The following is a 118,358-nucleotide window of genomic DNA, read 5'->3' on the forward strand; positions in this document are numbered from 1 at the left end:
ATCGGGACAGCAGAACTGCAACCTTGGGCCCTTGGCCAGTCAAAAAAGGCCCTCTACCATTTGCAAAATATTTTCTTGCCCATATTCTACATGCAGAATGCATCTGGATCCTGCTTCCACATTACCAAAGTGAGGGTATAGCACACTAGCTTTGGGGGCCTGGGACAGGCTAGCTTAAGAGGACTCGGGGGAATAATGGGGTGGCCCCATTCTGCTAATAGCTGGGCTGACTCTGTTAGGAGGACATAATAATATCTGAAGTGCAATATATTCATGAAATTGTTTCTTCCTGTATTGCCCAAACATGTTCCCAACTTACTGTATTGCTTAAAACTGTACTATCAAGTAGTTCTTCTCTGTGGTCTTTTGCACAAGATACTCAATTTTTCAGACATTTCTGAAGACAAGACTTAGCAGCACCAAGTTGGTCCCCCCACCCTGCCCTTTTTTCCTGCAGTTTTGTTACTTTGTTCAAGAGTGAGATTTGCAGAAGCTTCTTACACAGACACAGAGAGGCATCTTGATACCCCTGGTAGATCTAGGGGGTGAAGGCTCCTTCTGAGGGGAGATGCTAATGAACCATCACAAAAGCTTACTGAAGAGAATATTTCAATCTTTCCCATGCAGATGGTTATTCCTTTCTCATATGCACATGATGCCTAGATGAGAGCTCTTAATCCCAGGGACCAGAATGACTTCAGGAAGACAGATGATGGTGCTTCCTTATTTCTGGATTCAAGAATGGGAGGGGGGACGCGGAAGCTATGAGAACAGGCTTCTACAGGCGTCTGGTGCAGCGTAGGCTGAAACATGGAAGAGAAACAAATTCAAGTTATGGTGGGTGATGAGCTTCTAGGATCCATGACACCAGCAAGAAATATCCTTTGATCTGAGATTTGTTTTTAATTTCAGTTGGTTCTGAAGTAATTTTTTAAAGTGTTGATAATAAAATTAAGGCTCTATAATGATGCCTAAGCCTTATGTGATGCTCTGTAATAAACCTAATGTCATAAGAGAGCAAATCTATCCATTTTCCTCAACACAATTACCCCATATTTAAATATTTAGTGGATAGAGTGCATTTAACCTTTGGGATTTACTTTTAAAAAAAAATATAGTTATTAGACGCAGTTGTGGAGAGAACTCCCCTCACCCTGATTTTCATTAGTGATATCATGGATTAACTTCTCTATCATCCCTAAAACAGTTTTGCAGATTTAATTACAGGAACTGCTACTGTAACACAGAAGTTGATCCCAAATTCAAGGAGCTGATTCACCGTGGGCTTCCTAAGGCAGGATTCCCCCAGCTCCAGTCCCATTGGCGTAAACCAAGGCTGCTGCCAGGTTTTCTATCAGCACAGAGGAAGGTGCTAAGAGGAGATTTCTGGGCACCCAGTAAGAAAAATATACTAACCTCTAGGTATGAACAGCCCAAGTTTTACTTTACTACTTGCATTAGAAAACCATAAACATATGGATACACAGTTTTGCACATGTCCACAAATAACTTTAAAGAATGCTCAGCTGATGAACTCAGTGGGATGAATTTCTGGTTTCCTGCAGGGCGGCTTGCTCAGAATTACCCCATTCTCCCTCTCACACAACTCTGAGCAGCTTCCTTAAATGTGCAGGGCTGTACATGTCAAAAGCACGGGATCTATTTAAAACAAAGCAATCCCCCAGGCTTCCCTAGCAAAATGCTCACTGCAACAGCTTCTGTATGACAAATAAGCCATCAGGTTTTTGACCCTCCTTCTGAATCAGGCCTGCATCTCCTCCCTTCGCTCTCTTCCCGGCTGCTCCGTCCTCAATCTCTTCCCCTCCTCCCCAGCTGATCCACGGGACAATTTCCTCCCAGGGGTAACTTGTCAAACCCCCTCTCTCTGCAACTAGCTGGGGTCTCCACTTGTTGGCTGCAGGGAGTGGAAGCCCAGCAGGGCAGAATGCTGCAGGGAGAAACACCTGTATGTTCTCTTTTCTCTCTGTAATGGGAGGAAGGAATAACCTTGAGGAACAGGAAGAAGAGCCGCAACCAAGACAATGGACAGATAAGAGAAATCTGAGTCCGAAGCAGGAATGTAATTCGAGAAAGCGTCTCAGACTGGACCCTCCCAAGTTCTCTTCAGGATAAAGGCAGGGAGGGGACAGGCGCATTCAGACCTGCAAGATACTGTAACCTTATAATAATGGTAGTATCAGCATTCATAACTTTGGTCTCCTGCTCTGGTCTGCCTTGAAGGGCTGACATTCCCCTTGTTTATTTAGGAATAGTCTTTCCTCTCCCTGAACTTAAGAAACCAAGTTTGTTAAGTTTTCCTTTATCTCCTTAGGCTGCACCCTGTTAGGCTAAGACAGCCTTTCTCTTTTTCCTAGACGTTGCTCTCCAAGCTAAACTTCTTCGGGTCCTCTCCCCGACCCCTGCCCAGGCATGTGTATACTTCTCTGGTCTATCCCTGGGTCCCCACATTTATTTTTTGTTCTTGCCGCTCTCCTCTTTGTGACAGATCCTCTTCCTTCTAGGGGCACCCTACTCTGCTGACTCCCTTACTGGCTCCATGCAGTCTATCGCTCCCCTTAATCTCCACCTGCATTTCCCATCGCATCTCCAAGGGTTCCACGTCCTCTTCTTCTGACTTCTTCCAGTTGTGGCTCTGGGGAACCAGATCCTCAGTATCCAAATTAACATTTGTGCTTCTCTTGGCAACCTCTGCTACTTTGCACTAGGCCTATTTATGTTCCACCTCTGATGCAACCAACTGGGTTATAGCATAAGGAAACAGATGTGAGAGCCAGTTTGGTGTAGTGGTGAAGGTGCTGGACTAGAACCCAGGAGACCATGAATACCAGTGCTGTCGTGGGCGTGACAGCCAGCTGGGCAACTTTGGCCAAGTCACTCTCTCTTAGCCCAACCCACCTCAAAGGGTGGTTGTTGTGTGGAAAATCACAGGCAGGGGCATAAAGGTGGGATATAAATCAAATAATAAAATTTAAAAATATATGTACCAGGGTCCTTGTAAATACTAAGACAATGATTGAGAGTTTACCTGAAGCATTGGTGGGGCAGGGGGAATGTTCAGTACTTCTTTCTAAACTACTACAGCCCCATTGTGTGTGGGGGGGCTAGCTAAAATTGCTTTTGTATTTGGTTCTCCCTTAACCAAGGTGGCAGACCTCCTGTCTAACTCACTTCTTGTAACATGCATTATGAACAAAAGTGTGTGGCCTTGCCCACTCTCGACGTTATGCAATTGCACACCAATGGTGTGAATTTGCAAAGAGGTTGTAGAGTTCTGGACAAGAGTTCCTCGTTATAGGACACGAGTACAATTTTTTTTGAAAGGCATTTGTTCTGGAAATTGTTGTCTGAAACAGCTCTTGTGGCATTACGGTATTATGGCCCTGGCGAATTTTTAATTAAGTTTCAGAGCAAGATATATTTCTAAAGCTTCACATAATTTCCATGTGTGGAAGATACGGATCCTTTATCTTTTCGCGACGAATTTGAGATTTGTTTTCAAGAGAATTCACGTATTAAAGGTTGATGGGCAAATGACATTTTAGCCTCCCATCTCCAGTGAGATAGCCCCAACATCAGCAGGGAGAGACTTTAATTTCAGTGGTTATTGATCACAAGATTCATTGAGGGTCCCAGTTTGGAACACAAACTGATTCAGCTCAGTTTGTTCATCTGTGTTTTTATTTTAATATTATTTCATTTAAAAAAGAATAAAATATTGGCATCTTTTCCTAACTCTTAACAGCTCAGAGTGGCTTAGCTTAAGGGAATACAATTAAAACAATTGCAGCTGGCATCTTGGCTTTCTTTTTAACCTCCCTGTGGATGCTGTTGTTAACAGTTTACTCAGATAATACATCTTCAAACAATGACACCGAACTATTTAAAGGCTTGGATGAGCAAATATGTTTTGAGCCCTCCCCCCGCCAAAAGAATCTGTAATAAGAGTGCTGGCATCAGTGAAAGCTTGTTCCACAATATGGGCCCTGCTATAGAAAAAATAAAATTATAGATGTCCAGTTTGCTCCTGGGGGCCCCCCATCAAAGATACCTCACTGTAGACGATCTAAGAATGTGGGGCGGGGGGCATGAAAATCCAAAGATGGACTCCATTGGTATTACTGAAAAACAACCAGTGGCAACCACTCATTTTCTGGGACATAATTGAATGGCATCAGGAGGACTGCAGTCCTTATCTGTCTGCCTGATTTCAGGTGAATAGAGGGAGAAGCAGCCTTTACAGTTTGCAGGTTTTCCAAAAGCCCCCAGTGTGTTTTCTGGGCATTATTCATGAAAATGCAAGACAATGCACAGCTTTCTCTGGCCGTGTAAGCTGCAGTGCTTCAAAAGGAGAAGCAACTAAACAAACTTCCCCTGTGTGGAGGGAGGCACATTTTTATAGAATGGCATCAGCCCAAGACAATTCTTACAAATATTATATCAAAAACTGCCTTGATATTCTCCAAAGTCGTTTCACCTTCAGGGCTTACTCTTATCTACCTTATTTTCAGGGGGCTTACATTTTTCCTTCAGATTTCTTTTGGTGGTGTCTTTGCGCTTAGCTTAGCTTGATTGTGAGGGGTGATGAGAGGGGGTTATTGATGGCCTGGTTTTCTGACCTCCGTGGCTGACCGCCTTGCTCCGTCTGAAGACAGCCGACTCAGGGAGGTGATTCCCCAAGGTGGGATCCTGGGGCTTAGTAGAAGGAGTTGGGGTGGGGGGTCAGGAGAGGCTGCACCGCCAAGGCAAGATGCCCAATGGGAGGCAGATCATTCAGCAGAACTGCCACTCCTAACGGAGGCAAAACCGCCCAGACACACACCACCCCGTCTGCCACAATTTCCCCAGCGGAAAGCAAATTCTCTTTTGCCAAACTGAAGAGGAGCTGATAAGAAAAAGAAGTATATTGGCCTGTCACTGAGGATGGCAAATGAGACCCAGTCTAAGGCCACTTGGTTTTCTGCTCAAAAGGCATGCAAATCGCAGAGAGTGGAGGATGGGAAGAACAGCGAATGGGAATCGAGCCAAGGCAGAGAGCAATGGACCTCGCTAAGGGAGGAAGCAGAAAATGCTGGGTCTCTGCAGATCCCACAAAATCCTTGCCCTAGCAGAGAAAGCTGGCAAACTGCTAAGTGGCTCAGGAAGTTTTCCTCCCAGGCATCTTCCTAAACCCATTCACTCTGAGTAGACACTACAGTTCTCTTCTCTCCTCGCCATGGAGGTCCCTTCTTTAAAGAACAAGAACTATATCAATTTTTGCAGATGCCTTTACTGCACAACCCCCCCATTGCTAACAACATTTCTAAAGGGTCCATTCTCACTCCACTGCACAGTGGTCCCATACTGAACCCATCTAACATCTCCCCAAGCTTTGTGAGTCAGTAAGATTTGCTCCAGATGTGCACTTCTGCTGAGTCCTGGAATCTGCACGCTGACAGTTTCAACCCAGCGTTCTCGGAGAATTCCTGGGCAGCACCGATCGCCACCTCATTGGCCCCAGCAGTTCTGACAGCTGTGGCTCCCACCTGCCTGGGAAGGGCCAATCGAGGGAGGCTGCGCTGGGGAGCTGGGGAACAGGGCATTGTTCAGAAAGGTGGAGGACTCCACGCAATTTCCTCCAGTGGAGAAGTGTTTTCTGAACAGGACACATGAAGCCACCCCAGGATGGGGGCTTGAGGCTTCCTGGAGCCATGTACGGGGTCTCAAGGAAGTTCATCAGCCCCACCCAGCCACCCAAAGGCCCCCGATTATCTGTTGCAGGCAGAATCCGGACCCAGGGCCTGGGGGTCCCTCTGCGTTCAGAACAGATGGCAGATGTGCTGCTTATCAGCCAGCCGTCTTGCACCAGCCCAGGCCCTCTTTCAACACTGCCGCCTCTGAGCGCAGAGTCATCGCCAGAAGGAAGTGACTGACCACGGGGCGTTCAGCCCCGATTAGTGGACTCCCTTGCTCAAAACTGGCAGTTGAGGGTTTGCATCAGCCCTTATCCGCTGCGGCGAGGGCGCTTCTTCCGCAATCACCAGCAGCATCTTTGAACAGCAGCAGAAAAGGAGGCACAGCTCTAGGGAGGGAGAGAGGGAGGGAGGGAGGGAAGGCCCGCAGGCCCAGGGAGGCCAGAAGCAGCCCCCACTTGGAGGTCTGGCGTCCTCTGGATCCTCTAAGGCAGGGTTTCTCAACCTTAGCAACTTTAAGATGCATGGACTTCAACTCCCAGAATTCCCCTGGCTCCACATCTTAAAGGCTAAGTTGAGAAACACTGACTTGGCCCGGATGATGGGATTACAGAGCCCTCACTGAAGCTCTTTTGGTGCTTCTGAAATTATTCAGCAGTTCGTTTTGGTTCGAGAGCCAGATAGAGCAGAGCACCATCTTCCTTCCGCCCCTCCACCCACTTTCAAGGTTTTAGGCTTAGCACGGGTGTAGAAGCCCAAAACCAGTGCAGCAGCAAGAAACAGAATCCAGTCTGAGGTCCAGATTAAATCCGCTCTCTCCTCCACTGAGTCAGATAGAATCGTAGAATCATAGAGTTGGAAGGGACCTCGGAGGTCTTCTAGTCCAACCCCCGCCCAAGGCAGGAGTCCTCATGCCATCTGATGATTGAATGATAAAGATGACTGAATGATAACACTTTGGCAAGGAAGGCACCATCCATGGTCAGAAGCCCCACTGCTGATGTCATTCTCATCCCGCCCTGGGGACAGAAACAGCAACAGCTCCTGTACAAAGGAACCCCACGATTACAGTACAGCAGCCCCAGGAAGGGCCATGCTTTGGCCCTTCCTACCAGCTGCCCTATGGGAAGAAGGCTTACTTTAAATATATATGAAATCAACGTATAAAAACACACATTCAATTTTATTGCTTTCAAGATTCTTTGGGAGGATATTTATCCTGAATAGTGGGGATAGAAATCATTGTAATAACGCACATACTCTCTGGTGGAGCTTCGAATTCATCTGCACACTCTGGCCTTTTGCAGGGGAAGAAATAGCAGTGAACCTTGCAGTAAACAGCAGCGGCTCCAGATCCACATGAGAGAAGCAGTTGTAACTGTGTGAACCTGCAAAACCAGTCATTGTGAGCCCCACCGGGCTCCAGCCACTGTCATTCATAGAACCGTGGAATCATAGAGTCGGCAGGAATCTTAAAGGTCGTCCAGTCCACCAGGGAACTGATGCTCTGGTGATGCGCCCTGCCTTTGGGAGGCTCAGAAATGCAAAAACGGAATTCAGTGAGGAAGATGACCTCTACAGCTAGAGTCCTGAAGGCCAGCTAGATCCTCCATGCTCAAAGGTCCTTGGCCACTGGAGAACAGGAGTGCTGGAAGGGGAACGCCTGCAAGAGCCTCTCTTCAGACGTCTGCTTGGGAAGCCTGCAATAGTGCAAGAGAGATTTTAGTTTCACCCCCATCCCCCAAGGCTTTTCTAATTTCATCTGCACTAAAGGAAAAGGGTTCAAGTCAAGCTTAGCCCTGGCTGATCACATGGGCCACTTGCAGGAAACCTGCCACCATGCAAGAAGCAGCTTGAATGCTAAATTCTACGCAGCTCTCACTGCCATTTGAATTCTGTGCCAGAAATTATGTTTGGCTGCTTTAGATCTGAGCAAATGCAGAAGAATCAGCAAGTTAGGGGAGAGTTCAGACGAGGTTGGTCTGATATCATGGAGACCTCTGAGAGGGTCCCCAAGCCTATTAAGTGGAATCTTTATGACACCTCTGCTTTGTTGTTGCCTTAGCAACAGTCCAGAACTAGCTTGGCATTCTTTTCCTCAGGGATGGCTTTTGTCTTCCCAGTTTAGCCTCCAGTAAGGAGCGGGGAAGGGGCGGCAGTCATCACCGCATAGGGCTTCAGGTGGGAGGCTGTGGCCGCCATGCTGACTTCTCTCACCCCCCCATCCCCTTCCTCAGACACTTCCGCTACAGCCCTGCAGTTCCCTGGTAGCCTCCCACCCACGTGTTAACCAGGCTTACTCCTATGCAACTTCTGAGCTCAAGCAAGTTTGGCCAAGCCGAGACCCTGGCCAGGGTAAAGCACATTTCCCACAGGTGAGAGCTGCTCCGGGGTTTCAGAAGCAAGACGGCTGGGAGGTGAAGCTAAGCCGAGCAGCAGAGGGAGCAGCTGTGTCAGGGACAGAGAAGGCAAACTGCAGGCGCACTCGTGGCCTCCCAGCCTTTTTCTTACATGCAAGAAGAGGAAAGCCCTGCCCGTACGCCAGCTGTTTTGCCGTGAAGGTTCAGGTCTCCTGGGGGAAAACCGAACCAAACCAGAGCCCGCAGCTTACGCTGGGCTGGCAGTCAAAGAGACCTGCCCGCTCTGAGTTTGCAGCAGCCCACCCTTGGCTTCCTCTCCTGGAAGCGTTTGCGTCCCACAGCAGGAGAGCTACGGCTGCTCTACTTGTCCATAATTGGTAGCAAGGGCCGCGCAGCCTGGGAACATTCTTTGCCGTTGCACGGTTCCCAGGGAAAAACGCTCCTGCTCCGAAATTAAAATAGAAGAGCTTCTCCGTTTTATCTTTAATAGTGCTCCAAAGCTCAAGCAAAAAACACAGTTCAAAGACATTCACCTGTCAAAGTCTAACCAAAACTGCACAACGCTGGCAAGCTGGAGAGGAGAGGAGAGGAGAGGAGAGGAGAGGAGAGGAGAGGAGAGGGGTCCCAGGGCTGTGCTGCAAATGCCACATTACATTTCGGGCAGGTAACGGGGAAAGGACGCGCATCCTAGCGTGCCAGGGCTCTTCCTAAGCCATGAGCCTCAGCAAAAACGTTTCTGTTGTTCTCTGGCAAATCTGCCAACTTGTGGCCAAGGGTTACACTCTAAGCATATATTGCATATGGGGATGGGGGAGGGAGAGAATTATTCAAATGGTTGCATCAGGATTCGAGGCCACTGAAACCCTGATAGTATTTCTTTTTTCATTTTGGTTGTTTTCTGGATTGCTGACAGCCACAATTCTTTGGATAGTACGCAGATCATAAACCGGTCCTTATTTACTTATGCTGTGTTTATTAGGTTTATATCTCGTCTTTATTTTGTACAGCTCAAGGTGGCATAAATGGTGCTCCCTCCTCCTATTTGCTCCACAACAACCCTGTGAGGTGGGCTGGGAGATAGAGGGACTGGAACTCAGCGTCTCTTAGTTTTTAAATCAGACCAGAGCATGATAAAACAATCAGCAAGAAATGTTGATTTGTAATGTAATATCATATGTAATAACCCTAAAATGATTTCTTACGATTTGGGGCGGGGTGGGGGAGGACCAGAGTCTTAGGTTCTAGATCAGGGTGTCTGCAGGGAGGGGATTGAAAAGGCCAAGATGGTGACCACAAGCATGCTATCAAAGTCCCTCCCCTTTTTTTACATATGTCCAATTTGTCACCATCCGTTGTGAGTTACGATGCTCAGAACTGGATCCAGTGCCCCAAATGGAGCTTGAACCAGGACCCAGCAGAGTGGAACGATGACTTCTTGGGACATGGACTCTCTCCTCCTATGAAGACACCCTACAGTATCATCTGCCTGTTTAGAAATCTCCTTCACACAGCTGACTCGTTTAACGTGTGGTTGGCAAAGACCCCCCAGGCCCTTTCCCATGTACTGCTGACAAGCCAGCTCTTTTCATTCTTTCCTTCTTCCAACCCAGACGCAGAACTTCATGTTTCTCCCTGTTCAGTTCCATCCTATTCGTTTTAGCTCACTGCTCAAGCTGTCTAGATGTTTCTGAATCCTTTAAAGTATTAGCCTCCTTTTCCGGTTTATGTCACCGGCAAAGTTGTTGAGGGTCCCCTCAACTCCCTCATCCAAGTCTCTGATAGACTGTTGATCACCACAGGGCTCCGAACAGAGCCATAGGATGCTCCGCTCAATACTTCCTCCAGGCTGAAACAGCCATTCATAAGCACTCTTCTGGTATGGTGATTCCGCCAATTGTGATCCATTAAAAAGTAGAGTCATCTAGTCCATCCTGTACCATCTGATGAAGGAGATACTTCACTGAAATCTTTCCTCAGATCAGGCACACCATGTCTACAGCATCCCTTTGACCAACTCTATCAAAGGAGATAAGGCTAGTTGACATGATTTGGCTTCACTGATTCTCCCAAAGCTGGAGTGCTTCAAGATGATTGAGAATGGTTTGGTGATTTTCTCTGCTAGCTCCCTCAATAGACTGTGCTTCACAAACTTCTTCCTTCATTACCGAAAACTGCTTATTAGAAGGAGGATGCTGGTGGGTGCGTGCAAGCAAAGGGGGGAAGGAGGGTGCGCTGCGTGTGAGTGAGTGAGCGAGCAAAGGAAGGAAGGAAGGAGGACGCTGGTGGGTGTGTGCGAGCGAAGAAAGGCGGAGGTGAGTGTGGGAGACTTACTCCAGCAACTTGCGACCTCCCCTGCTGGCTTCCCCATTGACGTTGTTTGTGGAAAGCCAGCAAAGAAGGTTTCAAATGGTGATTATGTGACTGTGGGACGCTGCAGCTGTCATAAGTGCGACCTGGTTGCCAAGCACCCAAATTTTGTTCATGTGATTGCAGGGGTGCTACAATGGCCAGAATTTCGAGGGCCAGTCATAAGTCCCTTCTTTCAGCACCATCATAACTTTGAATGGTCGCTGAACAAATGGTCGTACCTCGAGGACTACCTGAATTATAAAAACAGTATCACTGAATGATCTTTATGTCTTTTCAACAAATTACCATTGGTTATTTCATCAATTTTCATCTTAATAGAAATACTTTGGGAGATTTTCAAATATATTTTAGTACACGTGGCAATCTTGAAGTCAATTTAAATGTCCCTGTTGTGATGGGTAAAGGGTTCGTGTATCGTTACCCAAAGAAAAACCATTTTTACCCAATTTTGGGGAATCAGCATTGGTTGCGCTCATGGATGATCTCTGGTGGGCGTGGGATGGGGGTAGTGCATCCATCCTTGCCCTTCTTGACCTGTTAGTGGCTTTCAATACCATCGACCATGGTATCCTTTTGGGCCGACTTAGGGAGTTGGGAGTTGGCAGCAGTTTTGTGCTGGTTCACTTCCTTCCTCCAGGGCCGATCCCAACTGGTGTTGATTGAGAGTGAGAGGTCTGGCCCATGGCCTCTCTGTTGTGGGGTACTGCAGGGTTTGATACTCTCTCCGCTCCTTTTTAACATCTACATGAAACCACTGGGTGAGATCATCTGCCACCATGGGATGAGGTATCATCAATATGCAGAAGATACCCAGTTATACATCTCCATCCCAGGTGATCTGAGTGATGCTGTGGCCACCCTTTTGGAGTGCCTGGAGGCTGTGGGGGTCTGGATGGGGAACAACAGGCTTCAACTGAACCCTGGTAAGGTGGAGTGGTTGTGGGTTGGAGGCTCCTCTGTATCTGAGAGTTTACCATCTTTGGTTCTCGATGGGGTTGCACTGCCCCAGACAGACCCAGTGTGTAATCTGGGGGTCCTCCTGGACTCACGACTCCTGCTCGAAAAGCAGGTGGCAGCCGTGGCCAGGAGGGCCTTTGCTCAACTTCATGTTGTGCAGCAGTTACGCCCCTTCCTGGATCAGGAGGCCCTCTGCACGGTCACTCACGCCCTGGTCATCGCTCGTTTAGACTATTGCAATGTGCTCTACATGGGGCTACCCTTGAAGAGTATCTGGAAGCTATGGCTGATTCAAAAGGTGGCTGCGCGGGCAACCTTGGGTGCCCCAAGGATGACACATGTAACACCTTTGCTTCAGGAGCTGCATTGGGTTCCAGTTTGCTTCCGAGTCCAATTCAAGGTGTTGGTTATCACCTTTAAAGCCCTACATGGCATGGGTCCAGGCTACCTGAGGGACCGTCTCACCCACATTACAATCAACCTGTCCCACCTGGTCTGGCAGAGAAGGCAAGTTGCGGATCCTGTCGGTGAGAGAATGTCCACTGGCAAGTCCCAAGAGTGAGATCATCCACCACCAGCCTCCTCTGCCATTGTCCCCATCCTATCGAATACTCTCCCCCCAGAGGTGAGGCGGGCCCCTACCCTTCCAATTTTCTGGAGGGAATTGAAGACCTGGCTCTGCCAACTTGCGTCAGATGAGTAGAGATACAACTGACCCTGGGAATGGCTAGTGCCTTGAAGACATTCCCCGAGTTTCTTAATACCTAATTAACATCAGCCTCTTGGAAGTATTATATAGGAGGTTTGTTACTGTAGTATATTTTAATTAATTAATTAATATTTATCTATTTTAACTAAAGTTTATTCTGTTTTTGCTGTAAACCACCCAGAGTCACACTATAGTGAGATGAGCAGTGACAAATCTGAAATATAAATAAATAAAATAAAATATTTACCCAGGTTTGGGAAGCATTGCCCTAGGATGTAGTCCATCTGGCTCTGGAGTCTTGGATTTGCTTAAGCTAGCTAAACGGTGCCTCCAGAAAATCAAAGGCCTAAAAATAGATGAAGATGAATTACGGTTTCATTCGATGTCACAGCATTCTTTATATCCATACACCCAGAACTAAGAATCCATGTCAGCAGTACTACACAACACACCTGACCTAACCAAATACACCAAGATCGAAATACCCAGAACCATGGACCTCATCAACCGCTGCCTCACTACCTATGTTCAGTCTGATGGACAAATATACCAACAAATCAGAGGAACCCCCATGGGATCACCATCCTCAGGACTCATAGCAGAGATTGTAATGCAGCATCTAGAAACTATAGCACTTCCATGCATACAACCCAAAGTATGGATCTGGTATGTAGATGACACCTTTGACACAATTAAAAAGGAACAAGTAGAGAAGACACATGAAATCTATCAACAACATCTTCAAAGGAATAAAATTCACTAGAGAAGAAGAAAACAACAACACACTACTCTTCCTGGATATCCACATTAGTAGAGGAAATGACAGTAAATTAGAAACCCAAGTCTATCGGAAAACAACTCACACTAACCAAGTACTCCATTACCAAAGTAACAACTCAACCTCCCATAAAGGAGCTGTGTAACAACATTATTCAGATTAACACAAATGTACTACAGCAACCCAGAACAGCAGAAAAAGGAAACAGACCACCTATACAACATCTTCCAACAAAATGGATACCCATGCAACTTTATCAAAAAGTGCCTGGCCACTTAACCCACTACAACACAACTAAGACAATTTATGAAAAGGATAACACTGCCATACATCAAAAACATCTCAGAAACTACCAACAGACTATTACAACCACTTGGTATCTCTGTAGCACACAAACCAACTAAAGCCCTCCAAAACATCTTAAGCAAACCAAAAGACCCAGTAGCCCAAGAAGAAAAAACAGGAGTCATCTACAACATACTGCAGTGTAAGGACTGCAACAACCTACGTAGGACAGACAGGCAGAAGACTTGCAGAGCACATCCATGAGCACCAACTAGCAGTCAGAAGACACAATGAAAACTTCTTAATCTCACAACACATGGACAGACTCAACCATAGTTTCAACTGGGAAACTGTCAGCATCCTAGACCAAGCTAAATCCAAAAATGCAAGGGAATTCCTGGAAGCTTGTATTCAGACAAGGCAGCCGTCAACAGGCACATAGGGATAAACAACATTTACACACTATTCAAAAGAGATAATAAAAAGGAAACAAAAAGACAGAACACCTCCTTGCCAGCAATCAACACCCAGATAAGCAGGGATTAACACCAGGATTAATACCAGACAAAACAATCAAGCAGTAAACAATACCCTAATCAAGGAACTACCAACTCAGACAATCAAGCAGTAAACAACAGCTTACTGTAGGAAATACCAAGAAAAAAACAACTCCCCCACCAACACTTGACAGGACAAGCTACTGTATATAAACAGAGAACAAACCCCACTCTCTTCTAGCACTGAAGATGTTACCTAGACAGGTAATGAAACGTCTGCAAGAAAACAACCAAGCTCAGAGAACCCCAAGGACTCCATAGCTAAATTCTCTCTGACTCTCTCCTTGTCCACCTTAAGATCAGGCTCCCTCCTTCTCACAGTGGAGAGATGACAATTAGCTCCATTTCCCTTCTGAGGGAAGATGGACACCAAAGAGGAGTTCAGAAGTTTTGCCATCTTACCATTATCCATTTCTGACTCCCCAGCTTCTCCTCACAATGGTCCTACACCCTCTTTAGCTTTTCTTTGCTTTCTAACATACCAAAAGAGCCCGTTTTTTGTTAGCTTTGGTATTTCTCACAGGTTTGAGCTCATGATGACCTTTAGCTTTCTGACATAGTCCCTACAGTTTCTGCAGATTACTTTGTATTCTTCTGTGGTTCTGTGCTCCTCCTTCCACTTCCTGAATATATCCTGTTTTCTTTACAGCATTTTAGAGAGCTCTCCAATTTTTCCTTTGCAGTGGTGGTGGTTGTGACTGAGTCTTCATTACTGTAGAATCTGTAGAATTTCCCACCTTTCCTGGACATTGTTCTCCTTCAGGATTTTACTCCATTGGATCCAACCTGCCTTTCCTCAGAGTTCATCCCACTTCTGCTGCAGTAGGTGCTGTAGGTGACTCTTCTCAGAGCCTCCTTCGGTAGACCTCTCAAATTCAAGAATGACAGGATCACTTTCCCTCAAGGTGCCAATCACCCTCACTTCTTCAACCAATTCCTTCCTGTTGATGAGGATTAGGTCCAGAATAGCTTTTTTCCACCTTTTGACAAATGAATTTGTCAGCAAGAGAGGACAAGAATTTGCTGGACCTCTGATTCTTGGCAGAGTTAGATTCCCAGCAGATGTCAAGATGATCTAAATCTCCCATTATCATTATTACAAACCTCTTTGAAACTTCGCCGTCTGATGCCAAAAGCCTCTTCATATCTTCTGGCTACCCAGGCGGTCTGTAATAAACTCCCACAACAGTATTACTTTTGCTCCTTCTGTTCTTGCCTAGACACTTTCAACGGTATTTCCATGATCCAATTCCTGAATTTCTGTGCCACTGTATATTTTTCTTTATGTACAGTGCAACACCCCCAACTTTTCTGCTGGGTCAGTTTTTCTGAGTAAGTTGTAGTTTTTCAGTGCTATATTCCAATCATGAGCAACTTCCAACCAAGTTTCAAAGGATGCCTATCTATGATATTTTTCTTCCTGAGTTAGGATCTTTAGTTACATCTCACCCACACGCTCTGCCCTGGTGTCAAAACATGTGAGGTTTTGAATGGCACTGCCTACTGCCCTCACCGTTGTAATTTCCTATGACACTGTGAGTTCCCCGTCCTGGTCTACTCCTTTTCCTGCTTCTGCTTTCAGTCTTTGGCTGTCAATGTAAAAAAAAAAAAAATCTGGATATTTGCCACTCTCCCTCTTTTATTCTAGTTTAACACTCTCCTGGTGAGACTAGCGAAGGGCTGCCAAACACTTCCTTCCTGGTCTTTGTAAGATGCAACCCATCTCTTTACAAGAGTCTTTCATGAATGTAGCATGGGCCTTTGTTGCAGAATGCAACCCCTTCATAGCAATATTAGGCCAACCATTGAATTCCAGGACTTTTTCCTCTTCTTGTTCCACGACCCTCACATGGGAGGATTGGTGTTGTCTAGTGGTCAGTACAGCCACTGCTGAAGAGCCAGGGCTGAGAAGGAGACAGTGCTGGGGAGCCCAAGCTGGGATATGTAAACAGCCCTAAGAACATAGCGAGCTGAGGAAGTGAAGAGGTAGGACTTCCCTGGGGGCACTGGCCACTGGGAAGGGAATTCCCCACAACACAGACCTCAGGGGTACAAGAGCCAAGCCCTTTCAATGACACTTTCAGTTACTTGCATTGTCAGCTATCATTCAGGGCTTTGCATGTTCTACGTCAGCCAGATGATCAGTGGCATCCATGAGATGGTAGTCCAATCTGCAAGATTTTGACCACGCGCCACCCCCTTCTCCCTCAGGATGTCTCTGCAGTTAACCAACCCATTTTTAAAAAGTGGCTGCCTTCAGTGATGAGTGTGAAGCAGTTTGCAAGGTAGAATTGTGGGATCTTCTGGAGTATGCATTAAACTGAGGGTGGATTTCTGTCTGTGTGCTACACCTCAGAGACAAAGGGCTGGTGGGGAACAAGAAACCAGATTCTTTTTGACCCCCCCACCCAAATAGTTACCCAATGAGTGAAGTTACAGACTTCATGGGTGTCTTTGCAAGCAGACTTTTACATTTTGTAAAGTAATGGGAGACGTGTGCTGAATCTCTGTGCATTAGAGGCATAAAATGAGGAGGTTCCTACTCTTCTGTTACCACATGCATAACATAGCTCATGAACATCGCAATAAACAAGATACCAGAAATACACAGAAGAGTCATCGACATGGAGCATTTGAAGAAAAGCTGCAAGATTAAAAGCGTGAAGTAGCCACTCGGATAGCCAGATAACATCATATACTAAAAATACAGTGAAAAAAGCTTTTTAATTAGCATGTGAAAGCTAAGAGAAGGAGAGCCCAGCAGATCCCCATGGGAAGGGAATTCCACAGTCATGGTGCCGCCATTGAAATATTGTCCTTCTGAGAGATGGTCCTCCTCCTCCTCCTCCTCCTCCTCTGGGATCCATGCATCCTTGGAATGCAAGTTCAGCTCAGGTCCTCCCAGCTCCAGCCACAGAAGCCCTTGGGAAAAGGCTGCTGGGGGGTTGCCCCCCCACTCTCCCCCCAAGCCAACTGGCGGCAACAGGCTTTTCTCACCCTGCTTGGCCCTGGCTCTGCCCCAGGGGCCCTGCCCCATTCTTGCCAGCCTCTCTGAGGGTGCTTTCTTGCGCCATGCCCACTGCAGAGTCCCTGCTGCATCCAGCCGGGGCCTGGCTGTGCTCTCGCCCGTCCCAGCATGGGACCTCTGCTTCGTAATGCCGCATTCTGCAGCTTCCAAGCTGCCTTGGCAGCAGTGACAGGCGGCAAGAGATGGCGCTCCCTTTAGGGAAGGACTCCTCAGCAGCAGGGCAAGGAGAAAGGAAACGAGAACCCAGGCACCCATCCAGACAGATGCTTTAATGTGCTTTTCTGCAGTCCCCGAAGCAACACAAAAGAGTGGCACCTAAGCAGCCAGTCTCTGTTCTGCTCTGGCAACAAGGCGGATAGCAAGTGGTGCGACCCTTAGTTTTATGCAGGACAAATTAAGGGCAGCTTTACAGTTCTTCCTGCCACTTGGGCTGGAAGGGAAAGCAGGGCAGAACTTTGGTCAATTTCACCCCCTTTTTTTTTAAAGGCAGCATTTTACCATTTCACTGCTGAACCCATTAAAACCGAAATGAGAACCACGCCCCAAGTCTAGCCTTTCACGGCCGGCAGCCCAGTATGAACCGACCCTCAAAGCAGAGAGCAGGGAGTGGGAAGGGTGCCCCACCAGCCGGAAGGGAAGCAGTTAGTGGATGTGGATGTTTAAGCGGTCTTCTAGCTGTGGGCAGTCAAAATTCGTCCTGCGCTTTTGGCCACCGGCACTGCAGTTGTCTTGTCCAGCAACTTTTTCCGTTCTTGCTCCTTGGGAAACCTTGGGGTGAACTAAACGATGGACAGCAGGAATGTCAATAGCCCAAGTCAGTCTCCTATCCTGGAATGGGAGAGATTATCACAGAGGTTCATCGGCCTCTGCCAACCTGGGGTCTTCCAGTCATGTTGGACTACAACCCCCAGGGTCCCAGCAACATGCTAATGTTCGAGTAGACTTCACACTTAATCGAGTTAGTTAAAAACGGAGTGGCTTTATTCATACCATATGTTAACTTTGAGTAGTGTTTTGCTGATGTAGCATACTGCGCCAAACTGTGGTGTCATGTTGGTGCCCTTGCAAAGCTGGGGGGGGGGGCATCAAGTTGAAGAAGTCCCAGTGACTGTCAGGGAGAGCATTTATTTTGACAACCCCTTGCAGAACTTAAGAATGAGCCTAGATCTCCTTCCCTCCACCTGGCTTGTCTCAGACAGTAATCTCTGTCTCTGGGAAGACCCAAGATCATTCATTCAGGGGCGTCCACAGGGTGGAGTCAAAAAGGTCAAGATGGCAGCTTGATCACATGATTAAAGCCCTGCCCCTTCTACAATGCATATGCAAAAGGGTCATGGCGTTGATGTCATGGGCATGGCTGCATCTTGACTTTTTTGACTCAGCTGCAGATGCTCCTGAATGAATGATCTTGGGACTTCTGGTTAGGCCTCAGAATCATCTGTATCTTCCTTTCTTTACACAGTATGCAGCTGATCCTGACAATTCAATTACCTTACAGCAGTGTTGTCCAAACTTGGCCCCTTTAAGATGAGTGGACTTCAACTCCCAGAATTCCCCAGCCAGCATGGCTGGCTGGGGAATTCTGGGAGTTGAAGTCCACTCATCTTAAAGGGGCCAAGTTTGGACAACACTGCCTTACAGGAAGTCTGTGGGATTCTGAGTGAGCTCTGGATCACAGCATGGGATCTGGATGATTAGATCCCCACCGGCTGTTTGATTCAGGGTTCTGCCTTTTCAATCCAATGGCGTTTGAAATGTGAACGCCCATTATGATCAATGGAAAATTTTGTGCTTTTTAAAAAACTTCTGTCATTGGAGGGTATTTGGGAATTGAAATAGTGGCACAGAAGATTAAGATGCCTCCAGCCATGGATTACAATTTCATGTGCTTCTTTCCCAGTCTCTCAGGTCCTAAAGGTTGGCTGAGCAGTCAGAAAGAAATACAGAGGCTGGGTTCACACAAGCTAAATTTAAGCTTGATTAATAAAGCACAGTTGCTATGTCCACAGAACAGGCTGGGTCAAATAAACCATGTTATGATTTAATTAGTGTGGAAATGCACTTCTGTCAGCTCAGGATGGACCCCAACGTTTGGGAGGTACATCAAAGAGATTCCTCTGTTCTAAAAAAGAAAAGGAAAGGAAGAAAATACTAAAGTGAAAGAGCCAAATTTGGGGGCCCTTCCCACCCTAGGGAGCTGCAAAAGAAATGCTGGAAATTGCACTCAACAAGCTTCATCCCAGACCTAGTTAACAAAGCATAGTTTCTCTGCCCACGCAAATGCCAAACAAATACCTGCTAATATGGATAGATTTGGTGGCGTATTGTGTCTATGTTCCCACAATATGCTGGAAGATAAACTACCTGGGAGTTTGGCTGTTTGCTTGCAGATGTCTCATTACCCAACTAGGGAACACCATCAGGGCACATCTGCAAGCAAACGACCAAGCCCAGAAAGCACCAAGGACTCCACAGTTCAACCCTGAGCTACGTATATTCTCTTCTATTGGAATAAACTACCTAACCCTACTTCAGCCAAGAATTGTATAGGTGGCAATAAATGTCTGAGTTTAACCTGTTCAGGCAATCTCTCTCTCTTTCTCTCTCTTTCTCTCTGTGGCAAATGTTATAAATAATGAAATCACCCAAAACTTAAGCTGCCCTTTGCAAAAAGAACCATAGTGGAAGTAAGCAAGACAAGTCCTTTTTCTCCCCACGTAGCTGGGTAATATCTGAAATGAAATATCTGTATTTTGTCCTTGGATCTGAGGAATGTACTTCTCCCTTTTGACAATGTTCATATCTCCCTTTACCGATGACCCAAAACTGTAAGCAAGGAGGGAAAAAAAATCACACGCGTCCTAGTGGATATATTTATCTCCTTCCCATCCCCATGTTTTGATTTCTCTTGGATACCAAGCTTGGCTCTCTACAGAGCAATGTGGTTCTTCTGGCATCTGGCATCTTTGTCCCTGACGAATGCGTTCACCAAAGGCCGAGGATTCCCTTAGAAATAGGGAAATAGAAACCGAGCTGTGTTTCAGAGAGATGTATTCAGTAGGAATTAATTTTGCAGTGCACTGGACTGCACTTGTGAATAGCCCAACGTGCAACCTAGGATGGTATCATTTACACTCCAGAGCTGTGTTATTTTTTAGGACCAAGAGGAAAGTACTGTTTATTGAAGGTACCAGATAAAATGTGGGTCAGCCAAAATTGCTCTCTTCGAAGTTGTACTCGTGATGGAAGTTTTAAAAGTCAACTCGCTGAAAGTCACCCCAGGTTCAAGTGAATCCATATATTACAAGGATAATTGACGCATGTTTAGAGGCAATAGAGCTCTTGGTACTTCCCTCTCCATCCTGGTTTCCCCAAAATAGCAGTTCTGCTTTAGAAGCCCATTCAAATCCTGCCTCTGTTGGTAATTTGAAATAAGACAGAAAACAGCAACAGCATCAGGCTGACTCTACACTATTTTTTGCTCTTTCCTGTACTTATACATAGCGACTTTGGGCTGGTTCCACCTTGGTTTACTGCCAGCCAGCCATTTCACTTCTCCTCCTCCTCCTCCTCTGGGCAGATTATAATCCTTCCTATGGCTCAGTGGAACTTAGATCAGAGATGTCTTGTGAATTATACCACAGCTTTGCAACCCCCTGCTTTTTCTCTGCACTGCTTTAAGATGGACAGGGGTGAGGGGCAAGAAATGGGAGCATCTTTAATTTTTCTGAGTCCCATTTCTCATGAAAGGTTCTGTGAAGTTTTGTTCCGAAGACTTATACTGTGTTGTAATAGCTGAGTTTATTTACAAATGGAGAAAAAATAGGAATGCACAGAGGAAAAAGTATCCCCAGTTGGAAAAGTTAACCTGACTTCCAGGGTTTTTTAAAGAATTCTGGAAGGTTTGGACTTAGGCTGTGATCAGAGAAGATCCAACCTCCTTGAATGCCAGATGGGTGGAGGCTCAGTTACCAAGAGGTCCTGGTTACTTCACTGTGGAGAGAGCCTGGGCTACAGGCAAGGGAGACCTCCTTACGTCACAGTGATGTCACAGTGATGTCACAGTCAGGACGGGTTCCACGGCTTGGCAAAGAGCAAGGTGGTTAACAGCCAGGCTGAAGCTCATCTCACTTGAGGTGGAGCTCCTTAGAAGCAGCAGGTCTGCTTTGGTCCTACAAAAGCAAAACTGGCAGGATTGGCAGGAGAGGTTCTTGCTGTGGGCCTTTTCCATAGATGAAGACATAAAGTTCATGAAGACATGACGTTCATAAAGAGAACTTTCCACTTTTTTTGGTAGAGATATCGGCTAAGTCGAAATGAAACATAAGAAGCAGCACCTATAAACCACCACTTTTGGAAAGGGAGTAAAGTTCATGATCTGGTGAAATGTAGGCATTGAAAAAAGAAGCCTGACTGAGACACGTAACCCTCCAGCAGAAAGTGAACATTCTCAAGCCGGGAAATGATGCGCTTTTTGTGGTGTGGTGCTGTCAGCAGTGCTGCTGATTGTAATGATTTGATTTCTGTCCCAGTTTTCCTTCGGGAGCTCAAGGTGGGATACGGGGATATACAGCCCTCCCTCCTCTTACTTGCTTCACTACAATTACCCCAGGAGATACTTTGGACTGGGAGAGTGACTGGCCCGAAGTCACCCAGTGAGCCGCTGTGACTCAGGGCAGACCAGAACCTGGGTTTAGCAGGGACAGCCTAGCACTCACCTACTATGCTATGCTGGCTCTCTGTTTCTAGTGAACCAAGGTTTCCAAAGCAGCTTCAAGAGCCACCCAGAGTCAGTTTGGAGTCGGGTGGTTTCAATTAAATGAAATAAATAAATAGACATCTGTACCCAAGGGCAGTGCAGATATTCAAGGCTTTAGTGCAGAGCTTCCCAAACTTGGGTAAATTACCCAAAATGGAGTAAAAGTGGTTTTTCTTTGGGTAATGACACATGAACCCATTACCCATCACAAAAGGGACATTTAAATTGACTTAAAGATTACCATGTGCACCAAAATATATTCAAAAGTCTCCCAAAATGTTCCTATTAAGATGAAAATCGATGAAATTATCAATGGTAATTTGTTGAAATGACATATAAAGATCATTCAATGGCATTGTTTTTATAATACAGGTAGTCCTCGAATTAATGACCATCTGTTCAGCAACCGTTCAAAGTTGCAAAGGGACTTGTGACCAGTCCTCAAAGTTCCAGCCATTGCAGCACCTCTGTGGTCACATGAACAAAATTTGGGTGCTTTGCATCCAACTCACACTTATGGCCGGTTGCAATGTCCCGTGGTCACATGATCACCATTTGAAACCTTCCCTGTTGGCTTGCCACAAGCAAAGTCAATGGGAAGCCAGCAGGGAAAGTCACAGATCGCTCAGGTAAGTCTCCCCCACCTACCCCAGCTTTTCTTTGCTCACATGCATCACGCCCTCCTTCCCCCCTGAATTTTGGGTAATGAAGGAAAACATTTGGGAAGCACTGCTTTAGTGTATGAAAATATGAGGGCATTGCTATCAATATTCCAGTGTTTCCAATCTTAGCAATTTTAAGATGTGTGGACTTCAGTTCCCAGAATTCCCCGGCCAGAAATTCTGGGAGTTGAAGTCCACATAACTTAAAGTTGTCAAGTTTGAGATTCAGTGCAATATTCAGTGAGACAAGAGACATCTAAAAGAGTGATCAGCAGACACTGCAAGAAGAAAATGGAATTGCAGATGGCAGATACTGTGAGAACATGTGCTCCAGTGGAAGAAAGCGTCAGAAACGACCATCTCGAACACACTGTCTTCTCAGATATCCTGAGGGATCAACAGAAAGCCATGGCTGAGCTCCAAGGGATTTCGTAGTGCTTTGCAGGATTATACAGCTGCTTACACATTTCCGATCTGTATCTTACTCCTGCTTTGGTGTATTGGTTTCTACCATTTGCTGCTGAATCTGGAACACCTTATCAGCCAACTTCCCTGTGGAGGAAGCCACCATCAGAAAGCTGAATGGGAGAGAAGAAGGAATAAGGTGACCGTTGGTCATAAAGCCCAGCCTTTCACTCGGGAGGGACCCAGCCCTCCCAAGGGCTCTCCTGGCATTGAGGGTGAACTGTTTTCTCCAGCTTTAGAGAGACATTAATACCCTGATTATCCAAGCAGCAGTGTCTCCTCGGCTCTGTTTCTATGCCCACCAACATGATAACAGACTGTTCCTTCTCTTTCCTGGTAAGGAAATGGACAGAGAATTTTTATAGCAATGGGTCATCAAGTCAGAGCAGCAGGGAGCAAAACAGCGGCACACTTAATATCTGGATGCGTGTGCGTGTGTCTGCGTGTGCACATGCAGAGGGGTTTTCTTAGAAGAACAGTGCAGATGTGGGTCTGGAAGGCAGGAGCCACCAGGATAAGACCCAGGGAGAAAGAGAGTGCTGAACTTTGATCAGCTGCTTGCTTGGGCAATGCTCTGAAACAACATCCCTTGGAAGGATGTACACCTCTCTAATGTGCACACAACAAAGCTTCATTGCTGCACTTTGCAACAGGTGGGGCTTTTCCTCCCCCTCCCTCCCATGTGCTTCCACCTTTGAGACAGAAGGAAAGCCCACCACTTCAGAAACTGCTGCCCCCCCCCCCTTGCTGTGTCTCCAAAACAAGGCCAGCAACGTTGTGGCCTCAGATGGGGGACGCGGCTGCAGAGGCTGCAGCGGAGCAAGCATGGAGAAGGGCAGGTGCAGGCAGGGGAGTGGAGCAGGGGAGATGGGCCTCTGATGCCCCAGGTTATCTCCTTTCCAGGAACCTTCTGGAGGGCTCTTCTTCTGTTGCCAGGGAGGTTTATAAATGTTATTTATTTGTAAGTCCAGTTTCTCTGGCTGCGCACTCATACAGTCTCTGGGTGGCTGACAAAGGTTAATACAACAGAACAACAATTTAAAAGAATATGAAAGTGGCCATGCTGGGGCCTGGTGTGGGGTGTGGGGTGGGGGGTGGGGGGTGGGAGAAGACACAACGTTTAATAACAATTTTGAGCCTGTTCAGAAGAGGGCTTATATGACATCTTGGCCCAGTGCCTGAGGAGAGGGCCAGATTTTCAGCAGCCAAAGGAGAAATGGCTATGGGGATGCAGAGCCCCTGGCTGGATAAGAGGGGACATCTCACAGCTAGCCAATGGGAGCCCTGCAGGTCACCATCCTCCCCCTGCCTCTGTCTCCACGTGACACAGAACATTGGCATGGAGGGGACTTCTGTTTTCTGCTGGAACCCCTGCCTTTCCTGCAGGATCACCTTGATCTGCTTGCTTGACCTGCATGAGGTGTGCCCTCAACACAGTTGTCTTGGCACTGGGTTAGGGAGGGTGCATGAATGCATCCTCACTGTGTCCTCTAGCACCATGTTTCTCAACCTGGGCAACTTTAAGATGCCGCCTGGGGAATTCTGGAGGTTGGTCCACACATTACAAACTTAATGTTGCCAAGGTTGAGAAACACAGCTCTAGCATGTTCAGTAGCAAAAGAGAAGCAAAAAAGGCTCCTGTCATTGTGCTACACGCACAGATGAACTTTTTCCAGCAAAAGGAGGGAAGCGATGTGAAAGTGGTGTCACCCCTTCAGAGCCCCACTTCTCCACTTCTCCAACACCATGGTGTCACTTTGTGCAGGCCTTCCAAGGCGCTGACCATGGTTTTACCATATGGCAATGGCTACAACTGCCATTTGGACAGAGCAGAAAAGGTTCTGAGGATCTGGACAAGCCTTCCCCTCCCAAATTGATCAGGGGGCCTTGCTAAGGCAGCAGGAGGATTAACACCTTGGTTTGGGCTGGAACTTGGCCAAGGCTTCAAAGGTCTTCTCATTTTCCATTTGTTTCCTGGCTTGGTTCCTTCAGACACTGTTCTGTTGGTGCAAATCTCTCTCCTTTGATAACAGTTTGTGGATCAGGTCAGGCCGTAAGGAAGCAGGAATTTCAGGGACGAGCACGGGTCCGAAGCCACCTGGGAAGAATAAGGGGGAGAAAAATTATCCTGCCCATTCCAAGTGCTCCTTCAGTTTGGCAAAAGCTGTTGAAATTTCATGCAAGGGAGAAGCAAATTTCGGTCACGTTCTCATTCATGGTGACCTTAGTTATAAGATAATATGTGTGTGAGTGTCTTGCCTTTCATTGTGTGATCCTCTTGTTAGTTGCTCTGCTCTGGCATCCCATGTTCCATGGAATTCCAAGGGAAGACTAATCCTCTCTCCTCTTCTTGGAACTTCTGCATGAAATTCAAAAACACAACCAAGAGAAATGCTAGATAAATTCTCCAGGTAAAAAACAGAGGTCCTTTTCATAGGTGCAAATTTCCACCCAACATTTATTTATTTATTTAGATTTATAGGGCCATTCCTCTCACCACAGTGACTCTGGGTGGCAAACAATTTTAAACAGAAGCCACAATATAAAGCCATTAAAACATGCAATTCACCACAAACAATTAAAAAAAGAAATGGCAGTCAAGAGTGAAAAAATAGAATATCAACCCACCCAGGTTCACTAATGTCCTGACCCCCAGGCCTGGGCAAACAGCCAGGTCTTCAGTGCTCTCTAGAAGGCCAGCAGGGTCGGGGCCAATCTGATCTCAGGTGGTTAGGTGGTCCAGAGACCAGGCACCATGAACAAAAAGACATTATTTAATTAACAAAACCCAGAGTTTGCCCCCCTACCAGTTCTAATTAGGTAGGTAGAGATAACTGGAGACATGGTCCTTCAAGTGTCATGTTCCCATGCCATGCAGGGCTTTAAAGGTAACAGCCAGCACTTTGAATTGTTCCTGGAAGCCTATGGATACCCTATTCCCATCCTGCTCCTGCTACAGGTCACCCACAAGTGTGATCAATACCTTTTCAGTCCCATCCCAGGCCTGAACCCTGACTGAAAGGGGACCAATTGATCCGCTTCTTCCAGTGCTGTCTGCAGCGGTAGCGCAACCATCTTCTCAACAACCTTCAATAAAAACAGAAGGTTAGAGATGAGTGAAACTAGTCCAGAATTAGTCCAGGGTCTAACAATGGCTTCCTGAGGAGGGGCAGACCAGTCCCTGCTTGTCAGCAGACTACCCTCTCTCTCAAGGAGGCATTGACCAGCACCAGAACCCATCCACCTGCCACCTATCAGGAGGCCTTAGTCAACTGGGAGACATGGATCTAACACCTCAGCGGCTGAGCTCACAGCTCCAAGCATCCTACACACGTTCCAATTATTTGGTGGCAAAAGCATCAGGATGGGCCGGGGGGGCGGAAGGGCTGTAAAATAAACCTAGATGGCAGCCACCACCACACAAGTAAAACCCTGTCCCTTTTTTTAATTCCCCCCCATGAGCACCCCTTTTGGTGGACATCTTGCTCCCACTTGTTATACCACTCTGTGCTGTATCAGTGGTCTTTTAAGGAAAGAAGGGAAGACTTCCCACTCTCCAAAGTGGTCAGCTGATTAAGAATTCAGCAGCAGGTAGAGTCCTATTTGGCTGATACATGAGCTTTAAGACTCGTGCATAAAAATGAAATGATCCCCAACCCGATACCCCCCCTCACATTCCACACATTCAACCTTGTTATAAACACAGAGACTTTATTTCAGCCCCAAGATCTGAATAAAGAGGGACCCTGTTTAATATTCCCAGTGACCTTCTGCTCATTTGTTTAGCTGAGCTTATTTTTTATTAGATGCTGTCTCTAAAAGCTTTCAGGGTGGAATTTATTTCAGGCAGTTACAAGCTCATAAACACTTTGATAAATCCCTTATAATTAAGGTTGTTTTAATATCTGTTTAATGAACGTCTATAACAGGAGCTTGTAAAATATTGAGGATTTATTTCCTCTTCTTGGAATATCTACTGCTTCATATGCAAACAGTGGCGTTTCTTTACTGAGTTGGTTGCTCCGAGACTTGAGCTTCTACATCAGGTGGAGTCCACACTGGAGAAGAGAAATAGCTGGGTGGAACCTGGAGTGAGATATTCTGGCACATGTTTTGTTCCTAGATGGTCAAGGGGCATTGGTGAATATCCTGCCTTTCATCCTGCAGATCTGTCTCCAGCAGCCTCCCAGTTTCCCAGGCTTCCATCGAGTTCCAAAGGAGACCTTATTGGGGGCATTTTCATTGTTGTCCTTCCATGTTGGGAAGATAAATTTATGACCCCAGTTACTCTGGATCAAAGGCCTGATGTGATTTATGAATGAGTCACTTGTGATGTAGATTGTGGATGGATGATTACAATGAAATCTGATCATCCTTTAGTGAAACTGTTGTGTAAAAATGTTACATGTATGTACAAGAAGACTATTTCTCTGTGTGTATTGTTTTTGCTGCTGTTTTGCTTTCTTGTTTCTCATTCTTTTTTTCTTTCACTATTTTCTCTTTTGTTCTATTAAATAAATAAAGGGGGGAAATCGCAAGGGAAGACATCCAGAGGGAACACCTCCCATGAGGCTTTTTTCCCACTTTGGAGGAATCTGGCCCTTGAGTCATTATTGGAAAATGTCTCCTTTTACTTAATACATCTGTAAAAACCATCTTCCCAATTTCTATACCCACATGTTTGATGAAAAAGTTCAGAAGCTCCTTTACTCAACTCTCTTTCCAGCATTGTCTGAGAAGAGGGGTGCTTGGTCTAACAGCCTTCCTATGCTGGTCTCCAGCTGAACTGAGATTCCAACTCTGGGAAGGCCCATCTGGACTCTGGATCAAAGGAGCCAGGCCATGGATTCCCTGTGGAGCCAGACCGGGTACCTCACAGCAAACCTCTGCTGAGATCCTTTGCTTTCAAACTCCACGTGGGAAGGGAGCAGCCAAAACAATTAGACAGGTGATGTTGCCTGTGCAAAGAGATGGCTTTCTTTGGGATTCGGCTGGTGTGCATCTGAAGATGAGGGACTGTTGTACAGTTCCTGTATGAGATGAGATGGCTTAGTTTCCTTCAAAAAGTGGATATTCATGGAAAGAGATGGACATTCATTTGGCGTGTGCTTTGTCCCATGACTGTGGGCCATGGCTCCAACAGTTGAAAGGACCGAAAAGGCAGTTGGTAAGCCTGAGGCTACCAGACTAAGTGGAACAGCAGTCTACATCCTTCATCTTCAATCAAAGTAGACCCTTGTGGATACTGGGAGGTGGCTGCCCCAGCCTTCCCCATCCCATTTCCCGCAGATATTCTCTGCACCCGCTGGGCTCTGCCTCCCCCTTCCTTTTCTTTTTCAGATTGTATTTCCTTCCATTGTTCATCTTAGACTTCAGGGATCATAAATCCGACAAAGCAGCCCCAGGTGCCCCTAAAGCCAAGAGCAGCCATGGGACAGGTCCTTTCCGCTTGCCCTGCCCTGCCCTCCCCAATCAAGGGAAGCCAATTTCCTTCTATTCTCACACAAAGGCTGAAAATATCAGAAGGCCTGTGGGAGTTTTTTGCAGGCCCGTGTATGTGGAAGAGCCCCCAGGGACCTTGCCATACAACAAGTATGCAAACAAGGGTTTCTTCTACTTCCTAGGTGAGAGTATCCCGCTTAGCAAGAAACTGTGAACGGTTCTTATTCTGAGAGCTTCCTTTAAAATGTATTAATTATGGTTTTGTTTCACGTTTGTTGTGAGCTCCTTTTGAATATCCTGCATGTGAGCATGTAGTACAGAGATAGAATGAGTATTTATAGCAGTGCTTCTCAACCTTGGCAACTTAATGATGGCTGGCTGGGGAATTCTGGGAGTTGAAGTCCACACATTATTAAGTTGCCAAGGTTGAGAAACACTGATCTATAGGTAAAACTATTGTAATGTTAAAGGAGGGAATGCAGTGAGCAAACATCTGAAAGCTAGTGGTCAAGGAGCATCAGCACTGGTCAAAAGGGGTTCAAATTCAAGTCCACCTCAGCCAGGGATGCTCTTCTGGGTAACTTTGGGCCAGCCATTCTTTCAGCTGAACCAACAGGGTGGTTGTTGTGGGGATAAATGAAAGGAGATCCTCACAGAAGCCTCCTTCAGCTTCTATAGAAAAGGCAGCATATAATCTATCAAGGAAATACATATTTGTGGAGGCCTTGCCGCAGGAAAGATTTTATTGTGCCACAGTTCCACCTGACCGAGTCCAGATACTCTACTCACCCATTGGTGACCTTCTCATTTCTCCCCACCAATTCTGAAGTCTTTTATATTTCTGGAACATAATCTGTCAAGAAGAAAAAGAATAGCTGCAGGACTCTTTTGATACCTAGCTAGGGATTCTGGGAGTTAGTTGAACACATCTGGAGGGTTTCAGGATGGAGAAGGCTGTGTTCACATCACAGAGACAAGCAGACTTCTTTCAATAAGGTGTCCTATTTTTTTCTTGCATTGTGGGGACAACTGAGGGCCACAAGAGACACGGCTTTCACATCAACTGAACAACAGGGCTGGAATTTTCAATTTTATTTTCAATGTTGAAGAGGGTGGCGTTGAACAATGGATCTGGAGATGGTTACTAAATGCCATGGGCAGCAAAAAAAAAAAAAGCTCAAATAAAGACTGGCTGCTGTCTTGAGCTGATGATCAGCAGATTGATCAATCGATCGATTGATTACAGTATGTGCCATCAAATCTTTTTCAACTGCTAGCAACCACACAGATAGATTTTCTTCATGATGATCTATCCCTAACCTATTCTTTCAGGATTCCCAATGGTTTAGTCACTGTGGAGTCCTTGGGGTCTCTGAGCTTGGTTGTTTTCTTGCAAATGTTTCATTACCTGACTAGGTAACATCTGCAGTGCTAGAAGGGAGTGGAGCAAGCTACTGCATATAGACAGAGAGCAAACCCCGCTCCCTTCTAGCGCTGAAGATGCTACCTAGCCGGGTAATAAAACGTCTGCAAGAAAACAACCAAGCTCAGAGACCCCAAGGCCTCTTCGCATAATATGTCCAAAGTGGGATAATTTGAGCCTGGACATTTGTGCCTCAAGTGAGAACTCTGGGCTGGTTTGTTCAATGATCCATTGGTTTGTTTTTTTGGTTGTCCATGATATTCTCAGGAGTCTTCTCCAACACCAAAGTTCAAAGGTGTCAGTACTCTTCCCGTCCTGCTTCTTCAAAGTCCAATTTTCGCTTCCATAGAGTGCCACAGGGAACACTGTGGCTTGCACGATTCTGATCTTTGTAGGTACAGAGGCATCAAATCATGTGATACAAGTAGCAGCAGATGCACTGGAAAATGACTCTGCATTACAAGGTTAGGGGAAGTAGAAGGTGAAGACACTAGACAAGGTGGCTATGTTGGATGGGGCTCAAGAGGATCATCACAATGTCCTCAGAAGTCTATGAATTGTTGTCAGAGTAAACATTTGTCCAGGCAACCCAACATATTTGCCCCTAATTAATTTGCACAATGTTGAGGTGGGGGCTTCAGTGACACCTGCAATAAAGAATAATAAAAAATAAAAGAGCTGACAGCAGTGACCCACCCATATTCCAAATATGTTACGATTCCACAAAACCCCTCATGCCATTCTAAAAGCCTCAGGCCAATCTGAGGTTGCCAAACTTTTATAAATAAATATTCCAGCAAAAAAAAAAAGAAAATCACACACACACACCACCCTTTATGATGTGAATGTTCCTCAGAAACTGTGATCTGAAAATGCCCCATTTATCTTTTCTCTCTCTGTCCCTCCCCCCACTCCAGAGCTCTAATTTATTTCAAAATCTGCTCAGCAGTGGTGCTAGCAATTCTCCGGTTCTTTCTGTTCCAGCCCCCCCCCCCCACGTCAGAGTGCAAAATGTGTGGCCCAGAGAATGCATGAGGCCCAACAGCATCCCTTTTATGCCCCCCAGGGTCGGGAAGCCGAAAACGATAGCCAGCCTTTTCTTAGCACCTTTAGGATCTGGAAGCAGCTCAGGGGTGAAACGGGTCTTTCAGTTGCTTACTTCCCAGATGTGCTAGACCGAGACTCCCATCATCCCCATTCAACAGGCAAAATGTTAGATGGGAGTTATAGTCCAGCCTGTCTGGAGATTCATAGATTCATTGGAGAAGGTTGTTAGGTTTCATGACAGAAACAACCGTATTGTGGAGAGGAAGATGTCCGCCCTCATCATTTGGTGCTGGGGATTAATCCAGTCACCCTTCCGGAAGAAGTCTGATAAACATCGATGTGTCATCTAAGAAAGCTGCTGTTATTTTGGGTGAAACAGTTGCTCTCTCCATGTTACAGCAAAACAAGGAAAGGGCCTCTGAGCTGCTCCTCCACAAGCCGCCTCGAGTTTCTCCAGAGTCTGGGCTGAGAACAGCTGTGATGCCGCGCAGCTAAACCTTGGGAGATCAAACGCTGCTCAGAGTTAAATGAAGGCTTTAATTCTTTCCCAGATGGATGGAGCAGTCTAGAAGGAGTTAACATGGGAGTGTTTCTGGAATTCCAGGGCTGCTAAGTAATTATTGGCAGTAGATCATAAAAATAACATTTTCCATCTGTGCAGAAATTCAAACACGAGTTCTACATATTAGTATTACCTGTTAAGGCTATTCAAATGGAGTATTTTTCTTTTCCTTTTACTAAAAAGATAAAATTTGAAAGTGGTCTCAAAAGCTCAACACTCAGCCCTGCCCTGCCCAGCTCTACTCTTCCAGTGAGAGAGACGGTGGGCTCTTTTTGCTGGATGTGTTCAAGCAGAGGCAGGACATCTGTCTATCTGGGTTGCTTCAATCTGGATTCTTCAACGGCTAACTGCATGCCTAGTTGGTCCTTTCCTCCTACAATCATGGCTTCCATGTGGGGGCAAGTGGCATCACAGGCATTATGACATCATTGTGCAAATAACACAGTCGGTCATTTGCATCAGTCAACTAATGCAAATTACATCATTTACATCATTTGTGTGGTGCTGTCTTAAGGCTAAACATATTCAGATTAGCTCCCAGTCACCCATCATCCTTGATGCCCTTCTCTGGATCATCTCCAACTGATCTGAATCCTTCTCCAAGTGTGCTGCCCAGAACTGGACACAGATCTTGAAGCAGAGGGTGTGGAACTTCTGTTTTGTCAAGCCCCAAATTCAGTGTTCTGCTTGTTGCAGCTGTGTCACCCTGCAGGGTCACACCACTGATGACAATTCCAAGATTCTTTTCATACAAACTTTTGCCAAGCTAGAATTTCTCCATCCTAGTTTTTCTGTCTTTGTCAGAAGCTGGAGGGAATATAGTGGGGAAATGATCTATTTAACTCACGGCTTTCTTTATCCTTTGGGAGAAGAAACTCCATTTGCTTCAGGGCTCTAACGTTACCTTTAGAATTTATGTAAAGGTGAACATGCTAACTTGACAAGATCGGAAGGATGATTCATGCAATTATTCAAAACCCTCCTGGGCTCCTCCAGCAGACCTATCGGTCTTCAGATTCTGCAAGGGCACTTTGCTGATGCTCCTGCTGTCTGTCACCTGCTGAGATTCAGAGGAGGGCGTGGTTTGTTGGGTCCTCTCTCTCCGCACTAGTCTCCTTGCCAAGTTTAGGTAAGTGTTCAGGCTGATGTGCTTCTCCCACTTCTAGAAATGTATTTCTTTGCTTGGGCATTCCACTGGCCACATTATTGCTGATATTAGGCAAAGAAATCCTCCTGCATGTTGGCATTTGGTGAAAGAATTTGCTTTGGAAATTTCTTTCCAAAGGTATGATATTTCAGGAAAAAATTTATTGGCCAAGGTGTGAGGTCCCTGCCATTGTTTGTTTTTTTTAATAGTAATTTTACTAAAAATTATAATTAAAAAGATAAAAACTAATACAAACTAAAAAAAAAGAAAAGAATAAAAAGAAAAAATAGTGCAGAAAAGAAAAAAATAGAAAGAAAAATAGAAAAGAAAGAAAAAATAAGAGTAGAGTAAAGAAAAAGCAAAGTAATATGTAAAGAAATGACTTCCCTCTTCAAGTATAAACAATTTTAGTAACTTATCACCTTCTCTTAAAATTATCTCTTCTTCCAATATCCCATCTTTATCTATAAATAAATCCTTAAAGCCTTGTTATTTCAATCCTCATCAGCAAAAGCCCATTAAAGGTTACCCAAGATAAAAATATATATCTATTTTAACCTTGATCAAATAAACCAACTTTATATTCCTTCCTTTTTACACTCTTGATCTTTAGTCCCTTCAAATAATGTGCTAGAATGTGATTTCTTTTCATTTTTTCTTTGTCCCTTCTCACAAAATTCTTCAAAGCTTTAACAAGCCTCTTTTGTAAATCCAGTATAGGAAAATTATCCAAGTCACTCTCTTGGCTTATTATCGGTATATCCCTTTTAATTATTAAGACATCAGCTGACTTCTTTTGTATGTCCAGTGGAGCATCTTTTTCCATATCATTCTTGTAGCCTGTCATTTTTAAATCCACTTTTAGATCAATCTCAATTTTGTCAGATATAACATGTTCCTCTTTCATAACATATTTTAAACACAGTCTATCTATAGAGACAGATACTCTTAACATTAACTTCTGGGTCCATTCAAAAATATCCTTCAATATGTTAAAATATTTTGCTCCATTCTGTCTTCGTAAGTCAAATTTGTGTTCTTCTCCTTTAATTGTAATTTTTAGTTCCTTCTGGTTCCCTCTAGTGTCCAACCTTCAAAGTCTCATCCTATCATGTTTTTTTAAAAACAGAATTCAAAACAACAGCATTTTCCCATGGGAAGGATTCTTACGATTAATTCCAAAATCTTGTTTCAAATCCATCTGGACCCTTAGTCCATTTGTAATTTTCCAGAATCAAAGTTCTAATCACCCTTTTGCTGTTTATTCAAAAAAAAAAATTTAAATCCTTAAATTTGTATTTAAAACTTCTTTTGCTAAGGCTTGAAGGAAACTCATCCAGTGCTGTAAAACTTATCAATTCAAAGGTTCCTAATATATGAAAAGCAGTTAATAAGCAATATCCAAAAATGATTAGAAAAGGAAGCATGAGAACCTAGCATCCTTTTTGAAGGCACTGACTGCAGTTTCGGCAAGATGACTATTCCCTGGTTTCCCAGAGCTCTAAACCTGCTGGAGACCGCTGTCATGAGGTCTCCTCGCAAGGAGAAACTGTCTGGAGCACTTGTGGGTGATCTCAAGTCCTCTCCTGGTCTGGAGAGGAATTATGAAGATCCAGTCTACTTGCTGGCTCTTCATTCCACTGTGGTCTTCAGTTCACCATTTCTTCCCCAGAAGTTGTCTCTGCCATTATTTTGTGAAGAGGTGGTTGAGTGTCCTAGCTAGACCATACCAGGAAATCAACTCCACAGGAAGGTTACTTTGACTGAGAGTGGATGTAATAACAGAATCTTGTTAAGTCTGATTGCATACCTCCTCCTTCTTCCTATACTTCAGTGAATTAGGAGGGCATCTGCCCGAGCCACTTCCAAATGTTATCTGTACATTCTGGAGTTAAAAAATGCTTCGGCCCCTTTCACCTAGGCAATAGATCCTGCATATCTCTGTCAAGGTCATCTTCCTTGCTCCCTACGCTAAGGGTGCAGAGGAACAGCTTTTCGTTCATTGAACAATCATTCCTCCAGTGGTCTGTGGCCTCCTTGGCTTGGTCCCATTAAGTGCAAGGGGTGGACTTCATGAGAAAACTCTTTCCCCTTTGGGCCTTTTTCAGGCCTGGTCCCATCATCACTGCTAAGAGGGATGGCTGCCTCAGTGAAATTGTTCAAGCATTTCTTCTTCCTTTGGAGGAACTGGGAGAAACTGTCCGTAGGATTTCTCTCTCCATAAATTAGATGGAAAGCTTTGAAACATCATTTGTATTTGGCTTTACTTGTTGCCAGCTATCTCAATAGCTGTGGATTATATAGTTTTTATTTTATTATGGTATTTTAAAATTATTTTACAAGGAATTTGTTTGAAGAAGTTAATTTAAAAAGTGGTCTATTGATTTCAAATAAATAAAAATGAAGAATACACAGGGATTAACCTGCCCCCTGCAACTCCGGAGACACCTCTGCATTCCAGAGCTTCATTTCTCCTCCCCCTCAAAATCCCCAACCAGTGTGAAAAACAGCTACCAAGCACTCTCCATAATGGGCAGCAGGGTGGGGCTGGGGGCTTAAGGTGTGCCTAAGGTGTAGAAAAAGAAAAATAGGTAAGAAGGTAGGTAGGTAGGTAGACAGACAGGCAGATACAGTATTTGACACAGTAATGCTGGTTTTCCAGAAGACAGATCTTTCCATTTCCAAAGCATCCTCGCTGACAGGTGATGAGATGAAGGACAGTGGCGGATAGAGTTGGCAGAAGCTTTCAGGCGTATTGTCAAGGCTTCCTCCCGCTTCATCGCCCGCTCTTTGAATGGCAAGATTTGTTTCAGACGAAGAGGGAGAAGAGAGGAGCAGCCAAAGGTGGCGTTGGGCTCTTAATGCAGCAGGCTAGGGATGGGACGCAGTGAGATCATGAGGACACAGCCCTCAGAAGCCGTGAGCGAAGCATCTTTATGGCTAAGGCTGTGGGGTTCAACCCCACATTGCAAACAGAAGTACACTTGTTGGGAGAACAGTTTGCAAGTACCCATTTAGTGTGGACTCTTAAAAATACTTCTGATCAGGTATTTGGATAAGTAAGGTACTATGAATAACCGAACTTGATACGTTTGCAAAAGAAAGAGTACATTAACAGATTTGCTGTTCTGTACTGTAGACTTCTGGGGTATGCAGGAGCTGTGCTTCGGGATACAAAGACTCCCAAACAGGTAGCTGGGGGTGTGGGGTGGGTGTGGGGTGGGTGTGGGGTGGGTGGGGCCCCCTCCCCACTTGGGTTCTCTCACTCTTCTTCAGCTGGTGAGGGTTGCAGGCACCAAGAGAAATTACACAGCTCCAGTCTCCCCCCCCACCCCGCCCAGCTCTTTTTGGTTGAAGAAGTGGCATTGGCTAAGCAACAGGTTGCTCGGTTCCAAAAAGTTCAGGAAGCCGTTCCCATTTCCTGGGGGGTGGGTGGGGGGTCATCAAACTGCATACTTTTAGAGGAAAGACATTTCCTGAATCCCTCCGCCTCAGCGCTGTAGGCATGGGCTCTGTTTCCGCCACTGAGGCTGAGTTTGGGGAAAGGAGAGGTGACTATGGAGACCCGCTGCTGTTTTGTACGTCTTGCACACACTTTGACCTACTTTGGAGACGTAGAGCTCCTGCTTTCCCTGGGATTAAGTTTTTTCCAAGGGTGAGGAAAGCCGCATTTCCTGCCTTTGGCTCTGGCATCACTTTGTCACATCTTGACACAGTGAGATGGGGAAGGATTCAGTAGAAGAACCGCAGGGAGCCTGAAAACTTGCTCTTCCCTAGAGCTTGGTGAAGGACTTGCCAAAGTGCAGTTGGAACCAAAATGGGAGAAAGATACATTTTCTGAATTTGCACACATTAGACAAGTGACTCACTATGCAAAAGGAACACAGACCCACAGGTCTGACATCAGAAAATACGACATTTACCTTCCTGGGGGGAACATTCTGTCTCCAGCTGTTCCTGAACAAAGGCATTTCAGAGGAAGAAGCGCACTTCCAGGGCTGGAAAGCTGTCCCCTGCAGCTTGCTTAAGCACTTCCAGTGGTCGCTAAGCGCATTGAGATGGCCAGGAGATCTCACCATGGCCTGGATTTCGCAGCCCAGATCTGGGCACTCCAAGGTGACCTACCTACATAGAAACAGATACACTTCGCACTATTCTCTTTTGAGGAATGCAAGGTTACGCAAAGAACACAGAGAAAATAAGAACAAAATAAGAAATAATAAGCTAAGAATCGACAGGCTTTATAAAAGTCCTGCTGGAGTGAAGCAATATATAAACCCCAGTAAGTAAGAAGGTATGTAAGTCCATAAATAAGAAAAGGAGAAGAAACAGATAAAACCAGTTGATGCTAGCAAGATTCTCTTCCTTGCTTCCTCTCCATCCCTGTGCTTTGTACATTGCTATTTGCTCTTTAAACTTCTTCCCTAATTTCTTTTGAGGATCTCTCGCTCCATCCAGCCACAACTTCTCAGTCTTCCCTCCTCTGAACCCTTTCACTCATCGTGCATAGATTTGTTTTCCAGTTTAATTCTCATTCACCCTCTCCGTGTGACCAAAGCAGCTCAAAGCATTTCTGTCCCACTGGGCCTTCATTCCTGCCACCGCATCTGTTCAGCACCGGTTCATTTTCTCCTCCGGTCATCATGCACACACGCAGGGAAGGTCTTGACTGGGGCGCTTAATGAACCCCACGAAATGGTCGCATTATTCGAATTCGCACTATTCAAAGTGATATCGCTATGGAAACTAGGGCAATTGGTTCCAGCTTGATGGAAATAGGCAATTAAAATGTGTAAACATACGTTTTTATATGTTTATTAATGAAATACTGTGTGACAGTAAAAGAGGATAAACCCACATCCAAAGGGCGTCTGCTGTCTCCTGTTTTCTGCTGCAGTTCTTCAAAATGAGCCTCTTTTTTGAGCCTTCCTCGAACGGAGCCTTCCTTTTTCCATTTTGCACACACGACGATTAGCGTCTAAAACCCCAACAGCAACTGTGCACGTGCTCTAACTGAATTTTGGCTCACATTAAATGTGGCTTGGTATCAATTTATAAATCACACTGAGTCCAATTTTGTACAATTTGAACTCGCACTAATCGTGACCTACCTGTACACACTTCTTCAGTCCCCCCATGTTTCTCTTGACACGCAGCACCCAACTTTCCCTTCCGTGCAACCAAGTGAGCAGAATCACACAGCCATCTTTAGCTTTTCTTTTGCTTTTTGGCAAACATTCTTTTTTCATAACAGAACACATACTATTCCTTTTTTGCTAGCATATGCACGTCTTAAAATTTTTCCATCTGTTTTTCCTATCTTAAGTAAACATGGTATTAAATTCATCTACATTCCCTAAGTTTTTTTCTCCATGTATAATTTGCAATCATTCAATCCATTTCCCCTGTTGAAGCCCACTAGTTTGGTCTTTGATACATTAACTTTCAGATCTGTGCAATTTATTTAAGATTCCCTGCAAATCATTTGGAATCTCAGCCAACATGGCATTAACTGCGTGCAAAAGTACCTGCAACATTCATAATCGCAGCCAACTCACTCCTGGTTTCCCCACAAGCCTTCCTTATACGTTTACCCATGAACACATTAAACAGCTAATTTTACTCACGACTCAGTTCTGAATCATTTGCTAAGCATTTTAATTGATTCCTGCACACAATTTAACTCCATCATGTGCCATTCTTATCTCAATCAGAAACTATCATTCAGCGACCTATTCTCATAAAATATTCCCTAATTCAAGCTTATTCACTTTATCACACCCCTTCTCTAAATCAGTGTAGAAATTGTAGGAGGAGAGTGGTGTTAATCTAAAAAATCAGGAGGAGTCTGCAAGCCCCTTTCCCAATTAACAGATTCTATTAAAGGCAGAAGCTTTCATCAGATGCCTGCTGTAAATATTAGTTGGTTCGCATTCAGGTTTCAGCCTGGCCAACGTTAGTGATCAGCATGTTTAAGACTGATACCCCATACAAACCGCTACAGCGGTAAGGTCGACTCACCTTGGCAGCACTAGAATATTGCACGAGGCACTGCAGCTCACAAAGGCTCCTGCCGTTGAATAAAATCTGCTAGTTGGGAAAAGGGCTACCAGACCCCTCCTGGTCTTGCTAAGAAACAAGCCAAGAAACAAGCAATCAACCTTCTTTCTCACTTCCATGCCTTTCTCCATAACCTTCTGAACAGCAAAACATTGGCCTCCACACCTCTTGCCTGGCACACAGCCCCGGGTGCATTTCCTTCCCTCCTTCCAAACGCCTCCCCTGTCATTTTTGCATTCTCTCTCGGTACCTTTCCCTTTGCAGAGGGGCACAAAAAGAGGCCCGGAGAGAGTCGTCAGGCACCGATGCCAATTTTACATGCATTAAACAAGTCCCACAGTCTCCCATCAGCAAAGCATATCTGCACCTTAGCATTTTTCTTGTTCCACCATATGCACTTGCAACATTACCATATTTTCAGTACTCCCACAGCAATGAATGACTTCCTGTTCAGCAAGGCTTTCTTGGATACAAATATTTAAATAAATAAAATTATTTAATACGTTAAATGAAAATTAAATTAAATTAAAAAAAATTTAAAAATTCAATTCCACTCTTTGATACATTACTATGAAAATACTTTTTCCAGCAATCCTTTGCTTCAATTTCATCCCAAATCATTTCATCACTTTTTTTTTTTAACTTCCATTTACTTTGCTAGAGGGTCTTTGTTTAGCTCTCTTCACTCAGTTCCAAAATATTTTGTTATTTCTATCAAAATCACTCTGCAATTTCTCTGCTATTTTTAGTCTTAACCGTTCCTTGATCTCTTTGATTACATTCCTTATATCGTTTTTTCCTCTCAATATACATTATACAATGCATTTTTAAATCATTTTTGCAACAATTGTTCGTATGTATGTATGTATGTATGTATGTATGTATGTATGTATGTATAATTTCACAGAAGGCAGCCAGTTTGGTCTAGTGGTCAAGGCACCAGGCTAGAAAGCAGGAGACGGAGAGTTCGTCCCGCCTGAGGCATGAAAGCCAGCTGGGCGACTCTGGGCCAGGCCCTCCCTCTCGGCCCACGGCGTCAGGCTTGGGTGACAAGCCGGTCGGCCAATTCCTGTCACAACCAGCGGATCAACATTTGGTTGATCTGAAAAAAGGCAGACCCTGCAGGAAAAACTCTATGAAGAAGATGTACATAAATAAATATACGAATCATATCAAATTTTGAGGGATTTTTTAATCAAAGAAAGCAAACATCAGGCTCGGGCAACAAGCTGGTCAGTCAATTCCCTCTGCAACCAATGGATCAACATTTGGTTGATCCAAAAGAAAAGAAAAGAAAAGAAAAGAAAAGAAAAGAAAAGAAAAGAAAAGAAAAGAAAAGAAAAGAAAAGAAAAGAAAAGAAAAGAAAAGAAAAGAGCACCCTGCCTCTGCGGGAAAAATGCTAGGAAGTAAAAAAAAACCATTCAGAGTCTCTTTCACTTCATCATCCCACTAAACTCCTTCAGACCACCCATCAGCCTGACCTCACAGACTTCTTTCACGCTCTGTGCCATCATTCTTCCCATTGTTTTCCAAGAAAATTCTACATCATCATTTCTTACATCCACTTTCCATTAATTCTGTTGGGAGATTAATCTAACGGTTAACACTTTTTATACAGGACTTTTGCTTTATCTTTCTACTTTCACACTCATTTCTTTTACTCCTTTCTTCTTTTTCCATGTCCAGTTTTTCCAAAACCTACTCTTGGCACCACTAGGAAATGTCTGGCCCACTTTAATCTTTACCGTTTTTGCCATATCTAGATCACAAGTTCAAACCAGACTTTCTTCTAAGCAGATACTTACCAAGCATCTTATCACGGATTATCACAGCATAATTACCACTTTCACTTTGGGGTATTTGATTTTTCCTGGACTTCGCTATAAATTGTTCCCATCCATAACCTTCGGGACCCAGAATATAATCCATGAGGGTTTATGCCACCATACCTTAGTTACTCTAATTCATCATTTTCAAAGGGATTTTGTTGCACAGAGAGCCCTAAGTGCCATGGCTTCAGCTGGTCTCCCACCCAACTCATCATGACCCTGCGGAGCACAGCCGTCCAGCTTTTTCACATCCCTGGGAAAAGACGTTTCCCATTCAGTGGCGTTCCTGGTTTCTCTTCAGGTCAAATAAATCTTTTGCCCTAAGAGGCTTATTCATTTATAGAACACTCTACTGAAAGGAGTTCAGAGTGGTTGACTAAGTATTATACATGCAAGCAAGCGATTAGGGTTCTAGCCAGACAGACGGGGGGGGGGAGTCACAGAGGAGATTACTATGTGAGCTGCGAATGAACGAGGCAGGACAAGCGGTGCAGGGTGAATGACAGTCCGAGGCTCAGCCTAAGTTCCCAGATATCCCACTTGCAGCTGAGCGAAAGCCGAACTGTTTCCAGATGCTTTCGTAGCAAACAAAGAACAGAAAGAAAGAAAGAAAGAAAGAAAGAAAGAAAGAAAGAAAGAAAGAAAGAAAGAAAGAAAGAAAGAAAGAAAGAAGGAAAGGAAGGAAGGAAGGAAGGAAGGAAGGAAGGAAGGAAGGAAGGAAGGAAGGAAGGAAGGAAGGAAGGAAGGAAGGAAGGAAGGAAGGGTGGGTGGGGACTCAGTGGACAATAACCGGAAACGCCTTGTGCTGTGCACGTGCTGTAGAGACTGAGAAAAGGCGGAGGGGGGAGGAGCGGACATCTGTGCAAATTTGTGCAGAAGACGACAGGGAGTGTGAATGAAGAGGCAGCTCCAGGTGTGGTGGGTGCAAATCCACATGCGCCAGAGTGTCGAGAGAGGAGGAGGAGGAGGAGAGGCAAAGGTGTCATGTCTGTGAATGAGATACGTGCTCAGCTTTCCAAAAGCCCCTCTTACGAATTTTGAACTCACAGTTCTTATTTTTGCGATTTAAAACTGAGTCCGAGTTATCTGGACCGGAGACAAAGGTTAATCAGAGCTGCATTGCACCTCTGTTGGATGACTGCCCCACCTCTTCCAATCTCCTCAGAGGACAGATGGGTTGGAAGCCTCCGGTTCTACTAAATTTCCAATATATTTAGAAGGAGATGGAGTGTTTTCTTCTACAATCAGAATCTTTTTCCAAAGATGTGCCCTCCACGCCCCACTCACATGTCTTTCCTTGGCAAAGCAAAAGCAGAATCACAAACCTGGTTTCCTAAATCCTCAAAGCCAGTCTCTGCCTTTTGTTTATAACCAATTCCATTTCTAATTAGGGAGTCTTCGTTTACCCGTGGGACTTTTGAGGACCACAAAGAAGTTCTGTGCTACTTGGACTGAGGCCTCATTGGTGGGGCACCCAAGTTAGGAGGGCTCTGCCCCATGAAAATAACATGTTCTTTCTTAGAAATGCACTCTACATTCATTCCACTTCAGTGCCAGGGCGAGAGCTGATTAATGTCTTTATTTACTTAAGGCATTTTTAAATTTCCTCCAATAATACAGTGATTAAAAAGTAACCACAAAAGACAGATCATGTTAGAGAAAAATAACTTGCAGGAAGTTTGCACACTGCACGAAGCACAAAACTGCTTCTCATCCCGTGCGCAAAACTGCATGTATTTGGGGGCTGCGTGTCTTTTGTTTCTTTACAAATTTGCAAATGGGCCTAACTTTACAGTCAGAAAATGAGGAATTTTTAAAAATAATATTTGTATTAAAGAAATTGAGGAGACTTGACTGAAACTGAAATGTGATGAATCCTCACCCTGGAAAGGGTGAACTATACATCGTTGACTTGGTTCCCACAAGACATTTAGCAACAGTTTGGCTAAGCTGCAATGGCTGAGTTCGTGCAACGTGTGAAGGCAAAACCAACCAATCAAATCACATCTCAACTTAATGAACAAACCAACATGAATTGCTATCCCCCTGGGAAAAGAATCCCACTTAGTTCCACCCAACTAACATATAACGATCTGCCTAATTGTTAAGAAAGACAAAGTCTTCTCTAGCTGAGCTCAAACTCCTGGTGATTTCATGGAACCATCTTGTAGCCTTCTGGACAATGCAGAAATGGTTCCCCCATTTCTCAGTCTTTCCTGATAGTCTCCCATCCACCTACTAACCAGACCGTGCCCTCCTTAGCTTTGGATCCAGACACAGTTGTTAGTCCCTTCATGGATCACTGCCTTGTCGTGGCGAAGGGGCTTGCGTAACTCAGTGAAGCCATGAGCTATACCGTGCAGGGCCACCCAAGACGGACAGGTCATGACAGAGAGTTCTGACAAAATGTGGTCCACTGGAGAAGGAAATGGCAACCCACTCCAGGATCCTTGCCAAGAAAACCCCATGGACAATGTTAAAAGGCTAAAAGATATGATGCTGGAAGATGAGCCCCTCAGGTCGGAAGGTGTCCAATATGCTACTGGGGAAGAGCGGAGGGCAATTCCAAGTAGCTCCAGAAAGAGTGAAGTGGCTGGGCCAAAGCCGAAAGGACGTTCAGCTGTGGATGTATCTGGAAGCGAAAAGAAGGTCCGATGCTGTAAAGAACAATATTGTATAGGTACCTGGAATGTAAGATCTATGAACCAAGGCAAGCTGGATGTGGTCAAACATGAGATGACAAGACTGAACATCGACATCTTGGGAATCAGCGAACTGAAATGGACGGGAATGGGTGAATTTAATTCGGGTGACCATTATATCTACTACTGTGGGCAAGAAACCCTTAGAAGAAATGGAGTTGCACTCATAGTCAATAAGAGAGTGGGAAAGGCAGTAATGGGGTACAACCTCAAAAACGACAGAATGATCTCAGTGTGTATCCAAGGCAAACCATTCAATATCACAGTCATCCAAGTCTATGCCCCAACCACTGATGCTGAAGAAGCTGAAGTTGACCGCTTCTATGAAGACCTACAACACCTTCTAGAACTAGCACCAAAAAGATGTCCTTTTCATCATAGGGGATTGGAATGCTAAAGTAGGAAGTCAAGGAGTAATCGGAATAACAGGCAAGTTTGGCCTTGGAGTACAAAATGAAGCAGGGCAAAGGCTAATAGAGTTCTGTCAAGAGAACAAGCTAGTCATAGCAAACACTCTTTTCCAACAACACAAGAGACGACTCTACACATGGACATCACCAGGTGGTCAATACCGAAACCAGATTGATTATATACTTTGCAGCCAAAGATGGAGAAGCTCTATACAGACAGCAAAAACAAGACCAGGAGCTGACTGTGGCTCAGATCATGAGCTTCTTACTGCAAAATTTAGGCTTAAATTGAAGAATGTAGGGAAAACCACTAGACCACTCAGGTATGACTTAGATCATATTCCTTGTGAGTACACAGTGAAGGTGATGAATAGATTTAGAGGATTAGATTTGGTAGACAGAGTGCCTGAAGAACTATGGACGGAGGTCCGTAACATTGTACAGGAGGCAGCAACTAAAACCATCCCAAAGAAAAAGAAATGCAAGAAAGCAAAATGGCTGTCTGATGAGGCTTTACAAATAGCTGTGGAAAGAAGGAATGCGAAAAGCATGGGTGAAAGGGAAAGATATAAGCAACTGAATGCAGATTTCCAGAGAATAGCCAGGAGAGATAAGAAGGCCTTCTTAAATGAACAATGCAAAGAAATTGAGGAAAACAATAGAATGGGGAAGACTAGAGATCTCTACAAGAAAATTGGAGATATGAAAGGAACGTTTAGTGCAAAGATGGGCATGATAAAGGACAAAAAAGGCAGGGACCTAACAGAAGCAGAAGAGATTAAGAAGAGGTGGCAAGAATACACAGAAGAACTATACAAGAAAGATCTTAATGTCCCTGATGTCCACGCTGGTGTGATCGCTGACCTTGAGCCAGACATCCTAGAGAGTGAAGTCAAGTGGGCCTTAGGAAGCATTGCTAACAACAAAGCTAGTGGAGATGACAGTATTCCAGCTGAGTTATTTAAAATACTAAAAGATGATGCTGTTAAAGTGCTGCACTCAATATGCCAGCAAGTTTGGAAAACGCAACAGTGGCCACGGGATTGGAAAAGGTCAGTTTACGTTCCAATTCCAAAGAAGGGCAACGCCAAAGAATGCTCAAACTATCGCACAATTGCACTCATTTCACATGCTAGCAAGGTTATGCTCAAAATCCTACAAGCTAGGCTTCAGCAATACATGAACCGAGAACTACCGGATGTACAAGCTGGGTTTCGAAGAGGCAGAGGAACTAGAGATCAAATCGCCAACATTCGCTGGATCATGGAGAAAGCACGAGAGTTCCAGAAAAATATCTACTTCTGCTTCATTGACTATGCAAAAGCCTTTGATTGTGTGGATCACAACAAACTGTGGCAAATTCTTAAAAAGATGGGAGTACCAGACCACCTTACCTGTCTCCTGAGAAATCTGTATGCGGGCCAAGAAGCAACAGTTAGAACCGGTCACGGAACAACCGATTGGTTCAAAATAGGGAAAGGTGTACGCCAAGGCTGTATACTGTCACCCTGCTTATTTAACCTATATGCAGAGTACATCATGAGAAATGCCAGGCTGGAAGAATCACAAGCCGGAATTAAGATTGCAGGGAGAATCATCAACAACCTCAGATATGCGGACGATACCACCCTAATGGCAGAAAGTGAAGAAGAACTAAAGAGCCTCTTGATGAGGGTGAAAGAGGAGAGTGCAAAAGCTGGCTTGAAACTCAACATTAAAAAACTAAGATCATGGCATCTGGACCCATCAATTCCTGGCAAATAGAAGGGGTAGAAATGGAAGCAGTAACAGACTTCATTTATTTGGGCTCCAAGATCACCGCAGATGGAGACTGCAGCCATGAAATTAAAAGACGCTTGCTCCTTGGGAGGAAAGCTATGGCAAGCCTAGATAGCATATTAAAAAGCAGAGACGTCACCTTGCCGACAAAGATCCGCATAGTCAAAGCTATGGTTTTTCCAGTAGTAATGTATGGCTGTGAGAGCTGGACCATAAAAAAGGCTGAGCGCCGAAGAATTGATGCCTTTGAACTGTGGTGCTGGAGAAGACTCTTGAGAGTCCCCTGGACTGCTAGGAGGTCAAACCAGTCAATCTTAAAGGAAATCAACCCTGATTGCTCATTGGAAGGATCGATAATGAAGCTCAAGCTCAGATATTTTGGCCACCTAATGCGAAGAGAGATCTCTTTGGAGAAGACCCTGATGCTGGGAAAGATTGAAGGCAAAAGGAGAAGAGGACGGCAGAGGATGAGATGGTTAGATAGCATCACTGAAGCAATGAGCATGAAACTGAGCAAACTCAGGGAGGCAGTGAAGGACAGGAAGGCCTGGCGCAATATGGTTCATGGGGTCACGAAGAGTCGGACACGACTTAACGACTAAACAACAACAACAGTTGTTAGTGCTGCCAACTGCTGGGCAGTCATTGGTATTGCAAATAAATATATTGAGGTGATGTGTCATCTCACTGAAGCATCCTGACATGGCACATTTCCCATCACAGGAACCACAATATATCCCATACGAGAAGAGTTTCTTTTGTCCCTCCTAAAACTTTTGTTTCCTTTTTTTTCTCGGTCAAAACTTCTGCGAACAATCACCAAACCAGAAGGAAATGTTCCTTGGTCACAAAGCAACCCCTGTCGCCAAGTGAGTTTGCCAACTCTGCTGGGCTGGCTCACCCTGATGTATATTAATGCCTACAGTCTTCCCCAAAAACTGATTTATGTTAGTATATCAAATCCGATAGCATTCCCAGGGGAGAGTCAATATAACCCGGGAGTTATTGTCAGTCCTGCTATTTTCGGTTTGTTCCATTCCATGTATAATTTTCCTTTGAGAAAGGAAACTCAGCTGTGCTGCTGGAGTCTGAGCTACAGGTTGTGTCTATAAATGGGGATGCCATTTCCCTGCTCTCTGTATCTGGCATCCTGTGGCCTGGTGTGATTCTGACATGTCCCTTTACTCCAGAGCATCGTTTGAAATCTGGGCCCAACCCTGGAGGAAGAAGTTTAGCCTGCATTTTTTAAACCAAAACATTCGGTGAAATTTGAAATTATTTGAAGTTTGTGGCTCTCTGAATTTTGCAGTGCAGTTTGCCAGTGTGATGAAAAGCTGTGTTAGGGAGATGTCTGTACAAAATGTGTATGTTTGTGAACATAATGTGCAACATTGCCTTATATTACAGATATTGTCTTCCAAGGCCTGTATATTAGGCAAAACTGCAAATGAAAATGTACCTATTTCAGAAGTATGCACCAAAATGTGTGCACATTTGCTGTTTGCTAGGACAATATACCAGGCAAGCAATCAGCAACCAGGCTGACCGGATGTTCGTGCCACTTTCTTCCCCGGGGCATCTGCAGGGGGCTGTCAAAAAAATCAAGATAGTGGCCCCAAGTGCACAGCTGAAGGCTGCAGGGTGGAGCTTAGAACATGTAGTCCCAGGTGCCATCTTGACTTTTTTGAACCCTCCCCGCGGGCCCCCTTCTCTGCTGACGCCCCACATGCCGTGTCATGCTGTGCCATACCGTGCCATGCCGGCTGCTGCAGCGCTGCTCTGCTTGAAGGACCGGACCGCTCTGCCGCATCCTCAGCTGTTCACGGGCTGGACGCACAGCTGAGAAGGCGGTGGCAGGAGCAGAGGGGCAAAGAGCGGGAGGCAAGCAGCAATGGAGGGGAGGAGAGAAGCACACCCAGGAAGCGTGAAGCAGGGGGGCTCTACACTTAGGGGAGGGATGAGGACCTGTGAGTTAGCGGGGCCCATGGGGCAGGGCAAGGAGGGGTCGTGATGAAGCCCTGCTCTTTGCTATGAGCATTGCCATCCGGAAAGCACTGCGGTTGCCATTCCACCCAGATGCAAGGGAAACGTGAGCCGAGCTCTGGACGTCTAGGCGTTCGAGGAGCCCTTTCAGCTCTCAGAGTGGTCCCAAGGCCAGCCCTTTAGCACCCAAGGGGATCCTCTGAGCTGGAAGTGCGCTTTGCCTTACACAATGGCCTTCCCATGGCGGCCTGGCTACTGTGTGGGTGACCTTGGTTGCGAAATGGGTGGATATTATATCTGTTACTTCTTGAGAGGGGCTGGAGAAAAGAGTGGGGAACATCCTTTCTCTAGAAGTCCCTTGGAGGAGCAGTTAGCAGTTGCCTCCTAGAGGCTGCCATTTTGGTGGGTCTTTATTTTTAATCTGCTCAATAAGAAAGGGTTACAGCCCCGCATGGGGATGGCTCTGCTGCTGCTGCTGCTGCTGCATCGGGCGTTCCCACTGCGTATTCTCGGGACGCAGGTAAAATCCCCACAGAAAGCTTCAGAACAAGGCGAGCCCTCAGGAACCCCACTGCAAGTTAGGGAGGGAGGGAGGGAGGGAGGATTATCAAAACAAATGTGAAAATAAAGAATGAGTAATAAAAGGTAAGGACGATAATAACCAACAGGATTGCAGAGCAGGTCTTATGATTTTAATAACGTGAAGTATAAGAAATAACTAGGATTGTAGAACCAAGCCACACAAATTTCCTGCACGTCTTTCATTCCTGTAACGGAGGAATGTCATTTGGTCTGGAAACCATCCATTCTGGTTTGGCTGGAGCCCCTTTTGGCCCTCGTGGCGCAAGCAGCCACTTCGCTTCTCCTGCTTCGGTTGGACGCTCCTCGGTTTGCAAAATGAGACTCTTGTCTTGGCTTTACCGGTGGTGCAATGCTGGTCCCCTCTCCCATTTTATTTTCACATCTTGAGTTTATCTGGACGGAAGGCTGAGAGGGAGCTGCTCGGCTGCCTCTGTGGGAGAAGCGCCCTGTTCCTAACGAGGACCAGGTTCTTTCCAACTATCCGGCTGCTGGCAGAGGCGCTTTGGCAGGAACCGGGAGGAGCCAACGCAGGCAGTTTTGTAAGCCTCCTCAGCCCTGAGGACTAGGAGGGCTTTTTTCTGCATTTCCCAGTTCCACTGGGAAACCTGCCCGCTAAGAAGTGGAAGCAAAAGCTTTGGAGTTGGGGCCCTGGAAGCCCCCTCACTCTGGGCAACCCAGAACCTCCGAGCTGCACTGGGCGCCAAGTCCATTGGGCACCCCCAAACCAGCTCACACCAAAATTGCTGGTTTTCAGGGGATGTGAGCTGTGTCTTCATTTTGTGTTTGTCATCAAAAATACGAATTGGAATGAATGCTTGGAATCTCTGTGAAGCAAGAAACATCCATTTCTGCCTCTCTCTAAAGCCACCCCAAAATTAAGGGGAAACAATGCCATTTTTCAGCCCTGCCCATCTGGCAGTGTTATCACACGCCAAACATGCCCCCCCGCAGCTTTTGGTAGCCCAAATAAATTAAGTGTAGCCCCAGTCCAAAAACATTACCCTCCCATACTTTAAACCTTGATCCAGTGGAAGGTCCACACTATTTTGCCCACGGGAAGGAGGATTAGCGCTGGTGCAAAAGGTCTTTCAAAATCGCCACAGCACCTAGCTGTCCTTGAACAAACTAAGCAGGATTATACCTGTTCCGTGCATGGATGGACGGCCACCGTGAACTGAATGAGTTATCCTCAACAGTCAGTTTTCTTCTGTTAGGGGCTTTGGCTATTGCATTTTGTTATTGCGCTGGTGTTTTTATTGGCACCGTGCACTCCATTTTTAAGATCCCCATTGCAAACTTCCTCCCCCACAAAAGGCAGATTTTTTGTTATGCCCGTTCTGATGTCACAGCCTCCGCAGTGTGCCAGGAGGAGGAGGAGGAGGAGAAAAAATGGCCTATAGCTGACAAAGGTTGCATCACTCGCCCTGCTCTGGAAGCGGTGAAAGGGTGACGTGAAGCAAAGCGCAGAGACATCTCTGCTCCATGCTTTAGATGTGGGCAAAGCTCCACGGAGTGCTCCACTTTGCTGATGCTCAAGGGACCCCCCCCCCCATTGGTGGCTTTGCACAACCCCGGCCAACGTGGCTGCTGTATCCCATCTGAGTCCTTCACTGAAGACATGACGCTGGCCCCAGCCGGGCCTCCTGGTGGTCTTTCCCCTCAGTTCCTGAAATGATGCAGCTGATGGCAGCTTTTTCACCATCACAGCCTCTACCTGGCCGAGTCCAACCTGCTTCAAACACGTTTTCAGCTTCAGGTGAAGGATCTTGCCTGGGAAGAATGGACCTTCATTATCTGATCAGGGCAAGTCTTATACAGACATTGAGAAACTGACTAACTGACCCACGTGATATCCTGGTTAGGATGTTGGACTGGAGCTGGAGAGACCCTGGTTCAAGTCCACCTTCAGCTGCCTCGGTGACTTTGGGTCAATGACTGCCTGTCAGCCCAGCCTACCCCACAGGCTTATTGGGAAGAAAAGCTGGAGGAAGAGAACCACGTGCACCATGTTGAACTTTTGGGAGATGTAACACATGTTACAAATGTACTGTTGATGAAATTGGGCTGTGACCCCAATCTCTGCATCTCACTCAAAGTACTGGTAGTCAAGTAAAGACTTTTTTTTCCCCACAAAAGCTACAGCAAATGCACAGGAACTAAAGAACTATGGTTCAAACCTCTTTCTTGGAAACAGCAATTGTGCTGTTAAAAATCCACCGACTTCCCCTGCTGACACTAAAACCTTCAACTGCGGTTCGGTTTGTTCCTTAATTCTGTGGCTTCTTTAGTCGCTCCAGCTTCTCATGCAGTTGCACGATCTGGGCCTGGTGCTCAAGGTCTGAACATAGACATGGCCTCCGTGGCACCTTTCATACAGAAAGGCCTCTGTCCCTCTCCAGCCCCTGATGCAGGACGCCTCCTGAGGTTTTTGCAACTGCCCTGGCACTGCTCCAAGCAATTTCCTGGCTCTAGGCACCCTTCCCTTCCCTTCCCTTCCCTTCCCTTCCCTTCCCTTCCCTTCCCCATGCAAACATCTTGCTGAAGCTTCCCCATTTCCCGGATGCAAACACTCACTCCGAACGGGGAAGCTGTTTTCATTCTTAGCAATCAGTGGGGCTTCCAGAAGAAAGTCCAGGACAGCTTGCTGGGAGTAAAACTCCTTATTTAGGCAGCACGGGGAGGAGCTGCTCAGCTGGTGCTCCCACCCCTCCTTCCCCTCCTGGCTAACAGGGAGGAAAAGTAGGCAGGCTATGAGAAGTTCCTCAGTCAGTCCATTCGCATCTCGGGCCTGGAGTCCAGCTGACAGTCTGCCCACATTCCTGTCCAAGGATTTACAGGGTCATCTGGACAGCTGGAGCCGGAGATGCTCTCTCCAGGGGCTGGTCTCCTCTTTCCTTGGGGGTAGAGGAATGCGCCAGGAGGCTGTGCATGACATGCCTACAGCAAGAGCCCCAACCGCCAGCCCACAGGATGACTTCCCTGCAGAAAGCTAACCTGCCACAGGGGCAGTGCAAGGAGGGTGTGAGAGCCTGGCTTCTCCCATAGGAGTGGAGCAAGGTAAGGACCCGGCCAAGGTGGGAGGGGAGGTGGCGATGCTGGTCTCCTTCCTGGAGGCAGAAGCTGGTTCTCCCTTCTGTCTGGAGCAGCAAACTCGGTCCGTCTGGAGCGCCACTTTGCATTCCTTCCTCTACGTTTCACTTTTTCCAGCTAGACTTTCTTCTCTTCTGTCTATTACTGGTGTGCTTGTTCTCAGCCAATTCCTACTGAGGACTGGCTGAAAGCCCTGTTAATTTTCTGGAGTCGATTGTACCTCACATTTTCCTGAGTCCGCAGCTGCTTCCTACAACCTGTTTGGTGTCCCTGTTTTTCCACCCCCTCCTGATTTAACTTTCCATGCTAGCGGACAGCGAATGCACAACAGGCTTGTCTCTGGAGAGGCTCCATACACACACCCGAGATATGTGCATATACAGCAGTTCTCTGTCATGCACAGAGGCTGAGCGGGGAGGCCTGCGGTGCGTCTTCTGCTCAGCGGGCTCTAGCCCGTAGCTGGCCAGTCTTCATCCTGTACGAGGGGTGGCTGCACGCTAGCATGAGTGCGGTCTTCCCCAGTTGCGCTAGGCAGAGCTCGTTGGGGGCACAGGGACTGGTGGGGCATTAAGGGATAATGTTAGAGGATGACATCTGACATATTGCCGGTGAGCTGCCAACTGTGGTGAATAAAAAGATGCGTGGGGAGCTCTCAGGCCGAGGAGCAATGTCAGGGGAGGACCAGGAGGCTGCTCAAGACGGGAGAAGCAATCTCGTTTCTCTCCCGTGGGCCATCTGGCCACGCTGGCCGGGTATTTCTAGGCTAGTGCAGTCCCTGGTCTTAGGAAAGTCTGAGGTGTTCAGGGCACCCATTCTGCCCGGCCTGCTGCTCCTGGAGGTCATGTGCAGGTACAGGCAGGTACATGCCTAAAGCTCCAGGAAAAAACAGTAAGTATGATCTGGCTGGTTTTCAGTCAATGACAAAACCCTTCTTTTTTTAAATATGATTTTTATTAAAACCTTTAAAAAAGAAGATAAAAACTAAGGTATAGTAAAGAAGAAAAGAGAAGAAGAAGGCAAAAGAGAAAGAAAAAAGTGCAAGAAAAGGGAAAAGGGAAAGAAAAAAAGAAAGAAAAAAGGTACAAAGAAGGGGCTTCTGATATTCTTCACAGCAATCACACGTACAAATATGTTTTAACTTCTCTAACGTTACATGTTACTCTTCTTTCTATGATCTATCCTGTCCAGTCATCAGAACATAAATCACAAGTTCATTTTTTTTTTCATTTCTATGCAAAAAGTCCAGAAGAGGCTTCCAATCACCAATAAATGTAGATAGTGTCTTTTCGCTAATCAAAGATATTAGTTTATCCATCTCAGCAGGATCTGTCAACTTCACCAACATTCCTCCATGGCGGGTAATGCCGAATCTTTCCATCTTTGTGCACTTAATAATCTCGCCGCAGTAATCATACGTATATTGAAATAATCTTCCACGACTCTTTTTTAACTGTTTATCCTAAAAGAAAAAGTTCTGGCTTCAACCGAATATTAATCTTTACAATCCTCAAAGTATATATTGGAATCCAACTTTTCTTAGCTTTTTTACGTGTCCACCCAGCATGATAAGAGGGCAAAACCCTCCTTACGCTGAATGGTTCTCTTTCTCTGAGTGCTGCCACAGGGTCCTCCTGCCCCTTCTGGCTGCTCACAGGCGCAGAAGGGCATTTTCGGAGATGTCTCAGGGGGAAACCCATTCATCGTCTGCCTTCCCTTTTTCTCAGGAGACAACCTGTTGGAAGCTGCCATTCATTTCTGCCCTAGCACGGTCTAGGAAGGGCGCTGTGGTCTGTCCCCATGGCAGTTCTAACCAGCGGCCATATCAGGAGTTAACATGATTGTAGGAGTACTGGGGGGGGGATGGGGGTCCCCCGTAGGGAGCTACGAGGCAGGGAGACTCACCACCTCTATTGCTAGCACTGGCAAAATCCACCACCGAGAACAGGACCCTGTGCCACCTGCGCTGCCATCTCCAATAAGCATTTTGTGCTTCCTTAATTCTGGCCCCCCACTTCAGGTCCTGCTTCCACACCCCTGTGAACATTCTTAGAGGTCAGGCTGAAAGCATGCAACTGCAGGTTCAAATTAGCAAGTGATGCAGACAGAGGATCAATGCTGTCACTGGGGTGTGTGATTCTCTTTGGGGTGGTCAACTTGTGTCTGGACTCTACCACCTGCAGAGGAAGGAACAGATGACTTTAACGTTCTCTGGATGCTCGAGAACAGGTGTCCAGAGAAGGGCTCTAGCTGCTCTTTCTCCCTAAGAGGCTGCTTTTCTATTGGCAGGAAAGTGAACTGGACAGAGGAGCCTTTAGGGAGGGAGGAGGCCTCCAGCTGAAAGTTGAGGGCTTGATCCCTCAACTGGACTTTTGAACTGCCATGGCTTTTCATGGCTTCCTTGCACATTTTTTAGAATATTTTGAACTCACTATTTTGAGTACTGAGTTCCTGGTTGATGACTTATCTCTGATAGTTTGAAGGAATGTTTCCTTTTTCTGAAAGATGAATCCATTTCCCCAAAGGTGCCTGAGCTTGAAAATACATCCTTCGCAGTCTCCTGGATCTGATGTCCTGAGTGTTCAGGCTGCCATTTAGGTCGCCTTTGTGCAGCTCCACAGACCTGATATAGGACTTATGGGAAGAAGGTCTGACTTACCAGGAATAAGGAAATGATATTTCAAATGGTTCATGACATCCATGCTCAGGGAAAGCTGCACCAAGCTCAGTTCTGCCTGTTTGATAGTTGTTCACACCATGGAGTCCTTGGGGTTCTCTGAGCTTGGTTGTTTTCTTGCAAACGTTTCGTAACGAAACGTTTGCAAGAAAACAACCAAGCTCAGAGAACCCCAAGGACTCCACAGTTCAATGCTGAGCTACATACATGCTCTTCAGTTGTTCACACCATACCCATGTTTTGGAGAGAAGCTTGACCTTCAGGCCTTTATAGCAGATCACTATCCTATCCTGTGAAACCCTTCACCTGCTGTTCTTGGAGATCCAGCTGCAGGGGAAGACAAAAACTGGCCAAGATTTTTTTTTTTTCCACCAGAAAAGTTTGCAACCATGCCAGCCCCTGACTCAGTCTCAATCATAGTTTAATCAACCAGCCATTGCTTTTCTCAGTAGGCCAACCCAGTCACTATGTCATTCCTGCTTACAAGATGCCACAGACGCTGAGCAGCCGTGGGTCCAATCAGCAGTAGAACTTGCATCTCCCATGCGCCCAGGCTTTCTTAAAGAAGTGCCAAGTTCCATGGTTTTCTTCCCAGGAAGCTCATCATTTCCGTTTATCTCTCTGCATTCTTGTTTCCAAGAAGTCTGTCCCATCCTAACATTGTAGAGGTTTCATTTTTCTTGACACCTAATATAAGGCTGTCAGATTGTCAGCCTGCATCTTCCCATTCCTGTGTTTTTTTCATAAAACCTTTTAAATACAAAGATTAGCAGATGATGACACCTTTGATGTCAAGAAATTTCCCCTGCTTGTTTGGGAACTGAAAAGTCACTTTTGGGGGCGGGGTTAGTTGGTGTCCTTTTATCCAGGTACTTGAGCAGATTGGCCAATGGCAAAATCGGTAGCAAGTACATTTGTTGAAATTGCTTATTAATAAAACCACAGTATGGTAAAATGGGGAAATGCTCCACATTTATCGTATAGTTTTGGTGCTTTCTAAACTACTCAGAGCTTGCAGGAATTGGAAGGAAGGAAGGAAGGAAGGAAGGAAGGAAGGAAGGAAGGAAGGAAGGAAGGAAGGAAGGAAGGAAGGAAGGAAGGAAGGAAGGAAGGAAGGAAGGAAGGAAGGAAGGAAAAAAGAAGGGAGGGAGGGAGGGAGGAAGGAAGGAAGGAAGGAAGGAAGGAAGGAAGGAAGGAAGGAAGGAAGGAAGGAAGGAAGGAAGGAAGGAAAAAGAAGGGAGGGAGGAAGGAAGGAAGGAAGGAAGGAAGGAAGGAAGGAAGGAAGGAAGGAAGGAAGGAAGGAAGGAAGGAAGGAAGGAAGGAAGGACAGCAGAAAAATAGGATGAGATTTGGCCTTTCTCATATTGGTGTGCAACTCTGGTTAGATTATTCTCAAGGAACCCTGCCCCGCCCCCAATAGCCATTCATGCCTTGTTTAAGATCTCCAGCATACAGTGAACCCACTAGCGACAGCAGATTCCCTGAAAAAGACACGGCAACCCCAAAGGTGCTTTCAACTTCAATTAACTCCCTCACTTCCTGTTCTAGATTGCAGCTTCTTCAACTCATGGTCCCCAAACCAACCTCCCTCCCCCCACTGCTCCGTCCTGCAGATCTCTTCCCCATCAGCACAGCTGGTGGAGGCATGAGTCGCGTTCTCAAGGCTCTGAGGGCTCTCCCCATTCAAAGCGCTCCAAAGAATCTCCGTCTCAAGAAGCCGTCTTTTCCCCATGTGTTCCCACCAAGAGACACAGACCAAGCGGGAAGAGGCTCACCCTGCCACCCACATTCTTTGCCAGATAAAGGCCAGCGCCCATAACTCAGATCTTCATAAGATGCATTTGAGGTGGGGGAGGAGGTCATGTTTCTGCAGGCACCAGGAACATCCTCGGGCAGAGACAAGCTAGGGAATTCAAAATCCTGGAAGCAGAGGAAAATTGCATGGGGTCTTACAGCAAAATTGCCTAACTCAAGGGTCTCCAACCTCCTGGGGCTGGGGCATATTCAGAATTTTGGCAACATATTTTTGAGGGCACTTCCCCCAAAATGATCAGCTGTAATGTATCCACATATCAGAAGACAAAATGGTGAAATTATGCGACAGCATCTCTTCTACTGCCACCAGAATGTTCTTTTGACCACCAACAAATTATGGCTATTTTTTTTCTGGGTCAGTATATACATTTTCAAGCAGAGTTCTGGATTTCAGCCTCTCCTCTTTTCTAAGAATGCCCTTGGGATTTCTGCAGGGCGCAGAAGCATTTGGGGGCATCAGGGTGATGCTTGAGTTGGCGCTTTGCACTTTGCTGCAGACCAGCTTCCTAATGATTTCTAATTAACAGACTTCCTACCTCCAGTAAAAATGAGATGCGCTATGAAGACTGGCAGGAGCCAAGGGCATACTGATGCCCACAATGTTGGGGAACTGGGTCTTAGCTGAATTAGGAGGAGGGGAAGGTAGTTCAGCAGGAATCAGCAAGGCAGGCATGACATGGGAGAAGAAAGTCTCCCCTGGTCAAAGGCTACCTGCTGAGTCCATCAAAGGCAAAGATGACCTCAAGTTGAGCTCAGCTCTTGGTGACTTACTGGAAACACCATGCAGTTTGTTTAGCAACAAACCAGGAGTGGTTGCCATTTCTTCTTCCAGAATGTTGTAGCTTCCCAAATACATCCACCAACCCTGGGATTGCCCAAAGTCTCCATTCAACTTGCAACCAGGACCAGCTGTGTTTATCTTCTGAGCTTGGATGAGGTAGCCAGGCCCTGCACCTACGCAGGCAGTAAATCCACTGGAGAAGCCAGACTGAAACTACGCCATGCCAGCAAAACTCTGCCTAACTAGGAGGCAAGAGAGCCCTCTCCCCATCTGACTGCCCCTCTCCATACTGAGAAGAGGCTTCTCAGAGATACTCTTCTTCTCTGACCTGTCCTGGAAAGGTCTTTGCAGCTCAGTTCATCTCTTCTTCTACCGCTCCGTCCGTAAGGCTGCCTTGGGGCTCATTGGCGTCACACTGGTGCAGTGAATGGTGCACAGCATTGTATAGGCAATAAAGCACATTTGTGCATTACCTTGATGTCACTGAGGCCTTCTGATGGTGCAACCTATGCTATTTCTGAGAAGGAAAATGTGAGAGTGTGTGTGTGTAAAGTTGTGCCAAGAATCAGACAGGTGAGACTAAAGTCTTGTTCTTACGAACACACCCAGAAAACTTTGTTTCCCATGTGGCAGCCATAGGGTTCCAGCAAAGTCTGATAAGGGTCTGGAGACAACTTTTTGTGAAGTGATATGGACACCCTTGACAATCAATAGAACTGAAATACGCGGTCCTGGTAAAGGTGCTGAAATAAAGTCAAGGAGATCCAGGTTCAAGTCCTCCCACAGCCATAGAAACTCCCAGAGGCTTGGGACCAGTCCTTTCCTCTCAGCCCAACCTACCTCACAGGGTCGGTGCTGTAGGAATAAAATGATGGGAGACTCCAATACGCTGTCTTAATCTCTCAAAAGAAAAGATGGGATTGAAAAGAAATAAACACATAAAGAAACCAGCCATAGGAATTGCACTACATTTTGAAAATCCCCTTCTAGGAAGGGTTAATTAATTAATTAAGTCATCCTTGCCCTTCAGGGCCTTTGCTGTGGTTCCAGCTGTGGGCCCAGTGCAGGGAGGCTGGGGGCTCCCGCAGAGAGGCCCCCTCTGACTCTGGCGGCCAAGGGCCCTGGGGCAGTCACCCTGGGACGGTTTCGAACAATCAGAAAGCTCTGAAGACATTTCAGAGGTGAATGAAATTTTATAGAACTAAGTACAGAGAGGACTGGAATAAACATTTTTTTAATAAAAAAAGTATTCTATAAAAAGTAAAGCCTAGAATTTTTTTATATGGAATGACGACGACTATTACAAAAGCTGGTCAGAAAGGGGCATTTTAATCATAGGCTGCATTTGCATAGGATGCTTAACTTGGTTACTGAACGTAGCCCTTTCCTAAGTTCACGCAACACACTAAATCATAATCCAGCCAAGCAAGTTGGATTCGCACCACAAGCCAAGGTGAAGAGAATTTAGTCTCTGGTGCAAATGAATCTGGTGACCCTTGGACTGTCTGAGCATTTTGCATGAGCCTAGCCAGTGGTGTGGAAATCTGCTCCCTCGTCCCTTGACAGTTTTCTTCCCCTACAAAAAAGGCATCTGTTTTTCTACTTTGTTCCCAGGTTGCTTGGGAATTTCTTTCAGATTTCTCTGGGTGGTGTGTCTGAGCCACGCCTGATTGTTGGATGGGAGGAGGGAGGGGGTGCTCTTGCTGGCCCTCCGTCTCTCGCCACATCTCTCTGCAACCTTTCCAGTAAAGCCTGGGGGAGGAGATTCCTGCCATCCAGCTGGAGCCAAGGAGACTGCAGCCGGCTGGGTAGAATGAAAACTGGGCGCTCCTGCCCAGATCGTGCCCGCTGCAATTCAGGTGGATATAAGAGCCTTCGTCTTTTTCCCTGAGAACTTCACTGAAATGCTCTTCCCCTTTGGAAAAAAAGACAAAACAAATGTTCCTTTAGCATCAGACAGGATGACTTTTTAAAGCCGGGACAAACTTCATCACAGCCCAACACAGATTAGTACAACTGAAACTTGGTCCAAAACAAAAATCTAAACAGCTCTGCTAAGGGTCAAGGTACATGAAATGCTAAGTGGTTTCTTAAATTTCATAACTGGGATTCTTCCCCACCACAGCAATAAATTAAAAGGCCATTCTAAGAGAACTCGAGCCACTCCTTTCATTTTCTGATTTATAAGTTGTTTAGTGCGGAGGCTCGCTGTTTGTTGAACTCGGGGTGTTTATCGCTTCCCCGCGAAGCTTGCCGCAGGGTCTCGCTGAGGCTCTGGGATTGCACAGAACCGTCGCCGTGCTTCTCCGCCTTCCTCTTGCCACTCGGCAAAAGGAGTTTGCAGCTCTCGCGAACCCGTTTAGAAGCCTGCGTGATCCGAAGGGCCAGCAGCAGGAGCAAAGACACAGTGCCGCGGTCTCTGGCAGCTTCCAGCCTGCTTAAAAACCGTTGTCTGTCTCCAGCTTTAAGAGAATGAATGCAACGTATTTTAAATAAGGCTTCTTCCTGTAAATTGTAGGCTAACACAGTTAGGCGTTCTCTGCATGAGGCCTTCTGCGGGGAAGCAACGCCGTCATCGGCCAATGGCTTTGCTGAGCGGTTTGGCAGGGTTTATTCATGTAAAAACTGGGTGTCTTTATTGGAGAGAGCAGGCAGAACTGGGAAGATTCATTTCTGGCTTACTGGCCGGAGGCCTCGGAGTTTTTACCCCTAGGCGCACGTTGGCCGAAGTGCAGCGTCTTGGTGCAGCCACGGATGTACCACAGAGACATGGCAGATCTGGGCAAATTCCTAAGAGTTTGGGGGCAGGAAGGGGAGCCTCGCAGGGTGCTTTTTCCATCGGCATCCCCATGGTGTGTGTGGCCAGGGAGTTCTGAGAGCAGCCTCTCTCTCGAGTTCTCCGACTCAAGGGCAACATCAACTCACGCTGAAGTCTCTCTGGGCAATCGTGCAGACCACGAGGAGATTCCCAAGCGTTACAACCAGAGTCGGCAGTTGCAAAGGCCAAACCCGAGTTCTCAAGCAGAAGCAGGCCATCAAGGAGAAATCCAGATCCCAATCCCCAATCCATTCAGAAATCTGCAAGCCCAAGAGGCTCACGATTAATTTGGGGCTGAAAACAGCCTTGCAGTTTCTCCAAAGTTCTCTTCCCCAGGAAAGAAGCTTCTGTTTTTCTACTTTCTTTTCAGGGTGCTCGGTTTTTTTTAACTTCCTCTTGCTGACATTCTCGGAGGCCACGAAGGCTGCTTTCTCTGGCGAGGTTTTTTCCTTTCCATCCCTCTGTGGCTGCCCCACTTCCCGGGTGGAAGAATCCCCGGGAGGAGCCGCTGGCGGAGATCTCGCCGTGGAGTTGAATGGAAGCAGAGACAACTGGGGAGGACCCAGAGAGGGAGAATCCAGCGTGAAACTGGCGATGCTGGTGCAGGAGGCTGACTCGGTCGAACCGAGTGCAATGGCTTCCTTCACACATGGTAGTGTAAAGCGATAGTAAAGCGAAGGCTAGTTCCCACAAGGCAAAGAATCAGAGATTACCATCTCGGGGGCGTCACAGGTGGCTACCTCAGAGGTAAAAATGGGGCTGATACAGGAGCGTCCGCAGAGAGAGTCAAAAACATCAAGATGGTGCCTGCAAGCACGACATCAAAGTGATGCACATAAAAACCGGTCAGGGCTTTGATGGCATGATTGCGAGTGCCATCCTGACTTTTTTGACTCCCTCTGTGGATGCTCTTGTACTGGCCCCCTACCTGAGTTGGCCACCTGTGACGCCCCCGAGATGGTAATCTCTGATTCTTTGCCTCGTGGGAACTAGCCTTCACTTTACCATCCCGTGCGAAGGAAGCCATGGCACTCGGTTCGACTCGGAGCCATTTCTTTGGCCATAGATGAACACGGCAAATGTGCTTTGCTAGCTTTGGTTTTGGTGTGTGGGATAAATGCGCCCCTCTCTTTCATCGTCAGTGCAGCCAAGCCTCATGTCACCCCAGCAGTATCTGTCTGGTGCTCCAAACTGCCCATTGGGGAGCCTTGTAAGGAGAAGAAGATCCGTTAACAAACTGCATCCGATGTGCATCCGTTTTTTTAACTCACGCTCTTGAAGAGCAGTAATTGTAGCTTGGCCCCCCGGCACAAAGAAGACCTTCTAGTCCAGTTGAGGCCTGAGCCCTTTGCAAACCTTTGTAGGAAATAAATACTTCAATAGTGCTGACAAATGTCTGGGAAACTCTCTGAGCTGAAAATAATCTGATCTTCCAAAAACAGGCAGGGTGGGGTTAAGTTTGCATCCAGCATCGAGACAGCAAGAAAACAGGATGTTTTTTCCCCTATGATATAACTTATTTGTTCTGTTCCCCACTGAAATGTCAGGGGGGGGGGTGCTGTTCTGCTTTAGGAGCTGCCAGAAAATTCTCAGAAAAAGGAGAGATCAAGAAACACCAGAAAAACATGGAGGAGGCAGGGCACGCGAGGGAGGAGGAACCTTTGATTTCTTTAAACTGAGGGTAAGCGTGGCTGTCCTGACCTCTTAGATATACTGGACTTCAACTCCCATAATCCCCAACTAGCACGGCCAGGCCAGGTTTTCTGGGGGATTATGGGCATTCAAATCACCAGACTGGAGAAAACTATTTTTGATGATAATTATAGGGGACTTCGGATACATTTGAAATTATGAGGTTTTTTTCATCCTTGCAAGAGAGCAATAATACTGGAATGGGAGAATGGAAATCCCACTAAATAACCAAGAAAAACAAATAGACCATTAACCGAGCCCAGCGGAAAAGTCGCCAGCAGTCTCGGGACAGAAGCAATGATGGCACGTTGCTTTCAGCTCAGTTGGTGCGCGCACTTCAAAGGTGCCATGACTGGAAAGAAACCATCAGCTGGAAAGGTCTCATTCAGGGTGTGCAGCTGGTCCCCCAGGAAGACAACGCTCACCTGCCAGCTGGTGCCTCGGGAGCCCAAGAAACAAAGGGCAACTTTCCATGGTTTGTTTCTGGCAGGGCGTCACAAGTGGCTTTGCAGAACCGTTGGATATGTGAGCGCCTCTCTACGTGCATTTGATTCCTTGGACACATTCCACCCACTTTGGAGCGTAAGGTGGGCTCCGCTTGGGATGCTCTGCTTTTTCCATAAGCCTCTCGACACCGACTCTGAAAATGGCAAGAAAGGAAGAGGAATAGTCTGTGGGTCTGCATGAGAGCTAAGCAGGAATGGGAGGGAGGGGTTCCCCTGCAGGAAGAGGCCCCCCGTCCTGCGCTGGAACTCTGTCTCCAGGACTGGCGAGTCGGTGGACGCTCTTCCCTCTGGGCCTCTGTTGAGCCAGAAAGCAAATGCGCTGGGGCCGCAAATAGGAGCCTTCATTTCACGTTCTCTCTCCGCTGGACAGCAAAAGCCAGCTCTCTTTAAAGTGCTTCCACCCTCGCTCTGTTTCGTGTATCAGCTGAAGTCGGTTTGTTTATGTCCAGTGACATACCTAACATTAGGCTCTTAAAGCAGTTGCGGTACGTGTTTGTAAAATCACATTGAAACTCAGTATTGAATTAAACGCGTCCAACTCCTCCTATGTTGAACCAAGGAAGGAGGGAAAATGTCTTCTTCACCCATGCCACTGAGCCATAGTTTGCTTAAACTGAATTAGCTTTGTCTACAGGCATGCTAAACCGGGCACTGTTATATTCAAACCACAGCGAAGGCACTCAGACTTTGGGCAGGCTGGCACAACTCTTGTTCTCTGCTCAATCAACCTCACAGGGTTGTCTCGGGTGGAACATTGGTGGTGAGCGCAATCTACTCAGAAGGAAAGACAAGTAGCAGCAACTGTAGTAGTAGCTATGAAGACACAACATGAACATTGAAAGAGGGCAGGAGAGACAATTTATAGCCTCTTATCCTGTTTTGTCCTGCTCCGTCTTGGCTGAAAGGGTTGGAACCTGGGGGGACATTGAGCCTCCGTTTTGGCAGGCAGGTGATGCAACTAAAGTGGCCTTTTGTGGCAACAGGACTGCGAGTGGTCAGATAGTCTGTTTCCCCCCCTCCACCACCACTTCTTTGAAGACTACGTAGCAAATTGGCAGCGGGTAGATGTACGATGCTTATAAAGCATAAAGGAATTAATGTTCTGCTCTAATGGAAACCAGATGCAGAATCCTGCCCAGCCAAAAGTGCTTTTCTCCTGCCAAACTGCAGATGAAATGATTCAATCAGCATGCAAACATTGCCAAAACTGTAACACTGACCATGCCACCTCTTGGGATGAGATGCTTGAGCTCCAGGAGATCACGGGAGATGGTGGGGCAGGGTAGACCGGGAAGCGCTCTCAAGCAATGAATGGGGTCTCCAGCAGGGCCTGGAGGTTTTGCAAAGCAGAAGGGAGTAGAGGGGGTGGCTGGAGGTCACTGGGCACTATTAAGCTCCTGCCCATTTTTATCTCTTTGTGCAAAAAGGAATTTTAGCAGGTGCAGCAGGGCCACATGATGGGAAGGGGGAGAGGGAACGGGGGCACAGCGAGGTGTCTTCTACAGCTTGGTCAGGAAGGGCAGGAGTGTGACCCTTCGTAGCACCTTGTGGACCTCGTAAACTAAACTAAACAACTAAATTAAAACTAAACTAAACCGATCATAGTCTTGATCAATTAGGGCTGCAGAACTGGAAGTCCAAGGACAACCCCCCCACCCAAAAAAACCCTCCTCCAAATGTTCCCACTGGCTTCTAAATTCTTAATATGGCAATTTTATTTTTATTATATTTGATGCATTGCCATAATCTTGTCTGTGTTTTGGGGAATGCCCATAGCCATTCATTCAAAAAGTTACCCATCCCTGGTATAAATGAATCAATATATGCATTTACTTTGTTTAAGCATGATGGGGTTCATACATCAGCCTAAACCATGGCTGGGTTTGATGACATCCTAAGCCATAAGCTGCTGTTGCAAGCCCCACTGGCTGGCTTCAAATATCTTGTCAAGTGATGTTGTGTCTTTCACTGAGTTTTAGTATGTAGTATGGAGTCAGCTGATGGAAAAAGGTTCCTTCTCTCCCCTTCACAAAAGGTGAATTATTGTGGGGTGGGGGGTAAGCAGTAGAGATCCTGTTTTACATTCACAAGGTCAACCCTTGTTATCTCCAGGTTAGGCTGGAAAAGACCCCTCCTATCCAGAGTAAGGAAGGCAAAGTTCCTCTGTGTCACAACTGGTTTTTGCTTCCGGGTTCACTCCTTCTGCCACGGAGGGCCCCTTTCTAAGGCTCAAGGGATGGATGGGACCCTTGAAAGCCTTGGGGCTCTTTCAAAGGTTGCCACCAAAACGTCATTTACTCAGATGATGATAATGATGTGCCTTCGAGTCAACGTTGACTCCTGGCAACTGCCTGGACAAGTTCTTGCAGTTTTCTTGGCAAGATTTCAGAAGTGGCTTGCCATTGCCTCCTTCCTAAGGCTGAGAGAAAGTGACTGGCCCAGGGTTACCCAGCTAGCTTTGTGCCTAAGGCAGGACTAGAACTTATGGTCTCCCAGTTTCTAGCCTGGTGCCTTAACCACGACACCAAACTGGCTTACTTAGATGGCAAGAGGGTAAATGAGGAGATACCAGGATAATGAGATTCCTCCTGTTAACTCTGTTATCTGAACTTAATTTTAGTTTGAATTTGAATTTAAATTGAGTAAATGAGAATGGAGTTTTCCTCCTGGCCACGCTGACTTTCCCAGGAGGAAGGCCCGCCATGGAATTCGCTGCTGCAGGTGCCAAGATCTTGGAGCAATCGTGCAGCTACATGGGGCTGAGCCCTGCAGAATGTCCAGAAAGCACCAGGGAAGGGGGACTGTGACAAGTGGGCCCGAGATCAGCTCCTGGGCCACACAGACATGCTGGAACCCATTGAAGCCGGCCCCATCCACACCCTTTATTGCTTCCTTGTTCTATTCAGGGACCAGACAGGCAGGCGTTGGGCCAGGAAATGCTTTATCAGGATGATTTCTCTTTATACATACCGTATATTATCCTGTCCGCTGTACAATTGCGCTGAATTCCTAGAAAACAGTATTCAGACACAAGCTTCATTTTATTCTTCTAGTCATGAAGGTGCCATCGTTGAAACTAATTTAAAAGGCAAAACTGCACTTGCTCAAAATATTTTTTAACCTGAGTTGGAAGACCAGGTTTTGCTCATTTGTTCTCCAAGTCACCAGAAGACAGCAGAAATAGCTGTAAAGTGTGGAATGATGGGCGACAGTGCTAGAAGAATAATGTGTTTGTTGAGTACTCTGCGTTTAAGTACAACTGCACACTGTCGATGTTTCCACTGCACAAATCCTTAGAAGCTGTTTGTGGATAAGGCTTCACTTCTGCTAACTTGAGATGCAGAGAAGAATGCCCCATTGGGACTAGCTCATTGTCATTGGATCCTTCTTCTGCCTTCCTGCAGGAGCTCAAGCCAGTAGACATTGCACTTGCTCCTTCAACCTTCTCCCAGGGCAACATCTGAGTTAGGAAACTGGTCTGAGCAGCCAGAACTAAGCCCCAAATCAATCAGTGAACTTCCAAGGCTGAATGAGCACTTGAAGCTGGATTTCCTTGGTCCTAATCCAACCCCCTTCACTGGCTCCTTGGATTCTGTCCACATCTCAAGCAGATGTACTAAAATGTTATTCCTAAGAATCTCGAGATTCCTCAGCAGCTCTTCAGAGCTTCTTGATGAAATCATCAGTAAAGCTGGCTTCCCAAGTAAAACCTTCCTATTCTCCAATAGTTGTATGCTTACAATATTGTAGGCCAACCTTCCCCATTATGGTCCTTTCTGGATATATTGGACTACCACTCCTGTCATCCTGAGCCAACATGCCCAACATAGCCAAACAGCACCCACACAGGAAACCTGCATTCTGACTCTAGATACCAATCTGCCTTTGGGTTATTTTTTCACAAGGCTTCCAGTACACGAGTCATGTTACATTCAGGAGGCACCACGGTCCCTGAATGCATTTGACTGACAGCTTTGGAAAGAAACCCTTCACTAACCTATGGAATCGGTTGCACTAGGTCTTGGCAATGGATTTAAGGGAAGAAAGAAAAGACCCATTTACAGAAGAGGTGTGGCCAGCCACGGTCAGTCGTCAGGATGCCTGTGCCTGTAGGTCTGTGCTCAGAGTAAGAAAACAGTGCCGCTTCCAAGGCGCCAAAGGATGCGCTGAGCTCTTCAAGACTTCAGATGGGCTGCTACATGGAAAATGTTCGTTTTGCAGACCTCAGCCTGAGGAAATGCTAGGTTTTGTTTGTTTGTTTTAAACAGTTTCCTTGAATTGGATTTTGGCAAAATCACTTCACAACTGACCTTGGTCTGAAGATGAAGTTTTATACACAAAAATACAGCTCACTTTCCTTCCTAAAGGTATATAGTCCCAGGAAGGGCCAAGAGTCACGATGGAGTTGGTGACTGTGTGACTGAAGCCCAACCCTTTTAACTAAGAGGACAAGGCTTCAGTTACACAGCTGCAGCCACCATCTTGACTTTTCTGATCCCCCTGTGGACACCCCTGCACAGTCTCTTCTCACCCCTGACCCCCCTCGTGCGTACATCTGTACACACGTGTGCGCACCTGGTGTTACAAACAGTTCTCTTGTTCCACTTGGTAACCCTTCATAGGTCATTAAATGAAAGTGTTGCTCCTTCACTGAAAGCAGAACAGCCCAGGCTCTGGGCACAATGTTCAGAAGCAACCTCCATGAATGTGCACATTGCACCCTTTAGAAAACTTCACTAGGAATGGAGAGGAATGGAGTTATTTGATGAGAAATATTTTCCAGACTCTTATTAGATGCAGGAATGTCCGTGAAATACACTGATTGTCGGATTTCCTTCATCTCGAAGGACAGACGTGGAGCAAATTCATAACTTGGTTGTCAGCATGCTGAGGGTGAGGACACGGTCCCCAGCAAAGGTTGAAGAAGAGCTTTCTTTGTCTGGGATCTTAGAGACTCCTGCCATCCAAGTAGACAATGCTGGGCTACTGGAATACCCCCTAGCAATACTGCAACACTGCAAGATGGTAGTCTCTACTGGTGCAATAAGGGATATTGTGAATCGGTGACAGAGGCATATGGGTGAAGTAGGCAAGTCTGTGCTGAGCTATGTCAGATGGATCATCTTTGCCATACCCATTCTTGCTGTTACGGGCCAGGTGCCTGCATGGGGTTGAGTTAATCCATGGGGCTGCCAGTTCTCTTCTGCTGCCTCTCCAGGAGTTGTCCCATCCAGGAATTGTCCCATCCATGCCATTACATTGAAAGGCTGCAGAGTGCTGGACTATGAAAGAGGATGTTCACACACATTCCTCCTTGGTCACCTTGGCATTAAACAATATACAGGTAACCATTCTTGCAGCACAACTCCAGATCCTCATACACTATGAACTTCATCATGCAGTCATACTGAAACAGCTCTATCCTTCTTCCCTTTCTTTGACTTACAGCACTGAAAAAAAAAATAGAGCTAAATTCTCCTTCAAGTCCCACTCAGCCCTGGAAACTATATGGAGATGCTCATCTAGGGGTTTGGGCAGTAAGATTGAAATGGTTTGCCATTGTCTTCAAGGATCTTTGACTTCCCAGTCTAGCCTCTAGCAAGGTTCCACCCTGCTTAGCTTTTGTCAAGATCAACCATAATTGCTTAGGTGCTGCCATTTTCTGTAGAGTAAAATCTCTTCCAGGTTAAGTTTGACTCTATTGATTTCACCCATGTAGTTTCTTGACAGTAATAGGGAAGCAGTTTGCCACTGCTTTCTTCCAATGTGTTTTGAGTTCCCAGTCTACTATATAGATCTGGGATTTTCTGGTTGCGTCCCATCAAAATACTAACTACTTCAGACACTGTTCACCTTAAGTCAGACAAGGTTGGCTAGGTGTGCCACTTGAGCCAGACATATAGCACTGGAGAAAGACTAATCCTCAGGCACATCTCTGTTTCCTTCTTTCAAACAGGAGGTTGCTTCATTCAGAGAAGAGAAGAGATTATATTTTATACTGACTTTCCGAAACAACATGGTTGGTTTCTACACAGTCTGTAATTCCCAGCAAGACCAGTCAATAGAATTACATGAACTGTCAGATAAACACAACGTTGTACTGAGCATTCAAAGGAGCTGAGGGTCAGGAGAATTTTACTGGTGGAGGGATTCACGCAACACGCCCAACTACAGATTAACTTATTTCATTTTGGCTTAGTGTATTTTGCCTGTCCAACTGTGGTATTTGTTTATGGGTCCATGTTATTGCTCTGGGTTAGTCATCTAAACAACAGTTATCTATTGGTTAGTATGTTGTGCACACACAGTCGTGTGTCATCGAGTAGTGTTTCTGGAACAATTGAAGCACTGAGTATCTGCTCTGCATTTCATTAGAATCTAGCTTTTTTTTCCCCTACTTTAGTCCTACAGAAACTGCAGGATGACTTAGCTCAGTGGCTTGTAATTGTTTTACTAAATGAATATTGCCAGTAGTTTATATTGTTGAATGGATTCAGATGAAGGAAAAGGGGCAGAGAGATTACCTGGCATTGTGTATCTTGGAATTATATATTTCTATTGTCCCAGTCATGAGTGCTGACTTAATACATGAACCAGCATATGTTAATGAAAAGCTATGAATGAATGAATGAATGAATGAATGAATGAATGAATGAATGAATGAATGATGGGATATGTAAAAATGCTTTCTTGCAGTCAATATTTTCTTATAAGTGTTAGATCTGAACATGCCAACAAGTTAAAAGGGGAAAAAGTCTGCTTCAATAGCACAACTCTGAATTGGCATATCTTCCTCAACTTAAGTGCTGCTTTGTGGTGTAGAAGAAAGAAAAGGAAGGAGGGAAAACTTCTGCCTCGATACTTTGCATCTAACCCAGTTACCAAAAAAAGTTAAACAAATCAAGCTAGAAGAAACTCGTGTGGAACCAGCTAGCTTTTCCAAAGAGGTCTGCTTTTTCCTGTAGCCTAGATCCAACTAATTTTGCATCCAGGTGGCAGCCATGTTTTTCACTCTGTCAAGGGCTTCTGAAACCTCTTGTGAAAAACATTTCCAACCCGTAATCCATTGATCCAAGGTCAAACTCTAAAATGGCTCATCACTGGAGGTTTTCTTGAAGTCCAGATGTTGCCTGGTTCCCTAGCAATGGCCCCTTCAGAACAGCTATTGGAGTAGGCAGGCCGGTTGCAAAAAGTATAACTGGGAAAGCAAGGATGTTTTTATACATCATACATTTTTTGTGCTTCCAAGTCAGTCTCGACTCCTGGCAACTGCCTGGACAAGTCCATGCAGTTCTCTTGGCAGCATTTTCAGAAGGGTCTTGCCCTCGCCTCTTTCTTCCTGGGGCTGAGAGAGAGGGACTGGCCCAAGGTCACCCAGCTGGCTTCCATGTGTAAGGCAGGATTCGTGGTCTCCTGCATTACTGTCTAGTACCTTTAACCACTAGACCAAACTGGCTCTGTACACTAATAGTGGCACGATAGTTAATGTTACCACTTTATTTCTCTCATTAATATAGCCATAGGGGTGAGGAGCAAATCTGCCTGCAACTTTCTTCAGGTGACCTTTTTTCAATGCCTATGAGAGCAAAGCAAATACCATTCATGGATTTTAGTTGGCCTATCTTTTTCTGTGGAAAGCGAGTCTTCTTGAATGCAAATTTGCTTTTCTTTGAGATGTTTTATTTTTAAAAAAGCTTGATAATTGCCAATTATCACTGACACTTTCAAAATTATTTAGTAAATGTCCCAATTCTTCTTAGCAATCCCAGCTTTCTAGGTTTTGCTAGACCTTCTTAGTTTTCTTCTTGCGCCCAAGTCAGGAAACATCGGAGTGGGAAGAGAGGCCAGATCTAGGCCAGCTAAGATTTTTGGTGGAGATGAACCCAACCACTCCTGTTCTGGAATAGAGAACAAGTGAATAAATGTCCTTTAAAATTGCAGACATCTTTAAATAATTAATTTAAGCCATGCTACCACAATAATGTGTTGCTGGAAACTTTCACTGCCCAGGTTCAATGAGGTAGATGATGGAAAGGAAAGGAGAAGAGAAGAGAAATAATTGGGGGAAGGGGGTGAGGACCTGCTATCCCTCGCTTGCTCTTTGGAGCCAGCTTGGTTAGGCAGACCAAGTCCACCATCCAGGAGGAGAGAGAGATGGCAGTGGCATGAAAATCAGCGAATCCCATTGTGACTCAGAATGGGATTAGTTCTGAAAAATGCCACCTGGATCAGAAGCCCACTCATGTAATTTAATTTTATTTATTTTGAAGTTAAGCGACTTTGGAGTCCTTTCTGGAACAAAAGGTGAAATAGAAATCCAGACACATAAATTAACATAAAACAACAGCTTAGATTTGCATGCCGTACCACCCAGTCTTTGCAGATAAAGCATCTGATTGCATATCTGCTGGTTCTGGAAAATGTTCTCCAGACATTGTTTTGTACTTTTTGGGTGGCTTGGAAATCTGTCGCTGTCTGTTTTGTACCACTTGTGTTAAACTAGAATGCTGTAATCTAAAACGATCTGGAATCAGTATCTTATTCTAAATAGGGGCCGCACCAGGGTTGTGGAATCAAGCTTATTTTGCCCCAGAAGCCCACAGGTTGCCATTTGGAGCCAGATGTAAACTGCTGGTGGATGTGGCTGCTCCATTGCAAGGATCACATCTCCCACCCAGAGCAAAGTTAGGCTGCTGGAAAGGCCTTACCCGTAAACTCAGAGATTTGCCACCCCTCCTGGCGAGGCACCCTCTCAGCTCCTCTGTTGTAAGAGGGAAGGAAGATCAAGCCATTGCTGTCAGAGGCACCCAGGTTTTCAAAGCATCCCGTGGCTGATTGAGCCCCCTTCTTCTCTTCCTTGGCCTCGTTGGGAGGAGGTCCCTGGAAACCCGTCTTTGTTTTTCTTCAGCAATCACGAAATCCATCTCTTAAGGTCCTTATCTGAGGATGAGCCTTTCATCTTTCAGAAATCCTAGGAATAATGTCGGTATCCTAAGCAAAGGAATAAATTGGGTGCTACCCATTGTGTTAGCTCCCAGAAATAAGTCTTGTGGCATTTTGAAGCTCCAGATATTGATGATGGCATGGACTTTCATGGAATACAGCTCATTCTTTTAGATGCAGGATGAGTGTCCGTATATCTTTTTAATGGGGGTGGGGGTGGGGGAGAGAGTCAACAGGGCAAGGAATACAAGCTCAGCACTTACAGCATTCACTTACAATCCCCAAAACCTTATGCTATAATTAAGAATTAACATCCTTTTTTTGGTGTATTTGTTTCACTGCAGTGGACTAACATGGCCAACCCTTGGAAACAGGAAAACAAAAACAAATTAAGTCAAGCAACAAATAGCCAAGTTGTTGGCAGACCAAGGTCCTGGTGCTCCTTTCTGAGAACATTTTAAAATAAACTGAAAACCTGCCTTTCCTTGGAAGGAAAAAAGAAAGCTTGTTCCAACAAAGAATGTCCTTAAGATATTATTTACTGCTTTCGGATGCTGTATATTTTCAGAAATACTTGGGTTGAGGTGGAATTGTTGTATCATCAGAAAAACAAAAAAGATTAAAAATGCCCAGTGAATACAAAGCACAAATATTTATCAGCCCTCTAGTGTAGTTCTGATAAATATTTCCACTCATCTCTTTTTTGGTCCAAGGTGAAGCCAAGGGCTAAATGGCCCTTGGAAAATATAATAATAAACACGGCTGCTTTTTAAAGGGTCCCTTGGATCAGAGAAGGAGCTTGAAGAGAACCCCAGAGAGGTCTAGTTTTGGAGTGGCGGGATTTCTAATAGTCAGCACAGAGCTTCCTCGTGAGAAATCAGCTGGAGATAAGCAGGTATGGGGGGAAAAATTAGGGATGTAACTTTCCAATGCTTTTTAAAGGGGTTTCTCTGCTTCCAAAACAGGGAAAACAGAGGAAACAAATGGATCATGAAATATTTCCTAACATTTTCTTTTTAAATGACCCATAGGATGTTTAAGAAAAGTGCTTATATATTGTTACCCAGTCTTGCCTCCCCAAGATAATTTCTAAAAGCTGCCAAGTGTATGTAAGACTTTTTTTTTTTAAAGAACACCAGATTATTTCAATTAGATCACTGACTTCTAAAGCACAGGCATCACGAGAAGGAGCTACCTACTTAAAAGCTGTCCAAAAAAGAAAAGAAAAGAATAACAGGAAACTTGCTGAGTGATAATTGCATCCCTTCTGGGAGTACAGACCCTCTTGATGAGACCCGATGGATCTCTCTAGCTAGCGTATGCCTAGATGCCTTGTTCCCATGTGCTTCCAATAATTTCCTTGGGATTCACTCATGTTGTGCTGTGCAAAGTGCCACAGAAAACTGGAGCAAACCCTGAAGGCAACCACTGCTGGCCGCATGGGAGCTTTTCAAAATTTTGGCCCTTGCTGCTGTGGGGAAGGGGCGCCTGTTGAGCTCAGCATCGATATACAAAGCATCACAAATGAAGCAGGATCCTTGGAGAGTCTTTAAATTAATGACAAAATCTGCCTTGAGAGTGCTCTGTTTCCAGAAAAAGTGTTACTTCTTGGGGCACTTGAGAATTTCTTCCAGTGTCTTTGGCTGGTGATGTTGAGATTCCCTTAGCCTTGTGGGGTGGAGGGGGAGGGAGCATTGGGAGGCACAATTTTCTATCATTCTGAAGTCTCTCTTGATTCTTACCCTTCCCAGTCTGATAAAGTCCAGCAGAAGGAGTTCCATTATAATATATTTCCTTGGGATTCAGTGGAATTGTGCAAAGCTAGAGAGACTTTCTCTCTCTCTCTCTCTCTCTCACACACACACACACACACACACACACAGAGACTCCTTACCTCATCACTAAATAAGTGCACAAACACTCCATTCCACCTCCAAAAATTACGTCAACATTCTCTTCTCCTTTGATGGAAATTTCAAAAGCAAATTATTTCATCTAATTGAATGGGCTGGGAGAAAAAAATCCAGAGGATTCCTCTGCAGGGCACAACATGCAACTGAGTGGGCCGGGTGCCAAATCTCTTCTTCAAGCACAAAGTAGATCACCCTCCTAGGGATCTTGCAAAGGATTCGCCAAATGAATCAAAGATGTGGATGACCACTTTGGCAAAAAAAGTCTTGATCTGCAGGCAAGGCCTAATCCTGGGCTAGGTACCTTCAACATTTTTAAGAGTACCTAGCCAGGATTAAACCTATGGCACCCCATTCCTACATAATCTGTTTTCTCCCTTTTCCTGGCTCATTAAAGACAATGATCTAGTAAACAGAAATGTGTGGCAATATCCAAAATACTGATCTGCCTCATCATCTGAAATTAACTTTGGATGGGGCTCCCACAGAGAACCGCCTTTTGAGTGTCTTTTCAATGAATATGGCCCCTGCCTGCCAAGAAGATGTGGAGAAGCAATAGTATCTCGAGCAGGATAAGTCTTCATTTCTGGTAGCAAAAAGAACAGAAGATCTTGTGGCATCTTAAAGTCTAACAAATTGATTATCACATCAGCTTCTACATCCAAAGCATGCCAAGGAGTGTCCCAACATTTCTCATAAATTGCTCCTTCTGAATGGTCACCTCCCTGCCAGTCTTCCCTGTGCAGGGCTGATGATGGCATGATTGACCAAGGTTGCGAATGCCACCTCGCCATTCCAGTCCAGGCCTCCTCCAGCTTTTGGGATTTTCCTTTGTTTTGTCTGCACAGTCTCCACAAGCCCCGAGTCCCTGCCTTGGGTACATAGATGTGCTCCCTGACACAGGGATGAATTTCTTCCTCTGTGGATCCCTTACTTTCCCCCAGCCTTGCACCTATCTGCTGTTCACGAGTACCCCTGGAGCCCTCTTGAGGGGAAGAAATGTCTGGGCCTGGAAGGGGCTTCAGTGCATGCAAAGCATGAACTACTCTGAGTTAGAATCATCGAATCATAATTCTCTGTGAGCTCATGGACAAAGTAACGAAAAGCAGGTTTGCACTTGACATCTGTTTTATCCTGTCATGTCAAAAAGAAACCGTTCCCTATGCAGAGAGGGGCAGGTGTGTTGGGCTGTTTTGTGCTCTGCCTTCAGTTCGTGGTCTGGATAATAACACCGGAGCCCCTGCCAAGCTCGTGGCCAAGCAGGAATCCTGGCCCCCTTCGCTGAGCCACGCTGATAGTGTCAGGCCATACATGGGTTTGAAACGCGGCTCTTGGACTCTCCGGTTTCACCGTGCCAAGAAATATAACGCTGGAACTGGCAGCTTTGGGATGACTAATGCGCAAACACAGTGCCGAGCGTTGTAAGTTTTCAAGCACTTTCGGAGTGTGTTTGAGTAAACGTGGATCTGTCGCCAAGGCAACAGGACACAGCAAGAGGGAGAGTGACCTGCAGCACCCCCCCCCGCCCCCCGCGCCCGTGAGAAGATCTGGGAATGTGAACGGAGAGAACATCCACGGGACAGCAATTCCAGTCCTGATTCGGCAGGGAGGATTGTGAAACGAGAGGAACGGGCTGAGGGAGGCACCTTACCCAGGCTGTAGGTTTCTTCCTGGTTACTGGCCAAAAAACAGGACATTGTTAACAGGCGAACATGTTCCAGCAAATGGACAGCAAATATTTCTAAGCAATGTTCTGTGCTAGAATTTAGGCAGTACTTTGGGCTTCATTTATCATGGTCCTGATTTACAGTATTCATTAGGGCAGATCCTCCTGTGCCAACAAGGAGCCCAAACAGGTGGCCTCTACGAACATATCCCAAATAGGCAAAGATGGGGTATGGGCCTGTTCCTGTCTAGCTGCACCCATGAGATGTCACTTACAGCTTAGCCCTTCCACTAAGGTAGTGCTGAAAATAAAGTATGCTGATAACTGAAGTCTTGGCACATTGTAAGAATGTTTGATCTGCATGTTTGAGCTTATGCGCCTTTAGTGCTTACTCTAATCAGCTCTTTTCTCTTCTAAAGCTTCCAAACAAAAATTCTGAGGACTAGAAATTAAGCAGAAATCGCTCCTGCAATGAGCATCAAGTTCTAAAGCTCTCAAATGTTGTTCGGATTGGGTGAGAAACGTTTGATTGAGTTCATTTGGAAATATTTGGAAGAATCTGGACTGAAGTGGGTTGCTTCCAAAATAGACCACTTCAAACTTGACCTCTCTTGGAGTTTTGCTGGTGATGGAAGGACCCAGATGGTCAGGTGCCTCTTAAAACCGAAAGTGAACTGATTCCCGAAGGTGAGGAAAGGGAAAGGAGAGATGTTAACCTGGGATTGCCTGTGTTAGTTTCTAATGCTAGTGATTAGAAAGATTTCAGTGGGGCTCAGGACTCTTGGATGTCCATGAGAATACCACGAATAGCCAAGAAAACAAACCAACGGATCATCAAACAAATCAACTCAGAGTTTTCACTTGAGGCATAAATGACCAGGCTCAAATTATCCCACTTTGGACACATGATGCGGAGATCCAGCTCTCTGGAAAAAGCTCTAATGCTGGGAAAGGTGGAAGGAAAGAGAAGAAGAGGATGACCAGCAGCAAGGGTGATGGCCTCAGTTACAGTGGCAAATAAGCACACCCCCTGGAAAACCTGAAAGACCAGGATAGGGACAGATCATCCCAGAGAAGGTCTATCTGTGTGGTCACTAAATGTCAAAACCAACTTGATAGCCAATAATCAGTCAGTCCATCAGGACTCCTCCCATGGTTAGCATTAGGCATTATGGTGTCGTAATTAGGATCTTGAAATGGCACTGGGGAGACTCAGCTTCACCTCCACCCTCAGGCACAGAAACTCCCTGAGCCCAGTTTGCCCCACGGGGTTGTTGTAGGGAGAAGGTGGAGGAGGGAAAGTTCTCTAGGCTGCCTTGAGCTCCTGGAGGAAAGGAGGGAGATAAACCAACAACCCCATAAATCATTGATAGGAATATTAGAACATTTTGATTGAGTCAGTGGAATCAGGGATGGATAAGACTGGATGTTTGCTTAGAAAATGCTGGCATTTCAAATCTTTTGCCATCTCTTGTTCCACATCCATCAGCCAACGTCTTCCTGTTCATTTTCTGTGTCTTTTGCTCATTTGAACCATTTTTAATGTCACCCTTAAAAATAATTAAATTTTAAAATCTTGGACTTACAGTATTTACATACAAAAACATGCTGGACCTCTTTGCCAGGCATTTGGCGGGCTTCATCTTGCCATCCTGGGCATTACGATTGCATATCTTACCTAATTTGTTAAAAACACACAATATTTGGTAAGATTGCTTTCTGATTTGCATGAATCATCAGTGGGAGGCAGGAGACTTTAGTTGTCTGAATTCAGATGTGGCCCACAGGTCAAACTGGGCAGCTTCTGAATTAGTGTGCAATAGATTAAGCTGTCTCCCAAGCCATCAAATTAGGATCTGAACCTACATGTAGAAGCCCTTCCTTCTCATCTCCTTTTCTGATTTGCAGCACTTTTTGGTAATAAACGGGAATATCTCTTGAAAGATTTGGAATGTATTCCTTGAATACAGACAACTTGAACTTTACTAGCTGTAGCTAGAGTTGATGTAGAGAGGAAACAAAGGGCTGTACATATTTTCCCTAAACTGGCTTCACCACTGGGGACATCTGCCACAATGGAATCAGTTGTCCACATTGTGGACTTGTCCTCTGTTGCCCAGAGGACAGGACTAGAACCAATGAGTTGAAACTGCAGGGAAATAGGTTGGAATTAGATCTTAGAAGAAACTTCCTGAACATGAGAGCTGCCAACCAGTGGAACAGGCTGCCTCATGAAGTGACCTGCTCTAGGGACTAAGGAAGGTGACCTTGATGGAGACCAAAGCAATGTTACCAAAGCAATGAGGGGAAAAACATATCTTAAGTCCACAACAGGCAGATTGCATTTGTAAGCAGCACAGACAGACACCTCCCTGATTCACAAGAGTATAAGGATGGGGAGGACCTATAGCACAATCAGGCTTGCAAGATTCTGTTATTCTAGCCAATCTCAATAAAAGTAGTTCTGGCCTTCGTATGGAGTTGATTTCTTGGCCTGGTCTACCTACTGGGGCTGACATCTGCTATCCTTTACTGAAGGTCCCCAAACAAGGGTTGGGTGGCCATCTGTTCAAAATGTTTTAGCAGGTCCTGTACTGCACAGGCGGCTAGACTAGATGGTATCTGAGGCTGAAAGCAATTTAAGGCACACGTCACATAACCATCATCACTTAATGGCCTGGCAGCAGTTGCATGTGGCCTGTTGTTCTAAAGGTTGAGAGGACAGGGGCCACATGCAGCTCCTGGGGAGCTTCCTCCATGGCTTGAGAGCAGGGCGAGAACGGGGTCTCCCTGCACGCCCGACAGACAGGTCCCAGGCAGCAGAAGGGCATCTCCTGCAGACCTGAATGACCACCCAGGCGCATAATAAGTCTTCCCAGGAGCCTTGTTTTGCCTGCCAGATGATTTCTCACAATTGCTGTTCTCACTCAGCATTAGTCTTCTTGGAAAGGGTAAAGTCAGTTTCCAGCTAGCGAGCAGAATAAGCTTCCTGCAAGCCAGTGCGGGACAGCAGACTGTGTGTGAAACTTCACTAGGGATTCCCCTTTGCTTTTCTTAGAGAAACCACAGAGGTTCAGTGCAGATGTCCTTTATCGGGGGTGGGAACATGCCTGTTCCCATGAAGCCACCAACTTCATGCTTCACCACGCCCAGCCCTCCAGGTTTCGGAGGGTCAATGGCTTGGATCCAGACTGAGTCACACGGACTGGAATCACTACAGTGATGCTTCAGTTTGTGGTGACTTGTCCCATTGATCCCAGTATGACTAATCCTGGGTCCAACCTTACAGTATATGGATTTAGAAAAATTAGGGTGCAGGTCAGAGATAGAAAGCCTACACCTACTGGGGTTCCTATGTATTAGCTTCTGTACAGATGGGACCTCATACACACCTACAACCACCAACGTCTACAGTGAGGGCTGCTTAGAGAAGGGGCCCAGCAGGTCATATCCTGACCTCACCATCAGTGCATGAGGAATACATAGGCCAGGCTCAAGTCTCGCCCAGTTAGGAAGTAACATGTATTGTCCCTTCCATGAATAAATACATCAGAATTGCCTGACTTGATCTTCCTTTGGCAATACTTCAACCTTCTTGCTCTTCTCTTCCTGATCTTGAGTTATTCCTCTCCCCCAATATTGTTTTGAAGTAGTAAGAGGTCAGAGGAGCTGTTAAGAGAAGTGACTTAGTCCCAGTGGCAAGAGTGTCTGCACAGGAAGTCAAAACCTCCTTGGCAGGCAGAAATGGCATCTCCAGTGCATACCCCAGATCATTCCTGGCATGAAACTAATATGCATCTCCACTTACTCCTGAGTAAGTGATAGTACTCAGGCAAAGACACTGTAAACACATACTGCAGTGCAGGCAAACAGCTGCTAAAGCTATCTGGAGAACTGAAAAGTTTGATATGATTGTACCAAACTGTGCTAAGAGGTCACCTCAAGGGTGATAGCGAAAGCTATTCCAGATCTAACATTTTACACACAAGCGTATCCTGCCCAATCAAAGCCACATTCAAAATGCAAGCGTGGACCAGACCTGCCTATTTATCACTGGAAGAGTTTTTCAGAATGGCTGCTTCCACAGGGGTACCAGTCCTTGCTCTTCTGCTCTGAGTGAAAGCCAGCAGACCATCAATCCTAAGGGCTAACTAGCATTTTTCTTGTATGTTCCATGACATGATTTTCTTCTTCATTGCCCCTCATTGAGTGATGCACCGATTTGAAGTGCTTTTCATGATTGTTTTAGGGTGCTGTTTCTTGTTACAGTTTTTAAAACAGCACAGCTGCATGCATTGAAATATAATCTGATATTTAGAAAGAGCTGTTCGCAACATAGACAGCAACAGGATTTTAGCTGAAGTTACTTCTAAGGAGGCGTAGTCCCCAAATGTGCTATGTATTCCTCTGATTTCTTCTAATAATTCCCATTATAGGGCAGTTGCAGGTGTATATTTCAATCTGCTCACAGAGGAGACTGAGTCCCATTTTTTAAAATAATCTTTTGAAGAAATTTTTAACAGTAACAGTTTCTTATAAGAAAAAATAAAGAAAAATAGTAAATAGTGAAAAAAGAAAATAGAAACAGAAACAGAAACAGAATAAGAATAAGAAAGCTTTCTGTAGTTAGTCACACAATTTAGCTCATATTACACTTATCTTCTAGTTTTGTAAAGTCCACCAATTATCTGCTGTCCTTAATAATAAACAATCTGCATTCCTACGAAGGTCCAGTCTGTTTGTCTAATTAATTTTGCTGTTTTCAAAAGCACTTTCATCAGAAAAAAATTGGGACTAAAGTGATAAAGATAGAGAAAAGGAAAGCAGGGGAAAAAAAGAAGCCTGGCTTTTACTTTCACTGTTGTAATTGACATACTTTCATTTTCTTATAATGGCAACCACAGAAAAGCTGCCAAATTAGGAGAAGGTTGGAGAGGTTCACTAGGACAACTTACAGATAAGGGCATTTCCCCAGATTTATTGCAAAAAACGTTTGAGGAATTTAGTAAAAAAAAAATGACTGCAACAGTTGCCAATAGGTTGGATCTTTTAAAAAGGAAGTGGAAGAAGGATTTGCAGGAATAAAAAGTGATATGAAAGAAGAAAAGAAGATTGAAGGATCTGCAGGGCAATTGCCTGGAGATTTAAAACAAATTACTGACAAAGCAGAAGTTTTGGAAAGTAAGACAGAAGTTAGAAATAGAAAGATGGAGAAAGATTTAGGCAACTTGGCATTACTGGAATTGAGAGGAAAAGAATTTTGTTTAAGATTTAGGGCGATTCCAGAAGATGTCAAGAAGATATTAGATAAAAGATTGTCAAGTATTTGTCTAATTTGTTGGCTTGGGAGGAAGATGACGCTCAGACAGAGATTGACAAGGTTTATAGGATGAATACACATTTCGTAAAATTAAGAAATATTCCAAGGGAATATTGTGTACTTTGCCAGTAAGAAGACCAGAGATCAAGTTTTGCAGCAGCATTTTGATACTAGATTGAGGACTGTATTATTAACATACAGATGTACTTAAGGAAATTCCAGTTAGAATACTATGTAAGAGAAAAGGGTTTGGCAGATAAACTTAAACAGAAGAAAATTCCATTTATATGGGACAAGTTGGAAGGGGTAATTTCTACTTTTAAACAGCAGAGATTGAGACTGAATAGCAAGAGATTTTGGGGAGAAACTTGAAGGAGAAGTGGAGGAAGTATAAATGGATGAAAGAATGGGTGTTGCTGAGAAACAAGAGACTTTTAGAGTTAGAATATCACAACCTGAGGTTTGGATGTCATGGATACTTATGGTACGATAAAGTTAAAATGAATGTGGATTTTAAAAATTATTTTATTAGATGTGCCAAATGGAGAATATGGAACAGACATAAACCCAGATTGTGCCTTAAAACACCTTTATGGATCTCAGCTCAAGAAGTATTTCACAGAAGACAAAGACAAATGGTTGACATACTGGGAACTATTGGAAAACCGTCAAGTGGTCTAAGAATTTTAGTTACAACATACAGATGGATCAACGGGAAATATGTGGTTAAAAGGGTTGAAATTTACATTATGTTATGAACGTAAAGAGAATTTTTATAAAATGATTATTGCTGGCACACGATGCCAGAAAAATTATCTAGAATGTATAAAGGCATTCCAAATGTATGTTGGAAATGTGAACAACTTGATTATTATATGCACAAAGATGGAGAGTACGCCCCGGCACTTCCTGTGGAGGAATGGTTGGTGAAATTGACAGATCGTGCTGAGATGGATAAGCTGACTTATTCGATAAGAGAAAAGACAATTCCTACATGTATTGGCAACTAGCAACCTCTTATGGACTTTTTGCATAAAAATGAAAAAAATGAACTTGTGTTTATGGCTTTGATGATTAGACAGGACAGATTATAGAAAGAAGAGGGTTATGATGTAACTTTAGAGAGAGGGGTTAAAATATCATTTTATTTCTAACTGCTGTGAAGAATTTCGGAAGCCACTTCTTTGTGTCTCTTTTTCTCTTCTAATTTAGTTGTTGTGGCTTTTATTCTTCTTTTTAATTTTTTAATAAAATCATATAAAAAAGAAAAAGAAAGAAAGAAAAGAAAGATTATTAAGAAGCAGCTTCTGATCTTCTTAACAGTGGTTATAGATAAATATTTCCCCCCCCCCTCTAAAGTTACATCATCATTTCCTTCTTTCCATAGGCTACCCTTTCTAATCTTCAAACCCATAAATCACAAGTTCATTTTTGTCTTTTTTTCAGCAAAAAGTCCATAAGGAGTTTCCAGTCACTAATAAATGGAATTGTTGAACTTTCTCTGATCAAACAAGTTAATTTCGCCATCTCTGCTAGTTCTGTCATCTTCACCAACCATTCCCCCGTTGTGGGTATTTCAGTATCTGTCCATTTTTGTGCATATAATAGTCTCAGTAATCATACATAAGAATAATGTTCCTTAGCTATTTTCTAATTGACTGCCCATTAATCCCAGAAAGAAAAAAAGCTGGTTTTAGTTGAATGTTGATCTTTAAAATTCTTTGTATCATTACATGTATTTGAACCCAACATTTTTTGGCTTTTTTACAAGTCCACCAGGCATGATAAAATGGCCCTTCATGTTTTCCACATTTCCAACATAAATCTGAAGTACCTTTATACATTCTAGACAATTTTCTGGAGTCATACACCAATAGTACATCATTTTCTAAAAATTCTCCTTTAAGTTATAATGTAAATTTCAATCCTTTTAACCACATATTTTCCCACTGTTCCACCAATATGTTAGGTCCAAAGTTCTTAGTCCATTTTATCATAGTCTTTTTGTTCTTCTTCTGTTTCAAATTTCAGTAAAAGTTTATACATTTTAGCAGTTACATGTTCATCATTTGTACACAGTTCATCTTCAAATTCTGGTGTCTGCTGCTCTTCCAAATGTCCTATTATCTACCTTAAATCTTTCTCTTAACTGTGCATACGAAAGCCATTGAAAACTAAATCCCTCTGGGAGTCTTCCTGTGGAGTGGCTGGCCGTTGGGATTACATCAAGCTCACACTCGCAAAGCGGCCTTATGGGCATTAAGCTCGATCGAGCCTTATGTCTTAATCACCTTTTTGGATTATTTTTTTATTTTTGGTATATTGGAGAGATTAAGACCCTTTGGACTGGCAAGGTTTTACTGTATTCATTAGGTGAATCTGCCTCCTTAAAAGACGATGGTGTAAATTTGGTCTTAAACTTTTTGAAAATATATGATTTTTTGGGGCTATGCAGCAAAACGGTGCTTAGTATATGGATTTTGGAAAGTTAATAATGGATTAAGGGGCCAGAGGGATCTGGAATTACAGTTTTGAATTAATTAGAAGATATCTTCTCATGGGAAAATGGCGATTGCTTTGCTATCTTTATGATAAGGAGACCTCGAAGGCTGGACATTACAGGGAGCCAGAGGACCAAAAAGAATGGAGCAGAAACTTTTGAATAGAGACCTCTCAGCCAAGTTACTGGATAGAATGGATCAATTGTTTGAGGAACTGGACAGAACATACTTTAATGGAGTTGTAAAACAAGAACAAGTTGCAATGGATGTCTATGAAATTAATTTGAGGGAGGATTTAAATGTAATACAAATGGATTTGATGTATGACTTATCCCCTAAAGGAGATGAACAGATACTAAAGCGGGAAACTGATTTGGATAATTTTTTTCTTCTGGATATACAAAAGAGGTCTGCTAAGGTTTGGAAAGACTTTTTCAGAAGTGACAAACGAAAGGAGAAACTTTATCTAATGGGCATGCAAAAGAAGTCTGTTAAAGTTCTGAAGGCTTTTTGCTTGGATACCCAGATGACTAGCAAACTACCTCTGGGACTTTTTTGGAAGGGGTTAAAGAGTAATTTTAAAAATTCAGGGAAGGTTTATAAGGTTGGCTTGTTTGATCAGGGCTAAAAGAGGAAAACAGTTGTATCTGGTGGCCATTACTGGACTTTTGCTGACAAAGAATGATTGATGAAGTATTTGGATTTTGGTTTTTTTTACCTAAGAAATAAGTAAAGGGGAGAAGAGTGATTATGTTTTATTTAGAGACGGTGATAAGCTATTGAAATTGTTTTTAACCTGCTGAGATGGAGGTTCTTTTTTTCTTTCTGTTTCTCCTTTTCCTTTTTCTTTCTTTTCTACATTCCCCCCCCCCCCCGCTTTTTTGTATTTTTCTGTTTGTATTTTTTGTAGTTTGTATTGACTATTATTCTTTTCATTTATAATTCTTCATAACATTATCTGGAAAAAAAGCAGCAAACTAAATCCTTCTGCATCCAGTTGCTCTCTTGATTTCATCCTATATTCCCCATATTCCTGTTCTAATAACTCTCGATAAGTTAACCATTTCCCTTTACCCGCTTTCTCTTTCCTGTAAAATGCTTCTTGTGCTGAGACCCACAAAGGCATTTTCGGGCACAGTCCAGGGTTACAGCTACTCCATAGGAGACCGAGTGCCACGCTGATCATTGATACACTCACTGTATCCTGCCCTTTGCATTGCAACCCACCTTCCTGTTGCTACAACTGCAAGAGCAATTCTTGCTAAGGGGTACTAGCAAGTGGGGCACGTCTGTTTGCAGCAAGGAATGCGCTGTGTAAGTGTGGGGCTGCCTGGGGTGATCTGTTTGGCCCCTGGAATGGATGCCTGAGTACCCCACCCCCCAGCTCCTGGCCCCACTGTATAGTTCAGGCTGGCTGGGGAATTCTGGGAGTTGAAGTCCACCCGTCTTAAAGCCGTCAAGGTTGAGGAACTCTGGTATAACGGGTATGTGTAGCAGTGGAGGAAGCAATCAAATACCAGAGTGTCATGCCAGGATTTACGCCAGCGTGGCAGACAAGCAAATCAGTCACATTTAAGAGTCTTTTAGTGGTTTTTTAGGGAGGGGAAAAGGATTCTGGGTTTTGTATGTGAAATTGAGTGGATAGGATGAGGCGTTCGCTGACTGGCAGCAGCTGAGCGCTCATTGGCTAAGTTTGACTGTTGGCCAGGCAGGGCACGTTTTGACTGCCTGCTGGTTCTTTGCAATTTCAATACACAGGAGCGCCTGTGGCATTCAGGTGGCACGGACCGTGAGAACCCCCCACTTACTGTATGTGCTGCTCTTTTCTGTTCTGAAGCAGGAGCGAGACTGGAATTGTCAGTTTCACGCATCAAGGCAGAGAAACTGATCTGGTCAGTTGCACAACTGGGTAGAAAATCTGACTTTTGTTTCACCTTGTTGGATGTGTTTTATTACCATGGTATAATCTGAAAACAGAGAAAAATGAAGTGGGCTTTTTTTTTTTAATGCCTTCAGTGCAGAAGCAAAGGATTGTCATGTCACAAAAGCTGTATCTTTCTGCTTGGAAATGTAAACATTGCCGTTTTCAGTGGGGTCTACTCATTACATAACTGAATGTGGAAGTTGAGGGACCAGCTTTCCAGAAAGTAATTAAGGGAAGCTGAGAACGTGTATATTAGGGGAAACCATCAGTGATGCCAAGTGAGAAATGACTCTGCAAGAGAAAATGTCAAGTAAGGGAAAAAAGAAAGAAAGTGTGGTCAGTTGCCATCCACGCTTCACAACGTGCCTTCATCACACCTCCCCGTCCATGCCTGCAATGCATTTGCACAGCTATTCTGCTCTTTCCGTTTCTGCTTATGACCCCATCAAAAGTGGTGCGGCAGAGACATGGCAATCGCCCACGAGAAGGGATATTTTTACAGTGAGCCGAACGAAGGGGCTTGGCCCAAGGAATGGGCTTAACTGATGGTGGGGAGTCATGAACCTTCTACGTGCCGCCTCTCACACAGATGGTTACATGGAACGGCTTGTCTGGGAGCCAAAGATTCTCTTCATTCCACCAGATCTTTCTCACACCCAAGTTCTTGCTATCACCAGACAAAATAATCACAGGTTCTCAGTGCTGCCGCCCACGTTTACGTTGTATCTCTCCTTGGCACCTCCTAGAACCGTACTGGATTTTCCAGTATTCTGGAATTTGGAATTCTGGCCTGGCTCTTTATGGAAATGTGGTTCCCAACTCGCTGTCCCATTTTTCCAAAGCGAACCCCATCTGGGTTCTTTCCAGATGCTTCTGCACATGAGCATCCATGTTTTCAGATTCCCCACTGATGGAATTCCCACTTTAGGTCGAGGATGTGGGTTTTCTGCAGAAATTTCTTTCTGCCCCTGTTTTTGTAAGACGCTGGTTAAATCAAGAAGCCCTCTTTCTGTGCTGGGCATCAGTACATTAGAGCTGAAGTTCAGCCAGACGGCACCAGTTTGGGGAAGAGAGATGCCAATGTATGGCTTGCTGCTGAAATTGTGCTTTGCTGTTCTGAACAAAACATATTTGGGCCTTCTTTACAGGCTTGCTCCCTGGACTCTTGCAAGGACCCTGTCCCAGGGAGCAGTGAGTTCTGGTTTCCCCCAAGCCAGATCTCATGCAATCTGACCCGTTTCCTCTCCTCCTGCTTTCATGGCATGCTACCTACTATTTCTTCATCTGTTTTTGTGTAGCCTTTCCCCCAATCTTCCACTGTGGGAGTACAAGTGATGGTTCTTTGGCTTGAATGCCTTCCCCAACAGGGACAAAGTCACTGCACGTAGACAAGTAGCATGGCAAGGAGATGGCTGAATTTGGATCTTCTCTCTAACAACATAGCCTTCCAAGCATTGAGTTTTTGAACTGGGCCACATCCTCTTCGCCTTAGTCTTGGAAAGACTATCTGCCGTATCCTTTTCCTGTTAGCTCATCCTGTGCCTTGAAGTGAGGAGGGGCTGACGGCGTGCTCACTCGCCCTGTCCTTTTCTCCTACAGAAAATGAAACCCATCGTTCAAAGGAGGCGTTCCACTTCAGCCGCCATCAGCAAAGCACTTAGTAAATCCAAGTATCATTCCAGGTAAGCAACGTGGATCAGAACCCTTTCCTAGAACACGGGCTTTATTGTCCCAGAGCATCTGGGAGGGAACCAGAGCTGGGGGGGGGGGCGTTGACAAGGGAAAAGGTGGGCAGAGATATGTCATATGTAGGGCTCTCTTTATCTTGCAATTGGGGGTGAGGAGTTAGGAGCGGGGTGTTTTGTCGGTGAACCATGTTAAGGCTATTTCAGCCAGCCCACCTGAGTTCCGTGCATTTCGTGAGTGTCCTAACTAAAATTCCTGCCGCTTTTGCAGAACAGAAGGCAGGGGGATCCCTAAAGAACATTTGGGGTCAGGATATGTATTCCAGAGGTTCCTGTATTGGGCCTAGAAAGTGGTGGCATCACAAAAAGCCCATGACTACCCCATGGTGGATGTGTGATGATGGGTTTTCTGTTTTCCTCTTTTCTCTTTAATTTATGTTTGAGTGTTTTATGGTTTTTATTGTTACTATGTTTTCTACACTGCCCAGAGTCATGTTTCATGAGATGGCAGCTGTATAGATCTGCTAAATAAACAAATAATAACTTTTCCCCCTCCAAACCAGGGGTATGGATAACATTACAACATGTATATTTTCAGTAGAATGGGAATTGAAAGGGGGAAGTCATTGAGGAAAGAGAATTCCTTCCCACTATAGCTCTGAGCCAATTATGGCTCCGCCTGTGTGCATCCATACCCCTGGCTACCTGCACGATCATTCAATGTTCTTTCAAGAGGCTTTACATCCACACAGTATCTACAACTTGTAGCTGAACTTGATGGGTCTCAAAAAGGCTCAGCATGTTCAGATTGAGTTAATATTTAGATGGGACGCCACCGGGAAATCCTGCACTGCAGTCTAGACTAGTTTAAAAAAAAGTTTAAAAAAAAAAGTCCTCCAGAGAAAGGCAGTAGCAAACTGCTTCTGTGAGGTTGTCAAAAAAAAGATATGGTGTTGCCCTGATGGACGAGGGCTGAGCTTGACTTCCTTAACATCTGCTTGCCCTAAATTAGGACCTTGCAGATATGCCAGGAGATGGAAGCTCCCAGAACCCTCAGCCAACATGCCTGAAGGACCTCAGCTCCCAGAATGCTGGGGATATTGAGAGCGGTACTCTCAGCACATTGAAATGTACCCCAGATGGAACAAGCTCTACAGAGAAAGTTAGAAGAGAAAGTAGAAGGAAGGAAGGAAGACCCTCCCCCCCTGCTCCTTCCGCTTCTTTTCAATCTGTTGCCTGGGATCTGAGAAGCCCACCGCATTAGCCCACGAAAGTGTCTGCCTTTTAGTAAAATGTGTTGGCCTGAAAAATGCTAGCAGACTCCTTCTTAATATTCTTGTAATTCATAAGACCCTTAATGTTCATGGAAAGTTTATGTACTTCATGACACTCTGATGACGTGAGCTGCAGCTCACCAAAACCTTTGCCTCACAATAAAATGTGTTAGCTGGAAAAGTTGCGGTAGACTCCTTCCATAGGCTAACACCACTCTCCTCCTTCACTGAACAACACTGAAGGTGACCTGCATTTTATGGATATCTCTATGTACTTGGAACATTCATTCTGATGTATCTTACATTTTACATCAAAGAGAATCAGGACACCTCGTTAAAACTATGACAATTATTTGGCCACATGAGATCAGTTTAGAAGACAGCTTGTTACCAGCAGAGGAGGACTAAAAACGGTCTTGGCTAATTTCAGTCTCCAAGGTTAGTGGCAGTATTTTAGAGAAGGTTGTTTTTTTAAAGAGTAGTTACTAGACAAAGTACAGGTCAGATTTTCCTATTACTTCCAGTTCTCATTAAAAAAAAGAAAAAAGAAAGAAATAGCTGGGTTGCAGGGCCTGAAAAGAATTGGATTGATTTAGCCAGGCAGATTGAACTGTAGATTAAATGCCTTGCTCCTTTTGCACTGGTGGAGTGGATAGAAGCAAGCAAGTATCCGGATTCATGGAGGGCCATTGAATGGACCACAGTGACCTTTCCCCTCAAATTCTTAGTAAAATCCAGGTCATCTTCCAAGTCATGTTGAAAATAGAATACATTTCGAAGAAAGAGAGCCAACGGAAGATGCGGTCCATGGAATACACACACAGAGAGAGGAAATAGAAGTGGTCTGCCCTTCCTCTGCGTTGACTTAGAAACATGAGGCATTTCCTCTCTGGGTCAGAATGTGCATTGATCCTATTCAAATGGCTCCTAGAAGTATGAATCACTTCCTCTTCCTCTCTCGTTGTTCTGTTGACATCTCAAGCAGCCCCCCAAATTGCAATCCGCACCATATTTATTACTGTACAGTCCTACAAAGGTCACTAGAACAGCTCTGAAGGAAGAGGCGTACCCCACTGTTTTGGGTGTGCTTCTTCCTCTGAAATTCTTTAGATATTTTCATGGTGGCTGGAACGTCAATGTCTGACTATTGTTCTAATATGAACATGCCTTTAGTCAATGCCATTTTGACATGTGCATTAAAAAGAGATGGAAGCAAGATTGGCCCGATATTTCATGTGTGAAAATATCCTCCACTAAGATTTTTTTTTTTTCAAAATGTGACAGGAAATAGGGGATGGAACCATTACTGTTTAATTTGTTTCCTCACCAGTAATAGAAGAAAGATCAATGTAAAAAATCAGGGAAGAAAGAATATCATATATCATCCAGCTGTTGATCTCTGTCTGGGTTGGCTAGATCTTAATACACAAATAAAGATGTGTAGGCATGGAAAATTATTCCTAAAACTTGGTTTCCTTTAGGTCTTAACTAAGTCTTTGACCCTAAAACAACTCTCATTAAAATCTTTTTCCAGGCAGCTGAAGTGAAAATGTTGTTGCTGGAGTCCATGTAGGATATATGGAATATGAAATAAAATTATAGTTTTATTGAATGAAAATATAACCACCCCATTCTGTGGGTTAGAAATTCAGCAGGAGTCCTTGGTCTGGACAGTGCCTTAAATAAATCATGGATGGTGATGTCCATGGTTCCCTGGCTGGGCCTGCTTGAAGAGGAGTCGGCGGGTTCGTCAATAAGCCATAATTTGGTTTTGTGAGTTAAATGAACTGCTGCCCCCTTCATAAAATCACTGGGTTTGCCAGTTATGGTGTGGGTGTGTTAGCTGGAATTTTCCCCAGGTTGCCAAAACCTGTTGGGTGAGGGGGGAATTCTGTTAGTAAAGCCAGAGCAAATGTTCATGTGTTGATCTCAGTTGTCTACACACACACACACACCAATTCACACATAGCACATGTGCATTCTGTGCTAGTTTGAAAGCACTCTGGACTACTCCAACCCTACACTGCCAGCTGAGCCAATGTATTTCCAGCTCAGCTGCTATTATTTCAATGGGCTTTACAATGGTGAGCTCCAAGAAAGCTCCCTTTCCCATTGACAGGATCACTGGCCTCACTCTGCTTCCCAATAACTGAGCTTAAGGCAACGGTTATTTTCTCCACCCCCAGCCCCAAATTCAGCTTGAAACATATATCCAGGGAACCTTTTAACATCTCAAGGCTTGTAGAAGTGAAGACAATCCTGTTTCGTCTTCAAGCTGCATTTGAAGGATTGCAGAGTGCAAGCTGCGAAAGAGTTGTCATGTCCACAACTACTCCATGGGAGTCATACTTTACATTCCTGCAATCTTGTAGTCCCACCAAGATGGCAACCAGCTTTTATTGTCAGACTATGCAGCGTCTTTCAGATGTTATACCAGCACTGAGTCATTATGGGGAACCTAGAACCAATCCAAAGTTAAGATACCCCAACAGCATAAACGTTATCACAGGATTGCATCTTAATGTCAATTGTGCAGCTACAATGACTGTCATGGCTGTCTAGCAGGGTTAGCCTTGGATAGGTGAAGGCAGCTGGCGGAGTCAGTAGAAAGTGGGACATTCTGATTAAAAATCAGCCCATTTGGCAAAGAGAAAAGCTGAAATCCTACAACTAAGTGCCTGATGGCATGTATGGTCATACTTCTTTCGTAGACGGTGATATGTCTTTGTAGTTTAATATTGGATTTGTCCTGATCCATGGAGGCTTTCTGGTTTCTCTGAGTTTGGCAAGAAGACAACCTCAGTCCCTGCTGCCTTTTGAATTTCGCAGTAGAACCCTCCACGCCCAGTTCATTTTCTCTTCCAACGAGGAATAACCATCGCATCATTCAGAGATTTCCCTTCTAGCCCACAAAAAGATGATGGATAAACAAAGATCATACACTTATAGTGGCTGTTTCCAAGAATGCCCTCATAAATAATCTTTCCTGACAGTATTTTACTGAAATAAATATCGCTTTAAGCCCAAGATAAAAGCCTAGATGAGTTACACTTAGAACCAAACAATCTTTTAGGAGCATTTTTCATTTCAGGCTATACTTAGCACCCCTGGTTTGGGGAGATAATTTGCGCAGGTTCCAGGGCTCTTAAAGGCATTCTCGAATTGCCAACTGTGGAAAAAAAGTATTTTGCTTTCATGGCTTGCCCCTAATTCCTCAAGCAGGAGAAACAAACCCTTCGCTTTCTTTAGATGCTCCTCAAAGACTCAGGGAGGGAAAAGGTGACTCATGGAGTCTCGTGGTTGGTTGGTTTAGCTGGCTTCTCTTCAGCCCTTCGAGGTAGGCCAGGCCAAGAAACAGGCACTGCAGGGAGTCCAGCAATGCTGTTTCTTGTTGTGGGGTATTGTAGCAGAACCTGGAAGCCCATCCAAGTTTCTCCCCACAGTCAAGGTGGGGCTACTTTGAGGTTCTTTCGCACACTTTCCTCTTTCTGAGGACTGAGTAATCTTTTCTCAAAGTCCCCCTTGCTCATTCCTTCCCTATTCCCAAGGTCAGTTCTATATTCTTTTACTCCTTGCAGTAGGTTCACCCCCCCCCCAAAAAAAAACCAGGGGAAAACAGTGACTACAGCAGCTCTTTCCAGCCCTTGACCTTCAACTCGCAGAGTTCCCAGCCAAGCTGTGTTGTCCAAGGAACTGTCGGGGTTGATAGTCAGTGCAACTGAGGGCCCGTACTGGAGAAAGCTGAACTCCATTGAATACATCTGGCCTCCAAACTTCAGTACCGAGGCAAAGAACCGTGGTGCTGGTGGCGTTGAATTTCCCCTCCAGCATTGTATTTTGGCTTCATCTCCTCTGTTCTGGTGATGTGCGTTTGGCTTTGTGTGGTTAAGCAGAGGCAGATCTTAGCTTTGGAACTTCATGGAGATTTCATAGAGAGGGAAGGGAGGGACAAGAAAGGATCATGAAGGACCAAGCGGATTCAGGCAGCTTTATTCAAACCAATGCACTCCAGTTACAAATTGTGCTACAATTCCCTTAATTCCCAACCAACAAGGCTCTCAGAAGGCTCCAGATTGGGCCAATCTAAAGATTCCTTGGAAACAATTGTGATTTGTGGAAAGGATTTGGGGGACAGAGAGGGGGAAAGAGGAAAGGAAAATTATGGTACCTGCCAAGATTATGCCACCAATATTTTGGTAGCAAAATGTCAAACAGTAGTGATGCATTTTTCTAGAGACTGAGAACAAAAGAAGTAACAGCTGTATTCAATATCCAATAATTTGAACATAATATTTTAGTTTTTTTAAAAAAAATATCCCCAAATTGTTGCATACACAGAGGCTGTTCGCTCTGGAAAAATAGATGATTGCTTGATGTCATAAAGATTACGCACTTTACCTGTATTCCCGAAGGAGGTATTGAGGTTTTGTTTTTAACCTGTATCCCACTCCCATGTCACTGTGAGTTGGGTGGCCTTATAAATCTAAATTATAAGCAGAAATAAATAAATAAAGCGTTGTGGATGACATGACATACATATCCAGAAGAAGCCATAAGGTTGTCATGCATATCATGACACACGTCACTTGCCACTATATAGCCCCCCCCCCAAACTCCCCATGCAACAAGAGGAGGAATGGGCAAATGAACTGAAGAGATGGGAAAGTGAAGGGCAGGTGTGGAGGAAGAATAGAAACATCTGCGTGGTTCAGTGAGGCTTAATTAGGCAGTTGTAGTCAGAGGAAAGTTCTTAATATTTCACTGAAAAAATTGTATTCACTGAAAAGTGGACTTACTATAAAAATAATACACTTCTGGCCTTTGCTTAGAGCAAAATGAATAAAATGTGCTTTCCTGGAAGGTGACAGTAGTTAGCTAAGTGCAAGAGTAATAACATAATCACGATTCATTTCCTGCTCTGTTTTCCAGCAGGGAAATTATTTTGTCATCCTCCCATCAAGATAATGGATTACCAGCTGGAGCCTTTAGTAACCCAGATTCCATCTTCATCTTGGATGAGCGTGTACAACTTACTCTGGGCTTACAAACCCAAGAGAGGCATTTGTTCCTCTTCAGCAACATGCTAATCATTGCCAAATCCAAGTAAGTGGGAGTGCAGGTTTGATCCACGAGCTAATTCTCTTTGCTATTAGCAAATGTTGGGTTCACACAACAGATGAAAACCAAAGCAAACACATCAAATTATGCCTGCCTTCTAATTTGTAAGCACAGCTTAAGGCAACTGAGTTGTAGAAATCTAGCCAATTATGGTTTATTCCAGAAAGAAAATCATGGCACAGCACTCTGAACCCTACCTCTGGGTGTGAGCTGCTTCGTGGGCATGCCAGTTTACATGAGTGTGTGTGTCAGTGACTCAGTTGAAGAGTTCCTGGCTGTGATGCAGAAGGAGACAGATCAGGGATGCTAGCTATAATTTCTGAGTAGTACGGATTTTCTCCCTGCGAATATGCTTAACAAAAGTCTCTCCGGCTTGGCATGCAGGTCCTCTTCTAGCTTGAAACTGAAGAAAAAGGTCCACCTGAGTGAAGTATGGACAGGATCTTGCCTTAGTGAAGTGTCAGAGAAGAAAATGAGCCCAGACACATCTTTTGTGATTGGCTGGCCAACTATAAATTATGTCATCACTTTCAGGTAACGTGCATAAACCATCTCTTTGAAGGGGGTCACCATGGCAGGAGATGAACTGAATCGGTCTGCTCTGCCCTCAGAAACAAATAGGGCCTTTCCTGATTATGGCAAGGGCAGAGTTGCCACTGAGGCGAGGAGGGAAATGGGGAGGAAAGGGGGCATTCCATCCACCCCGTCCTCACCCAAACAACTCTGAACCCAAGAAGGGGTGCTTTGCCATGTAGGTAAGCAGAAGCAAGTTCCAAGGTAACTGAGAGACAAGAGCTAAAAATTCATGGCAGCTCCTTCTGGCAGCCACCCTCAACAGTTGTACCCGCCAAATGGATTAGATTGTGACACTGTTCACCCTCATTGTATTATCAAATAATAGGGGTCCAACATCCCTGGAGAGCACAGAGTTGGGGATCACAAGGGCTGCTCTTTTCCTGATTGTTTATGCTTCATTGAGAGGCCCAAAGAGAACTTCAACAACCAAACAGTGTTTGATGGTCTTAACAAATCTTTCCTTAAAACTCCTAATGCAGTTCCCCTGGAGAGGACTATATAAAGCTCAGATCGAAGGGCAACACGGAGATTTTTCACTCACCCCTTCTGCCCAAGAAATCTGGCTAACAAAAAGTTCATGGATTATTTATCACATACAGTATATTTCCCACTGTCTCACAAAACAACTTACGATCAATCAATTAGGAATTGTGGCAGTAAAGAAATATAGATTAAAAGCCCCATATTAAGATTAAGTTGAAATTATAAAATTATGATGCACTGGTATTAGGCTAAAACAACCTAATTATGGGTTAACTTCTTTTGAAATCCCTCAGATCTTTCATTGGGCTAGAGTCCTGCAAACTCAACTTTATTTATTTTTTATTATTGAGAAGAAGAAGAAAAAACCACATAGAAAGTGCTTTGACGAAAAAGTGAAAGATAACAAAGAAAAAAACATGTTAATATGTCATCATAACAGTAAACAATTGAAATTCTATATATACTTATCTAATGCAAATATTATTCAAGTACATATATACTGCTAATACATTTATATAACTATAATCATTTTTTTTAACCTACTGTATTTTGTATAAATGAGTCCCATATTTCGTTATACTTGTGCATACAAAGTCTACATCTGTAGGCAATCCGCTCGTAAGTAGCAAGTGCAGTCAGGTCTTCAGTCCATTGACTAAATGGGGCCAGACATTTATCTTTCCAATGCTGCCATATCAGTCTTTTGGCCACAGTAAGGGCATGGAGAATCCATTGACGTCCGGTTGTCAAGTTCCATGTACTAAGTATATAGTTCAGAAGAATATTATCCTCTGAAAATGTTAGCTTTTGTCACACAATCACATTTATATAGTCCATTACTTTCTCCCAAAACTTGGTAAGTATAGGACATCATAGAAACATATTATTTAAAGAAGCATTGTCCTTATTGCATCTCCAAAAAAATGCTGTTTTTGTTCCCCAAATTCAACTTTAAGTGACATTTTAATCTACATTTTTATTGAAGATTCTGATAGATATTATGCCTTTTCAGCCGGTGGCCTTTTCAATGAGTTAATTGTGTTTATTCAACACAAATTGATGACATAAATGCAGAAGGAATTTGTACCCTGCAAAGATTCCTTCTTGCACTAACTGGACTGGGTGAGTGTCTCCCCCATGAGCAGAGTTCAGAAAAGCAACCCGCTGCGGCCGTGAGGGGCTCTTCGCTCCAGAGTCTGCAAACCAGGCGTGCCGCTTCCTGCTCCCACCCTGCGCCCTGTGCGGGGCACTGACTTGGCAGTGAAGGGTCATCGCAGGCGGGAGTCTCAGGTCAGCAGTTTTGCAGCCGCTGAGCTTGGAGGACCCTTGGATCCAAACATTAAGTCTCTGACCTTTTGCTTTTGCAGCAACATCTGTTTATACGAAGCTTGAAATGGGCACCATTTCCCTCACGTCACTGAGGTTGACTGCCAGGGAAACGGCTTCTAGGAATTGTGAAACAGAGGAAAAGAGGGGAAAGATATTGAGTAAAGGTTAAAGCCTGACTTTGAATCTGCCTCAGAACTGAGCTTTTCCATCCTAATCAGAGCCACCCTCCGCCAGGCCAGGAAACTGAGCTCAGCCAGACCACGTGTCCAGGGATGTGTGTGCAAAGGAGATAGAGCAACAGTCACTAAAATAGAACAGATCCTGAATAGGCAGTGCCAAAGGAATCGTGGTGGATAATTAAGCACGAAAGTTCACCTTTTTTTCCTAGCTGAGATCTGCGCTTGATTGTGGGGGACACACTGGGGGCCGGATGGTCAATGCATGTTAAATACATGTGTATGCCATATATCCCCTTACAATTACAGTATGTCTGTATGCCCACACATGTGCTCAGACACACACTTTGCTCTCACCTCTTTAAAACCTCACCATTAAAACGTATTGCTCCACAATCCCTCTTTACGAGCAGTTGATTCCCCCTTGCAAAATCCTTCCTTCAATAAATGTTGCTCATCCTGTCTGTACATCAGCTTGAACTTTATGGCCAATGCCTGGTTAATTGAAATGAGCACAAAGTCCTCCAACTGTTGAAGTCTGCTGGTGGCATCTGCTGGTGGACGCTCTGCACCCACCTATGGAAGCCTTCAAGAACAGAAGTTAGATGCCAGGAAGGAAGCAGGGCCTCTGAAGTGGCAGAAATAGAATTGGGAGCCATAACACACCTAAGGCTTTGGGTACCTGCAGATCGTTCTCTTTGATGTAGTACAGTTGACAAAAGCTGTGTGATATTGCCCTACCTCAATGCTTTTCTGCTTCTTTCCAGCTCTTCTGAAGTGAAGGAAAGATGGCTATCCATGCTGCTCTGGTATGAAATGCATTCCTCCTCCTTTTCTGCTGTATATTATTGTATCCCGGTCTAGGCAGGAATGCCCTGTCAGCGGTCCAAGAATCAGAGTTTGGAGGCAGGAGCAGCAGATTCCATGCCTGTATTTGTGCCATTTGGGCTCCCTCTTTCAGCAGTCTAGAGTGAAAATGACACCAAGACTGTGAAAGTGGAGAACTCTAGCTTCATCTTAAGACATACTTGTTACTTCCACCCCACCCAAGTCGTGGCTGTCACCATCTCAGTCCATTCTGGGCATCCATGAAGTAGAACAACACTATTGTGCTAATCCTCATCTTCACCTAATGGAATCCCAGTAGAATATCTGTGGGAGTTCCAGAGTTCCCCAGCCAGAATGGCAGAATTCCTAGGAGGATCTTAAATACTGTAGCTTTCTCCACTCACCTTAACACAATTATACTCCGTAACGCAACATTTTCGAACTCACAATCAATATTTGAATTGCAGGCACATCTATGAAATGAAGCAGACTGAGTACCCCAAAACTCTGCCTATGCAGATTTTGGTGATGGACAGAGAGAACAGCTCTTCTGTGAGTAATAATTAAAACATTATTATTGTTGTTGTTGTTGTTGTTGTTATTATTATTATTATTATTATTATTATTAAAAAGAGAAAGAAAAACTGCAACAAAAACTAAGGAAAGGGGGGAATCCAGGCCCCCAAAATAATATCAGTAAGTGAAGAATTTCTTCCAGCCAAAATTCAATTGCCTTTCCATCATTAAAGGGTGTAAAGCATATTTGGAAAATTGGGGAGTGGAAGTTTCAGTTCAGTCCCTGCTTCCATGCAAAATGACACTTTAGGATCGCAGGTAAATGTATGGAGCTTGTTTTGTTTGTTCGTTTACGTACCTGGGCAGAAGAAAGATGTTAATACTCTAAACCAGGTTTTTGTTAATAACATTTTCAAAATTATTTTACTACTGCAAGAAGAATTTGGATTATTCTGACGTCACATTGTCCTTGTGAGAAACCTGTACACAGGAAAGGAAGCCACAGTCCAGTCACAACGTGGGGAAACAGACTGGTTCCAGGTTGGTAAAGGAATGAGACCAGGATGTATACTTCCCCCTTATTTATATGTTGAATATATACTGTATTGAGGGAAGCTGGATTGGAAGAAGATGAGCCTGGTTTTAAAACTGGATGAAGAAACACCAGCAACCTGCACTATGCTGATGACGCTACCTTAATAGCTGAAAATGCAAAGGATCTTCTAGTAATACAAGTCAAGGAGCACAATGAAAGAATGGGACTAAGATTAAATATAAAGAAGACCAAACTAATGGCAACATGTACAGCAATCAGCCTTAGAACTGACAATGAAGTTATTAAAGTCATGGATCACTTTTGACTTTTAGGATCAACTATCAACAGTAAAGGAACCAGCAGTCAAGAAATATGCCACAGACTAGCACTTGGTATGCGGCCAGAAAGCCTTGGAGAAGAAATTCAGAGGCTATGACGTCTCCATACCTACAAAGATCAGAATTGTGCAAGCAATGGTATTCCCTGTGATGCTCTATGGAAGTGAAGGTTGGACTTTGAAGAAGCAGGATAGGAAGAGCATTTATGCTTTTGAATGTTGGTGTTGGAAAAGACTCCTGAGAATACTGTGGATAGCCAAGGAAACAAACACATGGATCATCGAACAAATCAACCCAGATTTCACACTCAAGGCACAAATAACCAGGCTCAAACTATCCCACTTCGGACACATTAGGCAAAGACTTGGCTTTCTGGAGAAGGCCATAATGCTGGGAAAGGTGAAAGGAAAGAGGAAAGAGGACAATCAATAGTCAGGTGGATGGAGTCGATTATAGTGGCAATGGGTACACCATTGGAAGACCTGAAGAGCCACACTGGGGATAAATCACCCTGGAGTAGGTCTGTCTATGTAGTTGCAAGAGTCAGCACATAATCATTGATGGCACATAATCATTCATTCATTCAATCAATCAATCAATCAACATTTCAGAATGGCAATATATTCATATTAAAATCTTAATAAAATATTAAAATCTGATTTCTCAATTTGGATCTGATATGTTAGCAGTTTCTGAAGCTTCCAAATTGCATATTTGGAAGAGTCTAAAGCTACTGTTTATTGCTATAGAAAGCCAAGGGGTATCATTAAGATGGATATTGGTAATTTGCAAGACCCTTGGAATTCAGAGCTAGGATATCCTAGTGTGACAAATTAATGATCTTAAATGTTAAAGAACATTATGGTAAATATGTTTCTTTTGATGATATTAATTCATTAAAATATTCTTTTTCAGAAAGGAATAGGTATTATTAAGATGTATATTTGTTTTATTTAGAACACCACACTAAGCATCTCCAACATGGAAACGGCTGACAGTGTTATCAAAAAGGCCACAGAACAGCTGGGGGTTCCTGTAAGTATAAGTGTGGTATCCTGTCAAAAATGGTTCAGTGATATTGGTAGGGGGAGGAATGACTCACATTCTTCCCTAGAGAGAGACCACAGATCCAACTGTCTAACTGGATATGTCCGTTCAGGCTCATGCTTAGCCTAAGGAGCAAGTCAACAGAACTAGAGAAAGTATTAAAGGATCGTCACTAAAATCCTCTTTGCAAAATCCCTAGGCATTGGGTACTTCACAAAGGAAGAAACGGTTGTCCCAGATAGGTTGTCCCCCAACATCGTATGTCATGTTATGCACAAGTATTGTCCTGTGTTGCCATCTTTGGGAAGGCGTTAAGTGGCCTGGCCAGGCCTAGCCAATGGCAGGTTAAAATGTTCTGTTTAAGTACACCTGGGATGTCCTTTTCTTGAGAGTTCCATGGTAGGGAACGATCATAGAGTGTCTAGTCATGCCATCAGGTGAGATATTCACATGTCCGAACGCAGCACTGGTGTGCAGTAGTGCCCTCATAGGAATCTAGGCTGTATTACTCATAGATCAGCATAACCCAGATGCAGAGTCAATGAGATGATTCCTGCTGGGAAGATCAGTAAGAGCAGATCAGCCTCCCCAAAAAGCCGGCTGGACTTGTTCCAAATTGTCCTATTCACAGCTATGAGAATGGAGTTGCAAACTGTATTTATTTTATGATTGTTTGTGAGCATTGGTGCTGGGCTATAGCATTTTGAGGGTGTGTGTGTGTGTGTAAAATTAAAGAGATGTTCAGTGACCCAGTTGTGTTCACTCTTCGATCCATTTGCATAAATGATGTGAATTGTAGTGCAATACATCTGGTAGGTGCCAGATTGGGGGGAGCAGCCTCAGAGTTTTTGTTTGGACTAGGATATTACTGACTGCTTTTCTTGCCCTCTCCTGAACTTTTCCCTTCCTTCCAAGGTCAGCACTATGTTGTTTTCCATGAGATTTATAGTCCTGGGTTTCCTGATTCCCTCTCTCCTTCCATGCCTGGCCTGTTTATACTTCTTTCTATTGTTTTACATTCTCTCTCCAGTTGCTCTCATCTCTTTCCACAACATAATCTTCACTTTCTATCTTTCCATTCACAGGGTAGACCAAGTGACTATCACCTCTGGGTAATTTCAGGAAGGGACAATCCTGCATACCCTCTTATTGGTAAGAACTCTTCCTTTCTTGAATGAAGATGGAAGCATGGAGAAAATGTGCAACTTCAGCTGGCTTTGGTGGGTCACCTTAGCTGAGCTGGGGTGGATTTACCTAAATCTACAAGGCTTTCAAAAGTTCTTATCTGTATTCTTCCAGCCAAGAAGCCTTCTTGTTACTGCACCTCAAGACCCCCCCCACACACACACACACACACACACAAAAGTACTATTGCTTACAGATAAGGGGCAGGGAATATATGGCCCTTCAAATGTTTTTGAACCACCTCCTATCAATCCCAGCCAGAGAGATGATGGTAGTGGTAGTATAACAACACCTGGAGCGCCATCATTTCTCTATGTATCTAGCGCAGCCTTGAGCCTTAGCTCTAGATTGACGGCTAGGTGGGAACAAGCCCCAAAGCTTTTCCTGTTGAAATGGAGGACAGGCCAAGAGGGAAATGACCTGTTCAATAGGATTCTTTCTCGGAATTCCTGAAGGCTCTTTCATAGCTGCCAAAGGGCTATAGTTGAGACAATGACCTCTGGAGCCGAGACAAGTGAGGAGACCTCTATTGTCAAAAAAAGCAGTGCCGTCTCTAGGGACTGAGCTGGGCCTTTCCCTTCAAAGCAGTCGCCGTGGTGCAGCCAGCCAATGAAATCTAAGCCAAGTTCCTTTTGTTTTTGCTAGTACACAGCCAGTATTTCCCAGTGTGGCTCTTCTTGAGATTACATCTTCAGGTTCAAGGGATGAAATAACTTTACATTCCCTCACCAGACCCCCACCAGATGTAGAATGGCTTGCTGAAGGGGTAACAAATCTCAGACTTGGACTACTTCAGGTTGAAACTTATGTGACCAAATCCTTTTCCATACCAACCATATGGAATTGGGTGAATTCTCTCCAGCCACACTCAGGCATTTTAAAAAGTGATGGTAGGAGCTGAGCACCTTCTAAAGGTCCAGCTGATCCCCATGTGTTCAGCACAGTTGTCTGCAACAGGAGTCCTTGCAAGAGAGTTGTGGATCCAAAGAGAGTTGCATGAACTGGAACTCAGATAGTGCAGGTTTGGGGATGGCGTGGAAGCCTGTAGATATGGCTGTACACAGGAAGGGCAGTTACCTTCTGGTGGGCGGCTGCACTGTCTTTATGCAACAAGATCTTCACAGCCATCCTTGGCCACCATGAGTTTGCAGAGGAGAAGAGCTGCCTGAATGGGGTTCCCAGGTATTCTCTTCATCGGCACAGGCAAATGTGGGAGAGTCATTCTGCTGTATGTGGGTCCTAACTGTTATCTGTTGTGCAATGAGAACTAAACCCCAGGAGTGTCCTTGAAGGGGTGGGGGTTAAAAAAAAACCAAAGCAAAATTCAGGACGGTGGCCATGACTGCACAGTCAGCCCCCTGCCCCTTTTTTAGATGCTTCACCCCTGCTGAGCCCTATTTTCCAGTTAGGCAAAAGAAGCCCATCACCACCCATTGAGACCACTACAGCCCAGGAAAGCCAGAGGGATGTCTGTCCTAAAGCAAAGACGAGCATTATGCGCTCCCTTAGTCAGTCAGGGACATTAAGGGTAAACATTGTGTTCTTGAATCAGCAACTCTTGTTTAAAAGAGGGAGGAATATTTCATTTCTTTTTGGTTTGTTTGTTTAAATGTTGCGATATCACTCCCATTTTGTGGCTGTAAGTGGCCTACAAACATTCACATACAATAAAATCTAAGCCAGCAAGTTGTTGAATCCCAGCAATAACAACATTTAAAATATCACTAAAAACTCAAAAAAGGCCCAGATTAAGAGAAATATTCTATGCTCTGTCTCCTAAATTGAAACAAGAAAGGGGCCAGTGCCATGACAGATTATTCCATCATCCAGGCCATCATGGGGGAGAACTGATAAAAAATATGGGTGACTGCTGGGGAAGGGGGGAAAAAGAGGGACACAGTATGTTGTCACACGTGCCATGACATTATTGCAAATCACATAATTTGCCTCATTTGCACAATTACTTAATGATGCATGTGATATCATCATGGCTTCTACTGAACCTCTGTGGGTGGGACCTGCAGAAGATGCCCATTTAATGCTTAAGAGTATGGGTCAGTCACCCTATGTAGGAGCTGGTGATTCTGTAGGGAACTCAGGTCCAGACTGTGTAAGACTCTCTACACCTAGCAAAATCCTTAACTGGGGCCTGGAGGCAGCCACAAACTGAAGCTGTTTCTACATCGCTACCAGTGCCTTCAGTCAGTAGTCTAGGGGAAGAATATCTCCCTTGCAGCCAGGAAGCTTTTGCTGGGGGCAAAATAGTCCAGAGAGAAGCAACATAGACACTTAGCTTCTCTCTCAAAGGCAAAGGGGCCACATTGCTACTTCAAGGGGATGCTTCACTTGAAGCCTGAGAAGGAACATTGACTTGATCTTCCCCTACTCTCCTTTTCCAACCTTTTTTTTTTTTTTTTAAATCATTTCAGTTCTGTGCAAAAGACAGGGGGAAAAAACAGCCCTTTTTTTGGTCTTGAACTGGACTACAAAAGGCAGTCAACCACTAGATGGCAGCAGAGAGGCTACTGTGTTCTTCACTGACACCTAGAGGGCACCTAGAATTTTGCAGTCCATCTCTAATAGCCCTACTTTTTGCATGGACCAAAGAACTTCCAAACTTCATGGCCCTAAGTTGGCCTGATTTTAAAGTACTGACATCTACAACTGTGGAGGGAACTTTAATCATTGAGGTCACCCATCATTGCTATCGGTAACTCAAACATTCCATGTGTGAAGTATTCCTTTGTTTTTGAAAATGAGGCTTTGTGGTCCAAGATTGCTTCATGTATGAATCATGTTCTTGTTTGTTTGCTTATTCTGCTACAGAATTTTGGCTTACATTTAAAGGAATTGGGGGGTGGAGGTGGGGGGGAAGATGTTAGACTCAGTTAAAAGGCCCATCCCACCCCCTTGGCTAAAACAAATGGGGTTGTGATTCAGAATTTTCTCTGCATGATTTTGGAAACAACCAAAGGGAAATAAAATCAACACAGTAAGATATTCTGCTCTAATGCCAAAAAATAAAAGAAAAAAAAAGATCCCTGTCCTTTTTTATCATGGATCTATGAATTAAGTTGAAATGGACATGACATGATGAAAGTATCATAGGGAAGTGCAATTCTGGTTCTTTGTTGTGGTTCAAGAAATCCTGGCTGTTTGGAAATTTGGTTAAGATGACTTTTTTCTCCATACTTTTCAGCAGAACCAAAACCTCCCCTGAGTATCTATTGGACTGTGCGAGATGTAATTGCTTTTAATTTAACTTTTGGGTTGTCTGAGTTCACAGCTTCCTTTCTCACTGTTGCTTCTTCTCCCTAATCAAAATCTCCTTTTTCATCAATAACCGTGCTATATCTGCATATACTGTAGATTAATTAACCATATTTAGATTCAAATTCAAATTCAGTTTAAAAAGTTGGTTTGAAATGCATGTCTGTGCTATGTCATGGCTTGTTAAACAATCATTTATTGAAGCTACAATTGTCTAGGTTCATACAACCTAACTAAGGCATAATCCACATTTACAAAATACAATAGCTGACATTATACAACACACTAAACCAAACCAAACCAATCCCATTATTGTTTAACACAATGTTCATCAGCACCAAAAAGTTTGAACACACCTGGTTTGAAATTGTTTACACATCAGACTCCAGTCTATTTCAGCTGATTGATTGATTGACTGACTAACTGATTGCATTTTTCCCTGCTCTTCAGCAGAGAAGACTCCCAGAAATTATGGTCTTGTCCCAAACCTTTTAAGGCCAGAAAGTCCATTTCGAATTTTGCAGTTATGCAAAGGGGACCCTCACCAAACAGCTGCAGTGGTGGGTGTGGCCAATCACAAAATATCCACTTAGTAGAAGTCAATCAAAGCTCAGGACTGCAGCTGCTCCGCCCACATTTTGTTTTCTAAGGTAGCCTTTGGGGTCCATGTGGGATCCTGAGAGGAAGCTGGAAGTCTTTGGTTTGGATTGTTGGTTATGCTTGAGGTTGGTGATTTGTTCTGCAGCGTGCAAGTTTCCCTTTCGTTCTTTCTAAGCTAATGGAAATTTATGTGCATGCCATATACCCACCACGCAGAAAAGGAATAAAAAGTAGTAAACCGAGGAAATTAAAGAGATGAGTTTAGGAGAAAAAAGTCAGGTTAATACCAACCTTAATCTCCTACTTCTCCAAACCTTTCTGCCTTTACAAACCATCGGTGATTCCATCATATCCAGACACTGCTCCATACGTTGCCTTTTGATTCTTTTGATTTTTCTCTCTTTTTCAGGACCTCACCAACACCATCCAGCCATGGCTTTTGCCATCTTCCCCTTCCTCTCAACAATTCAATACATTTTGGTTTTGTGATCCATTCTCTCTATATGACTAAATCACCTCAATGGATTTCTTTCAAACTGGGGTGTTCAATCCACAATCATTCAGCATTTATTCATTGCTGACCGTGTCCCATTTTAACCCATACATTTCTTAAGTACCCTGTTCCTGCTGCATATGCAATACAGATAGTCCTCGACTTAGGGCCACAACTGGGACTGGAGCTTCTATCACCAAGTGATACAATCATTAAGTGAGTTGCACCCAATTTTACGACCTTTTTGGTGCAGTTGTTAAGTGAATCATGTGGTCATTAAGTGAACCACGTGGTTCCCCATTGATTTTGCTTGTTGGAAGCTGGCTGGGAAGGTTGCAAATGGCAATCACGTGACCCTGGGTTGCTGCAACCATTGTAAATACATGCCAGTTGCCAAGTATCTGAATTTTGATCATGTGGCCATGGGGACACTATGACAGTCATAAGTGCAAGGACTGGTCGTAAGTCACTTTACAATGCTGTCATAACTTCGAATGGTCGTGAAACAAATGGTTATAATTCGAGGACTAGCTGTATTTTCATTTCTTTCAACAAACATTCCTTTCTCACAACAGGCTACCTATTTCCTTTCTACCAGTGTTTGCACTTTTTGAAATTTCTCTGACCATTTATCCCATCTTTAGTAAATATTATACTGGGGTAGACAAAATAATCTTTATGTTCCAATTTTTCACAATTTGTGTATGATTTTAATCATTCGCACCATTTCCCCTGTCAAACACAAATATTTGTTCTTTAATGCATTAATTTTCAGGCCCACACTCCTTGTTGCAACATTATTATTATTATTATTATTATTATTATTATTATTATTATTATTATTGTTATTATTATTATTACTACTACTACTACTACTACTACTACTACTACTACTTTTAAGTCAGTGTTGACTCTTGGTGACTGCCTGGACAAGTCCCTGCAGTTTTCTTGGCAAGGTTTTTCAGAAGTGGTTTGCCATGGCCTTCTTCTTCCTGGGGCTGAGACCGAGTGACTGGCCCATGGTCACCAAGCTGGCTTCGTGCCTGAGGCAGGACTAGAACTCACAGTCTCCCGGTTTTTAGCCTGGTACCTTAACCACTACATCAAACTGGCTCTCTGTTGCATCATATAATCTATTTAATATTTGCTGCAAATCATGAATTCTGAGTCAGCAACAACATGGTACAATCTTCATATAAAAGTATACACACATTCATATCGCCAACTGACACGAGCTCCACTGCAAGTCTTTATCTTATTCCCAAATGTTATATGACAGCTGCAACATAAAACATTAGATGACATCACGCTCTTTAATCTTTACTCCTCTGACATTTCAATTTCTAAATCCCATGGCTATCACCAGATGAGGCGATAGATTTTGATCTCCATCACCCATCACAGCTTTCCTCAATCAAGGCTTTCATGTAATACATTTGTAGCAAGGCAGAGAAAGTATAGACTGGAAGCTAGATTTCTTTGCAAGCCAAAATATTGTTGCTTTCATCCCACCAACATCAGGAGGTATATGCAGGGTATGGACAGACACTCAGGATACATTAAAATAATCTTAAAAAAAAAAAACTTGACAAGGTAGGGAATTTGATGGAAAACCAAGGAATCCCTTGGCAGGCACATTTCTATGCTCTCTTCCACACTGGGGCCCAGAGGCTTGCAGCGTGAAAAAAATGTGGTTTGGTATTAATCCTAGTGCTAGAGAGGGAGACACCACTGATATTCTGGTCTTTGGCTGGCTGGCAGCATCATTTTTAACAAGACAAGAGCAATTGCCAGCACCTGCACCACCCTTTCCTTCAACAGTTAGGTACATGAATAGTTCTCCTTTCTTAACAGTCAGAACATTTTGGAAAACTTCTCAGAACTGGATTGGTGTTGGTTTTCTTCCAAGGGGGATGATGGGACTTCATCTTTTGTGAAGCAAACAATTGCTTGTTCTGCAGCCACTCGGGGCCTCCTTATCAGGGAAATACTGCTGTCAAGGAAGGGTTATTTTTCCCTTTTAGCTTTTCAGGCTGATCTCATTCCCCTGCTTGACAGCGGTACCCCAACTGGCCTGTGTCACTTGACATTCTGCAGCTATTCACAGTCAACACAAGTCAGGTAGCCCCCTGTGTAGTTAAGGGTGGGCTAAGTCAGAGTAGTTTGTGGCGATCTAAAGTGAATTGGGTCAGGCCAGTGATAAAATCAGACCTCGTAGGACCAAGGTTATTCCCTGACTTGCTTTGGCCAGGAACCACCACGGGCCTTCCTGGGCTGATCAGCTGGATCTCCTTCCTCTGGGCGTTGGATGTGAGGGACGTTGTCCAGGCTCAGCCTCCTTTGGCCGTATGGACTGGAACCTCAGTGGGTCAGTTCTTTTGCTGCTTTTCATTTCCCAAGCCAAACATCGCCAGGCATCTTTGTCAAAAGCACGTATTCAGCAGTTGACCCAAACGGTTTGTTATTGCTACAGGACACGAATATCCCTTCAGCATTATCCTTGGTTGCCTCCGAGGCTCCGTGGACCAGTTCCAAGGCACCAGCAATGGCATGCTGCTTCCCGATGGATATGAACCTTCACTGCTGGACCAGCTCCCCAGGGACCGGCAGTGTCAGTTCCTCCTGAAGCCTGAACCGCAGGCTCCGGTGCAGTTGCGGAGAGGTAAGAGGTCATCCTGACTTGCTGGGAGGAGCTAGAGGACACTTGGCTTGAGGTCTACTGGCATGGGGGCATGGGCCATGGAGAGATTCAGAGCCGCACTTCGCAGAGCGAAACCCTCATGCTCAACGCATTCCCACAGCCACTAAGGTCATTTTCACAACATGTACGTTATTATTTGCTGGTGGTCCCAATGGAAGCCATGGCTGGGCACATGAAGACAATCTGGAAAGCCTTCCAGACAGCCACATGGACCCTTGCATAGCTGGGCTGCCTCAACACTTTGCAGAGGGCTGTTTTGCCTAGTGGATTGTCACTAACGTCCTGTTTTGTAACTTTTCAGCCTCTTTGGCCATGCAGGCTGAGGGTAATGGGATTGTGGTCCAACCAGGTTGAGGAAGATTGTCACAATGCCTCCCCTGCTGTATTAGAGAAACATTTCTCATATGGAAATGATATTTCTTCATCAGTCAAAATCCAAGGAAAAAAAATTAGGATTCAGATTCTCGCTTGTGAATTCGAGGCTGTCAGAAGGGCAGAGCAGTCCTGTTGGCCCCATCAAAGTGTTCCAGCACTGGACCCTCCAATATTTCCCCTCTTCTAGTGCCAAATCAGCAGGCCTGATTTCTTTCTCGGGGGAGGGAGGATGGAGGGAGAGCAGAAAAAACTCCCCTTCCAGGTACAGCAAAATGTTCTTCAAGGAATAGGCTATGGGGAAACTGAGGGTTCCTTGGCTCAGTGACACTTTTGCAACCAAGTTAAGGGCCCCCTTGTTGTCTTGCTGGGATTGGGTTTGCTTTTAGAAAACGTGTTGGGGTTTGATCATGAGTTCTTTCTTATCCTTATCTTGACTGAAAAAGGCTGGTGGGAGGGAGGATGGCATGAGATCAAAGGGGGCAGAATGCTGTCGCGGTGAAGGCGCTAGGCTGGGACTGTAGGAAGTTCTGAGTTCAGGCCCCTGCCTGACAGGGCGCTTCCTGGACAATCTGGAGCCAGTTGCTATTTCTCAGTTCAGCCTAACACACAGGTTGTTACGGTGGGTAGAAAATGAGAGGAGGCCTCCATGTATGTTGCCTTGTGCTTGCAGAGATAAAAATGGGATAAAAATGTAGTAATACGTCAAATGAAATTCATCAGGCAAGGAGCCCGTCATTCAGCTCTTCATGAGCCCTGCTGAGTTGCATGAACTCTTCCTTCTTGACCAGGAGTCATCCTGAAATGCCAGAGCCATGTGACCACTTGCACCCATGATCCTTTGTGCTCTCAGCCCCCTTGCAGAAACATTCCAAGAGGAAGAAGTCTTTGATCGACTGGGCTCTTCGGCGAAGTGCCAGCACCCCAACTGGCAGTCCTGCGTCTCAGTCCCCAACCAGCCCACGAAAACTCTTTGGCCTGTCCTTGACATCAGTTTGTCCTGATGGAAGTCTCCCCAAGCCAATCATGGTGAGATGCGCTTCTTGGCTGACCTACGGACTTGCCTATTTGGACTTGGTTGGTTGTATGAAAATTCAGACCTCACCAATTTCTCCTGTCTCTTTAACGACAAATAATTTTGGCCACCTGCCATTGTGGAGGAGCAGGGGAATATGCGGGAGCAATAGTCCCGGGAAGAGGTCCACGGCCCTCCGCTGTAGTCCTAGTATGGATGGGGCTTCACTCCTGAGATTTACTCGCAGGGGGTGGGGGGCAAAGCTCCAGCTGAATAGGTGGAAGCTCTTTTCACTTGAAAGAGCAGACAGGGGGCCTCCAATCCAGATCACGCCGCCATGGGAGCGGGTGCTAAGGCCTGCCTCCACTCTACTTCCCACCCTGGGTAATCTGGAAGAAGCAAATGATGGCATGAAGTTTGGCTCTTGGTTCCTCTTTTTTTCATTAGCTGGATTTCTTTGATGAAACCTTAGAGTTTTGTGACAGTAGTTTATTGTGACCGCTTAATTTGTTGGGTAAAATGCAAATGAAAGTTTATAATAATTTTTAAGAAGTAAGACACTGACGGCGTGATCTTCACCACCCACAGGATATTTTGTATCTGCTGTACCATGAAGGTCCTTCCACCAGGGGCATCTTCAGGCGCTCAGCCAATGCCAAGAATTGCAAGGAGCTGAAAGAGAAACTCAACTCAGGCAACGATGTCCAAGTGGATGGTGAATCAGTCTTTGTGGCAGCAGCGATCATTACGGTAAACTGGACCATACCTTAAGGAGCTAGAAACATTGAAGGAATTAAGAGCATTTCATCAAAGGAGTCGGTTAAGAGTGATCTGAGAATTCAGAGTTCATGGAAAACTGCTTCCCATAATTCTCTTAGCCAATGGCGACTGCAGTTTTGAATTTGTTGCATTTAACTTCATATATATATATATATATATATATATATATATATATATGAAGTTAACTGCAACAAATTTTTAATGCTCTTTGAAATGATTCCACTGTTTCCACCAGGCATGAACATCCACATTTGCCTTAAAACATTTATTTTAATCAAAATCCAGTTTTTAAAAGTTTTTATTTCATATATATTCATATATATATATTATGCAGTTAACTTCATATATATATATATATATATGTTTTTTAAATTTTAAATTTTTAATTTTTTTATTTCATATATATTCATATATATATATTATGCAGTTAACTTCATATATATATATATGAAGTTAACTGCATAATATATATATATGAATATATATGAAATAAAAAAATTTAAAAAACTGGATTTTGATTAAAATAAATGTTTTAAGGCAAATGTGGATGTTCATGCCTGGTGGAAACAGTGGAATCATTTCAAAGAGCATTAAAAATATTTCTATAAGACTCGAAATATGTATTAGCCCAGGAATGCTGAGGTGAAGATTGATATACATCCCAAAGCAACAGTGAAGATGCGCCTCTTCTGAATGTGGGTGCAACATCCGAGGAGTTGCCAGGGAACAAAGCGAAGCTCTAGGTGAAGTAGTTCAAAGCCCTTTAAAGATCCAATAAAAAGGATTCTAAGCTCTAATGGACACAATTTCTCCTCTAGCAACTAGACGAAGAGTAGCATTCTGCACAGGGCATTCTGTGCATCTGAATGCCTGCCTGCTCTAGCTGTAGCTCTCTGAGCTTGGCCGAGGCTTTTAGCGCAAACTTTTTAAAAAAGGAAAGCCACGTATTTACACTGACGTGCCAGATTTCAGCTGCTCTCAGCCCAGCTCCTGCAAGCGACGTCCTGAGATGAATGAGGCAGGAAGTCGGGAAGGAATGCCTGGGAACTACGGCAGGGCAGGGCTGATGGGATCGTGGGACTTTATTCTGAAACGGAGGGGAGAGGGAAGGTGAGGGAAGGCGCAGAAAAGGGTCTGGACAGGAGGGGCAGAAGAACAAAAGAGGTCTTGGAGGTGTTGAATGAGCCCGACAGGAATCTCTCCTGAAGGGAAGAGGTAGCCATCCAAGGGCGAGAATTTCAGGAAAGCTTGGAGGTACCAAGTCCAGTGCAGCCTGCAGGCCCTGTCCGTCAGCCTTCCGGGAGCCCATGCCATTCTGAAGGGTGCTGCCTGGCAGCAGAAACGGACCATTGGTCCAACAGCTGCTTCGTTGGTACCCACATGGCACCTGGGCTGATGAGTAATCATTTGCGCAGGCTCAGAGAAGACTATCTTTTCTCTCAGCAAAGAAGGGTGAAGCAGGAGAAGATTGAGCAGAACGGTTAGAGGCATGACTGCACCATTCTTCAGAAAATCAGTTTCTGCTCCCATATGGGGAGGGAGTGATACACGATACAGGGACCTTATGGGCAATGGGCAGAAGAGGGCAACCCGTCGTCCACATGTGACCCTCCCGACCATTTTTGCTGCCCTCCGATTGTGACCTCAGAATCCTGGGGCAAAACTGCTGACTCCTGGAGGCTCAATCTGTCTGTTTAAAAATAAACATGTGCTTTCAAAGAAAACTCAAAACTAACTTGGCGATTGCATGACTGACTAAATTACTCTGCATATGTATATTTAAATTTAGGACTTTCTGCGAAATATACCTGACAGTGTTCTATCCTCAGACATGCACAATCTATGGATGGAAGCCATGGATAAGGAGACCCGAGCACACAAGATTGAAGCAGTCAAAAGGTAGGTGGCGATTCCAGCCTGGAAGCCTGCTGATGCCATACTGTCTTTCATCGTCTTTTGCTTCGCCCATGTCGGCCTTCCCAGGGAGACCAGACAGGAAACACGACCAGATAAGCTAGTTCTACTTTATTGTAAGGCTATATTAGCAGAATCTTGCAAGTCTGAAAGTACGATTCTCCTGCCGTCGCTTTTACAGCCTGAGAACTTAGGGGTAGTCCCTCCTGAGCCTCTTGCTCCTCCCACTGTACAGCTGTGGGCTATGCTCGCTCTTATCTGACCTTCCCGAGGCAGCATCTCTTCACCCCATCTCCCGAGGTCATTCCCACATACCATTACAACCCATGACCTTAGGCCCAAACCAGGTACTATGGGGGATCGATGCCTGCGTGAACCTGGGTTGTTACCACTCTCACATGCTCAGAGCATAGCGTACATGGAGCTACTAAGAGCATCTGTATTTCACTGCTTGGGTAAGGTGCACTCTGAGCTCAGAGATGTCACATCATGCATAACCTTTGGCAACCTGTGACCCTGCAATTGCTATTGAACAATGACTTCAGCATGGGCTGCTAAGGGCTGCAGTTGAGCAACCAGAGATTCCACACCCCTGTGAAGTCATGAATCATGGCAACGATGCCTCCCCATGGTTTGGGCCTTGGTCCAGGCTTTCGCTTTTCTACGGCTCAGGGGACACTCTTGATGCATTGCGACATGCAGGCCTGCTTGTTTTGCGTCAGTTGTCTGGAAGGAGAAAAGCCCCAGCTCCCGATCGAACTCTACCGAAGTGCTCTGCCTGATCACTTAGTCGTGGCTTTACTGTCCAGTTCCTGGAATTCCCACACAGCAGTCCAGTTTCTGCCAAAGGCTTCCAGGCAGGGGGATCCCTCCCCAGCTCCACCCGCCAAAGCAGTTTGCTTGAGGTGTGTCTGTGTCTGTGGGGGTGTGCACATTGACGCATACATTATTTTTAAAGGGTCCATCTTGGTCTCTTTTCTTTGGACAGTTTAGTGAAGCAGCTTCCAGAAGCCAACCTCCTTTTGCTCAAACACCTGTTTGGGGTCTTGCGTCATATTGAGCAGAATGCCATGGAGAATCAAATGAATGCCTTCAACCTGGCTCTCTGCATCGCCCCCAACATGCTGTGGCTTCCCAGTCCCACTGGACCCGAGGAGGAGAGCAAATCAACAAAGAAGGTAACCTCTCTTGGAGTGATCTCATCTGCTCCCAAATCTGCTCTTCCCCCTTTGCTCCCAAAACAGTCACTTGACCCAAATGACAACTGCTTTTCCTTTCTGTTAATGTTTCTTTCCTCATTCACAGCCCACAGTGCAAGCCTCGCAGGGGCTTGGGGCTTCAGACAGAAAAAAGAGGGTCAGAGATGTTGAAGGGCTGCTCCACATTGAAACAACCTCAGCTTGCTTCAAAGACGCTGGTTGACAATGTGCTTTGGCTCTTCACCACACGGTCCAAGAAAGGCAAATCATGTGATGAAAATCTGTCTTCCCAATCTGCAGTCTGGTAGACTGGGCTAGGAGTGCCACCATTCTGACCATCTTGGCCATCAGATGTGATGGCTGGAAGTAATGGGAGTTGGAGTTCTACACATCTGGACCTCACAGTTTGGGGAAGGCTGGTGTCACTCCAGCATTATGATGTCTTGGCTCCTGTGTCATTTTCAGCCTGCATAAACATGGATTGTTAGATAAGCAAAAATTGACCATACATCCTGGCTTAGCCTGTTATGTGAACCAGGCTACTGTCTACTTCAGTGGCTACAGGTACAACATCCAAAGCTGTTTCTTCCATTCTGATCCTGGAACTGTTCCTTTTGGCAGGTGGCCATGTTGGTGCAATTCCTAATTGAAAACTCAGCTGAAATTTTTGGAGGGGACATTGCTTCCCTGTTCCAAAGGCCAGAGAAGAAGAAGTCCCAAAGTGTCAATGACTTGCTAGGTAAGATTGCTGCTCGGGTATTCACTATTTTATCTTTTCCAGGTACAAAAGAAGTGGGTCGCATTTAACAAGATTAACAAGAGCAGGGCCAATTGCAGGGGAAATAAAAAAACTCAAGGAGGCAGCCACAATTGCATGATCGAAGCCTTGCCCTCTTTTTATGTGTACAGGCAGTCCTCAACTTATGACCATTTGTTTAACAACCGTTTGAAGTTATGATGGCACTGAAAAAAGTGACTTAAAGCTGGTCCTCGCACTTACAACCGTTGCAGGTCCCTGCGGACATGTGATCAAAATTTAGGCGCTCGGCAACCAGCATGTATTTACGATGGTTGCAGGGTCCCAGGGTCATGTGATTGCCATTTGCCACCTTCCCAGCTGGCTTCTGGCAAGCAAAATCAATGGGCAACTGCATGATTTGCTTAATGACCATGTGATTCACTTAACAACCACTGCAAAAAATGTCAGAAAATCCGTTGCAGTCATGTGATGCTTCACTTAATGACCACACTGCTTATCGATGTATTTTCCAGTCCGTATTGTCATAAGTCAAGGACTATCTGTATTGCCTGTTCAGTCCATGTAGAAAGGGGGTGGGGCTTCAAGCATGAGGTTGCAGCTACCATCTTGACTTTTGCCCCCCCACACACACACATGGACACGGACATCTCTGAACAAGAGTCTTTCAACTATCTCTCATTCCCAGAACCTAGTTCTTCCTCATTTCATGCCCTCATCAAAGCTTTTTATTTGAATAGAAAGGTGCAGGTGGACTACCCTAAAAAATAGTATTCAGAATTAAAATCAGGCATATCCATAAGCAGCAGTCTAAATCCATCAAGAAATTAATCAGAAATTGTTCTTACTAAGTATCAACCAACCAGCAGTAAAGCATATATTCCTTACACCTGCCTTAATCTGAGGAAGCAGTTTTATTAAATTAAATTAGCATAAAACTAAACTTGCAAGACTTTCCCACCTCATCAGGGACTAGGAGAGGAAAAGGACTGAACAGGAAATGATCACATTATGGCAGGGCTGCATCGACTGGTTGTTTAATTCATACCTGCTTCTCAACAAGACGCAGTCACACCATGGGAAAAAGTTCTTTGCCATCCTACCTGTGTAAACTGTTTTTAAAATCAATTTCTTGAAGTATACATCTTAGAAATTTATTTCTCCAACTTTTCAGTAGAGTTCTAAGTTCTACCAACCCACCACGCAATATCAGAGAGGTAACAGGGGCAAGGGTGGGGGACATTTTGGGAGGCTGATGAACTTAGGTAACAAATGCTTCCACAGATACACTATCTTATGTTCCTTAACATTGTTTCTTCACTCTATAGTTCAGCACAATGATTCCTCAGATGAGATGGAATATGCAACTTCTTACCATGAAAGAGCCAAACAACATTATGGGCTTGAAGGAGATGATGGCCTGTTCAGCCCATCCGGAGGGCTGATTCTCAGTGAGGAACAAGAAGACTGGGATTTGTTCAGTGAGATCACTGCTTGCTACCAGAATAAAGCCAAGAAGAATGCAAGTACTGACAGTTATGACCTCCTAGAAGAAGAAGGCTCCTTCTGCTCCCTTGGCTCCATCAGCTCACTCAGCCCTGCAAGGAACCGATGTTCCTCCGAGCCCAGCGTTTGCCTGAGCTCTCAGTTTCCTGCCCAGGACCATGAGCCAGTGGCTCGGCAATCCAGCTGCGATGCCACCATCATGCATACCCACGGTGATTATATCCACAGGCTCAAGCAGTTGCAGCTGGAGAGTCAGAAGCTTATTGATGAAGGTTTGAGCCCTGGTCTTAACAGAACAAGGCAAAGCTTCTGGAGATCACCTCTGTGCAGCAACGTGGCAAAGATCAGCACTCAGAAAACAAGCCTGTCCAACCGGTCTAGCTTCTCCAGCCTGTCCTCTACTACCACTTCTCCCTCAGCTTCCTCATTAAGCTCTCTAGACAGTGCATTCTCCTACTGCTCTGAGTCCTCTGCCTTCAGCCCCATGGATGTCTCAACCCTACCCTTCATGTTTGGTACTTCCACCAGGCTTCACGCTTTGTCCCCCAAAATATCTAAGAAGTCCTTGAAAGAATGGCACAAGCCCTTTACTTCTCCTTTGCCCCTAGGCCCTTGCAATATGGACTTTTGCACTGATAGGCAAGTGGAAGACAAAGAGAAAAACTGCAGCAGAGGTGAGGGGCAGGTTTTCATGCCCCTTAGGGTGCCTGGAAATCTGCTAAATGAGAACAACTTGGACAAAGACCAGCAAGAGGCCCAACGCACTGAGACGTCCTCTCTGGTCATCGAACGACACGGTTCTGAAGAGCCTGACTGCAGGCATCACATTCCTGAGTGTTCTGCTCCAGTGAACCAGTACGTTCAGAGGGAGAAATCTGTGAAGTACATAGAGGTCAAATGTGCAGAAGCTACTCTTCACAGTCAAGAAAGTTTGAAGCGCACCAAAATAACAGTGTACATGGCCCCCAAAGAGAGAAGTCCAAGAGATTCGCCAGTGGTGCAAGAGGAAGCAATTGTAACTATGAGCAACAAGGGTACCAACTCTGATGGAAAACACAGTAGCAGTGAAGGCACTTCCAAGACCCTACAAACTGTAAGAGTTCATATACCCCAGACAGTGTTTTATGGACAAAACACTCCTTTGGTACTCCATTCCATTTCAAGGAGATACCACCAAGGATTTGTGGGCCAGTCATCACAGGAGAAGGCTCCACAAAGGGCTCCTCTGGCAGAAGACCCAGGGGAGCTGACTCATCTGGAAGGGAACCCCAGCAAGGACGGCAGTGGTACTTTCCATTTCTTTCTCCCAGCTTCCATTCGCAACACAGTCCGGGAATACTTCAGCCAGGACAACCCCAAAGACTATGCCCTAGCAGGAGCAGAAATGGTGGAGAAGGAACTGATCCGGAGCAGGATGGAGTGGCTTAGAAGCCAGTCGTGCCCCAGTGTCCCGGCTGAGGAACACAATGGCTTAATGTTCGCAGAGGAGACTTTTGTTTAAGGGCACCACGCCTGGCAGAAGACAGGGAGGGAGGGGTGGTTGGAAGCATGAAGGTCTCCTGTAAAGTAGGTGATGGGAAGAATGTCACCAGCTGCCTCAGCTCACACATGTGCACATGACCCTCGACCAGCAGGAGCTTTTTTCTAAACTAGTTTTTTTTTCCTGCCCTGTACAAAGAACAGGAGCTGTGTTCATCTGAGGCAGCATTTCCCTAGCATGATTTCCAGTGTATTGTTTTTAGCTGAAGGGGTTGTGTTTTCCAGCTTTACATCATGGAGAGATGGAAGGAAGGAAGGAAGGAAGGAAGGAAGGAAGGAAGGAAGGAAGGAAGGAAGGAAGGAAGGAAGGAAGGAAGGAAGGAAGGAAGGAGAAAAAAATTACAATTTTTTTTGTTGAGTTTGATTCAAAAGTCACCAAATAACCAAACCCAATAATTAATTAATAACTTCTCCCTTTTAAGGTGTTCATAGTTTGTGTTGCTTTTTTTGAAAGCACGTTGAAAAATGCCACAAAAGCGTTGGTAATAGTTTGTTTCTTTGATGCATCACGTGGCAATCCAGAAGTTTAGCTGCAACTCGATTCTATTTCTTCTTCCCAGTTTATGCTTTCATCCTCTGCCTTTGCTTGAAGTTTCAGCCTTGTCCCTGTGTGTGTGTCCATGTGCACGTGTGAGTGACTTATGTCTGGTTTTCTAGCATTGGTAAAACCTGCCAGGAGCCCATGAGATGGAGAAAGGCAGACTCAAGATGCAACACAAGTGTGGATGACCCCAAACACACTGGGGGTAAGGAAAATGTCAGGAAACACTTGTTTCATCTGCAATGGAGATCTATGAAATAATGTCAGAGAATGGCAGTTTTACTGCCGTGCATTATGACCAGACCATCAGATTTCCCCACACCCTTCAAGAGTCATGTTGTGAAATTGCACCATCCATTATTGTTCATCCCAGCTTTTGTTATAGGGCATATTCACTCCTCCTGCAGCCCTTGTGAAGGAAGAAGGGAAGTGCTGGTGTCAGCAGTTGACACAGTGGGATTTTTGAGACTTTTGGATTGTTTCATTCAGTGATGAGGATGAAGATGCAAGTCTTTATCACATCCTTGAAACTGAGAATGTTTTAGTTTTGCATAATGTAGACTAGGGATGGCTACAAGGATGGAGTCAAAAAGTCAAGGTATCAGCCACAGCTACGCAATCAAAGCCCCATTGCAAGCAAAAATGGGGTGGGCTTTCATCACACTGCTGTGGCCACCGTCTTGACTTTTTTGACCCCCTGGTGTGGATATAATAGAGGAAAGTGACTGAGTATGTGACAAGGTAAGAGGTCTGTTGGGCAACTAGGATTGATGTGGTCAATTGGCTGTTTTCTATTTGGGGAAGATCTGCTAAACTATCCCAGGATATGCCAGGTTAGCAAAAGTTCATGAGGTCTGCAGTCCTTTCAAACACCATTAATGGTTATACTTCAACTGCCCTTCTTCTGCATTATTTCCTAGGAAATTGGGTTCTTCATGAAACCGGTAGTAAGTTTCACACCGTATTCTTTGGATAAATGTGTCAGAATGCCCCTGGTTTGAGCCCTGTGCTTTTCTTCATCGAGCGATGTCTTGGCACGCTCAGCTACTCACAGAGATTCCTTGGTCTCTGGTTGCTCATTGCTCAAAGGGAGGAGAATAAGGGGGAGACGCTTCTGATTTCCTGCAGTGCTGGACACTTCACGCTGCTATAAAGTACCTCCGAGCTCACCTTCCACCCACTGCTATTTCCAGGTTATTGCTCGCTTAATTTGCACACAGCCCTCCCAACCGGGCGCCCTCCAGAGGTATTGGAACCACAACTCTGGAACTCCAAAGGCAGGAATTCTGGGAGGTGTGTCCCCAACACCTTTTTGGGGTGTGTCCCCAACACCTTAGCCCCGTTTACAGAAAGGTGACCATGATCTGAGGAAAGGAACAGATGTCTCTGGTTAGTGCAAAAGTAGGGCAGGGCAAAAGAAAAGAAAAAGCTGTTAAGTTAGTAGGATGAGAGAGTGAAAGCAGAGACTGCAGAAACAGAGAAAGGTGGAAAGGTTTTGGAGTAAGATTTGCCTGGGAATTATTAAAGGCTGGGATTTTTTTTTAAATCTATCTATCTATCTATCTATCTATCTATCTATCTATCTATCTATCTATCTATCTATCTATCTATCTATCTATCTATCTACCTACCTACCTACCTACCTACCTACCTACCTACCTACCTACCTATCAAGCAGGAGCAAACAATTTCTGTCCTGCTGCCCAGAGAAATGCAAGGCAGTGTCAATGCAAATGGCAGGAGTTGAGCTTGATACACACACACACACACACACACACACACACAGTGATGGATTCTGTAGCAAAGGTAGCTGGACTATGGCAAAATCCTCATTTTATTTTTTTTAATTTTGAAGGCAGTTTTATTGCCCCTAATAGGAAAGTTGTTGTGGACTGGTCTTAAATATCTTTCATTGCAAGCCAGCTGGGGGTGTCCACGGGATGGGGGTGTGCAAAAAAGTCAAGATGGCAGCTGTGATCATCAAGTCAAAGCCTCGCTCCTTTTTTATGTGTGTCACCCATGTAGCACATATGAAAAAGCTTAGGGCTTTGATTATACAGTCGCAGCTGCCATTTTGACTCTTTTTACGTCTTGTGAATTCTTCTGAAGTTAGCAATTTAGGTTATGTGAAAAACTTCTTTTTTCTGAAAAGCTGATTAAAATCAATTCCATTTCTCCTATTTGTTTTAAACTGGAAGAAAAATTATCCCTGCCAATCTATTTTTAATCATTTGATTCCTTCCTAAATTGGTTGTTGCTATGACGGGAAGACAAGTTATAAACCATCCACAGCCATGTCTCTTGCACATAAACTCCTTAAAGAGGCCATCTTTCTTTCATGACATTTCTAAGCTATTGTTGTAAATATTTAAATAAAAGAAATGTGGTTTTATTTGTCAAAACCCTGGCTCGTTTTTCTCAATTCATGTCCTTCAGAACAGAAGCCTTAATCAGCAGGATTAGAAGAAGCGTATAATCCAGAAATAAATCTCAAAGCTTTGAAGGGCTAAATTATGCCGTTCAAAAACTTACTTTTCCAGGGCAGAAAACATCTTCATGGAATTTTTATCAGCACAGAAATTTGGGTAACATAGACACCAACGTTCTTGGTCCATAGACACCTTCCTTGGTGTCTAGCGGGCTCCCCCACCTCCCTTTGTTTTATTTAGGATTCCCACACCAGGTCTACACACGCCCAGGGGTCTAAAAACAGCTATGCAACCTTTTTGAGCTGGTGGGCACATCTGGCAGGTGGTGAGCACAGGAAGCAAAGGACTTTCATCCACAGCTAAAGGTAGCCATTTTCCCACTCCAACTCTTCCCCTGTGTGGCCTGACATTTAGGACAGTTGGCTGAGAGGGCTACGATAAAAAGGTTTTAATGCAATTTTTAAGGTGCCCACTTTACCCCTTAAGCCCGCTGACCAGCCTCTCCCAAAGCCCCAAAGGGCAAAGACCTTGGGTTCTGCCCGCTCTGCAGAAGAGTCCTGGGGAGGCATAGGAGGTCTCTGGGCTCGGGGTTGTCACCTATGACCCCTGGTCAGCTCTGATACTTAGAGCCAAAGTTCTCTTATGTTTACAGCTGGATACCCATCAGTGCCGGCAACTTTTATGCAAATATTATCCATTCCTGCCCACCGTCCCAGTTTAGCTAAAACGGCTGTGTTAGAATCCCAGGCTGGTGTGGGGGTGGGAGCGTCACCCTCCTGCCTCGGGCCCCCTGCCAGATGAGGCCGTCTAGGGGTGGCACCACAGCCACTCGGGAGACCCAGGAGCAGAAAGGACGGGTGCGAACGTCTTCTGCGGGCCCCCGATGAGGATGGGGAACTGGAAAGATAGCTGCACACTCGTGAAA

General features: G+C 44.8%; 1 protein-coding gene and 1 long non-coding RNA gene across 3 annotated transcripts; one reads left to right on the forward strand and one right to left on the reverse strand.

Annotated features, from left to right (window-relative positions):
* Positions 1–6,866: 6,866 nt before the first annotated feature.
* On the reverse strand, positions 6,867–15,226 carry LOC112541678 (uncharacterized). Its single transcript, XR_003085660.2, has 3 exons — positions 14,109–15,226; positions 12,334–12,432; positions 6,867–7,390 (listed from the first exon to the last, which is right to left on the reverse strand). It is a non-coding gene; the product is annotated as an uncharacterized LOC112541678 (long non-coding RNA).
* Positions 15,227–50,367: 35,141 nt separating this feature from the next.
* LOC103068020 (rho GTPase-activating protein 20-like) lies at positions 50,368–116,563 on the forward strand. 2 transcript variants are annotated; one of them, XM_025171603.2, is made up of 15 exons: positions 50,368–50,644; positions 84,827–84,909; positions 91,119–91,289; positions 91,689–91,838; positions 94,636–94,677; positions 95,164–95,248; positions 97,043–97,120; positions 98,218–98,284; positions 105,154–105,342; positions 106,607–106,782; positions 107,357–107,518; positions 109,338–109,447; positions 110,451–110,640; positions 111,283–111,400; positions 112,747–116,563. In XM_025171603.2, the coding sequence occupies exons 2-15, from the start codon at positions 84,830–84,832 to the stop codon at positions 114,423–114,425; spliced, it is 3,297 nt and encodes a 1,098-aa protein (XP_025027371.2). In that variant the 5' UTR covers positions 50,368–50,644; positions 84,827–84,829; the 3' UTR covers positions 114,426–116,563. The 2 variants fall into 2 exon arrangements, with proteins under 2 accessions (XP_025027371.2, XP_007435943.2); XM_007435881.4 differs by having other exon boundaries at positions 50,369–50,644; positions 91,116–91,289.
* Positions 116,564–118,358: the final 1,795 nt, after the last annotated feature.

The sequence above is a fragment of the Python bivittatus genome, unplaced genomic scaffold (assembly GCF_059951505.1).
Source record: "Python bivittatus isolate LINGU-HERP-01145 unplaced genomic scaffold, Pbiv_v1 ctg000790_np1212, whole genome shotgun sequence".
In the NCBI taxonomy this organism is placed as follows: Eukaryota; Metazoa; Chordata; class Lepidosauria; order Squamata; family Pythonidae; genus Python; species Python bivittatus.

Bases quoted from the DNA above. Each gene is read 5' to 3' on its own strand.
- LOC103068020 (XM_007435881.4), top strand. From the start codon at position 84,830: ATGAAACCCATCGTTCAAAGGAGGCGTTCCACTTCAGCCGCCATCAGC. The intron at 91,290-91,688 runs GTAAGTGGGAGT...CTTGGCATGCAG, and splicing joins CTAATCATTGCCAAATCCAA to GTCCTCTTCTAGCTTGAAAC. The intron at 97,121-98,217 runs GTAAGTATAAGT...TTCCATTCACAG, and splicing joins CAGAACAGCTGGGGGTTCCT to GGTAGACCAAGTGACTATCA.